At 38.6% G+C, this 114,560-nt stretch overlaps 9 protein-coding genes across 28 annotated transcripts in view; 4 read left to right on the plus strand and 5 right to left on the minus strand.

The window, feature by feature from the left end:
* ildr1b (immunoglobulin-like domain containing receptor 1b) overlaps positions 1–320 on the minus strand; it is a 5,618-nt gene extending 5,298 nt beyond the window's left edge. The window contains exon 1 of the mRNA XM_058392187.1: positions 47–320. Within this exon, the coding sequence (XP_058248170.1) occupies positions 47–113 (67 nt within the window). The 5' untranslated portion in view covers positions 114–320. The remainder of the gene's footprint in view (positions 1–46) is intronic.
* A 3,186-nt stretch (positions 321–3,506) lies between these two features.
* ildr2 (immunoglobulin-like domain containing receptor 2) lies at positions 3,507–16,673 on the minus strand. Of its 4 annotated transcripts, none has more exons than XM_058392855.1 (10): positions 16,518–16,673; positions 14,273–14,596; positions 13,291–13,410; positions 7,778–7,834; positions 7,035–7,181; positions 6,751–6,909; positions 6,088–6,138; positions 5,453–5,648; positions 4,708–5,359; positions 3,508–4,134 (listed from the first exon to the last, which is right to left on the minus strand). In XM_058392855.1, exons 1-10 carry the CDS (start codon positions 16,564–16,566, stop codon positions 4,099–4,101), a joined length of 1,791 nt encoding a protein of 596 aa, XP_058248838.1. In that variant the 5' UTR covers positions 16,567–16,673; the 3' UTR covers positions 3,508–4,098. The 4 variants fall into 4 exon arrangements, with proteins under 4 accessions (XP_058248837.1, XP_058248838.1, XP_058248836.1 ...); XM_058392853.1 differs by having other exon boundaries at positions 6,025–6,138; XM_058392854.1 differs by lacking the exon at positions 7,778–7,834 and having other exon boundaries at positions 3,507–4,134; positions 6,025–6,138.
* A 161-nt stretch (positions 16,674–16,834) lies between these two features.
* Positions 16,835–22,544, minus strand: gpa33b (glycoprotein A33 (transmembrane), paralog b). Its single transcript, XM_058392857.1, has 7 exons — positions 22,367–22,544; positions 21,141–21,310; positions 20,805–21,021; positions 20,473–20,637; positions 18,653–18,769; positions 18,401–18,524; positions 16,835–18,291 (listed from the first exon to the last, which is right to left on the minus strand). Exons 1-7 carry the CDS (start codon positions 22,407–22,409, stop codon positions 17,562–17,564), a joined length of 1,566 nt encoding a protein of 521 aa, XP_058248840.1. The 5' UTR covers positions 22,410–22,544; the 3' UTR covers positions 16,835–17,561.
* A 1,735-nt stretch (positions 22,545–24,279) lies between these two features.
* Positions 24,280–44,471, plus strand: pou2f1b (POU class 2 homeobox 1b). 12 transcript variants are annotated; one of them, XM_058392316.1, is made up of 14 exons: positions 24,280–24,431; positions 29,566–29,631; positions 30,153–30,244; positions 32,113–32,295; positions 34,176–34,305; positions 34,383–34,474; positions 34,602–34,775; positions 34,908–35,049; positions 35,341–35,486; positions 35,902–36,084; positions 36,222–36,327; positions 36,615–36,957; positions 37,205–37,305; positions 37,617–44,471. In XM_058392316.1, the coding sequence occupies exons 1-14, from the start codon at positions 24,386–24,388 to the stop codon at positions 37,901–37,903; spliced, it is 2,091 nt and encodes a 696-aa protein (XP_058248299.1). In that variant the 5' UTR covers positions 24,280–24,385; the 3' UTR covers positions 37,904–44,471. The 12 variants fall into 12 exon arrangements, with proteins under 12 accessions (XP_058248299.1, XP_058248296.1, XP_058248297.1 ...); XM_058392313.1 differs by having other exon boundaries at positions 24,281–24,431; positions 34,908–35,048; positions 35,331–35,486; XM_058392314.1 differs by having other exon boundaries at positions 24,282–24,431; positions 34,173–34,305.
* Positions 44,472–44,821: 350 nt separating this feature from the next.
* On the minus strand, positions 44,822–53,669 carry cd247l (CD247 antigen like). The gene is made up of 8 exons (XM_058392323.1): positions 53,446–53,669; positions 49,826–49,923; positions 49,703–49,738; positions 49,574–49,606; positions 47,749–47,802; positions 46,743–46,778; positions 46,612–46,641; positions 44,822–46,527 (listed from the first exon to the last, which is right to left on the minus strand). The coding sequence occupies exons 1-8, from the start codon at positions 53,501–53,503 to the stop codon at positions 46,459–46,461; spliced, it is 414 nt and encodes a 137-aa protein (XP_058248306.1). The 5' UTR covers positions 53,504–53,669; the 3' UTR covers positions 44,822–46,458.
* Positions 53,670–57,655: 3,986 nt separating this feature from the next.
* lamp1b (lysosomal associated membrane protein 1b) lies at positions 57,656–61,123 on the plus strand. The gene is made up of 6 exons (XM_058393383.1): positions 57,656–57,970; positions 58,472–58,656; positions 59,077–59,199; positions 59,300–59,366; positions 59,451–59,618; positions 59,755–61,123. The coding sequence occupies exons 1-6, from the start codon at positions 57,913–57,915 to the stop codon at positions 59,892–59,894; spliced, it is 741 nt and encodes a 246-aa protein (XP_058249366.1). The 5' UTR covers positions 57,656–57,912; the 3' UTR covers positions 59,895–61,123.
* Positions 61,124–61,510: 387 nt separating this feature from the next.
* On the minus strand, positions 61,511–67,617 carry grtp1b (growth hormone regulated TBC protein 1b). Its single transcript, XM_058393382.1, has 8 exons — positions 67,516–67,617; positions 66,787–66,938; positions 66,516–66,674; positions 66,304–66,428; positions 65,969–66,065; positions 62,254–62,426; positions 61,933–62,118; positions 61,511–61,779 (listed from the first exon to the last, which is right to left on the minus strand). Exons 1-8 carry the CDS (start codon positions 67,572–67,574, stop codon positions 61,684–61,686), a joined length of 1,047 nt encoding a protein of 348 aa, XP_058249365.1. The 5' UTR covers positions 67,575–67,617; the 3' UTR covers positions 61,511–61,683.
* A 1,086-nt stretch (positions 67,618–68,703) lies between these two features.
* commd6 (COMM domain containing 6) lies at positions 68,704–73,134 on the plus strand. Of its 2 annotated transcripts, XM_058390999.1 has the most exons (7): positions 68,704–69,202; positions 69,737–69,792; positions 70,861–70,926; positions 71,014–71,090; positions 71,839–72,007; positions 72,614–72,766; positions 72,867–73,134. In XM_058390999.1, the coding sequence occupies exons 1-7, from the start codon at positions 69,187–69,189 to the stop codon at positions 72,915–72,917; spliced, it is 588 nt and encodes a 195-aa protein (XP_058246982.1). In that variant the 5' UTR covers positions 68,704–69,186; the 3' UTR covers positions 72,918–73,134. The 2 variants fall into 2 exon arrangements, with proteins under 2 accessions (XP_058246982.1, XP_058246983.1); XM_058391000.1 differs by lacking the exon at positions 69,737–69,792 and having other exon boundaries at positions 68,720–69,202.
* Positions 73,135–77,251: 4,117 nt separating this feature from the next.
* On the plus strand, positions 77,252–106,056 carry tbc1d4 (TBC1 domain family, member 4). 5 transcript variants are annotated; one of them, XM_058391559.1, is made up of 20 exons: positions 77,252–78,212; positions 83,481–84,026; positions 84,669–84,758; positions 85,143–85,247; positions 87,135–87,267; positions 87,355–87,446; positions 87,533–87,643; positions 88,107–88,217; positions 88,536–88,586; positions 90,159–90,364; positions 91,162–91,308; positions 94,496–94,647; positions 95,422–95,628; positions 97,760–97,921; positions 98,057–98,215; positions 99,102–99,346; positions 99,823–99,982; positions 100,153–100,322; positions 100,669–100,845; positions 102,671–106,056. In XM_058391559.1, exons 1-20 carry the CDS (start codon positions 77,835–77,837, stop codon positions 102,890–102,892), a joined length of 3,624 nt encoding a protein of 1,207 aa, XP_058247542.1. In that variant the 5' UTR covers positions 77,252–77,834; the 3' UTR covers positions 102,893–106,056. The 5 variants fall into 5 exon arrangements, with proteins under 5 accessions (XP_058247542.1, XP_058247543.1, XP_058247545.1 ...); XM_058391560.1 differs by having other exon boundaries at positions 77,253–78,212; positions 94,499–94,647; XM_058391562.1 differs by lacking the exon at positions 91,162–91,308 and having other exon boundaries at positions 77,253–78,212.
* The last annotated feature ends 8,504 nt before the right edge of the window (positions 106,057–114,560 follow it).

Below are 114,560 nucleotides of genomic sequence, written 5' to 3' on the forward strand. Positions count from 1 at the left end.
GAGTGGAAAAACAAACAAACAAACATATAGGTATGGTCATGTTTACCTGTAGAAAAAATGGAGCAGAACAGCGCCACTGTCAGTGTCCTCCTCTCCATGGTTTCGCCACGCATGAAGCTCCCTTCAGTATTTTCACCCAAAGATCACACAAGTCGATTAAATGACTCGTCTAATGGAAACATATTTCATAGTTTAAAACGATATCTTCGAATATCTTGCACTTGTTTCACTCGGTTTGCAGGTACAAAAGTGCATGTCCCGGCAGGCCGTACTTTCGGATAGCTCCCTTCCCCCACAGACAGTGACATCATTCACCTCACCCCTGTACAGGTGCATCTGTACACACAGCCCAACAACATGGCCGAAACCCCCTTTAACTTTAGCTACTTACTGCGCACTCCTTCTTACAGCCCCAATTAGGATACATTAATCACAGAATCTACACTATATATTGTATGCATCGGTTGCTTATTAGTCGTAAAGTGTATAAGCGATGTTTAGACTGATGTAAATAAAACTGTTGTTTTGAATGTTTACCACAAGATGGCGGTTTATCGGCTGTTAACCTTGAAATAAAGGTTTTAGTCTCTGGTTACACTCCATGACGCACTCGACACAGTGGTGTTTAGGCTGTTTCAAACGGACTAGGTGTTTATGTTATCATGTGTGAAAGGTAACAGATTTAAAACAAGTTATACCTCTATATTCATACAATTTACATACAGTTATGTTTGTGCAATAGTACACTCTATCCGTTCATGTTGCTACACTAAATGAGAGGTACTCATTCAATTCAATTCAGTTTGTATAGCGCTTTTAACAATGGCCATTGTCTCAAAGCAGCGTTACAGAACATAAGAAACATAGTGCAAAAGTCCTGGATTAATGTTAGACAAAATCATCCGTAGTGAGCAACTGTGGCAAGGAAAAACTCCCTTAGATGGTATGAGGAAGAAACCTTGAAAGGAACCAAATTCAAAAGGGAACCTCATCCTCATTTGGGTGACACGGGAAAGTGTGATAATAAATGATTATAAACACCAGAGAGTGTGATTATAAATGATTATAAACACCAGAGAGTGTGATTATAAATTATTATAAACCCTGGAGAGTGTGATTATAAATTATTACAAACACCAGAGAGTGTGATTATAAATGATTATAAACACCAGAGAGTGTGATTATAAATGATTATAAACACCAGAGAGTGTGATTATAAATTATTACAAACACCAGAGAGTGTGATTATAAATGATTATAAACACCAGAGAGTGTGATTATAAATGATTATAAACACCAGAGAGTGTGATTATAAATTATTACAAACACCAGAGAGTGTGATTATAAATTATTACAAACACCAGAGAGTGTGATTATAAATGATTATAAACACCAGAGAGTGTGATTATAAATTATTATGAACCCTGGAGAGTGTGATTATAAATTATTATAAACACCAGAGGGTGTGATTATAAATTATTATAAACCCTGGAGAGTGTGATAATAAATGATTATAAACACCAGAGAGTGTGATAATAAATGATTATAAACACCAGAGAGTGTGATTATAAATGATTATAAACACCAGAGAGTGTGATTATAAATTATTATAAACTCCAGAGAGTGTGATTATAAATTATTATAAATACTGGAGAGTGATTATAAATGATTATAAACACCAGAGAGTGTGATTATAAATGATTATAAACATCGGAGAGTGTGATTATAAATGATTATAAACACCGGAGAGTGTGATTATAAATTATTATAAACACCTGAGAGTGTAATTATAAGTGATTATAAACACTGGAGAGTGTGATTCTAAATGATTATAAACACCAGGGAGTGTGATTATAAATTATTATAAACACTGGAGAGTGTGATTATAAATTATTATAAACACTGGAGAGTGTGATTATAAATGATTATAAACACCCGAGAGTGTAATTATAAATGATTATAAACACCGGAAAGTGTGATTAGAAATAATTATAAAGACTGGAGAGTGTAATTATAAATGATTATATACACCGGAGAGTGAGATTTTGAACAATGTCCTTTCTACAGTCATATACAGTCAGTTGGAGTTACGTGATTCAGAGAAATGTAGAATATTATTATGTGTACTAATTAGGAGGTTTTTGTCGTCCTCAAAGTCCACATAGGGTTGGCATCTTCGCTTTGAATACCCAAAATCTTCACGAAGCAGAATCCAAATGGAGCTGGACCATCTCTGGATGCCTCATGATCCTCACAGGGTTGGCCTCTTCTCACTGAAGGTCTACTGGAGCTCGCACAATCCATAGATGCCTTGGGATGGGTAAATCTTCTTAAATGATCTGAGAACACATGATCATTTCATTGTCTGGGTGTGTTTGGTGAACATGGTGTCTTATGAATATCCAAGCACACTGATGTATGTAATCATACAATGTTTCGAGTTTGAGCTTTCTTGTTTGTACTCAGGGGCTATAAAATTACCAAAGTGTGTACTACAGTGCCTCTGTATTTTTGACACAGTAAACATAACTGACAACTTGTTATATGTAATATGTCTACTGTTGTGAATTGACCGAAGCAGACCAGGGGACTTGGAAGTAGTGTTCAGCAGGAATGTTTTATTGTAGATCAGAATACACTGCGGTGATACTGTAGTCACCAAGACCAGTGAAAATGAACATGAGTTACAGATTTAAAGGGCTTGAGTGGGCAGGCCTTGAAGGTGTGACAATACACCTTATACGATACTCCCCCAAGGGGAGGTAGCCCTCACAGGTGTCGACTCCCTGGTATGCTAATGCAAAAGCTTAGAGGCGATACTCTTAAACAAAGCATTGAATAGGAGAAAGGTCCCCAGAGTTTACTCCCCCAACTGTAGGGTATTTCACAGTTCCTGATCACCGTCTGATTTGATCACCATTTGGTGGTGAGAGCTGGGTTATGTAAATTATTATTCAGAAAGGAATGTATTTTACAGTAGATATCAAAATGTTTTCCTACACTACGTATCAAAAAGAAAGAACATGTCTCTGCCAACATGTTTAAACCTCTTTTCCCAGGTTGTGGTCTGTGTGTGTAACATTAAATAGCCCCAATGAGGTGCATATAAATGTGACATCCAAGAACACCTGTGAGCACCAGTTAGATTTAGCTTCCTGCTATTGTCATTTCATTTCCTGGAAAAGAAGGATCCTTTCCTTTGCAGATCCTGTCATGTTTCCTGCTTGGCTTTGAGTAAGCATTTCTGAATTTGTGACCTGTTTTGTTTCTGAGTCACTTCTTCTGCTGCACAATGCAAATCCTTACAGTGACTTGTAAGCTACAAAGTGAGCACCATTACAGATTAATTATCCTGGTGTTATATGTCATCTTTCTTAATGATGGGGTGTGTGTACATGAGCAGTGTGTGTTTAGTGTTTAACACTGATACAAGATAAAGAGCATTCATATTTTATCATGAGCACACATGTTATCAGCCATAATAAATTAAACAAATATCACACAATATTAAAGGAGGCGGCATTTACATTAAAGGTGTTTTTAATTTGAAAAACATGTGAAATACTCAAAGGTGTGTTTTCAAAAAATGTTCCATACTCTCCATGTGAAAGAACTGATTAACACTGAAATGCAAAATGTATCTATAGTGCAAACATGTAAAACAACAACAATAATAAAAAAAAATAGGTACACAAATACAGTACTTCAATATCAAGGCATTTGAAAGAAATTGATACAAGATTTTATGAAGTCATTTCAGTGTACAGGGTTTTGCACAGCTGATAGAATGCAGATTTGTTCTCTTAATACAGGCTGTAATATCTAAATACTGATAGGTCCCAATAAGATGAGTGACTGGCTTTAAAATGCAATGACAGGAATGTGCTTTCATGCATGAAACACTCATGCATTTTTTTGCAAACACACACATATTGACAATGCATATGGGTCTCTTCATTACTATTTCCAAGCTGCAATGCCATCATTTCTCTGTTGTATATAGTGTACATTCATGCTGCTTTGTGCATGTCCCTGTAGATGCATGACAATAGTACGATGTAAGTCCAGTGTGATCAGCACCGTGGATACTCAAGGACTTCAGACAATGAGGGAGTCTCTGCTTAGATGGGTGGTCTGTTAAAAACACCAAGAGCCACATATTAAAGACTGAGGCTTTGCAGACAATAGCAAGCACAAGGTCCAGGACTACGCCCGTTTTGTTATACACGGTATGACACCTGTATAAATAATAATAATAACTGGAGACCATAAAACCTAAATATCTAATACTAACAATGCAACTCCCAAAGCATTTCTTGTAAACAGTAGCTTTGAACATATAAGTTCTGTTATCTTAGACCATATTTCAGTACATCTTTTCTTAGACAAAGCACATATCTGCGAAATAAACATTTCATATTGGCAGTGTGACATGCCCTGTTTCTTGTGCACTACTTTGTGTATATCTTTACTTTTTTATAATTATGCTAGGGACTCTATAGATCTCATTCCTGAAACAATTAACAGACACCTAATTTGTGCTGAAAAGGTGTCTAATATTTATTCTCTGCATGCTTTTTAACATCCATTGTCTGAGTGCTGTTTAAGTGCACCTGAAACTTTGTCGCATTTGTGCTTACTAGTTTTGAGCTCTTAGCAGTGAAAGCATAAGTAGCATCATAGCAGAGACCCCTACAGGTAACTCACCAATTTTCTGGGTCTGTTCCTGTCCTCCCTGAGCTCCTGAAGAGTGTGGGACATGCTTTGATTAGGGCGAGTGTAGGAGAATGGCCTTATGGCTGGCTCCATGGTCCGACTGCGCTCTTGTTCTTCAGGTTCCACAGTTCGGCAGCGATCTATCTCACAGTATGGTGGCAAGGAATCATCCTCCTCCGGTCGGTTGCTTGGTGATCTGCTATAGTAACAGTCACTGTTCTTTCTGGAGCTCTTTGAAGGTGTGTCGCTTTCCTCATAAACCCGTCCACCACATTCCCCCTGCTCTCTTGCCTTACGCTCCAGCACAGAGGTCAGGTAGGCATCATTGTATGACTGTCTACGAGTAGTATATCTTTCGCTGTTGGTATAATGCCTCCTTTCTGAAGACAAAGGAGGGCTATGGCGCCGCCAGTTGGCATCATCATCATCATCATCATCCCGTAAACTGCGTGGCCTGTACTGATTCTGGCACCTCAGTTCTATGTCAAAATCTTGCTCAGTGCCACGGAGATCATGAAAGTCACCCCTCCGTCCAGCTCGGTGCCCATAGCTCCTCGCAAACTCTTCCAGTTCATCCAGAGACCCTGTGCGGCCCCTGGTGTCAAAGGCCTTCCTAGGAAGATGCTCTGAGCGGCAGCTCCACCTGCAAATAATATACACATTAGAATTAGCATATACACAGCTAAAGGCTTGGTTTAACATAAAACACAAGCACAAGCACACATATTAAACCTACCGGCTATCATGTTCCTCAGTGCGATTGCTTTTGTAGTGTGTGGGCCGAAGTCTGTGAGCTGTGGATGCTGTGTTGATCTGGGGCTCATTGCTGTGGTCAGTGATTGGTGGCAGAGCTTTCTTTTGCACCTGCCTATAGGTTTGCCTGAAGTCCACATCACCATCATGCAAGGAGCTTAGCTCTGATACACTTCCAGCTGTTAAAGAAATAAGATTAAAATAAAGTCAAACACTAATAATATTGCAAACTATTTTGTTAGCAGTTCCATTAAATAGTTGCTAATGTACTGTACAGTAAACTTGCTGAAGTTCTGTCTGGGTTAAGAATGAACAAGAGAACGACCCTTATAATACAAAGGTATGTTATGTACAGTATATACAGTATATGGGCAAAAATGTGCAACATAAATGTTTGTGCATCATCTATGTAAGCGTTATGATGGTGACGTTGAAAATGTTGGATGCACAGATTTCCAATGATAATGACCTTTCTAATAATAACCTCACACTTATTGTTTTTCACACAAATACACATAGATGGCTGAAAAACACACTGACTGCATATAGGCTTACATGTGTGACCTGTCCACTTGTCCATATAGAACTTTGCCAGGTCTCTCTCTATGTAGTACACACCGTTCATTGTGTCCTGAACCTGACTGGCCTGGAGACAGAAGTCACCACCCGCTGCAGACACATATATACATTCTGTGTGTATCTATTTTATGTTTTATCCTCTTTATCTTTTATTTTTGCATATAAAGTACTCTGAATTGTCTTTGTGTACAATTGTGTACGATTAAATAATAATAAAAAATATTAATAAAAAATTATTATTAATTATTATTAAAAATATTTTTTAAATAAAAATTATTTATTTACATAAACATGCCTTCCCTTGAATCACTTAAAGAAACAATTAGGCATTAAAAAATGTTAACAGTTTTCAACTGATCGCAAATGTTGTCAATCAGCCAACATCTTGCAAATATGCTTTTACAGGCCATTGAATTCAATATTTTGATTTACACCAAAATATTGCTTGATAAAAATTAAACTGAAAGCTAAAATGTATATATGTAACAGGCAGTTGTTTGTAATAACTGCCTGCACGCTAACATTCATGTCAGTCAATTAGCTGATGTTTGAAGGATGAATGAAATCAAATTTGATTATTATCAGTAGTATCAGAATCATTTTAGAGGAAATCGCTGAATTTACTGATCTTAAAATTTGTGTCTTGAAAACAATTTCTTCAACTTTGTCATTTTGATGAAATGAGTGTTGAACTTCACTGACCTCTAGCTGTATTGTTCTCCACAGAAGGTGGTGCTGCAAGCATCTTAGGCTCAATCAGAGAAGGTGCTACTTGAGGAACCATAGGAACACCATAGTATGGTGGATATATGGCAATTTGAGGAGGCTGTCCACTTTTAGCCATTTTACCTGCTTCATATACTGAAACGAATATTAGATAATCTTGATTATTACAAATCACAGCAGTGGAAATGATGTGGTACATATAAATACGGCTGTTAGTGTGTTTGGGGGCAGGTCTGGGAGGGTGGTTTTTAGGTACTCACAGTGCTTCGGACAACAGCACGTATCAGGGCAGCAGCAGCAACGTATATAACAGCAGCAGGAGTGGGGACAGCACTGACACCAGCATACCCCAATCACCACCAGAAACAGAATGCTACCCAAAGCTACAGATACCACAAACACCCACTCTGCAACATAGAGAGAGAGAGAGAGGCGCATGTATTAATTACCAGATATTCCTATAATTTCTGTCATGTACCAGCATTTTATTTTGTGACTCAGACTCACCCTAAACATTCAATCCTGTAGGAAGTTTCAATCTAAACATTTTTTTCTATTTTTTCAGATAAAACCAGTGCAGATGATTCAGACTGTGTGCTATCTCTTCCAGCCTCTTATCTCTGAAGTCAGTCTCTGCTTCTGGACTAATGATGTACTTCCTCTGGCCATGAGCAAAATTTTAAGCCCTCAGCACAAATTACATCCTGTTAAAGAATGGAGCATTTCTGGCTTTTCTTACAAACATGCAGTGTGGAGTGTTTTTGTCTTTAGCTCAGGACAACCACATGATGAATCAGATGATTCAGTCAGATTAATGACAGGTCATTACAGACCAATTGAGCATGCAACCTAATGTAAGATTAATTGAAGAATTGAAAAGAAGAGTAGGTAGGATAAGCCGAAAACACTGTTCTAATACACCCATTGACAGACAGAACAGGAAGTAGAGTTTTTTGAATGCAGAAGTGCAGGAAGGCAAGAGAAAGCATCAAAGCCACCCTACCTGGCATTATCTCCAGCTCAAACTCAGGCAGGATGTCATTCAGCACACCTGTCTTACCTGTAGAGATCAGAGGAGCACAGGTGAGCAGCAGCGGAAAGGTCAAAAGCTGGGAAAGAGGCTACATGCAGGGAAAGCGATTGAAGAAAGAAAGGTTTGTAAAGATCAGAGGTTTCTAATCATCCACAAACATGCAGAAAATGGGATAAAGTTAAGGTTTTTTTAAGGAGCTGCTTACAACTCTGTGCAAGATGTGTTAATCTGAAAAAATGTAAGTGTGGAAAAACTGCTATTGGATTGTAGATCTGTGGACAGAAACCAAATGCAAGTAAAAAAAAAAGGAAAAAGAGAAAATGTATGATGTTTGTTTGTTGCATATAATGCAAGCATTTAAGCAGTGCAAGACAAGTCAGGTGAACAAAGTATGCTTTATGATGCCATTTTGGAAGCTAATGTGTGTAATGTGCTCATGTGCCAGGGGTTAGAAGGCACACTCCTCTCTGGCAAGGTGGCTAATTATAGCAAGGTGCGATATTACTGCTACATTAGTTTGAACATCACATGCCTGAGTGAATGCAGAGAAACAGCACATGCACATGACTGTCTCACATGACAAGTATGTTAGAAATGTACAACTTACATTCTTATGTTATTACACAATTAAATTGTTTCTATGACTATAACAACATTTACATATTAATCCTATCCCGTGTGAGTATGGTGCATGACATGCATACAAAACATGAAATAATCCACAAAACTTTCCTTTACAATTGCTAGCATTAATTACAGTAAGTTACTTAAAGTTATACAGGAACACAGAGCACAGATAAAAACATCACTTAAATGGTTAAATAGACAAAATATACAACTTCATAAAGATCTAAAGGATCCTTGATTAACTATTTACATAGACAACTGGCATGTGTAACTAATGCAACTTCATTTAAAAGGTCAAAGTAACAATGTTAAAATACATGAATACAGCAAATCATGATAACAAGATAACAATCTGCATGTTCACATGGATTTCCTTCAGGGTTCGTTGGTTTCCTCCCATTTCCCAAAAACATGGTATGTGGATTGGCTAAAACTGTCCATAGTTGTGAATATGCATGTGTGCATGTTGTATTGCAATGGATTGGTGGATTTACAGCATTATTCTAGATGCTGCTTTTCAGAATGTATAGCAATCTAAGTACAGTATACTGTTGGATGAGAGCATACCTAATAAACTGCTCTCTCTCCCTGTCAAAAGTGCTCTATAAATAAAACACATTTGAATTGAATTAAACTTGGTTTATCCAGTTCTTTTTACTTGTTAAATAATCCAAACCAAGATGTTGACAGAGCCAATAGCCAATAACTAACCATCCTCTTACTGACTCCTCAGTGTTACTCATACAGTAAAGTTTATAGTTTCAAAATGGCCAGGCACACTTGCACATTTAAAGTCTATTCCCACATCTTAAACTAACAAAAATGGTCAAACAGTGCCAAAACTGTTCTGAGGCATGGACTCTACAGGACCTTTGAAGGGGTACTGTGGTGTCTGGCAGCTAGATGTAAGGAACAGATCCTTTAAGTCCTTTAAGTGTGAAGTTGGGCCTCCATGGATTTCATTTGATTGTGTAACACATCCCACAGAAACCTGATCGGCATAAGGTTTGGGAAATTTGAAGGCTAAGTCGAGCGCATTTGACCCTTTGCGTCAGTGGTCCTTCCTTGGACCACTTATGTTTGGTAGATCCCAACCAATGCATAAAACTCCACAAGACCTGCTGTTTTGAAGATGCTCTGACCCATTCATCTAGCCATAACAATTTGTCCCTTATCAGAGTCATTCAGATCTTTACACTTGCCCATTTTTCCTGCTTCATCTTCAAGGAAAAAACTAACTTTTCATCTGCCTAATACATCCCAACCTTTGACAAATGCCAATGGAAGTTTATTGTGAGTTTCACAAAACAAAATAACAAATCCGAAAATACAACAATTCAGACAAACTGGAAAAATTATGTATAGTTTGTAAATGGAATTCTTACTGCTGACTGGAAGAGACATCTGTCACTCAAGATATACAGGACGTACAGCAGGTTGCTGCAGAAAAAAAGTCAATTTTTGTGTGTATGAACGCAGTTCTGCCCTTATAGCATTCCTTACATCGTTTAATCTGGAATAGTTTTTGGACATCGCAAACTAATCTTTATGCCATGATACCCGATCAGCATATCCAAAATCATGGCATATGAATGTCCTTCATCAAAGTAGCATTGAATGAATTTCATTTTCTCCTTGTTATTTTTTCTATCAATATAAATATATATTTTTGTTATTTACGTAGAATCAAAGTTGCACTATCAAAAAAAATGATTTAAAGTGAATGCACAATTAGACAAGTACAAGAAATACAGTTAGATACACAATTTCCTACTTCTTGTATATCTTGAGTGACAGATGTCTCGTCCAATCAGCTGTAAGAATTCCATTCACAAACTACATCTACCCTTTTTTTGGATTTGTTATTTTGGTTTCTGATTTGTTATTTTGTTTTTCAAATGTATTATAGTCAAATGTTTTACATGATGCAGTGACTTGTGTAATCACACCCTCACCGAGAGTGAGCAGTTCATAAACAGCCTCTCTGGGGGAACAGATTTCAGGCTATTGGACTGACTGTGCTGAGTTAGCAGAGCTAAGAAGCATTAACAGAGCACTCAGGCACTAGGCTTTCTCCTATCTTGGCACTTTCATAAAACACACACAGAAGAGTAATTTGAGAAAAGCAGTCAGTGAAAACCAACAGAGACAAAGAGGGACAAACTGATGGGGAAGGGAAGCAGAGTGAGACAACATGAGTAGGACATTATCTATAGTAAATGCAAAATGAACACAAGGCTGATAAGAATGAGGGAGTGTCAGGTCCAAAGTTGAATCCTCAGCAATACAACATTGCAAATAACTTTAATTCAGACCAGTCTTTTCACCCAGGGGTTCACTAATGTTTTCAAAGTCAGGCACTTCCTTAACTGGTTATTAAAAAAATATCTGTGGGCTTCACCAGTACAGATTTATTTATGAACATAATCTCTTAAATAAATAAAATGGTCATTATTTATAATATATATAAGTTGTACATTAATATTTTGCCTATTTATTAACGCCTTTTTATTCGTTTGAGAAAGCACAGTTTTTCTATTAAAATTTTCATTTCACTTAAGTTGACAGTGATTATAGGCCTAGCTGTTTTGGGGTTATTGGGGTTTGGATTTAATCCATTCTTGACCAGTAACAGACTAAAAACCTATAATAAATCTAATAAGTTTCAGCATAGTGGGCTGTGATTTCCACTTCTGAAACAAAATTGAGCTCCATGGCTTCAGCCTCAGCAAATGCTCTTCAGATGCATGTTTCACTCTCCTCTCCTATTGCAAAACCCATTACAATCTACTTATGCAGTAGCCACAATAGACACATTGCGTTCCCCAGGGTCTACATAGTACTCTGATCTTTCTAGCTGTTTAGCCATAACCATTTCTCTCTGTCATTTCTTTCTTCATTTGCCAATAAACAAGAGGTTGTGACATGCCTTACATCTGGAAAAAAGCAATGAGTTTAGAGTGTCTTGTAATGCACATGTCAATAAATTGCATATATGTTGTCTGGCAAGGGGGACTGGACCTTCTTTTGTTCAGCAGACAGAAATGGAAGCACTGCAGTCACATAGCGCCAAACAATCATGGAATCCCTGCAGGGGTTTTTTCTACACATGGACCTGTACTTTAGATGCGAGTGACCTTAGAGAAGACAGATGAACAAAGGAGCCTCTTATTAAGCTACAGATCCCTGTTGAGAGGCATGCGCCATTCAGCCGTTACCATGGAAGCCCTTGTAAGAGCACTTAGGAATTCAAACCCTGGCGTAAGCATGCACTTTTCATTGAAAACTCATCCAAACACAACAAACACACTCCACCAAAATACACAAACAGCTTTCTGCTTACAAGCTATGTCTGAACACAAGATTCCATTTAGTAACGTGCTGTATGACAAGAACAAAGGGAACCATCAAAGGTACATGTATCTAAATGCATAAAATCTTCGGCATCTTTTATATAAGCTACTATATGTACACCAAGATATAATTATGACTTTATCCAACTAGTGAAAAGTCTCTTTTAAATTAAATGAATTGCTTTGTAATGCTAACTTTCATGTTGCTGACTGAAGAATTCTAATACAATTATTAGTAAAAACTACTGTGCATTTTCGAAATAATATGCAAAGGTTTTCTGCAAAGACACAGACTGTACACAAGGCCTCAATCTCAAAACCCAATTCAAGACTATAATAAAAAAAAAAAAATAAAACATAGTAACATATTAACCACAACCATTTTACATGGAGAACTAGAGACTCAGGAATGTTCTGATCCCAAAGGTCATCTTGATAACTGTTAAGTTACTCACTTAATCAAGTATTATTGTTTATCATGACCCAGAATTACTTACTGAGTCAAAACAATTATACCTATTTATACCTATCTTCTTTCTTACCAGTCAAAAAAAAACAACTCCATGATATTCTGAGGAGCTTGCAATTTTTTAAACTTTCTGCAGATTTTCCACAGATTTGTACAGATTTGTTTCACGAGACACACTCAGCCAAAGCCCTCTTCATTCATGGGCATCAAACATGTGTATAGCTAACATAAAAATGTAATTTTTATTTTTACTGATAGGTGTTTAAAAGAAGACTCATGTGCTTGCAATCTCACCACTTCAAGTAGTTTTTTCCACAAAAAAGCACAAAAGCATTATGGTAGCAACAACTACAAAAAATATGTGAAAGCCTGTAGGTACTGACTAATATCACTGTGACTGAAAAGGGATAGAGAGTACGCCATCCCTCCCACTCAGACAACACAGCCAAATTTGCTTCCTTGGTTCTCTTGGGCAATAGAATGAATACTTTTCTGTTGAGCCACTTTCATTTTTATGTATGTTACACTCAACAAACCCCTCTCAAAACACATTCAGCATCACAGAATATTTTATTGTAGTAATCATACTAATACTAATCATATTTAATTTATAATGGAGTATTTGTGTGTTATGTGATTGTAGATGTTTGACTATTTGTAAATGTGCAGAGTCGAGGCTACATAAGGAATAAATCATGACAGGGTATGCTTTCAATGAGGTGATTCCCAAAATTATAATTTTTTTAAATTTTCCTCTTATTCCACAGTCATATGGCGACACTTTTATTTATTAAACAATGTCATCCTTTAATCGTTATATTGATCATTGTGGAACAATTGCAAAACAAGTAAGTTGTTACTGTAGAAACAATAACATACTAGAATACCAATTCTAAAATGTATAAAAGTGTATTAAACCAATCAGATTTGAGAATTTGTCAACCCTGTTGTATAACGTCAAACATCTCCTATTTTAATACTGCAGTTGTTTTTAAACGTGCATTAGCAGTCCTAATCCAGAGGATATGACTTACCCAGCACCAGCAGCTCCACCTGGCCTTCATTCCTGCCCTCCAGATCATCACCACTGACCACCTGACAGAAGTACACACCACTGTCACCCCACTGCAGCTCTCCAATACGCAGGTCTGCTTCTGAACAACAACAGCATTTTGTTAAACCTTAATCACTAGTCCCGAGACAAACAAAATGTTAGATTATAATAAATAGAATTTTCATAAGGAAAATACACAGTAAAATACATAAAATATCTGACATTATAGAAAATTTGTCAAAAAATAAATAAATAAATAACAAGCCAACCATGATTTATGTATAATGAATGCATTTTGCAATTCTGTGCTTTGCTGCTGAGTAACAGGGGTAAGAATGCTCGTTTAGTAAGGGCATGGGGGAGTATGTTTGTTTTTGATAAGGAGTAATGTGGGGGGTGTTTTGTGAGGAACAGGAGAGCTGTAGTATTCCTCACTGAGGTCAGCGCCTGACCATTGTGTAGTTGAAAGAAAAGCCTGTGCCCTATTTAGGGAACAGGAAAAGTAGAACACAATTGCCAGTGTTTTCTGCAAAGACAGATTACGTACACACGACCCCAAACACCAAGTCAAATATACTGTACAGGGTTACATGTGATGAAACAAAATCATCACATTTCAGCTAATGGTATATATCTAAAATCAATCGAAAAATGTATTTCCCCCTAAGCACTCTTCTGAATTTAAATCAAAACACCTCAAGCTGGTTGGTTCCCATTTCATGCAGCATGTGAAGCAATCCAGATGATAGCACTGATTAATCATTGACCAGGCCAGCTCCCTCCTAAAATGTCATCAAATTTAGAATTGCCCTACTGATTACATCCTGTGTGGGACTGAGGCAGAACTGCTGTTTAAATCTTATCCAAATTAAATCTCTTCTGGGGTCGTATACAGGGTGTCCAGTGAATAATAAATCCTTGCTGCAAATATTATTCAAATATTCAAGATTAAGATACATTACTGTTAATAATGGAGATATCTCTGCCTTTATATTGTTTAGCCAGGTTAAAGGAGTCTCCTTGCTTTGAGGCCACGACCGTACGACTTTTATCGGCGCAGTCCAAGTAGCTTTTGTCCCCCAGCTTAGAGCCATGGACTCCCAGAGTCTCAGAGAAGGTGAACGACTCTCTGGTTCGGTCTGTACAGTAAGACTTATACATCCACTGCACCACAGGAGGTTTGATGGAGTGGGTGTTGTACTGGCATTGCAGCACCACAGAGGAAAACAGCATGGCAAACTTCTTATCTTCCTGTACTGTCACATGAACACAGTTGCAAGCCAACCCTGGAAAAAAATGGAGAAGTGAGGTCAGATAATTTGACACTTAATCCATAAATTCAGATGACAACAGAATGGTCAAAGATAGCTACATTAAACATAAATCCAGCATGGATGAAACTTAACAAAACTGGCTTCTAAATATTCAGTATATTTAAGGTAATATAAGCATAAAGTAATATAAGTAATGTAAGAAAATCTTATGTTTTAAATCCTGTACCATATTCAACTATTAAAATTATGATTTTTATATGTGCTCCAGTGATTATGCTCCAGTTTGTGCAAATTCATTGGCTAGCATTAACTAAAATAAAGACATGAACATGGCTTCTCTCTTAATATCAAGCAAATTCCTCTCTTAGCTAAAATTCAGATGGAACAAATGAAATGTGATAACCTGAAAACAAAAATATCTTATAACATCTGGACCTACTCATCTACCTACTACACTATGTGTGTAGCTTGCCATGAAAGTCTTGTATCTGTCCAGCTAGGTGGGAGATAAGCAAGCTGGATAGAATCAAAAGAAGGAGGATCTGTCTGGTGTGTGTGTGGGTGTCTGTGTGTGTGTGTGTGTGTGTGTGTGAGAAAGAGAGAGAGAGAGAGGGAGAGACAGAGACAGAGACAGAGACAGACAGAGACAGAGAGTCTGTTAAATTCCTGCCTGTGTAATTAGGTAAAATTCCTGACTCTGTGTGTGTGTGTGTGTGTAGGGGGTCTGTCAATTTTTAGAGAGGTCACGGTCTACTGTGCATCTACGTTTGGTGGTGCTGTTGAGATCTTAACATTCCTAAACAAGAGGAAATAACAGGGGGACTCTGGGCAAGGCACTCACTTTCTGCAAAATTCTGGAGCCATACTTCACAATTCGAAAGCATGCACCCTGTTTTAAGATTACAGCCTGTTTTGAATAGACCTGTTTCCACTTAGGGTTTATATAATAACTGGTCAAAACCCCACTTGATCATCTTCGGACAAAAGCTGACCATCCATATAACCACCATTCTCTGAGTCTCCTAGCCAAAGCAGTAAAGACCGTCTCTTTCTCCTTTTGTTGTCAGCCTGATTCATTGTTCATCATTATGGGGAACCCCCACCCAGTAAGACCCAAAGCAAGGGGGGGTTTTAAAATCCACCAATAAGATAAACCCACTGGCCAAGTCACCCGTGAACGCCCAATTAAATAAGAGATTTGAACAGAACCGTTACAAGGAATTATATTTTAGTACAGGAAGAGCAGCAGTGCTTAACTGCTTTGACTTTTTAATGCGACAAACTATTTTGCTAGACAGCAGGCAAAAAAAGAAAAGTAAAATTTGAAATATATTAAAACAGGCCTTTGAAAGAGCCGTAATATCCTGCCCATTCTACTGAACTCAGAAAAGTAGGTCAGAGTAGGTGCCATATCCCACAAGTGAGATTTTTCATCCTTATGAAAGCAAGGTAAGGTTGTGTATTTAATAACAGACACAGGAAGCAGAATGAAGCATTGAATCCTTTGCTACATTTGTCACTAAGACAGATCTGATACAAAGTACTGTAGTCTCATTCCTGCAGTCTCTCAGCCTGAGGCATTATTGCCTCCCACAAGTCTTCACTAAACCATACTCACTTTTTGGTCAGCATAGAAGTGTCTGGTTTTGAAATATGCACAAAAAGTTGGCAAGCTATGGCTTGGAAAACACACCAGATCAAAGATTTTTAGATTTTTAATCATTGTCAGCCCACTTTAGTCTTGTGCCCTGTAGTCCAGTGTGTACACAAGCTTTAAATCTTTCTCAGAAACTGTAACTCACATATAATCACTGAGTAAAACAAGCACGTGAAAAACACACAGTAAAGCTGGACTGTGGGATCAACCTGTTGTCCACTTCTCATGATTTACAGCTTCTTCTGCAAATAATAGTTTGAAAAGTTTGAGACTTACGTGAAATAAGTACGTAATAAGGAATCCAATGACTCAGTATAAATCTCATTGTCCAAATAAAATCAGATCAATGTGCAGATATCTGGACTTCTTATTTCCTTGGACCGTTGTTGGGTTCATACTCGTGTCCGCGAAGCGGATAGATTAACTTCAGCGCGACCGAGAAGAGAGTGGAGCGTACCATGTTACAATGGGGGTAAACATTATGAACTGTGGATTACTAATGCAGTATAATGAACAAATTGCCAAATTAAATATGCTTGATGCACACTTTGAACAGTCTTACATTTTATTAATTTAACAAGCTGAATATGGGAGACGTATGGGAGACAAAAACCGAGCATCGCGTTAAGTACACTACCCATCTTCGAAAATAAGAGCATCCAACAAGAGGAAAATAAAATCAGAATGTGTTCTCATTAGGCTGATCCATTCAGATAATCTATGTAATAATCCATTCAAATAATCTATGTAATAATCCATTCAAATAATCTATGTAATAATCCATTCAAATAATCTATGTAATAATCCATTCAAATAATATACGTAAAACCACTTTTTTAATTACACTTACAATTTGATAAGCAGTGCTGCACAGTTCTTTTCAGTTTTTGTTAACATAATTGTTGCTAATTATGACGTAAAATATACACTTATTTAACTGGGACTATGTTTTGTTTGTTTGTTTGTTTGTTTGTTTGTATTTACATATTTTCTGCCAGTATAAACATTAGCATACTATGTCATCAGTGGAGTCGAAGACTGTACAGTATATTGTGCTTCATAGAGGGGTACAACAGTAACATTTAAATGAGAGTACCAAAGATCACACCTTCATGAATATATGGAAAATACATATAAGATAAGTTACCTCAAAAGTTTTTCCATATAAAATTACAGTCCACTTTTGAAATGTTATTAGATACATAATATTGTACAGTGATTCAAAAAAAATGTAATTAATAGAATGTAACTGCTCTACATTTTTCATAAAATTTCCCTAGTCATTTTCACAAAAGCGACAATCTTAATGCTCATGGCTTCCTAACGATCAGTATATTGGTCTTGGCGCTCATAGCGATCTCTGGGGTCATTATAGTGATCCTGGCGATCGCCATAACGGTATCTTTGGTTGTCATAGCAACCCTGGCGATCATCATAATCTTCTCTGCGGTCATCAAAACTTCTTCTGTCATCATCATAGCGGTTCTGGCGATAGTGATCTCTGCCATCGTCATAACAATCTCTTTGACCACTATAATGTTCTTGTCGATTATCGTAACGGTCTCTGTCATCATTGAAGCGATCCTGTCGATCATTGTAGCGATCTCTGTCATCATCAAAGTGATACTGTCGATCATTGTAGCGATCTCTGCCATCATCAAAGCGATCCTTTCGATCCCTGTAGCGATCTCTGTGATCATCAAAGCGATCCTGCCGATCATCGTAACGATCTCTTTGATGGCCATCGTAGCGATTTTGCCGATCATCATAATGATCTCTGAGGTCATCATATTGACTTCTGCGATCATCCTGATTCTGCTGGTCATCGTTATAAGGTTTGCGGTCGTCATAACATTCTCGGTGGCCTTCGTTACGACCTCTGTTGTGGATGTCTCTGCGATCGTCATGTCTCTCACTGTCCTTTCCAGCCTTCATCTCATATCTCTCTCTCTGGTCAATGCTGCCTTCAATACTATTCTTCCTTATATCTCCAGAACCATCTTCTTGCTTCTCTTGCTTTGGATTGTCATGGTATTCTACCACTGGAGGTCTAAATAAAAGATAGGCACAATTTTATTCCTTTTAAAAACGACCAAGTTTGAATAAAACTTTGAAATTACATTCTCATGATCATAAGATTTTTTATGAAGAAAACCTACTCCATGGCAAATTCCTCTGGCTGCTGCTTCTTTCTGCAGCAGCAGTAAATTATTAATACAAGCACTGCAACTCCAGCAACACAGCCTCCAATGATACCTGCTGTAGCTCCAATTTTCATTGTAGCTGCAAAGATTAGGTAGACATTAACACGAATGGTAAGGATAAATGTAATGAATAAATGTAATGTTTTCATGCTTTGGACATAAAATACAGCTCTGGACAGTTCTGTTAAGTAAAACAGGAACACTCACCTGGCATGACTGACAAGGTGAGGTTGCATTTTGCAGAGCGAATCTTATTGGCTGATGTGCAAATGTAGTAACCTGATGTGTCCCTGGATACATTGAACAGAGAAAGCACTCCATCCTCTGTTAAGGAGTTGGAAGAAATGAAATTCTGTCAGAGTCTTATACATGTACAGTGAATATAAGAAGTATACACAACTCTTTTAAAATTGCAAGCTTGTTTATTAATTTATTTACTTGTATATGAAAAGGAAGCAAGATAAATAATGTCAGAAGTTTTTCCAGCTTTAATGTAATTTGAGTGAAAACCAAATAGAAATGGGGGAAAAAAAGAAAAAAAAACATAAAATAACCTGGCAGCATAAGTTTGCACACCCCATCTAATGCACTTTATAGCCAGTTTCCTCAAACAATGTGGCAAAATGACTAAATCCCCACAGCCATGTTGATGAAGGACTGCTGAAAAACTGCAAAGGGATGTTCAAAAACCAGATAAACCAGATGGTTGGGTGCCCACCCGTATAATGTATGTTCTGCCATATAGCATACCTTGTTAACCCATCTTTTGCTTGTAATACAGTACTCAGTGTCTTTGGTTAATGGTGCACCAACTGAGCACATCTTAATTTGGCAATCATATTCCACACTTCCTTGCAAAAATTCTCCAGAGTTGTCCAGACTGGAAATTCTGCCCCACAAAGTCATTCTTCAGTTTTTTTGTTTTGTTTTGTTTTTGTTTTTTAGTTTAGAACTGGGCTCTGATTGGGCTATTCCAAAACATTCATCTTCTTCTTCTAAAACCATTCATTTGTTGACTTGGATTTGGGCTTTGGGTTGCTATCATGCTGCAAGGTAACATTTTTCTTCATCTTCAGCTGTCTAACAGAGGCCTGCAGGTTTTGTGCAAAAACAGACTGTTAGTTGGAGCTATCCATTATTCCCTCTATCTTGAGCAGAGCCCCAGTCCCAGCAGAAGAAAAGCACAGTAGAATGATGTCATCACCATGCTTCTTCGATTGCATGTTTGTTTGTTTTTTGGCTGATAAGATGTCTTTTTTTGGTGTCAAATATATCTTTTAGAATTATGCACAAAAATCCTAACTTGCCTCTTGTCAAGCCATAACACATGTGCCATATGGTTGGGGTCATTTAGGCAGTCTTGGATGGTTTTGTTTTTGTTGGCCATCTTGCCAACCTACCCTATACCTCAAAGATGTGAAGAATATGAGAGATGGTGGTGACAGATATCTTGGCTGCCTTCCTGATAACTTTTCGGCTTGTCCTTTTGTCTATCTATCTTTTCGGTAATGTCATTGTGGTGTGCCATTTTCAAATTTTCTAACCTTCACAGTCTTCAGTGGTTTATCTAATGTTTTGAGGATGTTCCAACTTGCGGTCCTCCAAGTCAAAGCAAGAAGATGTCAAGAATATCCTGCCTATCATCAGTCATGATAATGACTGTTGTAATAATAGTGTTGTAAAAATAAAACATGAGGATATGATTGTTTAATTCTGAGCACAGACATACACCCCATTGTAAACAGCTGTGCAGGATCATTACAAGTTTTTTTCTTTCCTATTCTTTTTTTTTAACACCTAAAATGCTTTTATTTGTTTTTCACTTGAATTGTATTGCTTGCTATATCACAATACCAGTGGAAAAAGATCTGACATTGTTTATCTTGGTAAATTTGTTTGTTCACAAAAAATCTGCAACTTGTTATAACAATTTATATACTATATATAAAAAAGAGTACACTTTTAAATACCCAAATATATAACAGCTGTGGTAAATTAAAAAGGGGAATTTAGAAAAACACACTTACTCTCAGTTGTTTTGGGTGGATGTGGTCTTTGGACGTTTTTGACATCATAGCTCTGCCACTGGTATGTGGGAGCTGGGGAGCCCTCTTCAGAGACACAGGTCAAGCTGATATTTTGTCCATACTCTGCAGTGCCCTTAATCTTACAGACAGGATCTGATGGTGCAACTGTCAAACAGTAACAAACAACACAGTACACATGAGGTAAGGTCATAGAAATATATCCTCTTCATAACTACAGTGCAGTGAACATTTGGTTTTTATTTAAACATTCATACTCTCATAGCAAAAGGAGCTATTATATATGACTACAGATATGATTAAGACATTCTTACCCAGAACCACAAGAGAAGTTGAATCTGATGTTTGTCCCTCTGTATCACCAGGAATCTGGACAAGACATTTGATGAGTCTGCTCTCTCGCAAAGTGACGTGCTTCAGCAATAACTTTGACTCTTTTTTAGCCACATCAGTTTCAATAAAGGCTTTGCCTTCATACATTGCATTGATATCTACATGGCCATCATCAGAGTAGAAGGTCCCAAAAGAAATCTGTATTAAAAGGAAAGAACAAGTTGTTCTCTTATTTGAAAAGCACATGTATGTCACCCTGCATACATATAAGGAAAAGAAAGGTTGACGAACAGGAAGCTTAAGATAGTGTTTCATACCCCTTCATCATCAAATGACCCATCAGTCTCACCAGTCCATGAGATGACAATGAGTCGGTTCACAGGATTTTTAGGCTGAAAACTGCATGTTATGATCACTTCATCACCTCGAGCAACTTCATATGTGGACTGTGGAATACTAACTTGCAATCCAAAAGCAGCAGAAATCACTATACAAAACACAATCCACACAGCAAATCATTCATTTATCTTCAGTAAGCAGAGCCACAGAAATTGGGTTTAAAAAAACACACTACTATATTTTGTTTTGTTAACAGAAGACAGAAGGATCATAAACACAAAACAGAAGATAACAGGATCTACTTTTGCTCAAAATATGGTTACTAAGTTAATAAGTAAGAGTTTGATGGCTATATTTCTATAAAGCTTTTTATTCAGTGTTACCCTTAGACTGGTTGTTGTTATTACATAAACAGACAAGCGCATCTGTAAAATTTAAGACGGCCTCATTTAAAACCCAAATACTTGACATTTTTTTTTAAATGTACTTATTTTCACAATATATTGTACAGTATTAGTTACAAATATTGCTCATTTAATCATGTCTCCAAATATAAGTCACCTGAGTCCCATCTATTATGCTACACAATTTGTCGGCCTCCAGCATGCTAGTGTGTATTTCACAGTGTGTATGGGTGTACCAGGAGCAGCAACATTGCTGGGGAATTAATTTGTCACTGCTGGGTAGAAAAAACAATCCAACAACCAATAGTGCCTGTTCAGCTGTTGGTTAGAAATGGCCATCTGACTAGAAGATGACTAGAAGATGATCAAGACACACTGTGCATGAAAAAAATATTACCTGAATAGCTATACCTCAGTATAACTATAGAGCTATGTATACCAACATACCAAGGTGCATATATATATATCACAAACTGTACATTGTATTTAAACCTTTAACTGTGTTTTGTGTGTATATATATATATATATATATATATATATATATATATATATATATATATATATATATACATATACATATATATAAAACAACAACATATTTTGAAAAATTGTACCTACTACTATTTTTTTTATTTAAGTCTTTCTATTATTACAATTTTAATTATTACAAATTATGTCAATAACAGTAAATATATAATGAATAACTAACTAAATTAATTTAAAAAATGATAATAAATTACAGTATTTTTCCTGATAAACAACAATAACGATTCATCATAATTGAATAGAAGAATGTTACCTGACATCAGCAGTATGCCAACTCCACAATTCCATGTATCCATTTTGCGTGATTATTCCAATCAATTCCAATGAGTTTTCAAAGGTTTTTATTTATTTATTTATTTTATTATTATTTTTTTACATTTGATGGAATTCTATTTTTAAGCAAATAAAGGAACAGATACTGGTTTTGGTGTCTGCACACTTCCTTATGACTGCTAGGTCAACATTTGTGCTAATTAAAATGACTCCATCTGCACACTAACCACACCTTTTTCACCCTTTGGACTTTCAGTTAACTTACATATCTAAGCTCTACTGTCCTATATACCATTCAACATTACAGGTTTGTAAGCATGTATTAATACACAACTGCTTTGGAGTTGAATCTCATAGTAACAAAGCAATTAGTTCATAATTAGCCATAACAATCACACAAAGTAGTAATATCTTAAAACATAAAATCAACAGCCTTTACCGTAATGATATCATAATAATAGTTTTCACTTATTCATTTTCATCAATTTGAGTGTTGGGAATTTGTTGATTTTATGAGATTCATTCTTATTATTTTTTCCAGAAGTTGGTGAAAACAATGAGAGCTCACAATGGCCATGGTTAGAGAACGTTAGGGTTTACCAAGTCTTGGTAAATTGTGCCATGCCCATGTCTAACCAGCAGATGGCAATAGAGCTTTAGCGTCATCAAGATTTCTTTTGCTTCAAGAATTGTCAACCCATGAAGGTTTTTTTTTTTTTGTAACAATAGACTTAATCTCTGTTTAGCAATGTGGTCTTTAGTTTACAAATTAGGCTAATGGAAGAATGGATTTGTGGTTGCATTTACCATACAATTTAATGCAGATAGGACTGTATTATAATTGTATAGAAGGACTTTATAATTAATAAAGAAGAAGTATGGCATTTGTAAACAGCTAGTTCAGAAAAATAAACTGTTACAGAAACTGCATAAAAACAACTGCATGAAGAATTAATCATGTGTGATCATGTGTAATCATAGTCTGGAAGGACAAACAATAAATAGGCAAAATATTACACTCGCTCACTCTCCATACACACTTTATTAGGGGTGGTTCTGGAGCCTGTCCCAGGAACACTGGGTACAAGATAGAAATACAACCTGGAAGAGATGCCAGTCCATCACACACACACACAAACACTATTAATGCACCTTCATGCATCTTATCCAGTACATCAGACATATTTTAACCAATGAGGACAGTGCGCAAATATTACTGTATACGTATGAATAATGAGCCTATTAGTTTAATACATACATGAGTGCATAATGCACACATTTTGCACAATATGTAATTACACTTAACACTTCATCTGCTGTAAATACAACTGGCACATTCTTCTCTATGCACATACTGACATAGCCTGATTTATTGATTTACATATTTATTCTGCAATCGTTCATTTGCACAATTTCTACTATTTGCACTTCTGGTAGATGCTATGTACCTGTACTTTCTATCTATCTATCTATCTATCTATCTATCTATCTATCTATCTATCTATCTATCTATCTATCTATTTATCTATCTATCTATCTATCTATCTATCTATCTATCTATCTATCTAATAGCTGGATTATGTGCATGAAGTATATCTGAACTCTGTGGATTTTTTTTAATTTATTTACGTGGTGTGAGAACCCCTGGCTCTTTATAATTATTATAATTCCTAAAATTTTCCATGAAATCTTTTATTATTAATACTGATGTGAGAGGATTATTTCTAATAAATGACTTCCATGCAGGGTTTAGAAAGCAGAGAGTGTAAGTCTAACTTTTGCAGTAGCCATTTGCTCTGAGTCTTCACGCCTTTCGTCTATCTTGGCAAAAGGAAAAAGAGGCCAGCTGAAACTTTCTGAAATATTAACCGTGTGGCTGAGGAAATTCCCGGCGGTGTTTGAATATGGTGACAAATGCGAGGCGAGTCGCTCTGCTTGAATGGGGCGCTATACTGGATTGTGTTTGTGTAGGGTTGGGATTTCACCTTAAATATTCAAAATGGCGGACGGAGGAGCAGCGAGTCAAGATGAGAGTTCAGGACCAGGTAATCATTACTGCATTTTACATATTCATATTCATATTCAAACACTCTTTCTCTCAAGCCAGATAAGCACGAAGGAAGAGCGTAAACAAGGCGTCGGAGGCCGTTGAGAGATCTGCTGCGGCTTATTTCGCGCAGTATATCGGCGGATTAATTCAGTGTGTATGTGTGTGTGTGTATGTGTGTGTGGACGAGAGAGAGAGAGAGGGAGAGAGAGAGAGACTGAAACGGGGCTTTGCGCTGCGACGGTTACATTAAAGCCAAAATGCGCCCTTTGTGTGATTAGAGCCGTGCTTAGTGCGCTGCATATTCATACCGCCGCCGTGCACACGCCATTTAGCATATTTTATTAGTAATCGGCGACATCACTCGGAGGAGATACTCTGTGTCAACCAAAGAGAGAGAGAGAGAGAGAGAGAGAGAGACTGTAGCCTATAATTTCACTGTTATAAGTAGCTGGCCGGAGCGTTAGCAGGCTAATGCTAATTCAGCTGCTTTGTGTATTTTTTTGGGTGCTGTGCCGAATGGTTTGCATATTCATTCAATCGCAATCATCTGGTGGCTGCGTGTTAGTATGTTTAGTCAAAGTGTCAGGCAGTGTGTGTGTGTGTGTATAGAGACTGTTGTGTTTGGTGACTAATGGCTTTAGCGCAGCGTGATTTTTAGTGTCCATTCTGGTGCCTTTGTGCAGCCCTCTTGTGCGTTATTCATGCGGGCCTGCTGGAGGAGAATGCGCTCTTCAGCATATTCTATCAGAGCGGACACACACACAAACACTGTGGTACAAAGAGCATCCCGGGTTACACACCAGTCATATAAACAACAACACAGCCTGATGATCAGCAGTCACACAGTCAAATGTTTCTCAGTGCTTTTATTATTTATTTATTACAGCTTATAACATCTATGGTCTTCACACAGGCAAGGAAATAGTAAATAAATAAAAATACGTAGTTTTAGGTTATCGTGAATAATTGAGTAGGAAGATGTGCTCTCTAAAACAACGATTTCGGCTCGCTGGAGACATTTTAATCGCTCTGTTGTGTATGAACGCTAGAGAGCGGCTTGTATTATGCGCAGCTGCTCTCTCCCTGCTGCATATGTAGCAGGCCAGCTAGCGCTTTTGAATTGATTTAAATCAGGCCAGGCTAAAGCCCTTTCCACAGCCTGAAAATACACTGCTGTTTTTCACACTTGTATTGAATGATTCTTGCTGTTTTATTTTCTTCCAGTACAAAAAAAAATGGAAATAAATATTACTAATAATACAATCCCATACAGGTTATTTTCTCGGTATCGCTGTGGTTTAAAGCGGGCGCTTGTGTCCGCCGGGGGGAGGCGTTTGTTTACCATTACAGAATGCATAAAGCCCAGCTTCATTAGCACAGCGCCACATTAGAAAGTCTAATTTTGGGAGGTGTCACGAAAATGTAAAAGGAAAAATGCGCCCAGAGGAGACGAGAGGAAGCTACTTTACAGTTCTCTGTACTCTGTTATTTCCTACACAGCTCAGTTCAGGCTTTAACATGCTACAACACGTTTCTGGGCAGATTGGTGTTTGCACAGCTTTCTGAAAGGGAGTGTTTGAAGGCACAATGGAGGATTTCCGAAACAAGTGGTATTGAATATTCTCAAAGCCTGAAAAAGGTGCATTTTATCCCAAAACTGTTAGACAAATCTCAAAACGGAAAGCACCTGCAGAATCTAACAAGCTAAAAGTGGCATGCAAAAGCAGGTAATAGCATAACGTGGGTTAATGGGGCTGCGGTGTGTAGGCTAATTTTGGAACGCTGATAAGAAATGTGCAATACAACACACACGATATATATTATATTATATTATTATTATATTATATTGATATTATATATATATATATATATAATGTGTGTATATATACTGATCAGGCATAACATTATGACCACCTGCGTAATATTGTGTAATAATAAACAGCCCTGACCCATCATGCACTGTGTATTCTGACACCTTTCTATCAGAACCAGTATTAACTACTTCAGCAATTTCAGCAACAGTAGCTCGTCTGTTAGATCGGATCACATGGGCCAGCCTTCACTCCCTACATGCATCAGTGAGCCTCGGCCGCCTATCACCCTGTTACCGGTTCACCACTGTTCCTTCCTTGGACCACTTTTGATAGATACTGACCACTGCAGACCGGGAACACCCCACAAGAGCTGCAGTTTTGGAGATGCTCTGATCCAGTCATCTAGCCATCACAATTTGGCCCTTGTCAAACTCTCTCAAATCCTTACGCTTGCCCATTTTTCCTGCTTCTAACACATCAACTTTGAGGACAAAATGTTCACTTGCTGCCTAATATATCCCACCCACTAACAGGTGCCATGATGAGGAGATAAGTGTCCCTGTCAGTTCATAAATGCTCATAATGTTACGCCTGATTGGTGTGTATATATATACACACACACACAAAACCTGGAACCCTATATATAAACAAATCCTTGAATGAATATTAACCAACGATCCCTTATAGCAATTAGTACAGTAGCTTAATTTGTAAAAGCGAGTGCAGTACACTTCTCACTATTTCTTGGATGTTGTAAGATGGATCTGTGTGTGTGTCTCTAAAAGCGAAACCTTATTTTGTATGATGATAAATATAATTTCCAAGGGTTCTTCAGATAGACACATAAAAAAACTTTATGGTGCAAAATGGAATGTACTATTATGATTATAATAATAATAATAATAAAAACAATATACTCTAAATGGTTAATCATCCAGTTTTTGTAATTACGCAGTAATTTGGTGTAATTCTTATTAGCTGTATTTAATAGGATTTAAGAAGAATTGAAAACCTGTGATTTGGGCCAAGCTTTAGCTTTTTCTGTATTTTCTTATAGTCTTGTGACCATGAAAAATATTTGAAAGCATTATATGTAAAGGTGATAGAGGTGTTTTTTTTAGATGTTTGAGAACATTCCCCTACTTTAATATTTTTTTCAATCCAAACTCTGACCTCTGGAAAACTGTCATACAAGCTTAGTAACCTTTGACATTTCTTTTTAAGTCTTGAATGTCTTTAGGATTTACACGAGGCCAGGAAAACATTTACCAAATGTCACATTGCCTTTTACATCCTTCACTATTACTGAGCTATGTGAAGTGCAAAAACTCTGCAATATTAATTATTTTATGCATATTAGTCTTGAATGTCCTTGATGGCTATGATGGCTATGCCCACCCTACTTTTTCTATTCGAAAGTCTCTGTAATTTAATTCAAATGGATAATTTGCATGCAATTAATATTCTGTGTCCATGGTTACTCATACTGAAACTCTCAACACTGTTTATCTGCTTTGTGGCATTCAGTCTGCCTTCCAATAAAACACAACTAATGAGTTCCATATTTAAAATTCCATATTTTAAATTCTGCAAATTAAGATATTTGCATAATATCAGCACTCTGACAGCTTGTAAAAGCAGGGAAGATGAGAGGGCTATTTTCTGCTTGTTTTTAACAAGGTTTTTCTTACCGGCTTTAGCATGGATACTTCAGCTTACTTTGAAGTCAGTATTCCGGATAAAATAAAGCATTGTAGGACTTAATTTATACCTTAAACCCAAGCCCAGCATTAATAGCCACATGTATTTTGCAGATTTGTATTGTTTAAATAGAATGCATGAGAAGTAGGCTGGGAAGCATGTGATTTTTAGACAGGAACGGAGCGTTATTGGAGTGTTTGCAGGTACACCATTTCATCCTTTCTGCACTTGCATCTTTTTGGGCTCCAGTAATTTGCTTAATAAAGTACATGAATAAACATACACTTAGTCTTCTGGCAAAGTAATTTGCAAAAGTGAATTAACTTCTTTAAAAGAACCACTAATGAGAGCCGAAGTTAATCTGGATATGCTAATCATAGTGCGTGTCCCATGATGGAATTAAACCTGCAGAAATGGCTGGATTTGATCAGCGGAGTGTGCTGAAGCTGTAAGGGGGTTGTGATGACGGTGACTGAGGATCCTAAAGTAGTTTTCCACTTTTGGATCAGAACATTTAAAAAATATATATATATACATATATATTTTTTAATATATTAAATTGCATCATGCTATATGTTGTAGAATTTGAATTCAAATTCAGCGCTTTTAATTTTTTAGCTCCAGATGCCATGTATCAATTCTAAACACAGCTCTCTGCTGGTAATTGGACCTGTGTGGGTTCCAGTGAGCTATTGTGCTGAGCTGTAGAGGTTATTTCTTTCCCCTTCTTTTCCCCTCCAAAGCCATCCAATTAATATGCTAATGAGATGATAAATATTTATGAAAAATGTAAATTATGCAGAAAGCTTTCAGAGCACTGTGTGGAATGAATTGCTTGCAGGACTTCAAAGTGTTGCTGTGCTAACGAGGCAGGGGCGAATTTGCATACGACTTTAATCAGCTGAATACTGATTATGCTTCATTATGGGCACTGCCAGCTGTACTCTTTGTTTCTGCTCTATATTCTGGGGGAAAAAAAAAAAAGTTTTTCACAGTCTGGTTGTCGTGACGATCATGGCAGTAAGTGAGAGAGGGAGCGAGGGGGGATAAGTGAGAGAAAGAGATCGGTAGAGGAAGAGCAGTCTTCTCTGTAGGCTTAGCTTTACTCTGCTGTGCATTATACAGCTGTAGTCTGTACTTGTGTGCTGGTATTTTTTTGGTGGTTGTACTGGTCTGTAAGCATCTCAAAAAGAGAAGTGTGTGCTGTTCTGGGTTTTATTCTGCTTTTGTGTGGGGTGAGAGACAGTTGTGGATGCTTACGGAGAACATGCTTGAGAGAACAGGTGCAGCTGTTTCTGGTGAGTGGGATTGTAAGTGTGTGTGTGTGTGGGCACCCGTTGCACTTTCAATCTGGCGAGGTCATGCTTGTTAAATGATTCAACCACTTAATTGTAGTTTCTATATGGTGCTGTTTAATTGGCAACTAAATACAGATCATTGTTGATTTTTTTGTATTAAAATGCAGAGGGTTTTGTCATGATGGTTTCTGTTCAGAGGTTGCAGATGTTTTCCAATATCTAGCCTACTTCTGGTGACATCATGGTATATTTAATTGAGGTCAGTGCTGGTGGTACAGGACAAGGTTTAGTTTAAGCCTGTCTCTGTTTTTTTCAGATTCTAGAATGAGTAATCCGTCAGAAACAAATAAATGTGCAATGGAGAGTGGGGACAGAGACACAGGTGAGTTACCTGTCCAGGCTACTTAAAGGCTCACTTGGTTTACTTTTTTTCTTTTTTTTCCTTTTTGGAGCAAAAAATAATAATAATAACAACAACAACAATTATTATTAATGAAATAATAATTATAAATATAATAAAAGAATTATAAGTATTATTATTAATATTTATTTATGTGTTATATATATTTTACTACTTTCGTATATATGCATTTTTTGGGCATTGTGGCTGTGTTACTTGCCTTATAGAGAGAAGCTCTCATGCTTCGGTACTTACTATATGCAAATCTGTGTTTAACATATTTTTTCCTTCTTATGCATTGAGGCCAGAGTAAAAGATTTAAATCGTATAATAGGGGTGATAATATGACCATATCTCACATAGGAAGCATAGTGAACGCTTTTTGCATATTTATCACAGAATACCTTTCGATTCCAGAAAGAGAGAAGGAGCACAAGTCATGTCAGTTGAAAGGGGATTTTACGGCTTTGATCTATTCAGCAGCTGCCCGTTTTTCTCTCCAGGTGCCCAAACAAACGGACTGGACTTTCAGAGGCAGACAGTGCAAACAACAAATGCAATCACCAATGCACAAGCACAAGCCTTGCTCCAACAGGTAAAGTCTCTCTCTCTCTTTATCAGGCTTGCTTTCTTTGTCACTCTTTAGCACTCTTCATTTCTCTTCTTCTCTTCTCTCTCTCTCTCTCTCTCTCTCTCTCTCTCTCTCTCTCTGACCAAAGCTCACTAAAGAAGCATTTATATCAGACCACAGGCTTACAAACCCATAGGAATGTCGAGATGTCCCCAGGGTCATTGTTCTCTGTTGACATGATGCATCCTGTCTGAGTGGCTTAACAGCTTTCATTCCGACTCTGTTATTATCATACACGTGAATGACTGCTGTAAATTCCCTGCCTGCAGATTTAATATGATCTTCAGATGTCAATATATATGTGTGTGGTTGTGGGCATGTATAGGAGTTATTTGGTGATGAGTGTTGAAGAACATTATGTTGGATTTGTTGAAAATGCAAAATTGGTGATACACAGACATGCCAGTGAGGGGAAAAAAAGATTTTATCTCCTTTTTACAAGGGAAATTAATTGTGCCTATATGCTAATTAGCTGCTCTGCAGTTGCTCGGAAACAGATGGCGGTGAATATGCAAATCAGTGCAGAATTTGCATGCACTGCATAACCGTTTCTTTAATTAACATACCCCACCTCCCTTTCCCTTTAAGTCTCAGAGGGCTGCAGTGTATTTTTATCATCATTAAGCAGAGCTGTTGTGAAAAATTTAGTCTATGCTAACACTCTTATGGCTAATTTCTCTTCACTTTCTCTAATCTCTCTTTTTTCCTGATTGCTTTATTTTTTTTCTTTGCTGTAAATGAGGAACTTTTACTTGTTCAGTAACAGATCCCTTACCTCACATTATCGTGCTAAAAACTTCAGTTGCAAACATTCAACCCCCTTTATGCAGTCTAGTCTACATTAATGAAGGGATGTGATACCTCACATCCTCCTCTCTTACCGGTGTTCAAGTAAATGCCACAAGCTCTGACCACATTGTCTGTTCAATCTTTAGTGTAAGTCAGAGGATTCAGCAGAGGTTCTAACCTCCAGCATGTAGTGTACAATGCTCCAGACTCGGCTCATGTTGCAAGGGGGCCAAGTAGTTGGCATAGGTGGCACATTGCCCTCAGAGCTAGTGTTTATACAAGGATGTACTCATAATCATTTCCCCTTTATTTCTGATACCAAAGTCCATGTTGTTTTTTTGTACAATACATATGGATGCAGCTTATTCTTGAGGGTTCAACATCTGAACATTCGGTTGTACAGCATTTAATATCTACCCACAATTTTAATTCCTGTATGAATAATACAATGTTTAATAATACAGTGAACCATACCATGTCTAGTGTGCAACATACAGGCGTTATCATGTATTTGGTTATTTGGTACCTTAATTTCTTTACCAATGCACTGATCGATGCATTAATTCTCACTTGATCACCATGTTTATTTCATTGATACAAGCACATGTTTGTGAGTGTGTGAGGGAGTGCATGTTTGGCATCAAGCATGTTTTGTTTGAGACTTAAGCATTATAGACGGTCATCATCCTTCATCCTGCCAAATAAGTACATTATTGGCTTTAAAGGTGGAGTCAGTTATTTATTTATTTATTTATTTATATATTTATTTCAAATAGATTTTGGTAACCTTAATGAACTTCTCCTGATGTTAGTCTTAAAAGTTTTCAGTGGTGCCCTAAGCTCTGTAAACTACTACCCTGTCAGTTCAGAAAGTTCACTTATTCACTGACATTTAAGTGCTTTAGCTTTTTGTTTCAAAAGCACAAGCTAATGTCTGCTAAAATCACTGATTGTACCTTTTAAATATAGTGTTGTATAGTAGTTGAACTGATTTGTCTCATCCTCCTCTTTGTCTCTCTGTCTGTCTCCGTCTCTCACACTAGTTGACTCTGACTCCAGCGCAACAGCAGTTGTTGCTGCAGCAGGCTCAGGCGCAGCTTTTGGCTGCAGCTGTGCAGCAGCACTCGGCCAACCAGCAGAGCAGCACCACAGGAGCGAGTATCTCTGCCTCCGCTGCCACGCCGATCACACAGATCCCCCTTTCTCAGCCCATTCAGATCACACCTGTAAGAACAATACAAGAACAACACTACTGTTATTTGTCTTCAAAATATTACTTAATTAATGTTTCTTAGGTGTATGTGTATAATAGATAGCAAGCCATGGTGAAATGTCTAGTAAATATTGATCAGTGTTTGTCAAACTGCTTAGCAAAACCTAGATGGTGCATGATACCAGCTTGCAAAATACACCAACTAAGCAATTTTGAACACTCTGAAAACCCGCCACACATATGCTGGAAGCCTGTGAGGGGTGTATGAAGACTGGTTTGGGACATTTACAGTACACAAGTGGCAGATATTACAAATGGGTCAGCAGGGCAAAACCCCTAGTCTTTCAAAATGAATGGATCTCGGTACTAAGTTTAATTTTTGGTATTCACATCAAGTTATGGGCTGTTAACAAATATCATCCAGTGGACTATTTTGGACTTTTATGGAGCCAAGCACAATTGCAGCACCACTGGTTGAAGGAAGAATACACAATGGTATGATGAAGTAAATCTGGGACTGATTTCTTTCTAACCCAGACTGTAGATTAAACACAGCATGTGGTGATTATACAGAGTGAAGTTCTTGTACATCGGCACTGATGTTTTTCAGCATTCTTCCCTGACACATTTTTATTGTGATTGGGAAGTCATGTAAGATGAGTACACTGATGAGCCATAACATTAAAACCATCTGCCATCCCTTGTGCCACCAAAACAGCTCTGACACATCGAGGCATGGACTCCAAAAGACTTCTGAAGATCTGCTGTGATGTCTGGCACCTTGACATTAGCAGCAGATTCTTTAAGTCCTGTACGTTGTGACGTGAGGCTTTTATGGAGCAGACTTGTTTGTTCAACACAGCCCTCAGCAGCGCAATCAGATTGAGATCTGGGGGATTTGGAGGTCATGTCAACACTTTGAACTATATGTCATGTTCCTAAAACCATTCCTGCAACAATTTTTGCATTGTGGCGGGAGCATTATCCTGCTGAATGAGGCCACTGACATTAGGGAATACTGTTGCCATGAAGAGGTGTACTTGGTCTGCAACAATGTTTAGGTAGGTGGTACGCGACAAAGTAACATCCACATAAATGCCAGGACTGAATTTCCCAGCAGAACATTGCCCGGTGCATCACATTACCTTTGCTGGCTGGCCATCTTCCCATAGTGCATCCTGGTGTCATCCCTTCCCCAGGTTCCTCATGCACCTGACTGTCCACATGATATAAATGAAAGCATGATTCATCAGACCAAGCCACCTTCTTCCAGAGCTTCATGGTCCAGTTCTGATGCTCACATGCCCATTGTAGTAGCCTTTGGACCTGGAAATTCTGCATGGGCACTCTGACTGGTTATGCAGCTATGCAGCCCAATATGCAACAAAACTGCGATGTACTGTGTGTTCCATCATAGCCAGCATTAAGTTTTTCAGCAATTTGTGCTACAGAAGCGCTTCTATGGAAACGGACTAGCCTTCACTCCCCATGCACATCAATGAACCTTGTGTACCCATGACCCTGTATATACAGCTACAGTCGAGGATGTAACAATACCAGCATGGCATTATTGTAACTACTTCCCTGCACATATCTGCATTTATGTGTCTGTGTAATACTTTCCCTAATCTTTTTGTGCCAATAGTGAGACATCAGTGAATTAATTTCATTACCAATCCATAAATAAATGTTAGATTTTATCCATTTTATCTAATATCATTACCAGCTGTCACTGAATTACAGATTATTGGCATGCATTTTTTTCAGCTATGTAATGCTTGGAAAGTATGTAAAGTTTGAAAACTTTATTCTTTGCACTGAACCCTGGCATTGATCCTAGTGAGTGAGTACTTTGTTTTTTTTCTCCTTTTTTCTGTGTGTGTGTCGCAGCAGTTGCAGCAGCTGCAGCAGCAGCAGAACCTCAACTTGCAGCAGTTTGTACTGGTCCAGCCAGGTCATCCAATTGCCGCCCAGCTGCAGCCAGCGCAGTTCATCATCTCACAGACGCCACAGGGCCAACAGAGTGAGTAATCCATCCGTTTTAATCCCTTGTATTGACCCAGCCTACTTTCTGCTTTCTTTAATTATTATTTTTAACAGGCCTCTTGCAAGCCCAGAATCTTCTAACTCAACTACCTCAAAGTCAAGCCAACCTCCTGCAGAGTCAGCCAAGCATCACTCTTGCCACACAGGTCAGAAAACCCCAAACCCTGAAAAACGCAAGCACGTTAGTGAGAATTTCCTGTCTTATTTCCTGTGTGTACCTCTTGCCATATAGTAAAATATACCTTTTTTATCTCCACTTAACATGCTGTACAGCCAGCAACACCGACCCGCACGATAGCAGCTACCCCCATCCAGACCCTCCCTCACAACCAGACGACACCAAAGCGCATGGAAACGCCCAGTCTGGAGGAACCCAGTGACTTGGAGGAACTAGAGCAGTTTGCCAAGACCTTCAAACAGAGGAGGATCAAACTGGGCTTCACTCAGGTAAACCAGGGTTGTCTGTAGGATTAACTGTTTAGTTACATGTAGCCTGTCACTGAGGTCACATTGTGTACTAGATTTTCATGCCACATATCTAGCAATTTCTCTTTTAATCTGTTTGTCTCTGTGTGAAAGGGGGATGTCGGCCTTGCTATGGGAAAGCTATATGGAAATGACTTCAGCCAAACCACCATTTCTCGCTTTGAGGCCTTGAACCTGAGCTTTAAAAACATGTGCAAGCTGAAGCCTCTGTTGGAGAAGTGGCTAAATGATGCAGGTATTTCTCTACTCTGGCCTTTCTTTTCCTCTGGATGTCTAGTATATAGAGCAGAGTCCTGTCATAGCTCAGGCCTGTACCCAAGTAGAGAACAGTTACTTTGTAGTCAATGCATGTTCAAGTTAAACTAATGGGTGCAATTTTTATAATCCTGTTATTTTGCTTAAATGTAACTGATTACTGGTGTATGTACCACAGCATTTTGTAACTATTTATGTAACAAACGCAAGCCCACAGTACCCTCAGGTACTTATATCAGGCTGTGTGTGTTTGTACGTGTTGTGTGTGCAGAGAACCAGACTTCAGACCAAGGCCTGTCCAGCCCCAGCTCTATTGGCTCCCCTGGGCTGGGCATGGAGGGCCTTAACCGCCGTCGGAAGAAGAGGACCAGCATCGAGACCAACATCAGAGTGGCCTTAGAAAAGAGCTTTCTAGAGGTGAGGAGTATTACCTATCTGAATATCTAAACTGGTCCTGTTACTGGGTAGTGAATGACATTTGACAATTACTCTTGATGGAAAATGATATAAAATAGCCATTAAGCCCCTTGAAGTTTGGGTTTGGGCTTTTAAGAGAACGAAAACCTCAAAATTAGCCCATTTTACTAAAAAAACTGCCCAAAACTAACCCAAACTTTCATGGCTAAGAGGGTTTTTTCTCTTTATTTGGGTTATAAAGAATGGGGAAATAATACTTCTTTCCCAGGAGCAAGAAAAAAGTAAAAATTTGTTACATAGTGTTATTTTTGAGTTTGTGGTACTATATAGTTGTACTTTAGTCCTCATGTTGGGAAAAGTATTCAAGTTCCGTTGACTATCTCATGCTGAAAGGGCATCCTCTGTCGTCTTTAAGCAGAACCAAAAACCTACCTCTGAGGAGATCACCATGATCGCTGACCAGCTGAACATGGAGAAGGAGGTGATCCGTGTATGGTTCTGCAACCGCCGGCAGAAGGAGAAGAGGATCAACCCGCCCAGCAGCGGCAGTGCTGCCAGCACCCCCATTAAAGCAATCTTCTCCCCCTCCACACCCCTGGTGCGCTGAATTGAAAAGGCTTGCATATTTAAAAAATCCATATATTTGATTGATGCACTATGAAAAGTTGTTTTAAAGAACTGACAATTGGCTCTATAGACATTCTTAAGTCTCCTTTTTACTTTTCCTTTCTATAGGCACCTAGCACAGCCAGTCTTGTGACCAGTAGCACCTCGACTACACTGACTGTAAATCCTGTTCTGCCTCTCACCAGCACGAGCATCTCCAGCATTGGACTCACTGGTAAGCTTCACTCAAGCATTAGTGATAGCTAAAGAACTTTGCTTTAAGGTTTATGACACACAGACATGTTTTTCACAGACATTTTGTTTCCAAAGGCTGGATATTTTATAAAAGAAAAAAATCACAAATACTACATGATATTTCTAGCTTATTTTTAATTTCTTTTATAAATGTGGCAAATATTTCAGACTTTTATACTTTTTTTGTTCTTTTAAATATCCTTTTCATCTTGGACCCATATTTGGTGTAATCAGGATAACTGGCTCATTGTATTGTCCTCCTTTCAGGCACCACTGTGGGCTCGGCAACTACTAAGACTGCATCCGCCATCTCCACGGTGCCTGCTGTGACCACAGCAACGTCATCGCCCTCCATCAGCCCCTCCCCCAGTACTCCACAGGCCATGTCGTCTGAGTCGGTGGTGACTCAGGAGCCAGCAAGCACTGTTACCCAGGCACCCACCACACCAGTGAGCACACTAGGCCCAGGCCAGGTAATGGTTGCTGCCTCTAGCCTGTCTGCCGCACTGCAGGGAGCTGCACAGCTGCCTACCAGTGCCAGCATTGCCGCCATGGCTGCAGCTGCAGGCCTCACCCCAGGCCTCATGGCCTCCTCACAATTCACTCCTGGGTAAGTAGTCCTATGAATGCTTCTTTTGCTGTCAATATTTTATTTTATTTTATTTGTAAACTGTTGAGTTTGCTTTTATCCACTAATTCATTTGTCTTTTATTACTTAATAGAAGTTAGTTAACATACTTGCTGTATTTTAATGTACTATTTATATCTAATACAGAATGATTCTAAAGTTTCAGAGTGATTAAAAAGTTTTTCTCTTTCTCTCACTGTGTGTGTGTGTGTGTGTGTGCGCTGATAAGTGGGGCTCTGCTGAGTCTGGCTCCTGGTGGTCTGGGCAGTGCGTTGAGTCCAGCACTGATGAGCAACAGTACTCTGGCCACTATCCAAGGTGTGTGGAATGGCAAGTACACCTGTCATTTTATTATCACCCTACATCACATTTAGATCACCATTTTTGGACAAAGGATACTGTTTTGATGCATTATGAAATTTATAGTAGTAAATTTACTGCAAGTGAGTGGCTAATATTGGTGCAATGTTGGTGTTCTCCGGTACTGTGAATCCCAGAAATGTGCTTTTTGTAAAATGTCAGTAAAGCTGAAATACTTTTCATTGCAGTATTCTTGCCATTTGGCACATTTAGTATGATCTCAATATAAAAGGATTCCTCTATTTAGTGAGATAATTCTGTTGACTTTGTGTCCTCTGTAGCTCTGGCTTCAAGCGGGACTCTGCCTATCACCTCTCTGGATGGCAGTGGGAACTTGCTTTTTGCCAACGCCAATGCTGGCAGCACCCCGAACCTGGTGACGGCGCCTCTCTTCCTTAACCCGCAGAACCTGTCTCTGCTCACCAGCAACCCGGTGAGCCTGGTGTCTGCCGGGGGAGCTGCAGGGGCTGCTGGGGCCCTCAATCTGCATGTCGCTGCAGACCACAATGCTGTCACCTCTGCGACAGTGCCCGCCTCCACCATCAGCACCGCCTCCAAGGCCCAGTGAAAGCCCCAACCATCTTTGGTCCTCCTCTTCCTCCTCCTCCTTTTCCTTCTCATCAATCATTATTTAATCCCTGTGCTACCACCAAAAAGAAACTTACTAAAATGAAGTTTTATATTATGTTAATATTTTTGCTTTCTTTTTCATACCTTCATCTTTATTTTAGATGTTCTTTTTTGACCTTGTTGCCTGCTTTGATTTTTCAGCAACAAACTGAATGTTGGCGTTACAAGAGAGCCTAGCATTAAGATGGCCAAACTGAACTGTCTCTGGGCTGCACGCTTGCTCAATTGGTAATGCAAAGACGTTTTATTTGATTGAATTTAACTCACTTTAACTCTGCGTTTCACATTTATGTCGTGTTATTTGATCCTAAAACACTCCTAACCAAAAACGCATTACTTTATTGTTTATTTAACTGTTGAATTACTCCTTATTGATAGCATTTTTAGCCTTTACTGTGATCATTATTACTGAGGAACTTTAAAGACACCTTTTGATTTAAAATATTTTTGTCAGAGGTGCTGCTTTTCTGGCCTTTGGTACCTTCATATCAATCTTTTTTTTTTCTTTTGGCTTATGTTTTTTTTTTCTTTTGTTTTTTTAATCTGATGCAGCTTTAGTCCTATATATTTCTCACATGTGGTTACAAGGCTTTAAAGGAGTAATAAGTGGCTGTGATACGGTTTCATTGCTTTTAAGGAATCGTTTGTATGGTCACTGAAACACTGATTTAACAGAAGAAATTCTCAGTACTTGGTAGCAAAGGTTTTTAAACGCTTTCTAGTATGGGTCTGAAGTGTGGACCCCGAGATGGGCTTATTTACATAGGATAAATAGCTTTAAATGATTGCATGAGCAGTCATTACAAAGGTGACAGGTCTTGGGCTGCAATAGTAGGCAATGTAGACCTCAGTCACTTAGAATGATTGTGGAGATGGTGCACTGAGAGCTCCTGAAACTGTTATGCTTCTGCTTAGTGGCATAACCATTTGATGCCTAGACTGTGACCTGTATTTGTCCCAAAGTCCGTCAGCCTCTTAAGGTCTTCCCATCACAGGGTGTGCTGTCTGTGTAGTGTCACGGTGGGGTTATAGGAGTTTGCTTTTGTGTGTGTGTGTGTGTGTGCGTAAGTGTTTTCATGGATTAGGTCATATTGGAGGATGCCACCAAATGTCTGGTGGCAACTGTAACATTTCAAGAAGCAACTTGGCCCAGGGGAGGAAGGCCTGGTTGTCCTCTGTCCAGGAGAGTTTTAAGGTGTTTGCTTTTCTACTTGTGCACAGTACCTGTACCAAAAAAAAAAAAAAACTGGATTTGAGAACTGTGGTCTGCCTGGTGTTTAGGGGGGAAAAAAACGTCATATTCTGAGTAAGAGGTCTTTTTTTTAAGGTTTTTGGCTGGCCTCTCTTTATGATATACCAAAAATATTTGTTAAAACATGTTGCTGTATATTACCATTGTAGCGTAGGGTAAGTTTAAATATTTATAAGTGGAAGCTCTTGGTAAACCACAGGAAATATTATAATGCAATATTTTGAAGATCATTTCCAAAGACAAAACTATTTTTTATTTTGGTTGAGATGGCTTCCCCCCCGCTCTGCTCTGTCTTGTTTGTGCAGCTAACCAAATAACCCGAGTGGATAGGGAGGGTGGAGGTTTGAAAGAGGTGGAGGTGGTCAGGTCCATGTACTGCAGCAAAAAAAAAAAAAAAAAAAAACACAAAAAAACACCCCAAAGTAACCTGACCCCCTCCAGGTTATTGCTGAGAAGTCTTTGTGAGTGAGAGGTGAGTGGGGGTAGGGCTGAAGCAGGCGCCCTTTCTCTCTCTCTCTCTCTCTCTCTCTCTCTCTCTCTCTCACTCTCTCTCTCTCCCCCTCCCTAATAAAGTTAATATATTTCATAGATGCGCTGTGTGCGGATGGAAACAAGGTGCTTTTTGTCTTACAGGTTCTTGTTTTCTGTGCGCTTCTACGATGCCAGTGTTTTTGTTCCTTAGATTGAAATATCCACTATCTAGGCAGGTTTGGGTCAATATTTAGGAGCTTTAGCAGACTGATCTGTTATTCTCCCCTTACCAATGTAATTCAGCCATGATGTAAAGCTTGAACCAAAGTCGTTTTCTTGCTAGCTGCTGTGCCTGTGGGGATCAGCGAAACGCTGGCCACACTATCACCACTCTACACTACTGACAAGCTTCCTCATGTCTTATTTCTGTTCTTTACCAAACTCCTACAACTCATAATGAACATACTTAAATGAGTTGTCTTTAGCTTTAAAATGTAAAACAGTGTGTGCCGTGCTCACATCTTTTTTTGTTTTGTTTTATTGTTTTTTTTTTTTTTTTTAAGTATTTAATGTTCAATAGCATAGGTAAAGGCCTCCAAGTGCCGAGTATTTCTCTTTTTGCAATGCTCTATATTTGAGTCATCAAATTGTAGTCCTAGAGGCTCCTAGATCAGATCTCATCCTCAGTAGGTTTCACTGGAATCCACTTGCGGCATTAGCTTTTACGCTCTTGCCCCTGTAGTGTATATGACTGTGTGGACTGTGGAAAAATCCCAAACCACTCCACTCTTTGACTGTCCTCTAAACCTGGCACAGCACTGGTACACGCAAACAAAATAAAGCTTTAACGGTACATAGTGTGGTATACCAAAACCACTTGTTGCATGGATCGAGTTAATATGCAGTCAGGATTAATCTATTCTTTTAATTCTTAATTTATTTTAATTTTTTTTTTTGTATGTAGACTGTTCCTGGTTGAGCCTTGATTTTGGTCTTTCAGCTCGGTAATGATACATGCTTTTCCAGAGAATGTCTAATTAGAGGGTGCACTCTGTCAGCCAGACATCAGGTCACGTGTAAATTAACTCTAAATACATATATCATGTATCTCGAAAGCTCACTGGCATTTTGAATTTCATCCTAGCTCCATTCTTTTGACTCGGCCCCATTTAGACGGGCCTGAGGATTATCGTCAAATGTTTTCCGCTGGTTTCCATCCAATTCAACCTTGCATGTTTTTTTTTTTTGTTTTTTTTATTACCTCATCAGCACTTAAATGGAAGGTTTGCTTTAAGCAAAATGGCACCAACAGACAAGAAATTGTCCTTTTAAAAATTTCAATACTATATCAAAGAACAGAAAAAAACAATGTTAAATCTAACTACTACTGCTGTTTCAAGTACTACTACTAATAGGGTACCTCCAGTTTTATTTTTTATTTTTTTGTCCTACTTGCCAAAGTGAAAAAGCCTTTGTCTTTGTGGCTTGTTGCTGCTCACTCCGCTGGTTCTGTCCTGAGGCTGCCACATGGCCTTATGGGACTTGTAGTTTTATGTATGGTTATGTATCGCCGTTGTTTTAGTGCAGTGGTGTGGTGCCGGGACGCGTGGGAAGTTTCTGAAATATTTATCCGAGGAACGACTTAAATAATTAGAGAAAGAACTGTTTCCCTAAATTCTATATATAGATATATAAATATGCATATGTATTATACTCATATTTTATAATTCAACTAATATAAAGATTGAATGTAGTGTTTTGTCATGCTTATTCACGAAAAAAAACAACCAACCAACCAAAAAAGAAAAAAATAATACCTTACTTACTTTTTATGATAGCAATTGAACTGAAACTGAAAACTTTCAAGACCAAAAATGTAACACCACACCCTTTGAATGTGGAACTAGCTGTCATTTACTCCCTCCACAGTTAAATACAGGGGGCTTGCCATGGTGCTCCCAGCTTCTACTGTTGCCTGGGAAATGGACCCAAAAAGCACCCGATCTTAACTCTCTGTTTATTTGTATTGACTTGATTTGCTATGTTGTTTTAAAACAATCATTTCAATTTATTTACTTTTATTTTTCGTTTTATATTTTTTGTATAGCATGAGGGCGCAACATCACTGGCTTTCTTTAACAAAATTAACTTATCATTTATGCCTTACTATTATTTTAGAAGATTGACGCTTCGTAGCAAACCATAGTATGTCGGTTGGTGAGTGTATATTTGTGTGTGTTTGTGTTTGAGTGAGTGAAGGGATGCATTCCCGCATGTTATGTCTAAATTTCACATTGATCGCTGAAATAACGCTGTGAGTATTGGACTTTTATTGTTTTTTTTTAAAAGACGTTTGATCATACAAAATGTTGCTACCTGTTTTTTTTTTGTGATTTGTGCAGGTTGGAAACCTGTTGCAAAAAGCTTTACTAATAACCCAACTCCAGCTGTTGTGAGGGTGAACGGGGTTGTCCTAGTTCTTGGTAGCTGTGCATTCGCTTTCAGAGGTCATCCTGTAGGGAAAATATTTCTCCGAATTTGATTGGAAGTAAGACTTCTAACTAATGATCAGTTGGGAAACAAATAAGAAATATTAACAACCTTGATGTCCAAAATTTCTGAAAGCTTTTCTGACTGATTGAGGCAATGGTGACCACTCGGCTTAATGCTTTTTAACCTGTGATTGGATTGAGTGGTGTTCCAGAGCCGGATACGACTGATGAGGCTTTGCATTTCTGCAGCAGATCTGATGTAGTTTTAACTGTAGATAAGTGCTCTGATGAGTGGTTGCATTAGAGATTTTGGTTTTTTGGAGCGACTGTAGTTGTGTAGTTTCTGGCCTGTAGGTTGCTGCAGTAGGCCTTCAGTCCATTGCTGAAAAAGGATAAAGATGAAAGCAGTTATGGACCCGATGGCTTGGTTTGCTGGAATGGGTAAAAGGAGCTGTTGTATACCTCATTTCTAACTCGACACAGAGTAAAAACTTGCTTTAATCTATTTTGAAAAACAAACAAAGAAAACAAAACAAAAACCTAATGGAAAAAAAAACCCTGTCCTGAAAGAGGAGCCTGCAGATGTCTATTTAGTGGAAAGGGCGAGGGTCCAGCAGCTGCTACGGAGACACACTACACACACATACACTTATTCATGTCAAACTTTTAGAGTATGACTCTTGAGATTGATTTTGTTTCTTACGTTTTACCCTTAAATGTAGTTAATACATATGATAGCCATATTTATTTTGCACCTTTGTCTTTTTAGTTAACCTTGTAGTTTATTCTTATGATTTGACAATCGTCTCCTTAATGTCCTTCATTTGTATGAATGTAACTTGCAGGGCTTATTTGGTGTGTATGTGTGTGTATGTCTTCTTTGTGGCCCTGGCAGTCCTTAGCCCTGAACCTCTCTGTGGTAACCAAAGACTTACAAAGTGATTGTATGGACTCGGCTGTCTCTCCTTTCTTACCCTCCCTTCGTGGATCTGAGATGATAAGGACAGAGGGCAGGCTTCTCCAAGGGACTTGTAAAATTAACCCCTCTTTGACTGGGTGATGTTAGTTAGTACACACTGAAGGACATCCTGTGCACGCTGCAACCTGCTCAGGATGAACTGTCTGCTCTCTGGACTCAATGCCTTCGTCTTTATAGTTGTAACATTGCAAATCTGTTTCTATGAGTGTCTCTAACCAAAAAAACACACCTGACCTCTCCAAGGTTTCTTGTTCTGTACTGATGTCTCGTTATTTCAGTGTGCTGTTTTAACTTCTCTTTTACAATTTGTCTCTGCTCTTTCCGCCATCTTGATTTTCTCTGTGCAACTATGCATTGTTGTCCTGTTTGCCGCCAGGGCCGTGTCTCTGCAACACCGCTCTTAACCAAATGGGTCTTCGACACTTCACTCAGCAGCTTTATATGGAGTGCAAAGTCGACAGACGCTACAAGCTCTATCCCAAAGCAAAAATCCAAATATGAAATGTTTGACACATGCAGATACCAAAGATGACACTGTCTCTTGTCCTGTTTCTCTCTTCCTCTCCAAGCCCTTCAATGTGTGTATTAAGGAACAGAACCCAGCTCTGACATTAGTCTTAACCTCAGTAATTCCAAAGCTTAGATGTATATTTTGGTATTTTTCTGAAATACTTAAGGAAAAAAAAAAGAAGCAAAAACAAAAAGTGGCATTTTAAAAATTCTGATTTGTTGGATGTATTGCTCTTTTTCTGTCACAGCATGGAGTTAACTGAAGAACTGTCTTACTATTAGTAGGTTAAACAAATAGTATTTTTATACTTTTTGGGTGTGTCTGTGTATGTGATTCAGTTTCACTGCCCAAGTTACCATTGTTTTTCTTTTTAACAAAAAAATAGGAAAATGTACATAGTGCTTCAGTCAAGGACTGTAAATGGTCATTCACATTTCCTACAGCTAAAGCTTTTTTTCCACCAGTGTCATAAAGTAGATTGTATTTCTGTGTGTCTTATCTGAACTCTAAGCCACTGTTGTAATAGTGAGGCTCATTTATTGTATCCTGAGTATCACTATGGAGCAGGGCTTCAATGCCTCTCACTCTGAACACAAGCTTTTGACTGGACTCTACAATGGCTACATCATGGTAGCTTAGAACTGACCGATTGTGTAGAAATATAAGTATGTGAATCAGGATACATGGTAGAATAGATACATTTTTGTCTGCTGTATTTTTTTTAATATATAAAGATAATCTTTACTGTAACTGTACAGATCTCTTTTGTTGTAAACATCATTAAACCATTTTCCAAGTGTTTTCATATTGTAAGAAGTCTTGAGTCTTGCCGTGGTTTGGGTGTTTTTTTTAAACCTCGCCTTTTCTTTGAATTGCTTTAAAAACTGTGAGCTGTAACTGTTGTACGGACACCAGCACAGTGAGAAAGTATTGCAGATAATTACCTAATCCAGTGAATGATCTCCTTATATTAGTTTTACTGCATTAGCTCAGGCTTTGATTTTATCAGCATGATGTAACCTTGGGTAGTCATGAAAATCAAGATGGATTAAGAATGAATCAAACAGCAAAGATGTAGGAATAAATGTGTTTATTAGCAAAATATAGCCTACTTTTTCCAATTAGGCTTAGCTTTTTTACATGAAAAAAATTGTATATCGCTTGCAAAGTACAGGTAAAAAAAAATCCTGGTGGAGGGACAGATGCTTGTTGCTCAACTGAGATGAAACCGTTCTTCCCGGTCTACTGCATTAGTTTGGAGGGCAGCACTCCTGCCCTGAGCTCTACTGGGCTCTACTGTGCTTAATATGCACAAGCAGAGCATAATATTCCTTTCATGCTTGGGTATAAGAAGCTATTTCTCCCATTTAAATGATACTATAGATCAGCTTTCTTTTCAATCATTACAGTAGACTTGAATCTTCTTACCGTGGAATCAAAATGACCACAAAAGCACAAATGTAGGCACAAAATGTCATGATCATGGAGATATTTCTATATTAAGATTCCTTTGGGTCAACATTTCTGAATTAGGTGGACCAAATCTGGTGGCCCAAATTTCACCAGGGTTAGACTAAACAGATCATTTATATTTTAACACCAGTTTCTTACACCGAATTGTAAACTAGTAACATTTTTCATTTTCCAGTACTAAATTAAGCAGTAACACCCCCGTTGTCTTCCTGGATACCATCTGGCCCTCTCTTCTCTCCAGCATGAAACTGTGCATCTAACTAGTGATATTCTCTGTTCTTAATATATTAATATTATGAACATTGACAAGCATGTAAAGAATTAAAAAAAAATCCTGTTGTTGATTTGTTTCCTACAACAAAACACACTCACTTTTTATTCATTACATACATCTGTCCCATAGATGGTTCCATGATGAAGAGGGAAAGAAATGGGGAAAAAAATGGAAATTTTATTGTAGAAATTATTTAGGGCAAACAACAGCACAGCTTGTTATTTTTCATTCTTTACACACTTGTTATTGAACTGTGTTTTATTCTTTATACCACAGCTATTTGCCCATGAATTACAGTTTATCATTTATTCATGAACATGTCATACTATTTAACCATTACATTTACATGGCAGTTGCATATAGGAAAATTTATAATTATATGTTTGGAGAAGCCATGAAACAGTTTTCTTCCTTGTTCTCGTTTCATTATAAACAGCTCTAAATAGGTACTCCATGACAATTTTTTTTTTAATCTTGTCTTGAAATTAATAAAACAACAATTTAAAAAAAGACAAAATGTAAATGCAACATATCCTTGCAGAAAACTTCACATCATCAGTAAGAGGTTTTACTTGTTACTTTTTATAACAACAATTTTTTAAATTGTTTTATTAGCAGGCTTAGGTTCTTATGGTTTATTATATGGAATGTTTGTCATACATCACATATCTATATGAATGGACTGTTTTTACAGGTGCAATAATGTATTGATATAAACATGACATGTTTTTCAGCCGGTTCTCCTTCCAGAGCTGTGCTGTTATTAGAGTAACTAATCAACACCTTCTGACTAATCAGATATTATAATTCAACATCATTGGAGTGTAAATTAAATGAATTTTGCAACTTTTCAAGATTCAAGATTCAAGAAGCTTTTATTGTCATTTTATGCAAGCAAATAGGCAGACTGCACATAATCAGCAGTAGCCTTCAGACTTTTCCACTGCGTGAAATGTGCAGATGCCCTGCTAAATGAACAGACGTTCTGATGAAGTGGAGAAAGAAAGAGGAGTTTAAACCAGCTCTCTGTGTACAGACTCATTAGCGTGGTGGTAAAGAAGGGACGGGTGTCAGCTCAATGGCTTCTGCAGCATTGCTCTTACTGTTAGTCTACAAGAAGGCAACAGTTAATGAAACAGTTTAAACACTACATTTGTATCTTTAATACAGTGCGTGTAAAATGAGGAAACTCACATGTTTGGTTTTGTTCTTTTTTTTCCGTGGCTGTGAAAACATACAGACATAATGGTAAAAGATTTTTCCAAACTCTGATGTTTAGGTTATCTGTCACCAGGGCTGATTATAGCAACTCTTTGAACACATACCTGTGTTGACCTCTGAGGGTCCTCAACTGAAGGTGCCTGCAGGTAAACAAAACCAAGCTGTTTTCACAAAACATCCCTGAGGAGCTTCCTGCACTTCACCAGACCTCCACTAGAGGGCGTCTAAATTCTACATGTATTTTCAACATGGGTGAAAGGCAACGTATCTGTATACTGTATATAGAAACATCGTAAAACAGTGAAAAAGTAAAAAAGGCGACACTTTCAAATTCATATTAATGCATATAATAATAACAACAAATAGAAATCATAACTATAACAAGCAGAACAACTCCTGAACCAGATCAGGAAAATAAACAAATACAAAGCTGGGACAGTCACAGTGCTGCTGCTAGTAAACATTTTTATTAAAATGCCTGTATGGTATTCTGAAAAGATTTAATTTTAATATGAAAGGGAAAAAACAAGCAATGAACTTAAAGTTCATGCTTTAAAATGAATTAATTCAATTATATAAATTATCCCATGTCCCCTCTGAGACATGTGCATCTTTTCTGACCTGCTGCACATTCTGCATCACAGGGCATCATATCACACTCAGAGGAAAGTGCTATCTACCCTCTTCCATTTACAAGAACTCACAGACGGCTAAGATTGGCTAATACAGCTATGACTGACAGTGTAGAAAGAGTATGACAGTTTTGCATTGGACTCCTGGCCATGGATATCTGTGCCCTCATTGGGATTTGGATCCTTTATTATATAGACTGTGCTCTGTAAAATGTCTCAGTAGTTAAGTTTATTTGCCACAGACCAGGTAATCATAAGACAACACCATCTGGCTGTATGAGACTTTAATGGGTATCTACTTGCTTTATAGGCTAGTGATGCAGGAAGGAAACATGAATTAGGCAATAAAGCCACACCCACCTGTGTTGCAAAACTGTGATTTGATAATATAATGGTAAAAATCCCCACATATACCCCACTCTGATGATTAAGTTACTTATCATCAAGACTAAAAATAGCTTACTCTTTGAACACATACCTGGTTTTTCCTGTGGATGTCCTCGTAATGATCTTCTGTGGGTTTTAACGGTTGCTGCAGATAAACAAAGTTATTTTTACCACTCAAACATCCCTGATGAGCTTCCTGTACTTTAATAGACCCCCAGCAGAGGGCCTCTGGGTCTAAATTCTACATGTATTCTCAACGATGGTGGAACACAACGGATCTGCAAACTCAGTGTACAGGAAGTGGCTATGCTCTAGAAAGGTTTTTTTTTTCCTTTTAACTGTTAACTGATCCAGTATTCCCTGGAAACATCATAAAACAGTGATATAGTGACAAGAAACAAATTTTCATTCACATTACTTAGTACATAGTTGTAGTAGTCATAGTAGTAGTAGTAGTAGTAGTAGTAGTAATAATAATAATAATAATAATAATAATGATAAGTAGAAGAAGAAGAAGAAGAAGAACAACAACAACAACAAATAACAAGCCTAACCATAGCAAGCAGAACAGCTCCTGAACCAGACGTCCTGTGAACGTTTGTGGCATGATAAATGCATTGTATCATTGGGATTTGAACCCTTTATATGTGTTGTGCTCTGTAAAGTGTCTCAATAGTGAAGTTAATTTGCCACAGAGCGGGTAATCATAAGACAACACCGTCTGGCTGTATGAGACTTCAGTGGGTAACTAGCTGCTTTATAGGCTAATGATCCAAGGTTGGAAACCAAACACAAACACAAGGGTTTATGCAATAAAACTAATGAGACATGCTAGACCCATTTGCCATTTGTTGGTTCATGTAGGAAAATGAATTAGGCAATAAAGTCACACCCACTTGTGCTGCCAAGCTGTGAAACGATAATAAAAAAAAGGATTCAAGAATAGACACTGCTTGAAATTTTCTGGAAATGTAACATAATGGTCATGTTCTGAAGATGGCCATTATACAATATGATTTCATGTGTATGTAGAGGTTAATAATTAAACATCTGCAAATATTCATTGAGAGCATCCTATCACCTTTGAAAGGTCCATATGATGCTTTCACATCTGCAGATAGTGAGAAATTGTCTTTATGTGCATTGGAATGAGAGATTCTTAAACAGCAACAGTGAGGAATTAAGAATGATTTTTATTTTTATTCTTAATTATTCTTAAATAATCTTAATGAAGAATAATTCTTTAAGAATTGTTTTTAAAATACTTTTAGGGATTTTCAAATGTTTTAATGGTGACTTGATTCCAGCAAAAAAAGTGACATATTATTATTATTGTTGTTGTTGTTGTATATGAAATAAAATAAAAGGCAATAAAAAATATATAAATAGTATTATTTATATCGTGTTTTATTTAAAAAAATATCTGACTCTCTCTCTCTCTCTCTATATATATATATATATATATATGGGTAAAAAAAAGAGACTATGTTTTTTTTTTCTTACAGGTGCAAATAAAACTTAATGCTCTTCTTATATTTCAGTATTTTGTTTCTATATATTTTTGTTATTGTACCATTATATGCATTTAGGAAACTAATTAGAGCAACAAAAATTTTTAAACTATAGCTAATAAAGTACATTAGAAATAAATAAATTAAAATCTTGCTATTTATATATTGATATAATAAATGTATCATTGCCTTACACTTATCATGCATTTTATTTCACTCTACACCACCATCAGTGTTTATACTGTAAGATTAGTCTTGAGCAGACTCTTCATATAATGAAGTTCTGTTCTCAGACTGTTATGCTAGACTTCTGAGACCATGCACCAATGTCAGGTTATGTTGTGCGTGTACTGTTTCGAATGAATTTTTGCCTCAGTTATCTGTCACACATTAAATTAAACTTACCTCATATATCCTCTCCTGTTTTGCTGCTGCAGCCTATTTTAAAAAAGACATAGAAGTAGATTAAATGAGTCACATGAATGATGCTATTACCAGACACTGCACTAAGAAATATATAATACAATAACTTACACTGCTAGAAGAATCCTGGGAAAAGGCCATTTGAAACTAAAAATTCAGTCAGAAGATGGTTTAGACACAAGTATTGCACATGAATTAAGATCTGTTTATCCATTGTCTGCATAACAGTCTCACCTTAAGCTTAAAGTACAGTGCAGTGAAAACGATGCAGTAGAAGAGCAAAACTGCATCCAGCACATAGCAGATGACGGGGTCACTGAAATTTGTGGCCTCTGCAAGGTAGAGCATGTACAAGAATTCCTTAATAAAGTGCAAATAATATATATTAAAATACTAAAAGTTAAGGTTTTATTGCAGTTTTTTAAAAAAAAGTCTGTTAAAGTTGAAATACAAGAAAAAATCACGAACGTTTCTCAGATTGGAAACTTGAAGATAAATTAATGGTCTTTCTGTGTGGAACTGGGAAGCATGAATAAATATTCACTAAAACTAACAAAAGTTACTAATAAAAGAAAAACTGTTCACTATTATCTCCTATATTTACCACTGAAACAAACTATAAATATGAAAACCAGAACAGATTAAAATACTAAATGGCTATATTAATATTTTATTTTATTTTATATAGAAATATTTTTTATGTATATATGTAAGTATGCATGTATAAGCGTAAACTCATTCATGGCATCTAGAACAAAATGTAACTGTACAAACCTCAGCTATTGAGATGACTTCCAAAATTATGCACCCCTAATAGTTCTGAATTAATGAATTAACTAATCAATGTATTAATTAGTTTATTATTCATTAATTAGCTTGTTTGTTTGTTTGTTTACATGATTTCTTTCTGCCTTTTTTTCCATGTCCAAAAATATCCATCAAAATCAAACTAAAATTTCTGAGAAGAATAATTGCTATAACCGTTTTGGGCTCTAGACCTTATCTAAAGAACGCAGTGTGTGACACCGAGTTATAACGAATATAATCTGAATATCAAGAAGAATATCAGTAAGATTTTATCAGTAATTATATCTTCACTTTCACACTGTTTGCACCATATGCATTAATTGCGATAATGTTTTTTCTGTGTTTCCCTGCATTTTGTTTTGCGTGTATGCACTTAAAATGTGTTAAAACTTTTAAATTTAAAATGGTCTTTTGTTTCATGCTAGAGTGTGTGTGTGTCTGTGATGAGAAGAAAGATACGTAGTACTAAAATAAATATTGGCTTCACATTTCGAGGTCTAAAAAGTGAAAACAACTTTTTCTTTTGCCACAGAATTATGATTGTGTGCTCACTATGGAAAATGAAAATTCAGTAATAATAGAGAGTTTACACTGCAGCTCTTGGCACAGAGATGGTGTGTTGACTTGAGCTGTTTGTGCTTTGGGTGTAGAAAAATTTATTTTGACCAGGAAAATGTAATAAAAAAAAAAATCTACTGACCAAGAAAATCTAGCAGTGAAGTAAAGAATAAATGGCCATGTACAGTTAGTCACAAAGTGATGACAGAGAGAATGTTATATACTAATATACTAATATGATAATGGAAATATAAGTAGTAAGGTGAGACTTCTAGGACGATGGGTGCTGGGTGTTACTATGAACTACAATGAAGGCTGTGCTCCATCATGATTTACACAGTTTCTTCTGCAAAGTATGTCTTCCTGTCAGAGGCTGAAGTATCTACTCGCTCCGATGTGTAATTCAGAATGCACGTCAGTGGTTTCTCATGAAGAGGTGAAAGATAGATACTGATGATACTTTATGTGCATCGCTGTCATTTGACGTCAGTGCTAATGAGGGCTTGAGGTTAGTGGTTACAAACTGACCACACGCTTATCAGAAAAACACAGAACATAGGCACAGCCAAGCACATTTTCACATGCAGCATAATTTCAGATTGCTCATATACATAAGATAGTGATTTCATTTCTCCATATGTACTGTAGAAAAGTAAAAGGTAGCTACATTATCACAATTCTCAATAACTTCAACAGCACAAGTCAGCAAGACATATAAAATCAAATGACATTGATGAAGAAAAAAAAAAGGAGAATGGGAGCAGAGAAGCTGCTCCTTACACAACGATTTTATTTTAAGAAGTTATTTTCAAATGGGCTAGTGTTAGTATTTACTGTATTAAGTGATAAAGAGTTATCTATTAGTGAATAGATCCAATGTGATCTTGATTCAGTTTTTTTTTTAACTAAATCTATTTTAAACATAATGTATGAAAACTTTATTTACTTCGAAAAGAAAATGACATTAAACCTCCTTAAACATGAAATGGAATTCATTTAAATAAAGTGATGAATAAAGAAATAAAGTGTTTATCATGTCAAGCATCTTTTGCGCTATCAACTCAAGGTTAAGCGTGTTTCTTAGTTTTAAGTCCTGCTATATTAGTAAGTATTAAATAATACAATAAGACGTTTCTGGCTCATTCACACTCTGTTATTTGACTGTGCACATGATTTTTTGGTCATCATGTCTTCTGAATTAACCTGTGTAATATTTTATTTAGAAAAAAGATTTGATTCTAGTGCATGATGAGGAAAAGCAGTACAAGTATGTATTTCTGGCAGTAAGCAAAAAACACCGTTCACACTGATTTTACATCACTAGAGGCGTACATTTCATTCATTTGAAAATTTGATTTTATTATGGAAAATGGGGAAAACTATGTGGTTGGCACATGGACTGAGCGGGAATTTGGAAGATCAGTAATAAAAATAAGAATATTTTAAACTTTTAATATGTGGGATACTGTATGTATTTTTCTGATATTTTAAGCATTTTAAGTCTTCATAAAAATCATATAAGTTAAACCATTGAGTGCAATGATATAATATATACCAAATCCAGGTAGATGCTTTTTAAAAATAAATTAATTACATCTCTACATATTACATACCTCTACATATTAATACTTAGTTATTAATTAATTATTAAGATACCCTAAGGCAATGGTATCTTCAGGAAAACAAAAAGATAAAAAATAACTGACTATATTATGGAGTTTTGGCCTTCTAACTTTTATTGTCATTTATGATAATAATAATAATAATAATAATAATAATAATAATAATAATAATAATAATAATAATAATAATAATGCCTTAAGATATTGTACACAATCAATGAAATTATTAAAATGTAAATAAATGATTCAGCACGTACAGTTTACATGTATGGTCTGATGGCATGATTCGAAAAGCTGAATGCATTATATCGAGAACTACAAAAATGATTTGATGATATCGAAAATGCCTGTAGCTTTATCAAACAAACATTCCCTGTAGGATTATTTCAGTTTTACAAAAACAACTGTTTGAGGGTAACTTTCTTGACTACAGTGTGAGAAGAATAATAATGACAAAACAAAAAGACAAAGAATATAAAAAGCAGAAACCACATCTGAGAATGTGAAAAACATCTGTGAATATGAATCTATGCTATCAGTGAAACTGGGGAAAAAAGATCAATGCAAGTTTTGAAATGGAACAAATGTCTGTTGAGCACAGCCTTTTTATGTCGCCGGCTGAGCGGAAAAGCTTAGACATGTCATTTCTAATATGCTGAGATGTATAAACCAAAAATATGGTTTTGTGCTGCAGAAATCTGCCAGACTGTAGATTCTATTCATTCGTAGTAATTGTCTCATGGAGGTAATTTTCTCTGTTGTTAAAACTCTGAATTAATGAGTTCTGGCTTATAGGACTTTACTTGTGACATGATTAGTGGTAATGGTTTAAATGAAAATAGAGAGAAGAACACAAAAAAATCTCACCTGCAGAGGAAACCAGTAAGGCCAGGCACAACAGGGAATCCTTCTTGAACACTACCATTATATTACCTGAGACTCCAGAAATGTATCTGGAGGTCTTGAATTCTTGTTGTCGAGCTTCACTGAAGGGCTGTGTAGCAATCTACTATTGCACATTTGGCAGTGTACAGAAGCCCCTTTGCTAACAGGAAATGGCCCCAGTGCTCAGATCTGTCTGGTGATCTTAAAGCTTCACTCTCAGCATCTTCTGTCCTCTCAGCTCAACATCCTTTTCACAAGTACTTCCTGTTTATTTATAGACCACAACATACTCTTAAGCTGTATGCCTCTCCAAAAAGTATTATATAACGTCATTTAAAAGTAGTATGTAAAGCATCATGACATCACTAATGTGTACATTTTATTGGAGCTTACACACATAATCAACCAGTTTCTAAAAATAAAAAATATTTATATATAGAGAGAGAACTCAACAGTAAAAGAAAGTAACTGAAATCATTTCGGTGTGACCACCCTTTGTCATGCGGTTTTGTAAGAAAATAGGTAGTAGGTTGTTCAAAGCTTTGTTCTTCTCTGGCTGTTTTATTTATCTGCTCTTCAGGTAGTCTCAGAAAGTTCCACTTATTTTTTGTTTTGTTTGTTTCTTTCTTTATTTAATTTTATTATTTTTTCAAATTTATCTGAAAAGTGGTCTATTATTTAACATGCTACTAACAGAAATTCTTTAAAGCCATACTAAACTTTCTCTGTAACATTTAATGTTTTGGAAAAAATGGTATATGCAAAGATTTTTGTTGTTTTGCAATGACACATAAAACATTAAAAAAAAAAAAAAAAAAAAAAATTTTGCCTAAAAATATTTTTCAACTCATTTTTTTTCTTGTATAGAGCTTTTCACTATAGATATTCTCACAAAGCAGATTTACTGAAATCTGAGTGTAGATTTAATGACCAAATGCTGTAAATGTACAGTATATGTAAATATCACAGCTTGGTTTGTTAAACAGTGAAATGCCATTGTGCTGTTTTCTGAGTTTAACACACCACCATGTGGTGAATATGCATGATTGCAAAACAGTCCAATTTACATCTTGACAACAAATTTACTGCTAGATATTTCAAAACAAACAATTAATATGGAATGTCTGTTAGCTTTTTTTTGTTTTAAAAAAATTTTAATATACACTATATTGCCAAAAGTATTCGCTCACCCATCCAAATAATCAGAATCAGGTGTTCCAATCACTTCCATGGCCACAGGTGTATAAAATCAAGCACCTAGGCATGCAGACTGTTTTTACAAACATTTGTGAAAGAATGGGTCGCTCTCAGGAGCTCAGTGAATTCCAGCGTGGAACTGTGATAGGATGCCACCTGTGCAACAAATCCAGTCGTGAAATTTCCTCGCTCCTAAATGTTCCACAGTCAACTGTCAGCTGTATTATAAGAACGTGGAAGTGTTTGGGAACGACAGCAACTCAGCCATGAAGTGGTAGGCCACGTAAACTGACGGAGCGGGGTCAGCGGATGCTGAGGCGCATAGTGCGAAGAGGTCGCCAACTTTCTGCAGAGTCAATCGCTACAGACCTCCAAACTTCATGTGGCCTTCAGATTAGCTCAAGAACAGTGCGCAGAGAGCTTCATGGAATGGGTTTCCATGGCCGAGCAGCTGCATCCAAGCCATACATCACCAAGTGCAATGCAAAGCGTCGGATGCAGTGGTGTAAAGCACGCAGCCACTGGACTCTAGAGCAGTGGAGACGCGTTCTCTGGAGTGACGAATCACGCTTCTCCATCTGGCAATCTGATGGACGAGTCTGGGTTTGGTGGTTGCCGGGAGAACGGTACTTGTCTGACTGCATTGTGCCAAGTGTAAAGTTTGGTGGAGGGGGGATTATGGTGTGGGGTTGTTTTTCAGGAGCTGGGCTTGGCCCCTTAGTTCCAGTGAAAGGAACTCTGAATGCTACAGCATACCAAGACATTTTGGACAATTCCATGCTCCCAACTTTGTGGGAACAGTTTGGAGCTGGCCCCTTCCTCTTCCAACATGACTGTGCACCAGTGCACAAAGCAAGGTCCATAAAGACATGGATGACGGAGTCTGGTGTGGATGAACTTGACTGGCCTGCACAAAGTCCTGACCTCAACCCGATAGAACACCTTTGGGATGAATTAGAGCGGAGACTGAGAGCCAGGCCTTCTCGTCCAACATCAGTGTGTGACCTCACAAATGCGCTTCTGGAAGAATGGTCAAAAATTCCCATAAAAACTCTCCTAAACCTTGTGGACAGCCTTCCCAAAAGAGTTGAAGCTGTTATAGCTGCAAAGGGTGGACCGACGTCATATTGAACCCTATGGATTAGGAATGGGATGTCACTTAAGTTCATATGTGCGTCAAGGCAGGTGAGCGAATACTTTTGGCAATATAGTGTATATTTCCTCTTTGAGTGGTACACTTGTATTTATAAGATGCCTTTACTTTTAGACACTTATGTGTAAGCATGCAGACTGTGGTAAGGAAGGAAGACATGGTAAGGAATGCTGAAACAACAGCTCCAATGTGCATTTAAAAACCAATATTCCAGTATAATGCAAAAGGTCAGGAAATATTTATTATTGCTTGTTAAATGATATAATGAAAATACACCGACTAGGCATAACATTATGACCACCTGCCTAATATTGGGCTGATCTCCCTTTTGCTGTCCAAACAGCCCTGACCCCTCATGCCCTGTGTATTTTGACACCTTTCTATCAGAACCAGCATTAACTTCTTCAGCAATCTGAGCAACAGTAGCTCATCTGTTGGATCAGATCACACGGGCCAGCCTTCGCTCCCCCATCAGTGAGCCTTGGCTGCCCATGACCCTGTCACCACTGTTCCTTCCTTAGACCACTTTTCATAGATACTGACCTCTGCAGACCGGGAACACCGCACAAGAGCTGCAGATGGATTTTGGAGATGCTCTGATCCATTCGTCTAGCCATCACAAATTGGCCCTTGTCAAACTCGCTCAAATCCTTATGCTTGCCCAGTTTTCCTGCTTCTAACACATCAACTTTGAGGACAAAATGTTCACTTGCTGCCTAATATATCCCACCCACTAAAAGGGGTCATGATGAGGAGATAATCAGTCTTATTCACTTCACCTGGCAGTGCTCATAATGTTGTGCTTGATCTGTGTATATGTTAAGTGTTGATGTCTATGCTGCTTCCAAAGATGAAATAAATGTGAACAAGGAAAATACCAACATCATTTTAGAGAGAGAGAGAGAGAGAGAGAGAGAGAGAGAGACTTTACTCAAATGGCCTGTTGCTTTTCATGGCATATGCTACCTTACAGGCTGTGCAAATTTCTCCATTCTACTCCACTGACCTGATGGGGTGAAAGGTTATACGCCACAATCCTGTGAAGGGCTTTAGGAGGCTCTTCCTAAAAATGTTGGCAGCTTTCTGTAAATTGTTCATGTTATCTGATAAAGCTTCATACCTCTGTGCTTTCTTCTCAGTCATGTGAGTCCACGTGTTGAATAGGTTCATACCAGTGGTTTAGGCAGTCATTTTAATGCCAGCAAAGGAGCCATAAATGGGACTATGGGTTGTGGTGGTGGTGGGATGTAAACTGGGTCAAGGCAGGGGGGATTCCATACACCCTGCTCAGACACAAGGGGACCTAAGGAACTGAAGATCTTCCATGACAGAGGGCTCAGGGCATTAACCTGTCCATAAATTAGGGTGTTTCAGATATAAACCCAACCTGATTGTTAGACATGAAGTACTCTAGAGCTCAAGTAAAAGCAATATGCATTCCAGCAAATTTATTTATTAACATTTCAGCCCATAGTAAAATCCTGTAAATATTACAACACAGGATTTAAGAAATTCCTGAATGCAGTTCCTACAAATCCTACTCGCAAATCCTGTTCCTGCCGTTTAAATCGTGTCTTGTTAAAATCTACAGAATAAATCCCGAATTGGAAAATCAGTTGGAAAAAAGGCTGATTGTTATTAACCTATTTTGTTTCGCCAAGTTAAAAGATTGCGTGTAAATTTGCGCATGCGCTCGGTGCGTGTCTAAAGGTTCTCTACTCACTATACTCGCGCACTAGATATGTCTGGAAATTCTACGCCCTGTGTAGTGAACTATATACCTCGTGATTCTGTATTTGGGATACGACCCATGTGGTACAGTCAATCACATGACTGTATTTTTTTTTCTTCCTGGTGCGTTTAGGAGACAAGCGGCTTGGGCACGAGACAAAAACAAGCAGGACTCGTGCGGTTAGAAGAGCTAGAAGAAAGAAACTAATGAGGGAAAACTTCTATAGAGGGGTGTAAGCTGCAGAATTCATTGCATTATTATTAGTAAACGTGTGTGAGTTAGTCAGAGTGGTGATACTAGGTGGATATAGTTGCCTTGTGTCTTGGCCCGGTGTGTTTAGATTTACGCGAGTCACTCCACTGGAAACATGAAACCTCACACCCGAAAACACCACCTGCCTTCTGGACCTGTCCTCCTGCTGCTGGGTAGAGTATATAATAACATTGATCACTGTAGTTAAAATTAATTAATTTCTTTTAAATGTAATGTGTTTTTTTTTTATTATGTGTTTTAGATGCGAGAAAAAACGACAGACCGACAAATCTCGTATAATATTCATATCCTGTTTGCAGATTTACTTTCATTTTCATATACCAACAACAATAACACCCTTTATATTGCTGCTATTAATAAAACCTGACTATTAATTCTAACTATTATCTTTTTTTTTTTGATTATTGTTGATTATTAATGTGATAAAAGCAATATCCCTTCTCCTGTTGCCCCATTTCAGCCATTTTCTATATATACTAGAGCATTTCTATGTGCCTTAAAAGAAACTCTCCTTTACTATGTCTTACATTAACCAAGCAAGTCCATTACTTGACTGAACACCCTCAGGTCTATGCAGTAGAAGAAGCTTCTATAAGTATGTACACATTATTGTAAAGAAATTGATTGAACGATGAACGATTGTGTCGTTACAGCTGTAACATTATGCCCGAGTTTGTCCAGCGATGTGACGTCCACCACTTCTGCTCCGACTCCCTCTTCACCTCCCAGCGTCCCTGAGAGAGGGTCCTACAACGTCACCAGCAATGGCACCGCATGCTTGTTAGCCCGAATGGGACTGCAGCTCAACATAACTTACACCTCTCGCTCACAGGGCAAGGTATTCACCCTGCACTGACACAGAATAGTGCACAATTTCCCTGGAGCAAAGTTCTCAGGGTGCATTTTTGTTCTGCTTGAAAACACGCCAGGAAAGCAAAAAAAGAAAACACCTGAAGCAGGTGCAGCGTGTGAACTTGCTTTTGTTTTATTTCTGTTTTGGTGTGAATAACTCTGTTGTGTAATCACACTGACTGGCTGACACATAACTTGACTGCACAATGTGAAGATTAGCAGCAGGGCTGTTTTTCTGGTTATTATGCTGTTCTTTAGTCCAGGTTATGTTATGAAATGTCAGGAAATGTTGTTGGCCTTGTGAATAAGCAGTTACTCTGAATAACTGATGGATGATTTTTCTCATTTTGCATGTTATGTACCCAGTGTGTTAACTGTTATACTCCAAATCTTCTTGTTTATGAAGGCTGTTCAGGATGTCATAAACCTGCAACCAAATTTAACTACTGCCTCTGGAACTTGCGAGGCTGACACTTCAACGCTCAAACTGATAGAAGAGAACATAACCCTGACTTTCCACTTCTTTTTGGTCAGTTCATTCCCCAACTCTTTCTCTCCTCATTAGTTACCCCACATCCTTACCTGCCAGCTACAGTACTTCTCTAAGCACTCTTATTGTTCCCCTCCAGAATTCTACAACTAAGAAGTATCACCTTGGTGGACTGGAATTGTCAATCACCTTGCCAGACATGGCTAGTAAGTTACTATTAGATGAAGGAATGTATTTTGGTTTATTTAAGTTTGAATCATTTAAATGTATTGGTCTTTCTCTCTTCTCAGAGCCCTTGATCGTTAGTAACAGTAGTCTAGGCTACCTTCAGGGAACTTTGGGCTACTCTTACATGTGCCGTCAAGAGATGACTTTGACCGTTGGGCAGAATTTCTCCTTGAATACGTTCCATCTACAGGTGCAGCCTTTTGGTGTCAGCGGAAATGAGTTTGGAGCAGGTACCCTTATTTTAAAATTCTTTTTATTTTTTAAGTTGTTTATCCCCATTTGTGCTCACTTATACAATAACACTTTGATTACATGACTTAGACTATGTGTGCCTTTTAAACTCTCTTTTTATTTCTTCCTACTCAGCTGAGAACTGTGAGCTGGATAAAGGTGACATGCTGATCCCTATCGCTGTGGGTGCTGCTCTTGCAGGTCTTGTGTTAATTGTGCTCTTGGCCTACCTGATTGGCAGGAAGAGAAGCCATGCTGGCTACCAGACAATTTAAACCTGCTCACCTAAGCTTTCCAGCCAGAATATGCAGCCATTGCTGATTATTGGATTCCATTACATTAAAGCCACACGTTTTTACCTGCCCTGCCCTCCCCTGCCCTCTCCTCTGCTATTCTAATGCTGCCATTATGCCCATTGCCTGAGGTGATCCTTTAACTTCTAGATTTTAAGTTGTATAATAACTGGAAAATAGTTGAACATTATTTAATCTTGTGCCACTTTGGGCATTCTTTTTGGAGTGGGTGATAATATAGCATTACTGAAAGGCCTAGATCTCAGATAACGCACAGGCAAGCGCTAAAACTGACAAATTCCCTTCATGTTGTGTATTATGAAAGGATAGAGTTAACTGAAACTATACCCCAGTGAGGGCCTAAGTTCTGTACATGACAAAAATTTAGCTCAGTTTTACAAGTAGGAGCATTTCTTAGGGAAAACAGCTGCTATAAATTAATTTTTTTCCCATCACCTTTAAAAGGTACTTAATACTTCTCCTGCCCCTTTACCTGATTCAAGATGGTAAGGGTGCAGTGTTGCTGAATTCAGAACTGAGACAGAATTGGTAATTTTGCCTTGTATTTGGTCTGTATGCTTGTTTTCTTTTTTAAAAGGTATTGTAACAGTGTGAAATTGCGCAGATAGCCTTGAGTAACTCGCACCATATCCCCATTGAGAAGAAGCTGAAGTGTGAGGCGCAGTTATACACAACTGATATTTGCATTTGCTGCACTGAAACCTTCAATACCTCTCAGACACCATTATCCTCCACATATAGGTGTTTCACGCAAAAGTAAACTGGAGTACTTTTTCTTTCTATCATTATTAACTATCGTTATTTATAAAACTTTACAAGACTATATTTGTAGCATGGAGGAGTTCGTTTGAGTTCTTTTTTCTTTTTGATAAGTATAGAAGTATTTGACATGGTAGTTGGCTAAACAAAGAAAGTTCATTTGCAACAAGTTTCTAATAATCACAACACATAGCTAAGATTATTAGCAAACTGTAGACCGTGTAGTGTTAAACATTAAGACTGCTTCCCTCATCCAGCATGCTTTGGAATGCAAGAAATCAGTGGCCACTCAACTGGTATATGAGAATTTATTATATATTAATATTGCACCGAGTCTCACTCACATCATGTTACATACTGTGAATGTGACTTTTTGATATGAACTGTGTGATCTTCATTCTGTGTGTAAGATTAAACTGCATTTAATGCTAGAGAGGAGAGATTGAGTGTTGTTATAATAAACTCTTACAGTGCACTGAACATATGAATATGTTATCTGCTCCTGCTGATGTGTTTCTGGTGTTTTTATGTGCAAATTGGCCTTAGTGTGAAATGCTTTGGAATAATATGTTTTGAATGAGGATGATTTGTTGCAATCCATATCTATCAGGTGTTGTACAACAGTAGCAAATATGCACATTTGTAAATGCAATGACAAATAAAAGGGAGAAAAGTGTCACATTTTTGTCACATACAGTGTGTTGCATAAGTATGCATTCCCCTTGATTTCACATTTTATCCTAAACAAGTCAAGGGGGGCGGATACATATATATGTAACTGGATATAAACATAAAATCATAGTGGTAGTAATTGTTCATTCCAAGAAGTACATTCTTAAATAAGCTTTTAAAACAAACATAATTTTAAGAAAAGGAAAAAAAAAAAGGTTTAATGAACTGTGAGTATTCTCATGCTGAATTCTGTCCAGCACGGCGTCCACATTTGCATTGTTACTTGTGGAGTGGATATAGAATATTGTGATCGCCACTATCATGCAGAATCCTGAGCTTGTATCCGTTCTCGACATGTTTCTCTGAGTTTAGTGACTGTTGCCACGGACAGACTCCCAGGCTCCGTAAAGATATTCTGAAGTGAGGAAGGGCCACAAATATCAACACACAGTTATGTGTGAGAATTTTTAATGGACAGCCAAGGAGAAGGTGGCTTGTAACATTAAGTGAGTTAAACATGATATCAATTTAAATGTTAGATTGGTTTTAGGATGATTTTGGTTGGTACCTGCATGAATGCATGACAATTCTCCACAAATTTCCCATGTGTGATCTGCTTGAAACACTGACAGATGTCTGAAAAATGTTGTGCCTTCAGGATAAGTTTCTGATTATGACAAATCAGTGTGAGGGCCACACGGAACAGGATCTTAGAGCCCTCGTAGAACAGGCAATCCCATATTCGGAGCACTGTCTGCCAAGATATACCACAAGATATGTCCATAGGTATTTAGGTTTATTTTAGAAACAAAACCTCTTTCAATTTTAAAGGAATATTTACCTCCTGCTAACTTGACAGTTCAAAGTATAGCTATAAATCTTTTCTCACCTCCATGGGAAGGACATCAATGTAAAGGCAAATAAACCACTTTGAGATCACCAGGCCCCACGTCACATTATGTCGAGTCATGGCTTGCCACACTGCAGGCATCTTAGTCTTCACAAGCTCTCCAAGAACTTCCTGGTCTGTCTTTAGCCCCAGCATGTCCGGTGTATAGTAATCTGAGTTACAGATAAGAGTATTTTGCATTTGTGTTTAATCTTAGAGGAATATTATCTTGTTTTGAACATGTGTGCAATTACCACTAACAAAAAATCTCAACACATTTTCCTGTACTGAGAAAAGAATAGAAAGACTATTGACTAGTATTGAAATATTTGGGTTATTATGGATCAGACAACAAACATTATAATGGAAAAAATATAATGTTATTTTTATTGTTAAGCTTATATGTCCATATTTAAGAAATATTACTTTTCTCTATTTCCAGGATGGACCAAGCCATCAGCCATTCCTCAAGCCATCAGGCTCCTCAACACCCGGGACTGAACTGTTCTACACTCTCACACACACTCTCACTCAGGACTGAACTGTTCTACACTCTCTCACACACACACACACACACTCTCACTCAGGACTGAACTGTATATTAACTCTCTGTCTCTCTCACACACATACACACACTCTCTCTTGACTGTGTGGACGCACACACACACACACATAATTTATACTGTTCATTACTTACTGCACTACCTCTACCTGTCATCCGCTGCTATAGTTATATTTATGTTTATTCTATTTGCACTACCTCAACCGCTGCTGTGTATTTTTGCACAATACTTTTTTTTTTATTTTTTACATCTTTATCTATTTTATTTCACTTACATTCCAGTACATGTTCTTTTATTTCTTTTCTGCGCTAAGTGTCCTGTGTTCTTTTGTGTTGTCTTTATTGTATTTATTGTCTTTTTGCACTGTCTTGTCTATGCTCTGTTTGCACCTAGCTGCACACTGTGCACTTTACGTGGCTAAGACAAACGTCTGTCCTAGCTCTGTGGTGTTGTTTGTTGTTTTGTGTTGAACTTGTTGTTGTATGTTTATGTAGCACCAGGTCCTGGAGAAACGTTGTTTCATTTCACTATGTACAGCGCCAGCTATATGTGGTTGAAATGAAAATAAAAGCTTCTTGAATCTTGAATCTTGAACCAGATACATGGTCACATGTATAACCTTCTTTATTACTATTTCTTTATTCATATTTACATTTCAGACTGTCAGGCCATTTTCATTAATTCATCACTAGAATTTTCAAATGTTTCATAGCCAGACAACCCTTTAACTGTAAATGTCATGAATCCCTGAGGACGTTTTCAAGGACAGGGCAAATTAGGTCTATTTGAGATGCACTGCTGGGGGCACCTCACCAGACTAAAACAGATAGAACTTGATAGTGTTGATACTTTATTTAGGATGACAGTTGTTCAAAGTGTTTATACCTTTATGCTTTTGATTGAGAAGGAAAATAACTTGAATTCCAGACACTACTGATTATAAAATATGTTGTGGGCCATGTCACCACTTCACATTCATCTGCATGTGACACTCCTATTTATGCTTCCAAGATGCTAGCCATGGAGCATGCTGAATGGCCTTTAATTACAAGAAGGCATCGATTGACTTTCTTTTATAAAAAAAGTCTTTCTTGTGTTCTTGTATGCCCCTGTAATCAAGTTATTTAACTAATGGGCTAACAAGAGTTTAGACATCCAAGCCACTTTATGGTGCTCCCCAAAGCACAAACAGTTGGTCAGTGGTTCACCAGCTGGCAGACACTTCCTTATAACATTTGAGATCCCTGGTTAAAGGGCAAGGCTCAGCACATTCTCATCCTGCATGTTTCTCAAACATGTTGCACCTTATCATGTATGAATGCTGGATTCTGCCATAGTGTGGCATGTTTAAACTCTGAACCCCAACAATGATACTGTATATTGACCAGTAACATCTGTAATTCATCGACTCATGTGGAAAGTGATACGTAGTCAGCAAAAAATCTCCTCTTTTTTAAATGGCAAATTACACAAATTACTCAGCACCCAGTCAGTACTGGATCATTATTTTTGCATAAAAGGTACATTTCAAAGGTATAGGTACATTTCTTTCTGACTAGCATATGCGCTCTACACAGAACAGTGCCAACCAGAAATCGGTGAGCATATTTAGGGTAAACCCAGAAAAGAGACCCAAATAGTGTTCAAAAAACCTTGTTCAGGAATTTAAACATCTTGGTGTGGGTTGCAGTGGAACATGACCTATCCTGTTTACCCTTGGTGTAAGAGTGGAATACACTCTGGATGGATCACACATTTACACACACACACACACACACACCTATGGGCAATGTATAGTAGCCAGTCCACCTCCTGGCATGTATTTGGAAGGACAGATGAAACCCATGCCATACAGAGGAGAACATGAACTCTTCACAACATATACACCAATGTTCCATCTAACTTCCTTCATGTCCACCATAGTGAGAAACTTTCCACTTGCTTCCATACAGCTGGAATGTAACTGGAGCATGCACAATCAGAAGTATCTGACATGCTAGACATACTAGTATACCCAGGGGCTAGACCCTGATCTGAATGGTAAGGAGCATGTAGGAAGTATCAGCAGCTTTAAGAACAAGTGTAACCTTGGTCTCTTTAGCCAGAATGAAACTGTCAACACACTGGTTGTTTGGTCTGTCTGAGGTGCTACGGTGTCTTACATACAGCCATTCATGTCAATTTGTCAGTTGTGAGCTGCTACATGCTACCACAAACAATAGGCCATGTGTCTGTTAAAAACAGCAGTCAAATGCAGTGAGATTAGCAATGTCAAACACTACCTTCACCCAGTGTACATCAACACACACTCCTTTGACAGTGCAAAGTTAACAAGAAGATAAAGGAGTTAAGTGCTTAGTGTCTTGAATCCCCTTCCTCAGTTCCTTGTCAAAGGTAAATATGGTGTAGAACTCAAAAGCCTATGGTGAGAATTTTGTTACCAACATAGCTCAAAATAAACAGGGAAGTGCCTCAGATTCCTCTTGAAGATATGTGACTATCACAAAAATGCAAATTGCTTTTTATGTATCCAGTGCTAAAAAAGTAGACAGCACTACCTAAGACCAAGGGCAAAACTAGGGTTTAACTTTTAACAAGGTTTTGCCTCAGTGAGGATGTATGATGTTCTAAGTTTATGCAGATTCCTTCCAGCTTCCCAGAAATGTCTGGCTAGTGTATTGTTAAGCTATAAATAAATATAAAGCTATAAAAAAGTTATTTATAAGTAAAGCTATGAATAACAATTGTGGATATGAACCAGCATGAGATCAATCACCCCTCCATTGCAGTAGTCACTATAATTAGGTTGCCAGTTATTCCACATCAGAATCAACAAAACAGAATCCTGCAAAAAAAAAAAAAACACTTATACACTATGGACAGAGAGTTTTCTCCCTGTTGCTTCGTTGCTGATTTTACCAATGCCACAAAACAACCAAGAAAATGTTTAATAAGATCTAAAATGTTTATAGCTTAATGAAAACATAATTTAGATCATATGAATGTTTTACAGACAGCTGCCATTTGCTCTTAAATTGAGTATTGGGTAGAAATGTCTTATTTTCTATATAAAATTGAATTAGGTTAAAAAACACTTTTGTGTGCTTTTAATAGTTCCTTTATTGGTTTAAAGGATAAAAACATTGACTGACCTGGTAAGATTCTTCCCAGCAAAGCATCCATTAACCAGAAGGACTTTTCTTCATCTTTTGTTATGATAAGGAGGTATCCTGCGATAAAGTTCATTCCCTTGAAAACAGGAAAAAACATTGAATTGACACTATAAACATTTGCAGAGGAGCAAGTTTAGCCAAATTATTGACCGAGCAAATATTGTTTAAGTTGTCAGCTAGCTGAACACATGACTAGAAGCTACTATTAAGCATGATGTAAATACTTTTTTAAATGCAGCTAAATAAATTAAACAAGAATAAGGAAGATATAAGGGTAATAAATCTAAAAATGCATTAGAGTATTAGTATTGTACCTGACAGTATCCAACATCCTTGTTGTGGTGTCCGTATGCCAAAAGAACATTGTACAGAGCCTTCAATAAACAAGGCTGGGAGGATTCGTGGAACTGAATGTTGTCTGGAAAGGTTCTGTGTAAGTCTGGCAGGTGACATGACCATGTCAGTGCTGCCATCAAATAAAACGACTCTGATCACAACAAACGTTTCATATCTGAATTAGACTGACCAGTGCGTATTGCCTCTTCCAGCATGGGATCATGAGGAGCCTTCAGGAGAGAGTGGTAATAACCACAGTTTGTCTGCAGATGCTGCTGGGCTCCACTGGCAGCCATCCAGATCAGAGTACGGTGTTTGCTGGGGACACCTTTCCTCACATACCTCTTCACTGCCAATAATAAACATGCAAAGACTCAATAAAAAGAGATAACATGTATAAGTGGTAAATAAAACTGTGTGACAATACAATAGAGCTCAGTGTGAGGGTGTGCCAAGCCCACCTTTCAGATTCTTATCCACTTTAGTGTTCTCTTTTAAAAGCCTGGACCACTTTTCTGATCTTCTGGCCAGCACCGGTAAATACTCAGACATCATTTCTTCATAGGCTTCATAGTTAAAATCTTCAGAATATTGAAATCCATACTTGTCTGTTCTACAGATAAGAAAAATCAGGGGTACCATGTATTTGACACCTATTGTTTAGTCAAACCTTGAAAAGAAAAAACTATTATTATCATTTATTTTATTTAACAGGCCAAAACTGAAGTAGAAATAACAAAGACGGGGAAGGATTGTCACAAAAAAGAGAAGTAGTGCAAAAAGGAGAAACAGAAAAAGAAAAAGTATCACAAAAAAAAGACTCACAATTAAACAACTGCACCTTCACCCTCTCCTATTCACCATTAAAGACTTAAATCTACTTCAAACTAGGGATAGCAAATACACCAAAAGTAAAATTGTACATTTTTATGTACAAACAAAAAAAAAAAGCACAGAACATTCAGTTAGTTTATGAAAAAAACAACAGGACGTCCTGAAAATGATAATAAACAACTCAATTATCATCCTTTTTATATCACAATAAAAATCGCTGAAAGGGGCGACAATAGAGCGTTTGCCCCCGATGATCACCTGACACATAGGTGATACTGACTCTTACCGCTCAGGAAACCTATAATAACAGGAAAGCTCAAATAAAGCATCAAATAATAATAAAATACAAGCCTTACCTCGGCTTTTCGTTGGAAGAGCCACTTTCAGTAGATTCATAATCCATAGGGAGATCCATCTCCGTTTACTATAACCACACTTCACTGTGCAATGCTCTCGCGCTTGATTATAATAAAACTTTACCTGTAGATGACTCGTATATAATTGCAGTAACCACGCCCATTATGCAAATAAACAATTCACCAGGACATAACACCCACAGTGTGTCTTACACCGGACATACTCTTATACTCTGTACTAGATAGAAACATAAACTATTATTTGGTATATATATATATATATATATATATATATATATATATATATATATATATATATATATAGCTGCTGCTGCCTAATATATCCCACGCACTAACAGGTGCCATGATGAGGAGATAATCAGTGTTTTATATATATATATATATATTTGAGCGAGTTTGACAAGGACCAAATTGTGATGGCTAGACGACTGGATCAGAGCATCTCCAAAACTGCAGCTCTTGTGGGGTGTTCCCGGTCTGCAGTGGTCAGTGTCTATCAAAAGTGCTCCAAGGAAGGAACAGTGGTGAACCGGTGACAGGGTCATGGGCGGCCAAGGCTCACTGATGCACGTGGGGAGTGAAGGCTGGCCCATGTGATCTGATCCAACAGACGAGCTACTGTTGATCAAATTGCTGAAGAAATTAATGCTGGTTCTGATAGAAAAGTGTCAGAATACACAGTGCATGACGGGTCAGGGCTGTTTGGACAGCAAAAGGGAGATCAGCCCAATATTAGGCAGGTGGTCATAATGTTATGCCTAGTCGGTGTATTTTCATTATATCATTTAACAAGCAATAATAAATATTTTCTGACCTTTTGCATTATACTGGAATATTGTTTTTTTTGTGACTGGGCTGTTTTGTGACATTTCAACACATTCATTTTCACTTAGGCCAGTATTTAAGAATCAGAATGGCTTTCAATTTGTTTAATTATTCAACATCTAAAAGCTCATAAATGCACATTTTACAGTGCATCACATTCTAGTGGATTTTTATGTAAAGGAGAAATAACAGAAAAGACTGTTTTCTGTCGGTAGATGGCGCTGTAGACTTACTAAACCTTGTGTAAAACATAAACGTGAATGATCTGGCACTTCCGTGTTTATGCAGCTTAATAGGCAGGATTTTTGTTTGCAGTAGTTTATTTATTTTATACTTCCACTGCGCGAGCGGCCAACTTCCTGCTACTTATCACGCTGCTTCTGACCAGAAACACGTTGGTTTTGTACTTAATTTTAAACCCTTCTTTATATATAAAACACGCCGCACAGCTAGTCTCCCAATTGTACATTTGCACATGTCTGTACCATCCCATCATTTGGGTGCGTTTATGAAACACTGCTACATTCCATTACAGAGCTTTAATGAAATTAATCAGGAACCTTCGAAGGAACTACAACTTCAGCCAATCAGCGAAGAGACAGTGGCGTATGCGGAAGTAGCTCATGTTTTCTGTAAGATTAGCGAGGAAGACCTAATACCATAAGAATTTGGGTTTTTTATTTAAATATTACTCCGTAAACAGGCAAAATGCCTTCTAAAATGCCGCTTTATTTTTAGAAACTATATGACTTTTATAATTTTGCAATTGTGAAGCGAGTTGTTGAATGCCGGTCTTACTGTAGCTAGATCTCTACCGTCTTGAGGATGGAGATGTCATCGGGTGAGTTTGTGCTTAAAACTTCTTCATGCGTTTAAACATCATTTCATTAAGGATTTTATGTTATTTTTAGACATCCTTGTCTCTCCGCCTGCTCTTCTTTGTATCACATAAAGGGGAAGTTAAAAAATGTCTGCTGTTTATGGCATACATACACTATATTGTGAAAAATGTCTTGGTATGCTGAAGCATTAAGAGTTCCTTTCACTGGAACTAAGGGGCCGAGCCCAACCCCTGAAAAACTGAATTCAATGATTTGGAGGGGTGTCCCAAAACTTTTGACAATATATTGTATCAATTGTCAAGGAATTTATAAATTACAACTAGCTATAATAAATAGCTGTAGTAGTGTGTTATTATTTCCACATTTGCACTTCAGTTTAGTTTTATATTACATTTATTAGTGAAATGAGTGTCATTAATCTTTGTGTCTTACTGTAATTTTTTAACATGAATGAAATATGGTAAACATTGCACCATTAGGACAGTTGATCTTGGCCTGATGACCTGTTAATTCAAATTATTATTCCTTTCCAGACCAGGCTGTAGTTGTGAACATTGGGAAATTGCCATCAGAAGTGTTTGAAGGAACTGTAAGCACTAAGTATATTCTGTGTATTTTTGCTCAGTTTGTACATTGACCAGACATAAGATTATGACCGCCTGCCTAATATTGTGTTGGTCCCCCCTTTGCTGTGAAAACAGCCCTGACCCGTCATGTACTGTGTATTCTGACACCTTTCTATCAGAACCAGCATTAACTTCTTCAAGAATTTGAGCAACAGTAGCTCGTCTGTTGGATCGGATCACACGGGCCAGCCTGCACTCCCCACATGCATCAATGAGCCTTGGCCACCCATGACCCTGTTGCCAGTTCACCATTGTTCCTTCCTTGGACCACTTTTGATAGATACTGCCCACTGCAGACCGGGAACACCCCACAAGAGCTGCAGTTTTGGAGATGCTCTGATCTAGTCGTCTAGCCATCCTGCAATTTGGCCCTTGTCAAACTCGCTCAAGTTACGCTTGTCCATTTTTCCAATCAACTTTGAGGACAAAATGGTCACCTGCTGCCTAATATATCCCACCCACTAACAGGTGCTATGATGAGTAGATAATCATCAGTGTTATTCACTTCACCTGTCTGTGGTCATAATGTTATGCCTGATCAGTGTATAATGAGTAAGATTTATTCTTGTATAATCATGCATTATATTGTGAAAATAATGTGGAGGCCTGAAATCACAACCAGATTGGTTTTTGCACATCCCATTCCAAATTCATGGGCATTAATATGAAGTTGATCCCCAATTTCCTGCTATGATAGCCTCCACTCTTTTGTGAAGGCTTTCTACTAGATTTTGGATGAGATGTTCAGGATGAGTTCTGTGCAGGAAACTTGAATTCTTACACAACACCTCCAGCAGTCATGATGTTTGCATTGTGCACAGGAGCATTGTCATGCTGGAACAGGATTAGTTCCAGTGAAGGGAATTTCTAATGCTACACCATACAGACATCCTGTATTTCAAATCTTTATGGCAACATTTTGTGGAAAGTTTGCATATTGGTGTGATGATCAGGTTTCAACATACCTTTGGCAGTATATTGTATATTTATTATATAAGTCTACAATTCTGACCTCATTTTTATTGTCTCAGTGTCATGAGATACTGCTTCATCTTGAAGGACATCATAGTGCAGTAGATGTGGTTGAAAACTACCAGGTACTTTTGGCACAACTGGAACATCTTCATTTTGCACTGTTTTTGCAGTATGGTCAATATTTATGTTAATATCTGTTTATTCAACAGAAATTTCAAAGAGCTGGGATAAACCTTGACTGGACAGCTGTTCAGGATATTGTTAGGCTGTTGTCATTTAATTTTAGGTAAAGTATATCTGTAGTCTTTGTTATTTGTATGCCATCAACTACATTCAAACGATAAGGTGTTAGAGGTATCAGGCATAAAATGCACACAGTGTGAAAATAAACCTGCTGATGATTTTGCCAGTAAGTAGATCATAATCTTTGGGTTCCTTGAAATTTGTAAGACAGACTTTCATAATGATATTATACACAGCCTAATATTGTGTTGGTCCCCCTTTTGCTGCCAAAACAGCCCAAACCCATCGAGGCATGGACTCCACTAGATCCCTGAAGGTGTGCTGTGGTATCTGGCACCAAGATGTTAGCAGCAGATCCCTTAAGGCCTGTAAGTTGCTAACTACAGGACTTAAAGGATGCATTTTATTGATACTGACCACTGCAGACCGGGAACACCCCACAAGAGCTGCAGTTTTGGAGATGCTCTGATCCAGTCATCTAGACATCACAATTTGGCCCTTGTCAAACTCGCTCAAATCCTTACGCTTGCCCATTTTTCCTGCTTCTAACACATCAACTTTGAGGACAAAATGTTCACTTACTGCCTGTTGAATCACTCACACTTGCCATGATGAGGAGTTGATCATCAGTGTTATTCACTTCCTGTCAGTGCTCATAATGTTATGCCTGATCTGTGTATAGGTTTTTCAACACTAGTTATTTAACTAGTCTTTTTTCTGCTTGTAACAGATTATTGGTCTCTATGATATGCATAGAGATATAAAGATTTTTTGTTCTGGTATTTTTGTAGATTAGCTGCGAAGTCTAAGCTCACTGCTGATGGTCTGGTCACTAAATTAGGAGAGAGTAGTTCTATATGGTCCAAATCGGCTTTGCAAGTCATGCACCAGCTGTGGACTGAACACAGCTCTCTTGTACAAGCGCACCAGGAGGTGCAGGCTGTGGCCAGCACTGGACAGGTACGCCTCTGCTTAAATCACATAATAATACACATAATAGTCCCTATGTCAGGAGTTTTCAAATTATTCCTAGGCACATTAGGATTTTGTGAGACCTTGAAGCACCTAATGTTTTACTTTATTGATTAACATTATATAATCTAGGATCTGAAAGTAGGTCACTTCTATGGAAATAAAGACTTGCAATTGCTTATACTGTAATATGAAAGAGTATGTAATAACATTCATTATACCATTGGAATAATTAATGAATAATTTTAAGAAAGAGATTTATGAAGAATTTACTTGGGCTTATTAAGAACATACATATCCTTAGTCTCTTGTTGCTATAGTGTGCAAACACTCTCTAGTGTTTGCACTCCTTTAGCTACACTCACTCCTACATTTTGAGTCAATTGAGCATTTTGAGTCAATCATTAAATCCAAAGGTTGCATCCTGAATCCTGTTTAGACTAAGGTCTGGTGTGAATTTAGATATTACTGGTCCAAAGTGAAAATGTTAAGTAGTGGGTTCTGCTACCTGCTAACATTGTAATCTGTAGAGTAGGAAAATATGTTGTCTTGTGGTAAAAGCAAGTGTGTGTAAGAAAAGCTGTTTATTTGTAGCTGGTAGATATCCAGTGGAAGCTGGGGATGGCTGTGAGCTCTGACACATGTCGCTCGCTCAACTCCCCATACATCTCAGTCCTGATGAAAATTGCAGACACGTCTGGAGAGATTTCCTACAAGTCCTTTGAGATGACAGTTCTTCAATTCCAGGTTTGCTCAAATTAATTTCATTATTTCATGTCATTTGAATTGATGTAAACAGACTAAAGTAAGTCATGTCCCCCCCCCCCCTTCCCTTTATTTTAAACAGAACTTCTACAGACAGTTCAAAGAAATTGCTTCTGTTTTGGAAACTGTGTAAGAGTTCAGCTCCAAATGTTCACCATTCCTATTCCGGTCTGTAGCCTTTCAGTATTTACTTACTGTTTACATTTAAACTCTTTTAATATGTGTGTTTGCTATTCAATCTAACCCATAGTGGGGTAATTCTGTGCTGTACTTGCCCTGAAACTCATTTCATTTTGACTGTGCTTTCAAACATGATTTGCTATAAACACTGAATAAAGTTTGAACACAGATCTTTGCTTGCATTTGTAATATTATTTATTTAATTAAACTTTACAAAACAGGGTTAAAATGTAGAGATGAAGCCATGTAAATTCAGGTTGAAAAGGAAATGTTACATAAAAGCTGATTTGATGTAGTAATTACTAATTTATAGTAAAAATGAAAAAATAAACAAATAGGTTTATTTCTATGGTGCACTTAAATTTGTTTAAACTAAACTGATCTTTACATTTAGTTGATTGGACCCTGATACACCCTTTCATCTTATGTGTCGTTTTAAAATATTTAAGTCAGAGTTACAAAAATATAAGCTCTATTGCTTTTGGCTTCACTGTGGTCGTGGAATAATTTGTAGTACTTATTCATTTAGATTAACTTAGGCTTGAAATAAGCCAAGACTTTTTGTAACTGAAGTATCTTTCCTGTTCTCCTGTGTTGTTTGTTGATGCCATCACTCTGATTTACTCCTGGGGCAAATGAATAAGATGTTAAAACCCAAATAATAATTAGTTGTGTTTATATAACTTGATGTCGTCCTACCCAAAGAGTGCACATGAAAAGGGAACTCCTGCAGTGTGTTAAGCCACACAGCCACAGGGTGGCTTCGATGGGGTTACATGTCTTGCATATTTTATCTATTTCTGGGAGTAAAAGAGCTTACATCCATGGCATCTTGTTACAAGCCGAGCAGCAGCAGCATTCTGAGCTAAGTATGCTTTTATGCATGTTCATGTCATTTTTTTTTAATGAATTTTGTGCTTTTGATCATTAAACATTTTGGATGAAAAGAACAAAGTCTTATTTGTCAATGTATATTTCACAACAATGTATATTTCCTGTTATGCAATACAGTCAACAAGCTCAGTGCAAAACAAATATTAACATTTTCTGCCATGGCCATGTGTTTTATTTGACTGATTGTATTGTCCATGACAACATGCTTTTCATTTTATCTGCTTGTGCCAGCACAACAGAGGAACAGTATAGATTAATAGATAACTAATTATCTCCTGTCACGACACCTATACAGCTCTATTCTGTTAATATTAAGTTCCAGTGATCATCCAGCATATAAATGTTACTGATAATTTACTATTTTGCATACTTTTTGGAGAATAATTTTTTAAAGAGCATAATTTTGTCCATTATTGATCTGGTTTGACCACAGCTGATATATCCAGTCTTTCATCTTCAGGAACTTTTTTATCCTGGTCTGAGTAAATGTGGATTCAGAACATATTCTGGGAAATCCTGACATGTGGTGGGAATATACCCTGGAGGGGATCATGGCTCCATGCTTATAAACATTCACTTTCGACAACAATTCCACCTGCTGGTGTGTTTTTGTGAGAAACGTGGAGGACGAGGATAAATCATGCAGAACACAGAACAGACTGTCACCAGAGCTCATGATTGAACTGGGAACCCCGTAGTTGTGAGGTGGCAACTACCCAGTGCACCACCATGTCACCTCTGTGAATGATAAAAATATATGTTGAATGGACTTTCTCCATCATGCAAATTGATCATACTTGAAAACTAACTGGTGTTGCACACAGGGACACCACTACCAGTTCGATTTTTAACCAGAGATAGATCAACAAAATCTGAATGACTTGTGCTAAATAATATAGTTGTGACTTAATTACAAATCTCTTGTATTATTATTAATGATTAATAATTACAATTATAATCTATGCCAGTTGTGTTGCTTGGGCTTTTCAATGGGAACTATAGCATGGGGAAAAACAACTAACACCTACAAAAAATATACATATACATTGAAAATCTATACCTACTACACACACGGATTTACAAAAATAAAATAATAGTAAGGTTTACAATAACATGATAAAATAAGAATTGTGTCATGTGTGATTGGATCCTTTGTTCATCAGCTTGAAGCTTTTTTTTAAACACAGTCCAGCTATAGTAACCAGGTAATGTCTTGTTAATTCTCACATGCACAGGCAACCTGTACTAAAGAAGGCTTAAAAATGAAAAGAAAGCAAAGTACTGGCTTGATGAAGAAGGAGATGGGGTAATCCTAGGTAATCAAAACAACTGAAGAGAAGGCTGACCTTCAAAGTTCAGGAGCAAACTATAATGACAAGGGCTTTACACATATCTGCTTAAAAGGATAAATTATACACCTGAAAATAGCATAACAGGAAAGACCGTAGGTTTCCACGGTTAAAAACAAGTGTTTACTCCATGCAACTTAAATTGTACTAAACTAAAGTAGCTTTCTCCAGATAGGATTAATATAAAATTCTAAAACCACTGTTCTTATATAGAATGGTTGTTATGAAGGCAATATAAGTAGCTAGCTAATTACTTATCTTGATAAAAAAAAAATATATACACTATATTGTCAAAAGTTTTGAGACACCCCTTTAAATCATTGAATTCAGGTGTTGTTTTTCAGGGGTTGGGCTCGGCCCCTTAGTTCCAGTGAAAGGAACTCTTAATGCTTCAGCATACCAAGACATTTTGGACAATTTCTTGCTCCCAACTTCGTTTGAACAGTTTGGGAATGACCACTTCCTGTTCCAACATGACTGTACACCAGTGCACAAAGCAAGGTCTATAAAGACATAGATGAGAGAGTTTGGACTTGCATGGACTGCACAGGGTCCTCAACCTGATAGAACACCTTTGGGAAGAATTAGATCGTGAATTCCTGAATTCAATGATTTCAAGGGGTGTCCTAAAATTTTTGGCTATATAGTGTATATACTGTATATTCTTAGATGTTTGCTGGGATTTAGCTGTGCAAGTAATTTGCTCGTATTTAATCTACACAGGTGCTGCTGTGGGTGTATACTTTTGATTCAAGCTGTTGCACACCTTGCTAATACTGCAAATTCAGTGTGTTCTTAAGTGGAGCAAAACTGCCGATGCTCTCCTCTTACATTTCTTCCTTATGCTTTCCCTGTTTTTGGAGGGAGGCGCTTTAGAGAGGGCTAGAGGAAGGTAGAGGACGGCATCAAATATCACTCAGTTTACCTAAAAATGCAGTTTATAGAGAACTCGATCCTGATTGTATTAACTTTTAACTGTGGTGATGAAGTAATTTATATCTGGTGCAATTTCCCCCTTGTAATTATGAAGCCAGGTAACAAAGGTGGTGAACAGAGAAACAAAACTCTTTACATCAAAAAGCAAAGTGCCTATAGAGACACATAACTGAGAGGACAAGGAAGACAGGACATGAAAACTGGAAAAAAGAAAAATAAAATAAAATAGATATTAAAACAAAACAAAAAATTGTGAATAAATATTTGTTTATTTTTACATGTATTAATTTTATTTTTATTTAAAAAATAAATTGTTTATTCTTTTATAACCACTTAATCGTGTCTCTGTAAAGGATAAGAGCTAAAAAAAATAATAACTTGTTTTGAAATTGAAAATTAATCTATTTTGTCTAGATTATTATTAATATTAATATTAATATTAATATTAATAATCTAATTTATTTGTTTTTGGCATATAAAATCCTCAATTTTTCCACATTTGAAAGTTATTAGAAATTAGCAAGTTGAATAATTGCATAATCAATGCAGATGGGTGAAAAAAACGAGTGGTATGAATGAATTATGAATTATAAATGAATATAGTGCACTTATGTGGCAGTATTATTAAGGTCATATTTACATTATCAATTTAAAATGTCCATTCTGGTAGGTTGCCCTGTTTGGTCGTGACTCCGCCCCTCAGACTACCCCTTTTATGGCCACGCCTCACACAACACGTCATTTGGCTTTGTTTTTAAGTTACTGTGTACTAAAAGCTCGCTTTGTAGCTGTTTAATATTATGATAAATGTGATAATATTTATTATAAATGGTTAATCTGGTTATTGATCATTTGGGGGGGGGGTTAGGATTTTATTTTACATAAATGAAAGGTCAACAATATGCAAGAAGTGAGAATGTGCACATCTGTAACGCCTTTTGCCCTCAGTCTCGTTTAAAACAGCATAACTACCGTACTAAATAGTCCTGTATTAAGTTCGACAAAGAGTGTGATTGTAGGATAGAGTGTGATTTGGGACGTGGCCCTGTTACTGAGCCGTGTGGATGGGTACCGCCTACTCCCCCGTCAGAGCCACGCCTCCTGGAGCTGCAGCCTGGCAGATGAGGACGACGCTGCGCTGCTGCAGGAGCTGTCAATAGCAGTGCAAAAAAAAAAAAAGAGAAATCGACGCCCAGTACACTAAAGAATAACAAACTAAAGTAGTGACTACAAGAGAAGAGTGTCTATACTGTAGTATACGAGCTGACAGCGCCGTGTGTCTGAGCTGTAGATGTCTTAACAGGAGCAGGAGCCTGGAGGAGACTTCAGAGTGTTTGTGTTGTTTACACACGCTTCAGTCGCCACGTTTCAGTGCGCTAACTTAACAGTTTAATACAGCTCCTACTGCAGTCCTTCATAATGGATGCGTTTTTCAGGCATGAAAATAATTCGAGAGGTCTGCAGAAAACCAGAAATGACTTATTTCTTTAAGGGTGGAAAAAGTGCAACTCGTTTGCTCCAGCTCCATGCGGGACTCTCCTGCGTTGGCCGTCGTCTAACATTTTGCACACTTCTGAGGAGCAAGCAGCGGGACAGGACGAGCAGAAACACACACACTACATGTGATTGGTTGCTCAGTCGAGATCCGGCTGTAGAGTTTCTTTTTGTCCTCGTCGACTTGAGGAGTGGAGATGGAGGGAGCGGAGGACAAAGGGAAAGGGAAGGAGAAGAGCTTCTCGCTGTGGTATGTGGGCTGCAGCGCGCTGGACCGGCGCACCACGCTGCCCATGCTCCCGTGGCTGGTGGCCGAAATCCGCAGGAAGAGCGAGTCTGGTCCGGTTCAGGCTCGGCAGGTCCAGCTCGCCCTCAGTCCCCCTATAATCCGCTGCGTGCCCGCTAACAGCAACAGCTCGTCCGTCTTTATATTTGAGCACAAAGCGCACTTCATTTCGCGCTTCATCCACAACAGCCATGACCTCGCCTACTTCGCCTACCTCATCCGCAGTCAGCCGGACGACCCGGAGTGCGAAATGGCTTGCCATGTGTTTAGGGCGTGCGACCCAGACCAGGTGCGTGCCCCCAAACCTTTTAAAAGTTATGCACATTTCATAGTCTGTCCATTATTCATTGCATGATTTTTTAATCTCCTAATTATCAGAGCTGACTCGCATTCATATCAAAATATGGCCGTTGGCACGTGCGAGTCTAGCGTCCACATGCTCGTGAGAAAGATAAGCACAAATCAACCAGGAGGTCTTCTGATGCTTCACATATCATGCACGCGTCATCACACACACACACACACACACACACACACACACACACACACACACACACACACACACTTGTAGGTTCAGAATAACTGATAATCCCAAAGGCATTTTTTGACTTGCATTTCATAGTGGTCAACATTGTAGCTGCTTTTGTCTACATATTGTTGTCCATAGGCCCTACAGGGAAAGTGACAAGACAGCAAAATTATTTTAATAATAAAGGTGCCATTAGTGCTATCATTAAAACTAAAAATTCTTAGGAACTATTTTTTAGTCTTCCAAACTCTTTAAACTATTTGGACTATTTTAAACCATGCTTGGCATGGACATGCTGATCTTCAAATAATTTTTAAGCAAGAATAAGATCCAATGGAGGAAACAAAACAAAACCAGAAGTTAAATACTGAAAGCTTCTCAGTGAAATGAATGTTTGTTGAGGAAAGCTTTGGTATTCCTCTGACTAGCAGTCTGAAAAACAATAAAAACAAATTGTCAGTGGTGCCATTTGTTGAGATGGATTCCTGGCAGTTTTAATGAACACTGAGATCTCTTCTCTTAAGCGGCTGTTGTTTCTGGATATGAGCCGGAGTTCAGAGAAAATAATTATAGGCCTGCAACCTATAATAGGACCTGTTATGTCATCATCTGCACTATTGACTGCTAGTAGTCCATGCTGGGCTCATATGTAGTCTAATTGTGGTGTAAAACAGAACTGTGGGTGTGTACAGGGCATGCAGTATGTAAATTACAAACTGCATTTGTCTTATCTCGAGAACATGACTTTGCCAAAAATCACTTGTGTTCCTTCCACTGAAATGAGTAATACAATATTAACTCTCAGCATTCAAACTAATAAAAACTCAACCCATGATTTCTCAGGTCAAGTCATTTGAAAACATTTTTTCACCCCATGATTTTATAGCTAGTTTAGTTATTGGGCTGGTCATGTACACAGAAAACCCTAGACTTGTGAAAAGTGAGGCTCGACTGTACCACATGGTTCCAAATGAACACCGTGTTTGTCTTTGTTCGAATGTCACTTGGTGGGTGAACATGAGCCGGGAGGATCTGTTCTTGGAAAAGAGCGTCAAGTTAGCGCATGCAGCACTGAAGAACACCACACAAGCACCTCATGATTATGTCGTTATGCAAGAAAAACTGGCTGGATAACACTGTGTGCCCATGAGGAATTTCCCTGTTCTTAGCTACTAGTGGACATGTGGCCATACAAAAGCTGTTTAAAAAAAATACTTATCTGCAAAACCCTTCAAACATCCAGTGCTACAGTGGAGACAGTCTAATATAACCCTGCTTTGAAAAAACCTGCTTTTTCTGATCTAATGAAGCTATAGAGAAATGATGAGCTCTCGAAAGCAGCACAGAGATGAACTGAAAAGCAGCATCTCAGCTTTCATTTATGCAATGTGAACAGATTGGAGTGATAAGCTGAAGGAGAAAGCAGTGCTTGGCCACTATCTGGAATGTTTCAAGTGTGATAGCTGTGGCCTGTTCCTCCTTTTCTTAATTCGTTTAAGATGAGGCAGAGGAGTCAAGTGTAAGTCTGATATGAAGAATGAGGCCTTTGAGCTTAATTAACCAATGATGATTGAGACTTCGCATGAGATTCTTATGAAAAGCAGCTTTCACATTTTTATGGTCTGTGCATGTAACATGGTAAATAATTGTGGATAGAAACACCACAAAACTAGAAGAGGAAGAGTTGACCCATGTTGATGGTTTTGGCCAATATTTCTGTATAGGTTCATATTAAGTTTCTAAGAGAGTGAATTATTTATATACATTGTTCTGTCAGAATATTGCATGATTATGAGACCCTCCTGCTATTAGGAATATTCAGTGAGCTGCACAGACTGTAGTTGCTCTGTGCCTGCTGGGTTAGCACTAGCCAGCTCACTTATTGTACAATGGCAGCAAATACAACTTGCGATCATTACACAGTCCCTAAATGCGCAAATAAAGCTAGCAGTGTGTGTAAGACCTGCTCCCACTGAAGAGCACAAGTATGCAACTATTCCTTCTTCGGGTAAGGTAGCTGTAATGTTTATACAGCTCATGCACGCATCATACATAGACTCACAGTACACATGTATATCTGTCCTTTTAAATAAAGAGGGTATAGCCCGTATTATAGGTGTTTATGGCCAGTGGTTTTACGTGCAGTCAGGTTTTTTGACATGCTGGCTATAGATATGAGTGCTGACTCAACCTCATCCCAGCAAATAGCACATGCCATTTCTTTTTCATAAGCATGTCAATGGGAAGTAACAGAAAGCTTAAGTATGAAGGTTTGTTTGAGTGATTTTTACATTTATGGATAGTGCAACAATTACGAGCTGAATTTGCTGCCATGACAAACTATGTATAGGGGACATCGAGTTCTGCTGGTTTCCATAAATAGACTGCTGGTTGTGTTTTGTATCCATCTGAATCATGTCTACACAATGACCCTTAGCATGGATTTGTCTGGCTGCAGTGTGGTTGGGACCAGTGCACAGCCCAGAAACATTAGACACAGACTACAATGAGCAGCAGCAACCGAGCATGAAATAAACTTGGCCAAAACCCTGCCCCAGACACCTTAACAACAGCTGTTGGTCACATACATTGTGAAATGTGGCACACCTTATACATCTGATTCTTATAAACTCTTCTGATGCAGAACGGGTTTAATAGTTGTAATAGTTAAAATGGGACAGACTCATCTCATGTCTCATCTCCAACATATTTTACAAATGTTCGTGTCTTTTTTTTTTTTTTGGTTTTTAGTAATTGAGGATTTGTTGAAAAACAAGCAAAAGCAGTTTATAACTAAAAGGGAGGCAGAAATAAATCTAAAGTATTGTTTGAATCTAAACAGTGCTTTAACCATTCGTGAACTGCTTAGCAAATCAAAGTTGTTTTATTCACATAAACAGAATACACAGTTAGTGTCAGCTGCCCGTAACATTGTGAGAGCTCCAATTTAAAATGTCTTATGTGTCTTGGAGGTGTCTTTTATTGACCCCCAGATGGTTATTGTTGTGTGATTGTGAGACCTAATGAATCGCTTGGGACTTTCCAATGTCCAAATATGGAGAAATCTGAAATACTTTATGTAGGAGTTAAAGTGCGACTGTAGCACAACAGAAACCAGCAATTGTATTTCAGCATGAATCATCTTCTTTACTTGTTTGCAATTCATATTTAAATTTGAAGTGGAACATGTTGCCCTTTAAATCTTTTTGTTACTCATAAATCAACCATCCAATTCTCCACTGAGCCCTAATGTCAGAGATTAGCTTTAAATCTTCATGTAATATCTGGAAATAAACCACGTGTCAGTTAAATATGAGCAGCTACGCCCTTTATCTTGCTCTCACAAGCCAGTTTCTCTGTGAGAGTTCTGACATGTCAGGTGTTGATTTTCAGCAGGACTTTTTTGGATGTGAAGCAAAGCCTTCATATTTTTGCTGAGGAGTGGTGTAATGGTCATCAGCTCTCACATTGCATGGCCTGTAACATGGCTGTTTGGCTCAAGAGGTTGTCATGGTCACAAGTTATAATATACTCTTAACTTTAACTTATATAGCTGAATGTTTTTTGTTTTGTTTATGAAGTTAAATACATTTGGCAAACATAAGTCCCGTAGCCTGTTATCTTCAGCCGTGATAGAAGAGTGTGCACAGCGCTAGAGTTATGTTTGGTTTACTCTCGATTGCCGCCTTGAACAAGTAATCCATTTGACCTTGGTGTTGACCGGAACCCTGTGTTTCACAGCTCCAGGGACTTCATGTCCAATAGAGTATGAATGTTTTGTCTGACATTTACCCAGGAGGCTACCGAAGTAATCGAGTGTTTTAAATCACAGATTCTCATTCATTCCTCGTTAATGAAATGTGATTACTTAGCAGTCACTGGGTTTGACTGTGGGTTAGAATACAGCTCTGGCTGGACATCCCACATTGATCTTTGTTAGGACTATAAAATGGGCATCTGTACACTGTGTGTGAATCTGGTGCCTCAAGCATTTTATTTTATCACCTGCAAGTCTAGTTAGTGCCTGGCCCAATTCTGTCACCACAGCACTGTTTGTGTTCTCCGGGTGAGACGTGTCTGGCTAATGTAAATCAATTTTATTTGTTTGCAAAGCTTTGTGTGTGCTTCATGTCAGTAGAAATGACAGCTTGTTGAAACACAGCTGGATGAGACGGTTATCACTCTCACTTCCTACTGTGCTCCTGTCTTCTTTGTCTATATGGAAAAAATCAGACTTGGCTGCTTGCTCTCAGGGTTATGTGACTCTTGCATTCCTGTTTAACTATGAGGCAACCTCGACAAAGGGCACTATATCAGCGAGCCAAGATTATTTTTTTTTTGCAGCTTTAAGACTGTGAAAATGTGTCAAACATAGTGTGTGAATGAGTAGCCCGAAGTGAGGCTCGTTTTGCTGCTTTTTTTTAATATTGTGATTTAATCTGGGCACTGTCATTCTTTATTCATTAACTCTAAATGACTGGTTTTACTGAGCAATGTGAGGCACTTGAGTGTTTTAAACCCACTTTTTTTGTTCATGTGAAAATGGCCTTGTTTTTTGGACCGATGGACGGGTGACGGATTAAATTGAAAAACAGATGCTCTGTTATTCTGTGAGGACATTTCGTTGGCATGGTTTTGATTCACTTAAGGACAAAGCTATTCTGACTGATCACTATTAACCTATGACAAACATTTCATTTTCATTTAAATGATTTTTGGAAGAAGTTTGTTTGTCCTCCCACTACACTTCTAAAGACTTCTGTAATAAAGTGCATTCAAGCTTTTCTGGAGGTTAGTAGTAGCCCAATACCTTCCTAAGACACATTATATTGGATTGCCCTTTAATTTGTTACCTATATCTGTATATGAATGCTTCAGTTATGCTCTTGTTGTAGCTGCATCATTCTGGAGACAGCTGAAATCACCCTGTGTGTCACCAGTGAGCTTGCGTGTTGTTATATTCATGGAAGTTTGTCCCAGTTTGACCTGTGTCAGAGATGAAATGTGACGCCTGTTCTTCATCCGCAGGTGTCTGAGGTCATCAGCAGCATCCGGCAGGCCTCCAAAAACACACTCAAAGAGGAAAGTAAACCCAAGCTGGAGACTGAGGAGTCTTTTTACAACTCACAAAAGTTTGAGGTGCTTTACTGTGGCAAGGTGACAGTGAACCACAAAAAAGCACCCTCCACCCTGATTGACGACTGCATCGACCTTTTTCGGGAGCACGAGTCAGAGCGCAGGCGTCTGCGCCTCCTGAACGGCCAGCGCCCAGTGGAGACCCCACTGGTGTTCACTGTGGGAGACGACCCTCTGAACGCATCGCTCTCTGAGACTGCACTCACAGAGATCAATGAGAAAGCAGGTAGTACGCGCAGTGTCTTCCCCGAGTGCATCCAGGAGGACTCAGGCTTTGAGCAGCAGGAGTTCCGCACTCGCTGCAACAGCTTGGCAGGTGGCTTACAAAAGCTTCCTAGAGAGACTGGAGCCAAAGTGCCAACACGTAGAAGACATGCCAGCGCACCTAACAATGTGCAGCCCTCTGACGCAGACAAAAACCGCACCATGTTGTTTCAGGTATGACTGCACACTCTCACATTTAACCCACACACACAAAACACACATCTGTTCAAGGCATAAAAATCTCTTTGTACAGCGCTTTGTCTTAATGTTGTAAAATACTGCAAATGTCTGCATTGTGTACTGTGTGGAACTTTAAATGCTCTGTACTTGTGCCCCATAATGCCTAGCTTAACTAAAACATGCAAAATTTGCTTAATGGACTAAACGTCTTACTTTTGTCCCTCATGCCATCTGGATGCCATTAAGCCACTACTAAATCACTCAAAAATCACTGCTAGTTACAAAATTTTTCCCTTATAGAAGCTTCTGTATGTGCATGAGGATTGTGACATTAATAGAATTAAGGATTAAATGCGTCGCAATGTAATTATTGTGCATGCAAGTCACCGAACCGGTCTTTAAATGCCACCCAAGGCTAAAAATTCTCACTGAGAATTTACTGTTGCTCTGAAATCAGCTCTGAGAAAACATTTGCATATGTTACATGACCTTGCTTGGGTGTGTGTGTGTGTGTGTGTGTGTGCCTTTTTCTCATACAAAGCTTTGACGTCCATCATATGATGGGATCACTATGTTAATATTTTCATGTCTGCCACATCCACATTTCAAGGAAAGCTCACATTTTTGTGCCTTTAGGTGGGACGCTTCGAGGTGAATCTCATCAGCCCTGACAGCAAGACAGTAGTGCTTGAGAAGAATTTCAAAGATATCTCGTTTTGCTCCCAGGTTTGTAGCTTGGGATTTGTTTACACTCACGTTGATCTCAGGTTCAACGTTAAGCTGCTTTCCCAGCATATGCTTTTTACTATACATATAGTGTGGAGTTAGTTGGTTATAAAGGCTTAAACCACTCAATTAAGTTGACTTTATTCTACATTCAGTATTCTTGCATGGCTTGTGACCTGTCAGCATTTAGGATTAATGTTTAACATTATTTCTAAATATTAAAAATTTCTTTCCAGTTCTGTAAACCTTTTACCATTTTACTTATTGCATAGTATTCACTTAGAACCTGCGCTGTACAGTTATTGATTTATTTCAAGGTTTGTCTTTGTGTATGCATAAGAAGGCTTGTTGAAATATATTTATATTAACACATGGCACACACAGGGAGTGAAGCAGACAGACCATTTTGGGTTCATCTGTCGTGATGTGTTGGAGTCGGGGCCCAGCCAGTACATATGCTACGTGTTCCAGTGCGCCAGTGAGTCTCTGGTGAGCAGCTCAGTCTTTCATTCAGCCTGTGCCACACACACACACACACACACAAACCAATGATCCATTATTTATTACCAGGTAGTGAGAGAACAATAACTGTGCCATACTAACAGTGTGAATGTAATGTTGACCCTCAGAACTGAAATAAATGGAATTCAGGTTTACTATATAAGCTTATTTTGCCTTCCAGATGTTTTGCAGCATTTATAGGAATCATCATGGAACATGCAAAAGGAAATGCAAATAGTTTGCTGTTCCATGTCAAAATACTCTGGATAATGAAAACGAACATCTCGAAAGCACGATTAAATACTAAGCCATCATAAATCTAACTCAACAGATATTTCCAGCAACAAGGAATCACTCCTGTCTATAGAATGTTGTTGAATTATTACTCAGATATTTGAGTGATATTATCAGATTTTCCTCTTATTCATATTACAGACATCAGGCTTGCTTGCAAGTATCAGATTATTAGTGTGGAATGTTTCCTTCCATTAGCAAACTGTCATGTAATAATATAGAAAACTGTGGTGGCGCAAGGTGACAGTGAGAGTATTATTTCACAGCTCCAGGGTCCCTGAGCTTGTGTTACTGTCTGTGTGGAGTTTCTGTGCATGTTCCTCATGGTCCATGGATTGGCTATGCTACAATGTCATAGTGTGCGTGTGGGCAGGATGCCCTGCGATGGACTGGCATACCGGCATGCAGGATGAATTCCTACCTCGCACACAGTGTTTCAAGGATGGACTCCGTGTCTGTCTGTTTATCGCAACTGTTTTTAGCATAAAGCAGTTATTGAAGATGAACAAACACATGAACAAAGTCTGTCCTATTGATCGGTAGATTTCCTTTGCTTTCATTTCACATTTAGTCTAGATATCGTTGTGAGTGTACAAGACAAACATTTACATATGTTTGAATATTTTGGCTATGATAGATAACACTCAGATGTATTTTATCAGCTCTGGTAACACAATAGGATTTGTGTCAAAGTATCTCAGACTGACAGTCAAATATACGTCTGGTGTGGTTTGTGATGATATTGTATGTCTGCAACTGAAAGGTCAAGGCTGCAATTTCTGACTTAAGGTTCTAGCAAAATATTTAGTAGGCACAACAACTTTCAGTTATAATCTCTATGGCCAACAGTATGTGAACATATGACCATACATATGTACTTGTGTGTACCCCAATGTATGTATACCTCAACTTTTACAAATTTCGTAAAGTTAAATGCACAGAACTAGCTAGAATGTCTTTGATTCTGTCGCAGTACAGGCTGAATCCAAGCTTGTTCCAGAATGACATGGTTTGGCAAGGTTGATGTGGAAGGGGCCTTGAGCCCTTACCTCAACCTCCCTGAACACTTTTTAGATGAATTGGAAATGTGCACCAGTTTTTCTTACTAGACATCATTACCTGACCTTGATGATGTTCTTCTCGCTGAACAGGCAGAAATGTCCCACAGCCATATCCCAAAATCTATTGGAAAGCCTTCCCAAAAACATGGAGGCAGTTAAACTAGCATTGGAGGACCATCTTTGGAATAAGATGTTAAATAACCACATATGGATATAATGATCAGGTGTGCACATACTTTTGGCCATATTAACCAATTGCTACCTGTCCAAAAACATTTACAAATTAGTATATAGTTATGCCTTATTATATCATGATATTTAACATGGTAGTACGAAGTGTAAAACATGTATCTGCACTTTCATCATTTATTCCGAATACCTATTTCCATTGCTATTTCTATTTGCATAACATTTGCATAAAACAGGTGACTGGAAACACTGCTGCAGTTAAGAAAGGTTACATGTGCTGCAAGTAGCAGTGTATTGTGGTATTAAAGCAGGGCTGTTATCTTCCTATCAGGTGGATGAGGTGATGCTGACTCTGAAGCAGGCCTTCAGTACAGCTGCGGCAATGCAGAGCTCCAAAACCCAGATCAAACTGTGTGAGGCATGTCCAATGCATGACCTGCACAAGCTTTGCGAGCGGATCGAAGGTACACACAACACGTCCATCATACGTACACACACACACACGCTCACACACACGTACTGAATAAACCTTGTTTATTTTGTAACCACAGGACTGTACCCTCCCAGAGCAAAGCTGGCCATTCAAAAGTACCTCTCCCTGCTGAGCGATAATGAGCAGGCAGACATTTTTGAACGTGTGCAGGTAATCACAAAAAGCTAAATGCCTACATCTGTAAAATATAAAGCTCATTCTAATGTCTCAGTCTTTCATTGTTTTCTGCCATGCAGAAGATGAAGCCAAGTTGTGATCAGGAAGAGAATGAGCTGGTCATTCTTCACCTCAGGCAGCTGTGTGAGACCAAGCAGAAGACACATGTACATATTGGAGAGGCTCCTCAGGTAGAACACACAATTCTTAGCACACATCCCATTCATGCTGAGGGACAGCCAGAGCTATGTCCTGCCTCTAAATGGATAAGAGAAATTTTATGAGAGAATCTACATGGATTAGAATATGGCGTCCTATGCAGTTATGAGTCTGATAACATGACCTGTCCATAGGAAAAACTAATGCATGCCTCCTTCTCGGTAGGACTTAGAGCAAGAGCACTCAGAGCTCAGGAGGCAATGAGCATTTGAGAGTAACTCGAGCAGTCTCGGCGGGGGCTTCTGCTCACAGATTAACACTCAGCTTCACTTTTTACCATTCTCACAGTCTGCTAGTGTTTGGTAATCATTAAAAAGGGCATTTGGTTCGAGAAATGTTCCTTCCTTTATTTGCCAAGCTAAAGTGAACAGTATTGTTTAAATATGTGTTACATCTATTGTAATACCCAGGCCTCCATCTCTTTGTGTGTTGCAGAATGCAGTAGGCTCAGAGAGCTCAACTGCAGCTGGAAGAAACAAGCTAGACGTGTTGAAGAATAAGGCACGCAGCTCACTCACCAGCTCCCTGGAGAACATCTTTTCACGGGTCTGTGTTTGTGTGTGTGAATGAGTGTGTCATTTCAGCCGAAGTGTTGACCATAAAACTTATCTTTTTCTTCCACTCCAGTCCTGCTGCATGTGTAGGTGTGGCAGTGTGCTTTATTTCTCACAAAGTGACGATCATAACACACTGACATTTGCTTTATTTCACTCTCGTGTGTGTGTAAGAAAGGGCGAGTTTTTGGGGGTGTATACTTATTTTCCAGTGTTACCCTTAGGCAAATCTGCAGACAAACAGAAGCTCAGTTTAGTCTCTCTCTTTCTCTCTCTCTCTCTCTCTCTCTCTCTCTCTCTATCTCTCCAGGGTGCAAACCGGATGCGCATGCGTCTAGGAAGCATGGGCAGCTTTGACCGGGTGAGTGTCCTCTCTGAACTCTGCTCCCCCTCACATATTCTTTGTGAATTCCAGAAGCTCATAGATCCATTAGTCAACTAAGAGTACGCACACTCCTACTGAACATATCACAGAGTGTGTGGTTTCCCTGGCTCTTTGTGATTTATTATTTGTTTGCTGAAAAAAAAAGAAAGCTTAACGTTGTGTTATGATGTTTACATTCCCTCTCCCGAGCCAAAAGCTTCATTATGACTCTGTTTCACTTGAATGTGGAATGTGAAGTGTGTGTGAGTATGATGATGGTCCTGCTTACTGTGGTTTGCTGATCTACAAGCTGTTTGTTCCTAGAGAACCATAACATGGCTTGAATTGTGCTATTGCCATGAGGCCCCAACGTCATGCTGAAAACACATATCTTTACTGTCCTATCTCACAGACGTTAGATCTGCTGCTTAACTGTCCTGCCACACATGTGTCCTGCTTAACACTTGAAAGGGTGTAGGGGGGCCAATGATTTATGTACATGCCTCTCAAGGCATGTCCTTTGTTTTGAAGTTTTTGTTACTGAAGCAAGGTTAACACAAAACATGAGAACTGAGCCCATCAGAGAGCCTAATGAACTTATTTTCCAGATGCTGTTATTTATTCATTAGAAGAATATTTTATAATGTTCATAAATATTAAATACACACTGAAGCCTTCCTGTCTGCTATTTAGTTGCTGCTTAAGTGAACTACCCTTTCAGTGGTATCTCTGCTTACGGGTATTACTAAGAAGGCTGGAACTATATTCACTTTGTTTTTCATTCGTCATGTAGATAATCAGTGTTTTCCCCAAATTTAGCCTTGGCACTGGCAGACTGGCTGGGGAATTATGGAAGGGGGAAGGGTTGACTTGACAGAAATAGACCGGTGGAGAGCGTTGTGCAGCCGTTCCTGGTTTCCTGGCCTGGCTGAAAACTGTGTAAAGGGAGAGCACCAGGTTAGGCTCCAGAGTGTAAGGACAGGAAACAGAGCAAGGAAGTGAGCCAGAATGAGCCTTTCCTATAACCAGGGTAGTAAACATGGCCAGATCATGCATGTGTGATGTTTGTAGTCACAGGACATGGGTTATTAGCATACAATAGAGGCAAGAGCATGTGTGCAGTCACTCTGCGTCCAGTTCTGCCACATCAGAGTGGGGTAAAGATCTGGGATACGCACTGAAAGAGCCGAGAGACGTCTCTGGGTGAGTGGTTACCTCGCACGTTGGCGCACCTGGAATTTGGCTTCAGTGTGTTTGTGGGTTGGCTGTAAGGGTGGTGGAGGATTTCTAGAGGATTCATTAGAGGGCGTGTGCATGTTTTTTATTGGAATTTTTTTATATGTGAGTGAATGTGTGCAGGGAATAGTGTATGGCTTATAGTGTTTTAGTGGAGTTATTTTAGGGTTTTTTTGCAGTTAAAATACTGAAGTGCAGTGCTGTGTTTGGTAAAGCTTCAGTTATCTTTAAGTTTCAGGACCTTGGTTCTTTATCTGCCTGCTCTTCAGAACAAACTATGTGCATTTTTATAAACGGGTCACTAAGCAGTCTGTTTAATCTCTGGCCACATAGCAAGACGAGTCTCCCAGTGATTCTCCCCCAGGGACCCCCCCTGCTACCTTGGAAGAGGACCCTGACGCCCCTCTGTTCCGCCGCCGAGCACACACCTTCAGCCACCCTCCCATCAAGAAGAGGATCTCTTTCACAGAGCTGCCGACACAGAACAAGGCTCCTCTGCACAGACAGCAGTCTCTTGCTCCAGAGCTGCTGCAGAGCAGGTAACGCATCACTTCCTGTCTCACATGATCAGCACATGGCTGCGTTTATCTCGAGCCTAGTCAGCACTTGTGGTTATGTTAGAAATATAAATTAACATCTAAGTAGCAGGTCCTCAAAGGCAGGCAGGGCCATAGAATATTCTTGACATTTTGACGCTTTGCTCAATGGTGTCATCTTTTCACATTTTGAAAACGGACCACAACATCAGTGAAAAAAAGGCAGTGAAAGATTTTTTAAGTATTAGTGTATGATGTGTTGATTTAGATCTGTAATGTCTGCAGTGGTGAAAGTTTGAGGACGGATACAGATGTCGGTTTGGTTCTACACAAATGCTGAGGCTTTAAGTTCATTTCCTCGTTGTTAAACGGCGAATTAGCTTGTATAGATAAAAGATCAAACTTTTACTGCCTATAGCATGCATGCTAACATTGTTAATGAAATTTCAGGCATGTTGCTGTGTAATGCTAAAATTTTATACTAATTTATATAATTGATCCAATCACCAGCATAAATGATTCTCTCTATAACTCTTTGAATGCCCTGTTGATTTGAACTAAATCCAACAACTTTAATTGTTTTAATTCTGGAAATGATCAAGAAGCTATTTATCAGTTTGGATATAAAGGTATGTTAACCATTAAAGCCACTTCTTTTCTTTTAGCGAATGTTCACTTGAACAACCTTTAATTGCTCATTTGAGGAATCTGAGCATTTGATGCTTATACCAGTGAGCCATTACTTGTGCCTAACAGTTCTGCCAAAGCAGTGTTCTTGTCTGCCTGTAATCTCTCTTCAGCGCGGTGCGTGTGCCAAGAAAACGCAGTGTCTCTGAAGGCGAGTCCTCCTTCAGCCTTCCCTCCTCCTTCTCCACTTCCACTTTCCTGAAAAGTTTTTACCTGGGTTCCCTCAGCTCACTGGCCTCCCTGCCGGACAGCCCCAAGAGGTGAGAGGGGGTGCTGGCTGTAAACCCCCCAGGGCAGGGCAGTGATGCCATGCAGTAACACTGGGCTGGCAGCAGTGTCTGTCTGACCTTTAACCCCTTGTCAGTCTTCCGCCGTTTTCTCTGAGAGGAATTGCTTTCCTCTCACCCTTTTTCTCTTTCTCCTCATACTGGACTACCTGTCGGCATCTACAGGAACCAGGAAACCCGATAGCGAGAAGCCTCTCTCTTTTAAACCGCATGACGCTTCTCAGTCTGCTGTATAGTGCTCTAAATAAAGTATAACTATAGCACTAACGCCTCAATCCAGCATCATATTACTGGCAGAATTATAAATTGCTACTGCTTTCTACTAATCTAGGCTTCACTGTGTTTCTCAGTATGTGTCCCTATTGATTAAAAGATTTAAAAAGGAGGATTCCTTTTCCAAAACTCGCCGAAATAGTTCACGATGCAACATTTAAAACAGGTTTCATGCTTATTCTATTAAGAGCTTTGTGGTGTGACTGATATCTATGTTTTAGGACTGCTCACTGCACAACTACAGAATCAGGGTGAATACTCTGAAGCAGATTTAAATGTTTTCCTCTGACATCATAGCCCAAAGTGTGTTATTGCATTATCACAGCAATTAGCCATTGATTAAAATTTTTATTAACAAACAAAAGCATCATACTTTTAAACATTAACCAATTATACTTCCTTTTTAAGTTTCTGTAATCACTTGTAGTAGTTATCAACACTTGTTCCCTGAGCAGCTTCCTTTTACTGTCTCTATTGACATTTATAAGACACACACACACACACACACACACACACACACACACACAGCCTGCTATTTGACTGAGAAACCAGCACACTTCAGTGAATGAATGAGCTATTACTACATTACTATAGAAACAAGAATGTATTAGAAAGCGGACTATGTTCTTCGTCCATGTATATTAGGACGTTTATCAGTATATCATTGTTACATGTAGGAGGAAAATACAGGATGATGATAATGCCAGACCCAGAGTGTTTTTTTACTCACTGTAATTTAATCAGACAGAAAAGTTCATTGTTCATTGTCCTGAAGAAATCTTGAAGTCTTTATCTTAATGGGTCAGCGTTACCTCTGACTGTGAAGCATTGACACTGGAGACTCCTTCCAAAAATGCTGAATAAAGGTCTTTTCCCTGAAACAACAAAACATGTCAACAATTCCACATGTTTTAGAAATCATTTTACATACAGCATTCCCCATACAAGTCCCTGTGTAAGTCATTACATAGCAGAATGAGTGCATTCATATAAACCTGTGATTTGCCTTGCAGCCGGGACTGCAGTCAAAGCCATGCTGTTATTAATAGAAACTTAATCACTCTGTTCTGCACAATCCGAGAGTTCACTGATGAGTTCAGTAATGAAGTCATTATACAATAGAGAATACAAATAAGACATTAATAATAAGAGGTTTAATGTGTTCATGTAATGGGCAAACACTTCCACGTGTAGTTATCTTGCAAGCTTCTAGGCTTGAAGGAACCTTTTCTCATGTTTGAACAGAATACAGACAGTATGTCTAAAACTACAATTACAAATAATAACCTTATTTAAGCTACAGAATCTTAACTGCCATGTTTGACTAAGGATTTCTGATTCACTGAACAAAATGGCTTCTTGAAATGAATTATTTTACAGTGTTTGTTCTCTTCTGTCTGACAGTTTAAGTAAGTGGAACAAAGTGAGAGAAAAGCCAGGGAACTGTTAGAACTTACTTAAAAAAATATTACCCCATACCTGAAAACAGTTTATTTTGCTTAAAGCTCTATTTGCTTTTTGAAGAAACAACTATTGTGAAATTTATATGTAGGTGAAGAACACTCGGTTGGTGGTATCTCTCATATTTCTGTCTCAGGTTAGACTTGGAATTGACATCCCATTTTCTTCAGTTCACTATTTGCTTTTTTAAAGGAAACTCTAAAGGGAACACCTGCCCTTCCATGCAGTGATCCAATCAGTCAGTAACATGGCAGCTGTACAGTCCAGATGCAGGTCAAGCACTTCAGTTAATGTTCACATCAAAGAATCAGAATGAAGGATGTTTGTGACATCAGAGACATAGTTGTTGGCATTTGGAATATTTCAGAAACTTGCCTCACACAGAGTGAAACCTGGTGTGATCTTTAACCTCAGTGTTTGGTGCAATTTGAGATTCTTTTCTGCTCCACCAAGCTAGTGGTAGTGGTTTTTTGAGTTGCCGTATCCTTCCTGTCAGGTTAAACCAGTCTGGCTGTTCTCCTGTAATCTCTTATCAACGAGGCATGTCACAGATTTGCTGCTGATTTGAAGGTTTTTGTTTTTTGCACCATTCTGTGTAAACTCTTCAGTCACCGAGATCATGCTCTGATGTTTGATGTGAGCAATAACCGAAGCTCTTTACCTGTATCTCTATGATTGCTTAAATGTGCATGCTTAAAGGTGTTCCTATTAAAGTGTCCAGGGAGTGTATATATTTAGGACGATGGAAAAGACCTAAGGATGTCTTATGCCTGTATGGTTGATGTCTTCAATGTTGCCTTAACTGTTTTGAATGTGCTTGTGTGCTTTGAATGTGTCCTTACATGTTAATTCTTTACGTTATAGGCAACCTGTTGGCTTTTTTTCTAGTCACTCACATATGAAGCATTTTAATAAAATGTTACTCTTTTTCTGATAATTGCATAACTAATAACTTATTACCGTTTTTATGCTTTTGTGTGTTGCATGTTTTTAAACCATGACATTACATTCTAATATGAAATATTTTGCTAATACATTTTGGAGAGCGAGAGACTGCTTCTCTCCAGAATTCCCATAATGCATGACTTTTGGTTGCATGCTTGCTGTTAACATTACGTTACATTTTTCTACTAAGATATATACACAGTCTAATTCTTGTCTGCTGTAAAAATGAGGGAAAAGCAATTTGTGTTTTAATGAATATTCCAAATTAAAATTGGTTTCTCACTTTGAACTAGAATGATAAAGAAAATGGATTATATTCATAGATTCATTTCAAAATGAAATATTTGGAAAGTGTAACAAAGTGTAAAATGCTTTTTCTTCATCATATCATTGTCCAGTATTCTATACAAGATTTCCATTAGTTCATGTGTACTCACTTTGTGTGTGTGTGTGTGTGTGTGTGTGTGTGTGTGTGTGGTAGTAGTAATGGAGAGGACAGAAACAGGAGGCTGTCCGGCTGCAGCACTGACTCACTGACTGCAGTGACTGCACGCAGAGTGTCTTGGCGTCAGAAGATTTTCCTGAGGGTGGCTTCACCCATGAACAAAGCCTCAGCCTCTATGCACAAGGCTGGTGTGTAAACATACACAAACGTGTATACAGACACAACATTTCTCCCAAACGTATTGTTAACAGCCAACACAAGCTGCTAACATTGCTTTGTTGTTACCTAGTTGAATTTTTACTTTTATATAATTGCTTACCTTAAAGGTGTATCAAAGCAGTGTATCAGCTTAGTCACTCCTTACACCCCCTCAAGGACAGGAATGTAGCCACACTGGATTATTAGACCAGTCCTAAAGCTATACTTTTATATATTTAATGTACCAATTTATATTGAACCCATTTGCATTGTCTGGAAAGTGTTCATGGCCCAAAATTTCAACACAGTACTCGGTACTTCAAACAGAATTTAAAAAAATATAATTTACTTCAAAATGCTTACTTGTGGGTTGCTGAATTCTGTCAATAAACAGTTGCACTGATTAGACAGACATAGAAGAATATTATGTGCTTTTCTTGTAACTTTCCAACACTGGGGCAATGTGTTTAAGACTAATTAGACTTGTCTGAAGATTCTGTTGTATTTGTGCACCACCAGATCCACCCAATTATCCACAAACTCTTTGCCTCAAAAAAGAAGTCCAGTAGCAAAAATGCAGCTGTATAGACTTCATAATAACTTTGATGAAAAACTTTAGAAAAATGCTTTGCATAAACACTGCCCCAACAACACTTCTTTCCTTTGTAAGGGGAAGTACATAGTACATGCCCTTACACTACAGATACTATAGATAGATTTATCTAAAATATACAGCGTGTGTGTCACGGTTGTTTTTTTCGTAGATATGGATGGCAGTGAGCTGCTGCCGCTTTCTCCACGTGCCTTACAACAGGAGCAGGACCCCCTATCCGGGTTGCTGTCCCCCACCCAAAGCCTGAGAGGAGAGAACGGACGGCGCACCACTGCTGATTATAGAGCTCTGTGGAAAAAGGCCATCCACCAACAGATTCTCCTTATCCGCATGGAGAAGGAGAACCAGCGCTTGGAGGGTTAGTGTTACATGGCCACATCTGCATAAATGCATAAACGCCTGAACCTGCCTGAGGACACCCTTTACCCTTATATTTATATATATATTTATATATATATATATATATATACACAAACACAAACACACACACACACACACTGAACAAAATTATAAACGCAACACTTTTGTTTTTGCCCCATTTTTCATGAGCTGAACTCAAAGATCTAAGACCTTTTCTATGTACACAAAAGGCCTATTTCTCTCAAATATTGTTCACAAATCTGTCTAAATCTGTGTTAGTGAGCACTTCTCCTTTGCCGAGATAATCCATCCACCTCACAGGTGTGGCATATCAGCATGCTGATTAGACAGCAGGATTATTGCACAGGTGTGCCTTAGGCTGGCCACAATAAAAGGCCACTCTAAAATGTGCAGTTTTATCACACAGCACAATGCCACAGATGTCGCAAGTTTTGAGGGAGCGTGCAATTGGCATGATGACTGCAGGAATGTCCACCAGAGCTGTTGCCCATGAATTGAATGTTCATTTCTCTACCATAAGCCATCTCCAAAGGCGTTTCAGAGAATTTGGCAGTACATCCAACCGACCTCACAACTGCAGACCACGTGTAACCACACCAGCCCAGGACCAGATCTTTGAGTTCAGCTCATGAAAAATGGGGGCAAAAACAAGTGTTGCGTTTATAATTTTGTTCCGTGTCTGTGTGTATGATATATATATATATATATATATATATATATATATATATATATATATATATATATATATATATATATATATATATATATATATATATATATATATATAGGAGTGTGAGAGGAGTGTGTGTTTAGTGAGAGGAGTGTGTGTTATATATATATATGTGTGTGTGTGTGTATATAGGTCATAGGCATATGTATAGGCATATGCACTGAAAACATACACTGTACTTACCTGTTTGTCATTGTTTCCTGTCACACACACATGATTACATCATCTACATGTTTATTTGTGGCTTGGCATATATGCTGTTATCACTACAGTGTCTGTTTTTCCTCATGGGGTGCAACATAACAGGGGCCCATTTACTTTCAGTAAGTTATCTGGCTTTCTCCTGTTGGCATGAATGCTGTTGCATCTGTTTGAGATTCTGCCACAAAGATATATTTAGCCTGGAAAGCTTGGGTTAAGTTTACATATCTCTAGGAAAGCATTCTCATTGACCTCTCCCCTGCATCATACAGTTTGCATAGAGACTTTGCATAGAAGAGGATTTAATATGTTACCTTTAAAAGCATTCTGACAGCCATGGATAATGTGTTGCAGACTAAATCTTTTTTTAGGTATGACTTCTGAAAAATAATCTGTCTCATTTGTAAAATATTGCCCTCTACTGGCTACAAAAGGCCACAGTTATATTTCTCCTCAAGTGACAGTCACACTGTCTTTCATTCCCCTCTCCTCTATGCTTCACATCATGCGTTTATGTGTCTGAGTCGCCTATGTCGAGGACAGCAGAAACTGAAAAATGCTTGTTTTGAGTAGAAGGTAAGAAAGAGAGGAAAGGCTTGGCTATGTATGAACAGTCTGCAGCTGCTTTAACGAGTGGCATGCCAACATATTCACTCACAAACAGACAAGAAAGATTGTAGTGCATCCTAAGCAGATTGACTAACTGCAAGAATTGAATGTGAGTTAACCAAATAGAAGAGTGCTTTTTAGTCATTTGCTTGTCTTATCCTTATTGTCTTGTTGGGCAGTTTGAATTTTTTATGTAGAAGCTTACTGCATTTTTAATTGCATTGCCTGTTGTAGATGCTGGTAGAGCTGCTGTAGCTGAATAAAGTGCTATTTTTCTCTTGCTAATGTTAGAAGTAGACATGCTTATGCCAGAGCAAGAGTACAAGGGGTTCATGAAATTGCTGTGGCATCTGTAACTTCTCTGTCCTTACAGGGATAGTAGATAACATGCTTACTGATGACCGCATACCCGTTTTTTCTTTAGCTCTGGTCTTAATGATCTAATCTGAGTGGCTTTTTTACACTACTCTTTTTCTAAGTGTAGTTTTTTTCACTTCACTGTGAAATTCGGCTGAGAGTTTGTGTGTGTATGTGTGTGCGTATGTATGCGTGTGCGCATTGTATTTAGCCAGCCGAGATGAACTACACATCCGCAAGATGAAGCTGGACTACCAGGAGGTGGGTGAGTGTCCTACAGAGGTGCAGTCTCTGTGGGAGAAAAAGCTGAACGTGCCTTGCAGGACCAAAGTTCAGTGGGACAAAGATGAGATCCACACTGCTATTTGTCAGGGTAACTACAGCATTCCCCCTGCTTACATTCTAATACATCATAATATCACTATCACCATTAGGTTTGTTACTGATTTCATTCAAGAGAAATACGTTTGTTAATAATGAATAATCTTCTGTGTGTTTGTGTGTAAAGGTGTCCCAAAGAGTCGGCGAGGTGAGGTGTGGCTGCTCCTCTCTCAGCAATACCGCCTGCGCCATCGTCTACCTCAGCGGCAGCAGCCTCCTGATACACCCTACCATGATCTGCTCAAGCAGCTCACCACACAGCAGCATGCCATCCTGGTGGACTTGGGTACTGTACATGCCTTGTGACCCCTGACCGATACTTTAATCTTACTGATTCCACTTAATGCAGTTAAATCTGTTAAAATGAATGAAAAATATAATTCTAAAAGTGAAACACTTACTGTACTGTGGAAAATATTGGTCACTCGATACATATAAAAGTTAGTGTAAATTGGAGGCAAAGAAAATTATCACATAAGAACTCACATGTACTTTTACTACAGCTAATGACACATTTGCTTCTTTTTTTTGCATTGGATCTGAGGCTAATATAGCAAGTAAGTGAAGCTTGTAGTATAAATCATCATACATTTGTCTCAGAACAGGTGTTCTGAGTTATTCAGTATCTCAGTTGAGTTATTCAGTATCTCGGAGAGACTTGTTTATATGGTTTCTGACACTGCATTACACACCTCTACATAAAAATGGTCATAATTATTTTACTAAAGCAATTGTTTTCTAAAAATACTCAATTTTTTTATTTGAATTCCATTTTATGACACGGAATTTGTTCAAATATAACTTTAATCAATGTATATTGCATTGGATTTAGACATGCAGTTGTACTGATAAGCTACTGGTAGTTTTTCTCACTTCATAGCTATGTTAGTCAAGAATAATAAGTCAGTAATAATAATAACAACAACAGCAAAGAGGCAAGTCATTTCAGTACACATCAGTACTGTATCTGGGGTAAAGGTGAAAATAGTTTCTTCAGTGTTTGCCAAATTACTTCTCTAAAATGGCATGAGTAATGACAATTGCAAGGCTGTAATGTGCACACTTTCCCTAAGATGGAACATGAATATAGGTTTCTCTGTTTAATAAATCCCCCCAAAATATCTGGCTTATCTATTGAGTCTTTGACATGGTTATTGTCCTCTGTCCTGCAGGTCGCACATTCCCCACACACCAGTACTTCAGTGCACAGCTGGGCGCAGGCCAGCTCTCTCTCTATAACCTGCTGAAGGCCTACTCTCTACTGGACACGGAGGTGGGCTACTGCCAGGGCATCAGCTTTGTGGCTGGAGTGCTGCTGCTGCACATGAGCGAGGAGCAGGCCTTCGACACTCTTAAGTTTCTAATGTATGATCTGGGGCTCCGGCGCCAGTATCGACCTGACATGATCTCCCTACAGGTGAGCGCATTGAGCCTTCTTTAGTCTTTAATGCCACACCTTGTTTTACTTTTTTAGTTCCTAGTGTGTTTGCCATGTGCGTGAGGAATGCTGCAGGACAGGGTTTTTTTTGTAGACTAGATTGGAAACAACAGCACAGCAGATGAGTTACTGATTGACCTCAGTGGAACCACAGATCTATAAAATGCAGAAATAATATAAGCACTGTGACAAGTCCTATATTTTGATGATGTGATAAAGTAAATAGCATTCAATGTGTTCTATATAAATTTGTCTATTTGTGTAATCCATTAATCCCAATCTCCTTGTCAGCGGTGTCTTTCAAACGTTCAACCCCACCTCCAAACCTGCTTTCTAGTTATTCATCATCAGCTGTGCTAATGTTTAATCCTTCAACCTAGAGAAAGATTCAGCAGCCACTACCAGCTCTTAGAACTCTCTTCCTGATCAGAGTTCACCTTACTGTGTCCGTGTAGATTCAGATGTACCAGTTGTCCCGGCTGCTGCATGACTATCACCGTGGTCTGTATTCACACCTGGAGGAACACGAGATCAGCCCCAGCTTGTATGCTGCACCGTGGTTCCTTACACTCTTTGCCTCTCAGTTCCCACTTGGCTTCGTCTCCCGCATTTTCGGTATGAGTCCATTCTGCTGTGTTTGGTGCTTTTTTGTGCCAAATTTTAGACCACCAGGCAGAGTTGTGGAGATTAGGGTGCTAGTTCTGTTTACAGTCACTTACCTATGTTCTGTCTGCACATTTGGAATGTGAACGTATGTATGAATGTGTGTACATTGTGTTTGGCAGACCTACTATTTGTCCAGGGCACAGAAGTGATTTTTAAAGTGGCCCTATGTTTGCTGAGCAGCCATGAAGGAGAGATACTGGAGTGTGACAGTTTTGAGAGCATCGTAGACTACCTTAAGACCACCATACCCGCCCTCACCCAGAACCAGATGGAAGAGACAATCAGCAAGGTAAAAAGAGAAATCACGTTTCTGTGTTTTTTAGTGAGAGAGTAAGTCAGAAAGCCACACCCTGTCTACATGCAGTTTAGTCACAAAGGCAATACAATATCATGTGACTGTTTGCAGAACAAATAGAGAACTACACAGGACATTTAACAGTTATTCACTGGCATTTCCTATTTTTTACTGCCCGTGTTATGTTAGTCACGCCTGAGCTGATAACAGGAACCAACCATAATTCTCTATCATGATTTAGCTTACTTTTACAGCAGATGAGGATTAGTTTGTCTTCAACACCTTTTGAATTTCCATGTATTAGTTCTGTTAGGTTGTTGTAAGTGCTGTTTTTCAACAGGCTATTGAGATGGACATCTCCAAGCAACTACATGCCTATGAAGTGGAGTACCATGTCTTACAAGATGAGATGGTGGATGCCGCTCCACCTTCTGAGGAATCAGACAGGCTGGACAAACTGGAGAAGATCAATGCCCAACTCAAGAAGCAAAATATGGATCTGCTAGAGAAACTGCAGGTGTGGCTTTGTTTTTTTTGTGTGTGTATTTAGAATTTTTTTTTATTATTAGGATTTTTAGAATTTTATATTGTAATATTTTTTGAGACATTCACTCACCATCCATTCTATTAGGAACATCTGTACACCTGCTCATTTATGCAGTTATCTAATCAATCATGTTGCAGCAGCACAAATCATAAAATTAAAGTCATGCAGACACAGATCAAGAACTTCAATTAATCTTCAGATCAAACATCAGAATATTTAAAAAAATCTTGGCATCTGGGATTTTCGGGGATTTCTGGGATTTCCACACAAAACTGCCTCTAGAGTTTACACAGAACAAACAAAAAGCATCCTGAGATTGGAGAGTCGGGAGGCTGAAACATCCTGTTTATAAAAAGATCAGAGGAGAATGACCAGACTTGTCTGAGCTCACTGGAAGTCTACTGTATATTATCACTCTTTAGAACTGAGCAGAAAAGCATCTTATCATGCACAACACCTCAAACCTTGAGGTGGATTAGCTACAATAGCAGAAGACCATGTCAGATTCCATTCTTGTCAAGCCAAGAACATCAATCTGAGAATTTCATGGGCAAATATTCACCCAGTCTGGACAGTTGAAGACTAGAAAAAGACCTGGTGAGACCTTTTCCTCATTTTTTAATGTCCAGTTAGGGTGAGTCTGTGCCCATGATGTCCTCAGATTCCAGTTCTTGACTGACAGGAGCCTGGATCCTGATGTAGTCTTCTACTGATGTACCTCATCCACCGCACGTTTGGAGGTGTTGTGCATGCTGAGATGCTTTTCTGCTTACCACAGTTATAAAGAGTGATTAGTTGAGTTACTGTAGATTTCTTGGCAGCTTCAACCAATCTGTCTGTTTTCCTTTTGATGTTTTCTATCAACAAACTCTAGAGACTGTTGTGTGAAAATTCCCCCAAAATCAGCAGTTTCTAAAATACTCAAACAAGCCCATCTGGAGACCCCCCCCCCTTCTAATGTTTAATATTTTATTCTCTGAAGCCCTTGATCTATCTGCATGATTTCACACGTTGTGCTGCTTCCACATGATTAGATAACTGCGTGAATATACAGGTGTTCCTAATAAAATGGACAGTGAGTAGCTTTTATCGTGCAATAAACCAGGAATAAATAAAAAATAGATCAAAAAGGGAAGTGTAAGTACACTGGCGTAAATCAGAGTCAGTGGTTGATAAATGCCAATAGGTGGCAGCATAGTATTATTTCTTACTGAGTCCTGAAACGACAATATGAAGTAATACAACTCCTAACATCTGTGCCAAAGCATCTGCCAAAGACTCTCCTCTGGAACTAGACTTTTGAGAACACTTGCAGATATATGTTCACTCACAGATAGAGTAGTCTATTTTTGTTTCATTGTCGTGGCCAAGCTTAAAGTAGCACCTGGAGATTTCTAAACTTTGTGCACTGCTTGGATTCCGTGCTATGGCCGTGAATTTCAAGGAACCAAAAGACCGCTACTGGTGGGAATTTGTAATAGAATGTAATAGTAATGATCACATTTGTATTAAAAGTAATAGGATTTGTAATAGATTGTAATAGAACTACCAGTGTCCATTAGCAGAATGGGGCTTGATTTATATCTTATAAAAGAAGAGCTGACAGATAATCTCAGTACCGGTAATCATTCTTCACCCAGACATCATCTATCTTGATATTTCATGCTGTCCTCCCTGTGGTTGCTAATGGCCACCAGGAAAGTCTCTCACATTGTCCTTTTGATGGATATGGTGATAATGTACATTGAGGCATACAGTACAGTACCTAATATCTGTGTGTGTGTGTGTGTGGCAGGCAGCACGGGTGAAAATCCAGAGTCTAGAGAACAATGTAGAGAGCTTCCTGGCACGTGAGAGCCAGATGAAACACATGATCCGCTCGCTGGAGCAGGAGAAGGCCAACTACCAGAAGACCATAGAGCGCATGCGCAGCAATCTCCCTGCAGATGCAGCTGACGTGGAGATGACCCAGCTGAAGATGAGCAGCAACAGCAAAACCAAAGCAGCCAACAAATAACTCTGTGTTAGCAAGCGTGTCCCTCCTGAACATATAGAACAACAGATTACAACCAGGCGTGGTGGAGTACTGGGGGGTTGTGAAACTTTTCCCATGGTAGTTCAACATACCATAGCTGGCGAACTTTAGGCACATGTCAAACTGATTCTGTGGAGGCGGTGTAACAAACGTTTAGCTTTCTGCAAAATACATAATTTCTGGTAGGATCCACTTTATCTGCTCAGACAAAAAAGTGCCCCAAAAGACCTGTCAGCCTCGCTTTACTCCACTGTACTAAATTCACTTCAGGTTTAGGGATCATGGCTGCTGCATAGAACAGAAACTATACTTCAGTATCAGCTGTGTTGAAAACACTTGAAAACAAGATGAATGTAGCTTTTTTTCCCCCTCAAAGTGCAGCATGACTCATGGCTGTGTAAGGAAGGATCACTGCCTTGATGTCAGCGTACGCTGTGAGAATGGCAGGCAGTGTGACTTTGAGCTCGCCGGAGAACTTTTCCTGAAGGAACACAACAAAAGCGGCAGTGACGTTATCGAGCGGCAAAAACCAAAATATTTAGCTTATCAGATCGACACTCTTGCTCAAAGAGCTTAACCCAAAGTTCAAGCAGGAAATGAAACTCTCTCTCTCTGAATTTCCTCTGACTTTGCAGCACCATCCAAATTTAACCTACTCTCCAAACTCCTACACCTCTCTGGCACTTCATCAGTTACTGAATGTGCTTCAAGGCAAATCAGGCTTGCTGAAGACAGGAAGAGCCTACCACACTGTCTACCACAATGCTGCAACGTACGGTCATGAGTTATGCAAGCTACACAGCAAAATGTTTGTTTGCACAGGGCATTTAATGTCTAAAAGTATCCCATGCAGGTGTACAAATTCTTCGGGGCTATGAAAATTCTGAAAAAAAGAAAAACAACCCCCTGAAAAACCTGTAACCCACCAGTAACCTTTTTTATTTTCTCCAAACAACCATTATGTTGCTATATACAGCAAACTAATTTGTGAAAAGGTATCTGGAATCTGAGCAAACATCACCTGAAGCATCACCTGTACCTATGGGATGCTTTTCCACTCCGGTGCTCTCCTCTTGAACAGTTTCTTGAAAGCCTTCCATGAGACATAGCTTATTAATGAAGCGTTTCTGAATGTATTATGTATCACACATTTGTAATGAACTGCAATAACTGTTGCAGCTATGCAAAATATGCACCTGATTAGAAAAAAAAAAATCTCTTTCTTCTATTAAAGAAGTGAATCAGTATGGGGTCTGTCACAGGAAAGGATCCTCTACCAGTAAAGAGCTGCTATTTCACATAGTATGAATCAAGCAAATACATGTAAAGCTTCTCATTCCCTATGCCTCAAAGAATGGGTAGCTTTAAGTAGTGTTCCATGATTAAAATTTCATACCGTTTTAACAGTAATGAATATTATGTCTGTTAAATCTCAAGAGTGTTGCATTGATTCAGATGCTGGAATTTGAGCTGGTAAATTTCTGCAGTTGCTGGCTGAAGCAGTGGGCAGGTTTTTTTTTTTTAATGCGCTTTACTGGACCTGTGATTTGCAGAGAACCTGTGCAAGTAAACAAACGGGGAAAAAAAAAAAGATACATGTAACTGTTCACTTTAGCTCTTGATATGAACATGCTAATACAGACTCACAGTCATCTATTCTCAGAACAATACGCAGAAGCGAACCAGGCTGTGTGCCAGATACTACGCTCTACTTTTTTTGAAAACTTTTTTTTCCCCCTTCTGGTCATCTCTCAAAGGGTGACTTACTCCTACTCTTGTTTCCAGAAAGCTGCAGTTCTGCAGGGGGTTTACTGATGATTTGCTGTTCTGATAGCAGTTTTGTTTTATTTGCTTTCCTGTCTTGATCGTGTCATTTATCAATGCGTAACTGTTTTAGGCTTTCGAAGCGCTCAGGATCTTCTCATCTTGCAATTTCTTTCTTTCTTTTTTTTCTTTTCTTTTTAAACTTCATATCTTCAACGTTTTTTGGCTGATCTTAAAGTGGCGTGCTAGGCTAACAGTGACATTTTGACAGTGTTTCATTTCTACGTCATATACAGACAGACACTGTAGGTGTTAAGTGGGTTATATTGGTCTGATAATTGTGTGCGGCTAAAGGCCAAAAAGCAGCTCGGATTTATTGTTTGGAGGCTTGGAACAAAAAATTGCTTCTTATGCTGGTGTGACATTGGCTCCATGTGTATATATGCACTCAGGTCAGTTTGTAAAATCTGCTTTACCGTGGCCATAAAACATGCAGCAAGAAAGATAATCAGCATTTAAAGAAATTGGAGAAAACTTATTCCAGCATAAAAGCATCTTTGTTACTGCGACTCATTTTGTACTCAGAAGTGTCTCGACCTATTCATGTTTTTTTTTAAATGAAGCACATTTTCCAAAATGTTAATTGTCCATTAATCAAAGTTTTAACTCTCAGCACTGAACCTACAGTAAACATGAGAAGTGCTTGCATTCGACACAGCAAAACAACGCCATTTTGGGTGGGGTACACAACTGCTGTTGGTTTATTGCCAGTTCACACATTTCTGCACTTAAGACGTGGAATATGCAAAATTCTAAGGCACTTGAAGTGTGAATGCAGGAAAAATCTCATGTTAAAAAGATCACAAGGTGCACATGAGACAGCTTCTGTTTTCTGTTGTTTTTTAAAGAAGATGCCAGAATGCAATCTTTTGTCCTTCATTAAACTTGACACCAGGTTACTTTTTGAATATTTTTCCATTATGTCCATGCTTGGAGGTTGCAGTGCTGTCTGCACTGTTTAATGATTGTTGCTCTGTAAATACAATTGAATAATGAAAAAAAAATTTGGACTCTGTGGTCCACATGGTTGTATGTTAATCAAGAGCCCATGCCTTATTAAAACATTCTTCACTGGCTTTTTATACACCGAGTTTTTGACTCTTTGATATTGAATCTGAGGACACAATGTTGGCTATTTTTTTTTCTTTCAAAAGTGCATATTTTCTAGAAAGAATGGGAAATCATTTGCACATGGGAGGAATAGTAGTGCATTGATATACACATTGTTAAAGAGATTGCTCAGGGTGATGAAAGGCTGTCCCAATATGCTGCCACTCTATTGCAGTACTGGTGCAAATATTCAATAAACAGAATGGAAATCAGTTGAAACTGTGTTATTAACAGTGAATACGTCACCTCAGATTCAGAGTAACTTCAGCTCTGAAATAGACTGGACATTGGAACAGCCAAAACCGGCTCTGCACTTTGTCTCCAGACAGGACAAGATTTTTTTTTTTTTTGCAAAACCTGAATACTTTAAGCTGCAGTGATTAAGCTTTGCTTGCAAGGATTGAGTGCACCTGCTGTTCCTTTTTTGTAAAAAAACTATACATTTTTAAACAGAGCCTGAGGATGTTATTACATGTCAAAGGATGTTAATGTTTTTCTATCAAAATTCTTTATTTCAGTGGCATGTAACATGAACCGAGCTGTTTATTCCACCATGGAGCCTAAAAAACATCATGAAATCATAATAATTATGATTGGAAAAACATGGGCTGCTGTTTTGTTTTTCAGATTTTCACTGAACTGAATTGTCCTGAATGGGTTTTAAAAATTCAGACTAAAATGCTCAGGGACATTGCAAAAAAAAAAAAAAAAAATAATTCAGCCACTCGATTTTTTCAGTCCTTTGGAGGCACTGTTTTCCCCTGACAGCCAACAACAGCACAAAGTTGAACTTGTTTAATTATCTGCAAACTTTCAGCTGTACATATTTGAAATTCCATTGAAAAACTAATGACCTCTTTTAAGTGACCAGTTATTCTAAAAAATATTTATTACACAAATGTAAGCCAATGTTTCATTGTGATTGGCTCATCCTTCTTGATATTGTTATTGCACCTAGTGGTGAAACATGGGAACTGCAAAAAGCACTAATAGAGGCCTATTGGGGCAGGAATCACACTGCCCCAATCTTGGGGGAGGAGCAAAGGACAGGACAGTTAATGACCTGAATGTCAGTTAATGTTGCTAGGCTGGGCTAGTTTAAAAGTATTCCACAGTTTTATATCAAATCATCATAAAATCTAATACATTATTATAAAAAGGAAAATTGTCTATTATGTATGTTTTTCTATTGAAAGGAAGGAAAGGGGGATTATTGGAGTGGATAATGTATGTAAGCATCTGAAATACCCTGTGAAATTTTCCAGTGACCAAAGTTTTGGGTCTTTTATGTTTGTGGGTTTGTCAGATGCAGGAACCTGTCAGTACATATTAATGATATTACTTCAGACATTGTTGAACAAAGGTACACCCAACACTCTAAAAATTAACTAAAGTATTCTCTAGTGTTTTATAACTCCTGTTACATAAGCAGAATTTGAGGTTTTTCATTACTAGTATTTTCCTGTGCCAACAAAACCCAGTGTCACAATCTGCTGGTGGTCAATTCACCTACAGAAAGCAGAGCCATGTGAGTGATTAGCCCAGCCCTGAAATATCAAGACCTTGTACTGCTCAGCCCTTTATAGTCTGCTTTTCTACATCAGAGCTCTTCTTATGGGGAGTAAGAATTTTTCAAAATGGCGCTTATGGGCCAGCATCCTAACGAATATCCTACTCCAAACAAAAGGTCACATTCCATGCATATTCCTGAGCGACGGCGCTCCCTGCAGAGGGGAAATGGCTGGACGGATGCTGCAAGGCAGCAAAGGATTACCGTACACAGCACTTCCTCTACACAGCCTTATCACTGCTGTTTATTTGGTACCATGTCTGCACTCCCTACCATAAAGATATACAGCACAGGGGCTGGTGTCAAAGGCCAACTGAGTGCTTGGGAACACACAGTCTTGTGAGAAATGAGATTTCATTACAAAGACACTTTTTAAAGGAAGGAAATAGCATTACCTCAAATTATACATGGCTGATTGCATAACAGCAGACACCTGTGCTTTTGATTTAGATTAGAGTTTTCTGTTGTTCCTGTTTATAAGGAACCTTCAGGGTGACTCATGTTATTGTTCTCTGCGATCTTCAGTAGGAATGGTGCAGAAACGTGTATAGTTAACTCCCATTTTACACAAGATCTATTATTTGTGTTTTTGTTTACACCTTTACCCCTGTGATTCCCAATCCCAGGTGTTGTCTTGGGCCAAGTTTCTCCTAGCGTTAAGTCTATGTCTGAGGGCAGAGCCAGATCAAGGTCATGGTTGTAAGAGTAGAGTTTGAAACTAGCAGCCTGTGTTGGGGAGGCTGTTTGGTGTCTGAGGAGGAGAGAGAGAAGTTCTCCTCCTGCCTTATAAGGTAATTCACACTGCATGACTTGTGGCAGAGTAGACTGGTATCTAATGCAGCAAGCAAGAATGGTGGGGTGGGGGGGAATGACACCCTCAGCAGCACACTAAAGTGGTGTCTAGAAGATGAAGTATAGTGTTGTGAGAGCTAAACAAAACTTTCATGAGTATAAAGGCCTGATTCTAATATTCAGATTCAATTCAATTCAATTTATTTTGTATAGTGCTTTTAACAAAGAGCATTGCCTCAAAGCAGCTTTACATGAGAAACAACATAAGAAAACAGCAAACATATAAACAGACAAACAGACAAACAGTCCTAGATGTTATCCCAAGTGAGCAAGCCTGAGGTGACTGAGGCGACTGTGGCAAGGAAAAATAAGTTTCCTTGCCACAGTAAGGAAAGATAACTTTGAAAAAGCATGAGCTTTTCTATTTGGAAAGAAGAACTCTGCATCTAGAAAACAACTGCTCTTTTTATGGGCCTTAAAATATAAGAATCAAACACTGTACAGTATAGCAAGAAAGTTTTTTCAGTGGTTCTTGAGATAAACACCTTTAATGGCTTGTGTATCAATATATAGGATCAATTTTGAGAAAAGTTTCTAATTTTTATTTTTTATTAAGTTGTTTGACTACCTGTTTCCTACATTACCCATAATGCTGTTTGGATGCTTGCTTATACTGGCACCAGTGGCATTTCTTTTCTACATAAAATGCCTGATGCAGCAGCCCTTTAGTGTTTTAGCCAGTCAAGTGCATTTACCTCCTCATCTCTACACTCTGTTCAAACACAAAGAGTTCAATATCTATGCTAACATCCATCCATCTATTCATCCATCCATCCATCCATCCTTCCATTTTCTGTACTGCTTATACTACATAGTCACAGGGAACCTGGTATCTATCTCAGGGGGCTTAAGGTGGGGGATACCCTGGACACAGTGCCAGTCTATCACAGTGCACAACCACACTCGCACACTATGAACAATTTAGAGATGCCAATCGGCCTACAATGCATGTTCCTGGGGGAGAAAACCCCTGAAGCACGGGTAGAGCATGTAAACGCCACACACAGAGCAGAGACAGAAATCAAACCCCCAACCCCAGAGGTGTGAGGCAAATGTGCAAACCACTAGGCTAGTGCAAATACATTATGTAGATGCATTACATACTGAAACTTGGAGTCCTGGATTTATCTTCAGTATTAATACATTGAATCTATTATTAATATGTCATTGAATGTCACTGAAATATCGGAAGTCAGAAAAGTAGCTCTTGTCTTTTTTTAGGAGCCAGCAGCAAAATCTGACCGTTATCTCTGTCTCTTCTCCTACTAATCATCATTGTTAACTGCACTAACATGTCCCCCATGAAGTCAACATGACCCACAGTGGCAATGTTCACTATGCCAATGGTTCAATATAAACATATTAAATGTGTTTCAAGTTGGAGTATTTCTTTAATAGCTCTTAACTCAGACAGGGAAACACCTTGTAGTGTTCTGGATAGAACCTTTTTGTTTTTCTAGTGGATGGTATTGAATGATCTGTACATTTAACAGTTGCAATATATTAGAAATGTCTAGGCTTAGGATATAAAAAGCAGGTACTAGACACAGACTGGAGGGAGAGAACTGGCATTCATGAGACTCAGGTGTGCATCGTCTGTCTAGGACAACTAGTTAAGTCCACATACATCCCAAAGGGGCTTCCTGACCTCCATAGCCCATCCTGGTTTCCCCACAAATGCCTTCAGCTCTCTCTCCATCGATAGTTCATATACTAATGTACGCAGGCAATGTGTATAAATTATGTATTGTGGGCTTACAGTGAGTTAAACCAATAATAAGCCAAACCAATAATAAAGCCAAGAGCCAGGAAAAATGACAAATATGTATCAAACATCCAAGGTGTCTATCCTATTTAACAATAACAGTCCGTTTCATTGTGTCACAGTTGACACTAGGGAAATTGGATGGACACAGAAGACAGACAAACAAGAGATCTTCCTTGATATGCTATGCGGCCAGAGGCAGATTTTGAATGCAATCAGTGCTTGCGTTGGTGTACCTGTCAAGGCTCTTCTTCTGCCTGGAGGCCATTTGCAAGCTATACTTCTTCTCACATCCCCCAACTGCCTGGCAAGCCCGGCACTATTCCCACAGGACCAGCTACTGCATTGCTGGAAAAATCACAGGCTTTACCTGATACAGCACTAAATTAAACTGCTTCCCTTTTGGGGGCCAAGACAAAGCACATCTTGGTCTGGGGTTAGTAGGGCATCCACATTACTCACCAGTTGGCCACTCATCACCTTATCCACAATCTACAGAAACAGTGCTCTGCAACTGTTCAGTTCATAACCCACTGTTTAGTGATTTCTGGATGTAAAGTGTTAAGTGTTAAGAATAACAAAAGGATAGACCACTCTAGCTGTGCATGCTGTATTTTATATAAATAAAAAAATGTTGTTTTGAAATGTGTTTTGAACAATTGTTATAGATCCAGTTATAACACAGCACATGCTACATACTTAACCCTTCTTTTTCCCCAAGAGTATATATCACAAATCTACATATTACTCACAAGAACCCTGATTATTACTATCACTGTTTTCACTCATAGGACAATAATGGAGGATGCCTTCACAATGACAGCACATTTTGAAAGAAGAAAGAATATTAAGTGAAAAAATCTTAACAGCAGCATATGCTCAAACTGCTGATGACTAAGCTTCCTAGACACAATATCACTTTTACAACACTATGATATCATGTGATCAAATCCCACTTTTCCAGCTGAGGTAAGATCCCATGGCAAAAGAGACTTGGTCAATATACACCATCAAAGCCAAACTTCTGGCTACTCCCCTTATAAGAAAACATTCTCTTGGCCAGACTGGATTAACAGAGTCATTACTTACAGCAAAGAAAAGCAGAGGAGGCCATTTTAGGACTTCCTTTCTGAGCTCGATGGAGAGAGGAACCCAGCTCTGGGGATTTAGCTGGTTATCATTGAGAGAAGGTTATAAGTGAGATCATCTTCACATAGCCAGTGGTGCTACTTCATGGCTATTGAGTTGCAGTGGGTGGAGAGGGAAAAGGATGACTCTGTGGTGCTCTGATGTGTGAGATGAACACCGTGCAATTTAATGAAAATCGTGTGATGGGTGTGAGTATTCCACACAAGCAGCGCAAACACACGTTGATGGAAGGGGCCCTCCTGTGGGCCTTTGGGAGGATAGGGGGCGGAGGCTGCTGGCAAATATTTGTTGTTCTGCCTCATTCCTGGCAGTGGCGCCTGTGGCATCGCTGATGGACTGTTGCTCATCTCCCATGTTGCATGTCTTCAGTGAACTTTGTTTTGGGAGGAGTGGGTCTGCTTTCCAAATTCACTCTGACAGTGTTCAGCATGTACTCTGCTACTTGTAACAAGGGCGTGCACACATAACACACACACACACTGCTTTGGCTGTGGACACACCCTCAGTTTATTTCACAACCCTCTTCCATCTTAGACCACGGCCATCACACCCTCTTAACTAGAAACAAACAGCCTACGCCCTCACTGAAACAAAAAAACACACATCCCAACCCCCAACATCACTGTTGTTGATTTACTCGCAAGCACAGAAAAGTGCCTCCTCTCCTGGCTGCAGTTGTCTGAGGTGACTAGATGCACTAGGAGAGAGTGAAATGAATGAATGCCCTCTCTGGAAAGAACAAATAGAGTTGCTGAAATAAGAGAGAGAGAGAGAGAGAGAGAGAGACAGAGACAGAGACAGAGAGAGAGAGAGAGAGAACTATGCCTGATTATAGGGAAAGGCAATGTGGAACAGTGCTTATGCTCCCTCAGGTTTCAGGCATCTGGCTGGGGGCCCATCCTTTCATTCTCTCTTCCTCTCTCATCTCATCTCACTATACAACTGATTCCTCTATCAGAAGAGAGGGCCAGTGCAATCCACAGCTATTTATAAGTGGGGCAAGAGAGCTGTTCACTGAGAGGTAGGTTTCAAACTAATATTGGATGTGAAAAAATAGGCATGGTGACTGAACAAATACATTGTAGGGGGCTAGCAATAAATATAATTTTGCAGAAAATGTGCACAATTCACATATCAAATAAAAATACAGAACTAAAATCACGTTCAAAGATACCCAGTGTTGTCTAAAAATACCTTGTATGTGGAAAACCTCCAGTGGGTGGAACTCTAAAAACAATGAAAACCTTGATCATATTCGGGCTTTGACGCTGACTCTTTATGTCCGCTATATAGGTTAAAGTTGAGCTACTCAGCCACGTAATCTCATAATTATATCCAACTCCTGCCCATCTCTCCCCTGCCATCTTCAGTCCTCTGTTTGCCTAATAATTCTCCCACTTCTGGAGCTTTACCAGGAGGTTTGGTCAGGCTTTAATGCTGCCTGTGTGGGCAGCAATGCCTCTACTCACTGGAGAGAGCCAGGCTCTGTTGTCTCCCACTCCACCCACTCCTCCAGCATCTCTCCAGCACACGGGTGGAGGAGAACTGATTTCCCATTGTGCTTCATTAACCTTTCCCGGCGCTCATCAGGCCAGATTCATCATGGTGGCGTTGAGGCGAGGGTTCAGACTGCGTCATTGCGTGAGGGAGGAGATGGAGCCTCTTGATATTGCTGTGACTAATTGTAGACATGCAAATTGCAGATTGATAATGTGCCCTGCAATTATGTCGTCTTGTGTACTTAAAGTAGACTGGTGTGCCTCAGGTGTACTTCTTTTTGTCCTGTAGTTATCCATCTCCTTTTATCCTTTTGCTTCAAAAGGAACAGGCATTTATTTTCACAGATAGAATCACAGCACAAATAATATCTGAATGCAGGGCTGGGCTCCTGAAGAGTAGATATAGTAGAGATGGAAAAAAAAATATTGATCCAATGCTTCTCTGCCACCACCAGTCATGCAGATATTTGACTGCTCTATGTTAGTAGAAAAACACAAGCACAGACCAGAAAATTCCAGTGGCAAAGACACAATTCAGGGTAGTTAGTGTGCAAAGTCAGACATCAAACAGCACACGTCTAGTGCGAGGGTATCTAAGTGACCTGATGCAGTTCATGAATGCATGAAAAGCAGCAAGGTAAGTGGGACCTAATATAGTGATTACCTGATGTATGTGTGCACATGACTGTGTATCAGTGCATGTGTGCCTGTGTATTCAGGAAAGAGGGAGAGTGTTTTGGCTTTTTAATGAGCACATATCCCTGTCCAGTGCAACAAGAGCAACTGTGAGCCTGTCAGCCCTAGTGGGCTGAGGATGTGGAAATTGAATGGAGCCTTTCAGTTCTGCTGCTCGTCTCCCTGGGGGTGAGAGACTGGTTACCATGGTTATGTTGGATTCCTGCAGCTAATGGGTGGGAGTTGTGTAGCTCTGGCAACCTGGCTCAGTCTAAGGCCGAATATACACAGTGAGTGCTTGGGGGTGTGGTGGCAGGCGCTCTAGGATATGGGAGGTCACACATGCATGCACACACACACACACACACACAGACACACACACACACACACACAGAAATATATATTAGGCTGCAAGTACAGAATGTGCTCTTCCAACCTTCACTCTTCACATTTCTCACATACAAGGAACGCAGGAATATCATTAACCCTCTTTTTATGTATGTTAATCATTTGACTGATATCACATATTGAATGCAGGCATGACAAACGCTGCCAATGGAAAGCTACCCATATTATCGCTATTTTTATTACTTATTCCCTTCTGTGCAGCTATGCACAAATTAAAAATGACATAAATTGAATGAATTTAATTTCAGAAATTGATTAGCAAAAGACTAATATAACACTGAGAGTGAGTCATCAACAGCAATGACTACAGAAGGCAATTGTAATATTTAGATAGTTCTTTCATGTGATAGTATGTGTTTTTTGCCAGATGAAAAAGAAACATTTTGTATTATAATTGTTTATGGCTCTGAGCAAGCCAAATGACCCCAACCCTACATTCCCCCCTAAAAAGAAACAACAGAATAAAACAATACTACACTGGTGTAACATTCATTTTACAGTAAAAATTTTGTTGCTGTTTAATGTGAAAACTTCAGCACAGTCACCTGGATGGGGCCTTCATCACATGCAGTGGAAGAACTTGCCTCATTAAGACTCGCATCCTCTATACAGTATAGCATCCTAATGTTTCCTTACCTCACTGAGGTCATATATATATATAGTTTATCTGACATAAATCATTTAAGACAGATAAAACTTTATGTAGTTACTTGTCTGGATTCTCCAGTGTGTGTCCCAAAATGTGGCCCATCCCCTTCTCTGTAGCTATGCAGATGTCTTGGCTCACATTACATTTGG

This window comes from Hemibagrus wyckioides, linkage group LG06 (assembly GCF_019097595.1).
Source record: "Hemibagrus wyckioides isolate EC202008001 linkage group LG06, SWU_Hwy_1.0, whole genome shotgun sequence".
NCBI classification, from domain to species: domain Eukaryota; kingdom Metazoa; phylum Chordata; class Actinopteri; order Siluriformes; family Bagridae; genus Hemibagrus; species Hemibagrus wyckioides.

What these genes read in the sequence shown, in the direction of transcription:
- ildr2 (XM_058392853.1), bottom strand. Translation starts at nt 16,566, where the DNA reads ATGAGATTTATACTGAGTCATTGGATTCCTTATTACGTACTTATTTCA. An exon ending in GGTGGAGCTGCTGGTGCTGG is followed by an intron (nt 7,835 to 13,290) that starts GTAAGTCATATC and finishes TGATCTCTACAG; the next exon opens with GTAAGACAGGTGTGCTGAAT. An exon ending in GGAGAACAATACAGCTAGAG is followed by an intron (nt 6,139 to 6,750) that starts GTCAGTGAAGTT and finishes ATGTGTCTGCAG; the next exon opens with CGGGTGGTGACTTCTGTCTC.
- gpa33b (XM_058392857.1), bottom strand. Translation starts at nt 22,409, where the DNA reads ATGGATACATGGAATTGTGGAGTTGGCATACTGCTGATGTCAG. An exon ending in TGGCATACTGCTGATGTCAG is followed by an intron (nt 21,311 to 22,366) that starts GTAACATTCTTC and finishes TGTTTTGTATAG; the next exon opens with TGATTTCTGCTGCTTTTGGA. An exon ending in CCAGAGGAATTTGCCATGGA is followed by an intron (nt 18,292 to 18,400) that starts GTAGGTTTTCTT and finishes TCTTTTATTTAG; the next exon opens with ACCTCCAGTGGTAGAATACC.
- pou2f1b (XM_058392310.1), top strand. Translation starts at nt 24,386, where the DNA reads ATGGCGGACGGAGGAGCAGCGAGTCAAGATGAGAGTTCAGGACCAG. An exon ending in CTCCAGCATTGGACTCACTG is followed by an intron (nt 36,328 to 36,614) that starts GTAAGCTTCACT and finishes TCCTCCTTTCAG; the next exon opens with GCACCACTGTGGGCTCGGCA. An exon ending in TATCCAAGGTGTGTGGAATG is followed by an intron (nt 37,306 to 37,616) that starts GCAAGTACACCT and finishes TGTCCTCTGTAG; the next exon opens with CTCTGGCTTCAAGCGGGACT.
- cd247l (XM_058392323.1), bottom strand. Translation starts at nt 53,503, where the DNA reads ATGGTAGTGTTCAAGAAGGATTCCCTGTTGTGCCTGGCCTTACTGGTT. An exon ending in CCCAGGATTCTTCTAGCAGT is followed by an intron (nt 49,607 to 49,702) that starts GTAAGTTATTGT and finishes TTTTTAAAATAG; the next exon opens with GCTGCAGCAGCAAAACAGGA. An exon ending in ACATCCACAGGAAAAACCAG is followed by an intron (nt 46,779 to 47,748) that starts GTATGTGTTCAA and finishes GTTTACCTGCAG; the next exon opens with GCACCTTCAGTTGAGGACCC.
- lamp1b (XM_058393383.1), top strand. Translation starts at nt 57,913, where the DNA reads ATGAAACCTCACACCCGAAAACACCACCTGCCTTCTGGACCTGTCCTC. An exon ending in CCTCTCGCTCACAGGGCAAG is followed by an intron (nt 58,657 to 59,076) that starts GTATTCACCCTG and finishes TTGTTTATGAAG; the next exon opens with GCTGTTCAGGATGTCATAAA. An exon ending in TGACTTTCCACTTCTTTTTG is followed by an intron (nt 59,200 to 59,299) that starts GTCAGTTCATTC and finishes GTTCCCCTCCAG; the next exon opens with AATTCTACAACTAAGAAGTA.
- grtp1b (XM_058393382.1), bottom strand. Translation starts at nt 67,574, where the DNA reads ATGGATCTCCCTATGGATTATGAATCTACTGAAAGTGGCTCTTCCAAC. An exon ending in TCTTCCAACGAAAAGCCGAG is followed by an intron (nt 66,939 to 67,515) that starts GTAAGGCTTGTA and finishes TCTTATCTGTAG; the next exon opens with AACAGACAAGTATGGATTTC. An exon ending in ATTGTCATGCATTCATGCAG is followed by an intron (nt 61,780 to 61,932) that starts GTACCAACCAAA and finishes TCCTCACTTCAG; the next exon opens with AATATCTTTACGGAGCCTGG.
- commd6 (XM_058390999.1), top strand. An exon ending in CTGTTGTCATTTAATTTTAG is followed by an intron (nt 71,091 to 71,838) that starts GTAAAGTATATC and finishes GTATTTTTGTAG; the next exon opens with ATTAGCTGCGAAGTCTAAGC. An exon ending in TGACAGTTCTTCAATTCCAG is followed by an intron (nt 72,767 to 72,866) that starts GTTTGCTCAAAT and finishes TATTTTAAACAG; the next exon opens with AACTTCTACAGACAGTTCAA.
- tbc1d4 (XM_058391559.1), top strand. Translation starts at nt 77,835, where the DNA reads ATGGAGGGAGCGGAGGACAAAGGGAAAGGGAAGGAGAAGAGCTTCTCG. An exon ending in GGGCGTGCGACCCAGACCAG is followed by an intron (nt 78,213 to 83,480) that starts GTGCGTGCCCCC and finishes CTTCATCCGCAG; the next exon opens with GTGTCTGAGGTCATCAGCAG. An exon ending in TGGAAGAGACAATCAGCAAG is followed by an intron (nt 100,323 to 100,668) that starts GTAAAAAGAGAA and finishes GTTTTTCAACAG; the next exon opens with GCTATTGAGATGGACATCTC.